The sequence below is a fragment of the Geotrypetes seraphini genome, chromosome 2 (assembly GCF_902459505.1).
Source record: "Geotrypetes seraphini chromosome 2, aGeoSer1.1, whole genome shotgun sequence".
In the NCBI taxonomy this organism is placed as follows: Eukaryota; Metazoa; Chordata; class Amphibia; order Gymnophiona; family Dermophiidae; genus Geotrypetes; species Geotrypetes seraphini.
This window is the reverse complement of record NC_047085.1, coordinates 308,276,702-308,420,880: the sequence shown is the minus strand read 5'-3', so window position 1 is coordinate 308,420,880 and position 144,179 is coordinate 308,276,702. Positions and strand designations below refer to the sequence as shown.

Genomic DNA, 144,179 nt, shown 5'->3' with positions numbered 1-144,179 from the left:
AACACTTGTCTTTCACCATGATGAAGTAGTAGTCCATTTCCCATTCATCATGAAAATGAAGGTTTTGCTCTTCTTTGGAACACTCATCTTCGTTATATTGGGGTGGCTGGATGTAAGAATTCCAAATCTGCTACGTTAGTATAAACACTGGCTGAATCTGGTCGAAAACTGTCACTGTCCCAAAGTATTAAAGATCAATAGGAACTGAAGACCTCTGGATGATGTGCAATACAAGGAATGTAGATGCCATCATACTAGCACCAATAATCAAATATCACCAAACAATCATCAAAAAACTCAAAACACCTGTCCAGCAAGCCAGAAAAAAATCAAATACCACCACATGCGATTTAATAAATTCTGCACACAGTGTAGAATCAACACAAAAGCAAGGCAAAATAAAATTGCAGTGTAGAATCAATGCAAAGGCTAGGCAAAATAAAATTGCAGAGGCAAGCAAAAGTCACAGTAGTTTGAACCAATTTGAAGGCAAGGCATAGGCAACTTAGAACAAATTGGAAAAGCCTGCCAAAATCAACAAATTTGTGACACTTTGTTGTGTCTGTCCGAAAACGTTTAATAAAAGCGAACTATAAAGCGACCAACAACCAGCACATGATACAAATAATACAGTAAGGGGCTCATATTAAAAACAAACAAACAAAAAACATCCAAAAAGGGGCCTAAATCGGTACTTGAACGATCAAAAGGCTAGATCATCCAAGTACCGATAATCAAAGACGTATCCAAAACCAGCTTAGGCCTTTCCCCTGTCTCTAAAGGCCTAGAGTGAAAAGAGGCATTTTTAGAGGGGAAAGGGTGGGAGGTAGGCCGACCTAGACTTAGTCATACAGCAAGTATAACCAAAAACTTGAGCAGGTTGCCCAGTCGGAATTTATACGTTTTGACTTAAACCAAGTCAAAACAGATATAAGTTCCGAAAAAGGGCTGCTGAGCTGATCACGGCTGTCACGATCAGCTCAGCGGCCCCGGAAACCTGCCCACCCTCACCACAACGATCATGGCAGGAGAGGTGGCTCATCTCGCCTGCTGTGATCGCGATCGCCTCACCCCCTAACTGCCGCGACCTGTGGCAGGAGAGATGGACAATCTCCTGCCGCGGTTCGCAGCAGTTTGGGGGAGGGGTGACCGCGATAAGAGAGATGCCTAATCGCTCCTGCTGCGATCCACCCCCCACCCCAAACCATTACCGGCAGGAGGGAGCCCAACCCCTCCTGCCGAAGCGTGAGCCCCACGATCCCCCCACCCCCTTTAAAATACAGGCAGGAGGGATCCCAGGCCCTCCTGCCCATGCTGACCCCCAACCCCCCTAAAATAACAGGAGGGAGTCCAACCCCTCCTGCCCATGGTGACCCTCCCACCCCCTTATAATACAGGCAGGAGGGATCCCAATCCCTCCTGCCAAGGCGTGAGCCCCGCGATTCCCTCCACCCCCTTAAAATAAAGGCAGGAGGAATCCTAAGCCCTCCTGCCCACGGCGACCCCCACTCCCCCTTAAAATACCGGCAGGACGGAGCCTAACTCCTGCAGAGGCGTGAGACCCGTGACCCACCCCCACCCCTTAAAATACCAGGAGAGCCCAACCCCTTCTGCCCACAGCAACCCACCTTCCTTAAAATATGGGCAGGAGGGAGCCCAACCACTCCTGCTCATAGTGACCCCACCCCCACGACTGAACCACAGACTGCCCCTGAACCCCATGACCCCGTGACCACCCCCGACACCTCCCCCTTCAGTTATATTAGTTGGCTGGATGGACGGGTCCCAAGCCCGTCTGCCTGGCAGGCCCTCCATCGTCCAAATGGCAGGCCTTAGGGCCTGATTGGGCCAGGTGCCTAAGGCCCCGCCCACAGAAGGAGCCTTAGGTGCCTGGGCCAACCAGAATTGGAAACATCCACAATTACAAAACACTCCACTTCTGAGTGTCCAATATAGAGAGAGGTCCAAAGGGTCTTCAACATCCACTTAATTACACATTAATTTTTATTTCAGTGGGTAATACTTGTCCTTGACCCTTTTCACCTTCTCCTTGATGTATTACTCAATACATACTGTTGTTTCATGATTCAACCAAATTCCAAAAAACAACATAACAGAAAGTATTTTCACTTATCTTTTAATATGTAGAATCACTAGCCTGCCCCGATGGGACCCGTTTCGCCACATAAAGGCTTTCTCAAGGGTTCTAAAGGAGCGCTGCATAATACAAAGAACATATTATTTAAACCCATTTATACATACATCACAAACACCCAAGGAGTGAGTAGTAGCTTACTATCAATATTGCAATTTCAATTACATCATTCTACATCTACATAAACATAAATCTATACTAAATACGTATATACAGTTCATGGTCAAAAATTTATTAATTGATTACAATATACTTTCATTTGATAAGAAAGACATCACATTAATCTTATTTATATAATCAATTGAATGTTCATTAATGCATTATAGTTATAAATTAACTAAACTACTTTTACTTACATAAATTAATTATTCATTAATGTATTATAGTTCACATAAATTAACTAAACTACATAGCACCTTACAAACAACTTTCCAATTCTATAAATTTTAAATTCATTTTTGATTCATATAGCAATATTTCTAAAATTGCTTAATCACCGTGCATCAAATAATCAGCAATTATATTCCATGATCAAAAACACTCATATCAATATACTATAACTAGCTTAAAAAATACATACAATTCAAATTGGTTACATATTCCATTGATTAGATTTCATTACTGGAATATTATACTGTAATTACTTCATTAAATAGCACCTCATGTTCAGCAGTAATTAATTACTTATAAAAAACCTTCCAAATTAGGTAATGCAACCCGTTCATTAATCAGATTTTACCTTCTCTAAATCAATCAACTACCAGCTGCTTTATATTCTACACTCTGTGGTGTTGATCAATAATAAATATTTTTAAAGAGTGGGTTATTATAAAATTCCTGAGTTAAATTTAGTGGTGCTGATAAAACCATTAACTAAATACTACATACTAGTGCTGTCCAATTCACGATTCGAATCGTTTCACTGATTCATTTCGGGTGAATTGGTTCGAATCGATTAAAAAAAAAAAAAAAAATCAGCCTCCCGATTTGGTGACTGACCCTCCCCCCTCGCCCTCTAAAGCAGGATCGGCAGTGCTGCCTCTTGCTGGCCGGCTGCTGCAGGAAAGTTCCTGCTTTAGAGGGCAAGGGGGGAGGGTCAGTCGTGAAGTGATGCAAAGGCTTCCCCCCTGGCCTCCTGTGCCTCCATTTACCTGATTCCAGCAGGAAGCAGCCTGCAGAAAGAATCGCGGGTACTTTAGCGATCCTTGCAAGTTGCCATAGGCCTCAGGAGCTGTCTTCCCTCTTCCGCGATCCTGCCTCTGATTGCCCTAATTGGGCAGGAAAATAGAATCGAATAATCGATTCAATAGGCTGAATCGAATCACATTTTTTTTGCCTGAATTGAGCAGCACTATTACATACTTCATAGTAAGAAACCACAACTCAGCACAAATTAAGGGATTTATTAAATCTCACCCAATAAATTGGCACTAAGAAACAACATAAAAAACAAAATTTTACTAAACATTTCAATCAATTCAAATTGTGTTATCCTTTGTTCAAAAATTCATTTAACAGTACAGTAAAACTTTGGTTTGCGAGCATAATTCGTTCCAGAAGCATGCTTGTAATCCAAAGCACTCGTATATCAAAGCGAATTTCCCCATAGGAAATAATAGAAACTCAGATGATTCATTCCACAACCCAAAAACTTTAATACAAAATACTATACGTACTTGTATTGCAAAACCTCGCTCATTTAGAACAGTCACTACATTCCTGCAGTGTCAGAGAGAAAAGAACCATAGGCTCGGTTGTGATGATGTGATGCATGTACACTGTATATACTTGTATTGCAAGGCTTTGCTTGTTTAGAACAGTAACTACACTCTTGCAGCGTCAGAGAGAAGAACCATTGGCTCATTTGTGATATGTGTATAATAATAATAATAATAATTATAACTTTATTCTTCTATACCGCCACAATCTTGCAACTTCTAGGCGGATTACAATCAAGAGAGCTGGACATTCAGCGAGTTACAATGTGCAGATAGTCAGAGGAAATACAGAGTGCAGAAACATTTAGGAAGCAAAATACTGTATGTACTTGTATTACAAGACATTGCTTGTATATCAAGTTACAATTTAATAAAATGTTTTGCTTGTCTTGCAAAACACTTGCAAACCAAGTCACTTGCAATCCAAGGTTTTACTTTACTTTGAAATTTGATGCTGTACATTGAATTAAAACAGACTCGCCACTTTAGCGTCCTTTCATTTTTGGGGCTAGGATTTCTCTGCTAATGCGCCGCTTTACTGGTGTCTTTTTTAAGACATTCACATATGCGCAAACTAATTCAATTTCGCATGCGCAGTAAGTTCAAGTCGCGCCCAATTAAATTATTTATAAAACTTCAGGCAACCATAGCTATTTAATAAAAGCTTAATCTGTCAACTCTATTCAACTAAATAATCCCTAGAAAATTCTTCAAGCTCAGCACATCAACATTATTGAAATTCATTAAATTGACCGCCAATTCCAGTTGGCCATATTCGGACGATGGTGGGCCTGCCGGGCGGACGGGCTTGGGACCTGTCCGTCCGTTCAACTAATGTAAGTGAAGGGGGGTGTCAGGGGGTGGGGGTAGTTGGGGGGGCGATCCGGGGTGAGGGGGACAGTGGGGGGGGGGGGGTTTTGTGTGTTAACACCCAAACTCTCAGCCCCCCCCTGCTTTGTGGGTCATGCCAGTTTGCAGTCAACCTCCAAAGAGCTGACGATATTAAAATCTTCCGCCACTGAGGCATCTAATCTGGTAGTGTAGCCAATCTTGCGCTATGTCAGAGAAGAAATGGTGGGAGTACACATTAGGAGCATATATATTACAAAGAGCTATGTGTCGGCCCTGCAGGTCCCCTGCCAGAATAATATAGCAGCCATTAGGGTCTTGGAGTTCCTTGTGGATGGTAAGAGCCAATCTTTTGCATATCAATATGGCCACCCATCTTTGTTTGGAATTATAAGAGGAGAACACTACCTTTCACACCCAGTCCCTCTGCAGCTTTCTATGCTCAGCCATAGACAAATGGAGCCATAGACTAATGGTCTCCTGGAGGTAAACCACATCGGCCGTTTCCTTCTTTAAAAAGGATAGCAGTTTAGTGTGCTTAACTGGTGAATTGAGGCCTTCTACATTTAGGGTCAGAAGGTGTAAATCAGCCATAATCCCTTATAAGGAAAATAGAAGAAAAAATGTTATGGTAAGTGTGCAGCCTTGAGAAGACTGTGCACCGAGGTGGCCTCCCAGCCCAGCCACCTCCAGTGTAAACATATGCTGAGTTTGCTTGACCCTACCCAGGTCCCCTACCATTCTACCCTCCATCCCACTCAAAGCATCCACTCTCCCCCAGATACACAAATACAGTCATAACCTGCACATAATATCCATACTCCCCTCAAAACAAGGTTATCTAAGTGGTTTACAATCAGGTACTCAAGCATTTTCCCCATATGTCCTGATAGGCTCACAGTCGTACCTGGGGCAATAGAGGATCAAGGGGCTTGTGTAGGGTCACAAAGAGCAGGGTGAGGTTTGAACCCACAACGTTAGCTCTATTCATGGTCAGTTCAAAGGTACTGCAACAGCCAGTACTTTGATACTTCCAATATTGTTTTCCAATAGGTTCTATGTTAATGATTCTAAGCCTCTGCTCTATGATGGGCACTCTGGTGTCTTTGAAAAGGACAAATCCATCCTCTTTGTTGGAAGGGAATCTGTTAATGTTCATTCCCAATGGTGTCTCTCAGTGCTGAGGGTAATCCATAAAATTAAATAACTCAATTTTGACAATATGCCCTGGCTGGGATTCCCAACCTCCATAAAGAGGAAAAGGCAAACACACCAAAATTAAAAAAAAACTAAAGATGACCAAAAAAAAAAAAATCTGAGTAGTGAAGTTACAGTTAGAGGAAAAAGATTTGTTTCATGGAAAAAATACAAGACAGGCAGTTCTGTATGACATTGTGAATCAGGAACTTGTAGACATGGTAAGGGCCCTTCAAAGACCTAGAATCTTTTTTAGATTGATTGAGAGATCTTTTTCTTACTGGATGATGTCACTCATCTGTGAAGCCACATAATCCTGCTTGACCTTGGAAGAATCTAATTTTAGATCACCAGTTAAATACATTTATAATTTATTTGACTCAAGTTTAATATATCCCTATAAACTAATAATTATTCTCTTTGGATATTTTATTCCCTTTTTCAAAAAATTAAAAACAGAAAAAATATTGGACACTGTAAAAATATTTATTTATTTATTTTATTTTCAGCTTAGCTGTTCAAAACAATTTGGAATGATATAAAACACTCAGGAAACATACACACTTCCACAGCACCAATTAAGACATCAAAATAATGGCATAAGCAATATCACAGATCCCCTGCTGCTTCCTAGAAAAATATTGAGAAGTACGCCTAAGCACATTTTCTTCAATCAGGCAAAAGATGCTTTAATTCAACTATGCATGCCATGGGGCAATTAAGTCATTCACAGGATGTGCATAATGTGTAGGAACCCCCCCCCAAAAAAAACAAACAAAAAAACCCAAACAAAGCCCCAAAACAAAATATGGGCATCTTATTCTTGCATGAAATTCCACATTAATAACCTTTTTATCACATAGGCAGATTAAACAATACAATGGCATGCTACAGAACCCATAGACCTCTTAGCAAAAATAAGTGGGCTAAGTGGACCTAAACCTGAAATAAAATATTTTTAGTCATCACAACTGCACCACCAGAATAGACACAAGGCAGACATACAGGTCAGGCAAATATATAAAACTGGTAGTAATATGCTTAGCATATTGTAAAAACATCTTTATTGAATATGAATAAAAAAACTTGAAATGCACAGAATTATAGACTTCAACATAGAAAAAATAAATAAGTTGGAAAGCTATTTGGCTATGATAGCATAATTCACAGTATTTAAAATAGCAGAATATATATGGGCATGTTTTCCTATAAAACTGTGCATTTCAGTATATTTACTATTTAAGGAATGCTTATTCCCCCCCCCCAAAAAAACCTGTTGTACCAGAAAACACATTTGTAGGTCAATAAGGTTCCCTTTGAAATCCTACATAAGACAACCGTAGTGTGCATTAGGTTAATGAGGTCCATGCTGAAGATATCACTCTAATTCACAGATGTTCCTTCTGTGTCACTCCTCCTTATTCTGAGAGAAAAAGAGATTATGTATGTACCCTGGTAAGCTCTTTCCAGTAGATAGGCGAGACATTCTAGACCAGGGGTGTCAAAGTCCCTCCTCGAGAGCCACAATCCAGTCAGGATTTCCCCAATGAACATGCATGAGATCTATTTGCATGCACTGCTTTCATTGTATGCTAATAGATCTCATGCATATTCATTGGGGAAATCCTGAAAACCCAACTGGATTGCGGCCCTCGAGGAGGGACTTTGACACCTCTGTTCTAGACAGATGGGTAATATCCCTATAGCTGCGTGCATCTGCAGAAGGAATCCATGCTAGATTTTTCCTCTTGCCTCTACTGTACTTTACTGGGCTCCTAAGCTCCACCTGCAGTTAGTACCCAAGCATTGAGAGCCAACCAATACACGTGAAGTAGAGGCACCTGTAGCAACAGGCTTAAAAACCAAACTGTTTTGCGCAAGAATTAAATCAAAGAGTAATGTTAACCACTAGCAACGGCTTCAAAGGAGCTCAGAAACTACTTCCATATAAAAGTTAAACATATATGCAAATTCTTCTCAGTCCTAAGGGCTGATATGCATCCAAGAAGCAGCTTGGAGAAGCATAAACAGACTGAAACAGTAGGCAGGCACAGGAAGGACTGGGCGGGAGTCTAGAATGTCTCACCTATCTACTGGAAAAGAGGGTTAAGTACAGAATTTCTTTTTCCAGTACAACAGAAACATTCTAGACAGATGGGACCTACAAAAGCAGTCCCCATAAAGCTAGGGCAGACTTGCTGCGCCGACCCTTAAGACCAAGGACCCAAAGGCAGTTTTATCTTGCCGCCACATCCACTCTGTAAAACTTGGTATACGTGAGACGAGAAGACGACTTTGCCACCCTGCAAATCTCCTCATGGGAGACAGATCTAGCTTCAGCTCATGAAGAAGCCACACTCCTGATAGAATGCACCTTGATGGAAATAGGGGACTATCCCCAGAAAGAATGCAGGCTGACAAATGACCCTATGGATGCATCTGGAAATCATGGCTTTGGAAGCGGGAATGCCCCGCTTAACTGAATGAGTCAGCACAAACACACGTCAGAGAAACGAAACTAGTTAGTGACCTCCAGATAACGGAGAAGTACTCTGCGCACATCCAGCTTCTTCAACAGACGATCTTGTGTCCTGGAACCAGCAGGCTGGAAGGCAGGCAAACGCACTTTCTGATTAACATGGAAGCTGAAACCACGTTCGGCAGAAAGGAAGGAACCGTCCAAAGGGAAACCCCAGTCTCTGAAATATGGAGGAAGGGTTCTTCTGCATGACTGAACCTGTAGTTCCAACGCACATCGTGCAAAAGTAATGGCAACCAGAAAAATGGTCTTTAACATCAAGTCCAAGAAAGAAGCCTCTTGAAGAGACTCAAAAGGAGCCTTGGTAATGCTAGACAGCACCAGGTTAAGGTTCCAGGAAGGGAAAGATTGCTTAACTGGCAGCTGGCACGAAGAGTCTCCTTCAGAAAACTAGTGACATCAGGATGAGCAGCCAACAAGGATCAACGTTCCCGGGATCTAAAGCAAGAGAGCCCGGCCACCTGAATCCGAAGAGACACTACAGTTTGGTCTTTATCCAGGCCAGCCAGAAGAAAGGTGAGAATCACAAGATCAGGGTTGAATAAGGGTCCATCTGGTCTTGGGCGCACCAGTGTTCGAAGGCCTTTCACACCTTAGCATAAACAGAAACGGTGGATGACTTCTTAGACTTGAGAAGAGTATTAATAGCCATAGCAGAATATCCTTTGTGCTCTAAGGCTGCGTGCTCAAGAGCCATGCCATAAGAGCAAAGTGACCTGGCTCCTTCATGAATACTGAACCCTGTGTTGGTAGGTCCAGATGGGTGCTCAGCTGAAGGCTGCAACCTTTGCGCAGACGCATCAAATCTGCATACCATGGTCTGTGAGGCCAATCTGGAGCCACCAGAATGATGCGGCCCGGATGGACTGCGATTTGCCGAATGACCCACCCTATCATTAGCCAAGGAGGAAAGACATACAGAAGAATCTCCCGAGGCCACAGCTGCACAAGACCATCAAGCCCCTCACTTCCAGGCTCGTATCTTCAACTGAATAAACAATCTATATTGTTTCTCACCGTGGCCATAAGGTCGAAGCGTGGCCGACCCCACTGCCAAACTAGGGCTCAGAATGCCGCTGTGGACAAAGTCCACTCGTCTGGATCCAGAATCTGTTTGTTGAGAAAATTTGCCTAAACATTGCCATCAGTGCTAGGAGGTGAAATTTCACCAAAAGAAAAAGGCAGGCAGGCTTCCTGAGCCAGAGGAGAGCTTTTAGTCCCTCCCTGGCAATTGACATAGGCTACTGCTGTCGCATTATTGGAGAAGACCCTGACTGCCTGGCCCTCCAGAGTCTTCTGCAATCGCATCAGAGCTAGCTGAATGGCCTTGAACTCCAACCGGTTGATTGACCATTTCCTTTTAGAGGGCGTCCAACACCCCTGAACAGGGCAATGATTGCAATGGGCTCCCCAGTACTGAAGGCTGGCATCTGTCATCAGCACGATCCAGGATACAATGTGTAGCAGTACGCACCTGCAAAGCGACTGCGGGAGAAACCACCAGTCCATGCTTGCTCAAAGTTCCAGAGTCCAAGGAAGATAGGCCTGTAAGGCATCCCTGTGCGGAGCCAAGTGAGAGAGCAATGCATGCTAAAGAGGACGCATGTGCGCCCTTGCCTAAGGAATCACATTCAACATGGCAACCATGGATCCCAGAAAGCACAGTTACTTACCGTTAAAAGGTGTTAGCCAGGGACAGTAGGCAGATATTCTCACATGTGGGTGACGTCATCCATGGAGCCCCGGTACGGACAAAATTGCATCACCGTTTTAAGAAATTTAGAAAGTTTGCGATAGCCCACACTGCGCATGCGCGAGTGCCTTCCTGCCTGATGAAGGCGCATGGCTCCTCAGTTCAGTAAGCCAGCTAAGAAGCCAACCAGGGGAGGTGGATGGGTTGTGAGAATGTCTGCCTGCTGTCCCTGGATAACACCTGTTATGGTAAGTAACTGTGCTTTATCCTAGGACAAGCAGGCAGCACATTCTCACATGTGGGTGACCTCCAAGCTAACCAGAATGGGATGGTGGAAGTGTTGGCCTTTTAGGAAAATAAAGTTTATAATACTGACTGGCCGAAGTACCCATACTGTCTGAAAAAAAGATTCCAGACAATAATGTGAGGTGAATGTATGAACTGAGGACCAAGTAGCAGCTTTGCATATTTCATCAATAGGAGTAGAACGGAGAAAAGCTACTGAAGCTGCCATAGCTCTAACTTTGAGCTGTGACTCGACTCTCCAGTTGCAGCCAAGCCTGAGCATAACAGAACAGAACGATATGCAAATAGCCAACTAGTTGGAAATTGTTCTCTTCGAAACAGGATGCCTCAACTTATTAGGATCAAAGGAGACAAAAATTTGAGGAGATGTCCTATGCGGCTTTGTTCTGTTAAGATAACAGGCCAAAGCCCGATTGCAGAAGAGCCGTTTCTCATGGATGAGAATGAGGCTTAGGAAAAAACACTGGAAGTACAATCGATTGAGATGAAATTCAGTGACAACCTTTGGAAAGAACTTCGGATGGGTTCGAAGTACAAGTTTGTCATGGTTGAACACTGTAAACGGTGGATCCGCCACTAGTGCCTGAAGTTCACTCACTCTTCTGGCAGAAGTGAGAGAGATGAGGAAACAACTTTCCAAGTTATGTACTTGAGATGAGCCATAGACATTGGTTCAGATGGAGGCTTCATCAACTGAGCAAGAACCACATTGAGATCCCATGCCACTGGAGGTGGTTTAACATTGAAAAGTCCTTTAATGAATCTGGAAACCAAAAGGTGAGCAGTGAGAGGTTTACCATCGACTGGTTGATGAAAAGCAGTGATAGCACTGAAATGGACTCTGATAGATGTAGATATTAGCCCAGAGTCAGATAAATGAAGAAGATAATCCAAAACTAGTAAAACTGCAATGGATTTTGGATCATGATGATGTATAATACATCAGGCAAAAAAGTGTGTCCACTTTGGTTGATAACATTGTTGAGTGGCAGGTTTTCCAGAAGCTTCTAATATTAATTGAACAGGCTTGAGAGAGACAAAGATCAGCAGAAGTCAGCCCAAGAGATACCAAGCTGTCAGGTGCAGAGACTGCAGTTTGGGGTGCAGAAGAGATGAGATCCTTGATTCTGTGTGAGAAGCGATGGAAAAATTGATAGAGGTATTGGCTCTTTGATATTGAGTTGAAATAGAAGGAAGCACCAAGGTTGCCTTGGCCAATAAGGAGCTATGAGAATCATGGTGGCTGATTGCTGCTTGACAAGCGTCTTTTGAATGAGAGGAATGGGAGGAAATGCATAGAGAAACTTGAGCATCCAGTCCAGAAGAAATGCATCCACCTCCAGGCGACGAGAGTACTCTCTGGAGCAAAATTGGGGCAACTTGTTGTTGTGGGGAGACGCAAACAAAGCCACCTGAGAGGTGCCCCATTGAGAAAAGATGGGACGGAGAGCTGCAGAAGTGAATGCCCATTCATGAATTTGAAGAATTCGGCTGAGCTTTGAGATAGATGTTGCAAGCAGTTGCACAAAGCCAAATCTTTTGAGCCTCCTGACAAAGAAGGAGGGATCCTGTGCCTCCTTGCTTGTTTATATAGTACATGGCTACCTGATTGTCACGTGCGAAGCAAGAGAGAGAGAGAGTCGATGGTTCGGGAACCGGTATACCCAGAGGATACTGTGCAAGAAGATAGAGGGAAAGACTCACCGGATTATAGGCAAGAGAGATCGAAAAGGACACAAGAGGGAAGAAAATGCAAGAAAGGAAAAAGCTGCAAACTCAAGTGTATGTACACAAACGCAAGGAGCCTTACAAATAAGATGGGTGAATTAGAAGCCATAGCACAAAAAGATAACGTTGACATCATAGGCATCACGGAAACATGGTGGACTGAGGAAAACGTCTGGGACACTGTGCTACCGGGATACAAACTATACTGCAGAGACAGAGTGGCTCAAAAAGGTGGGTGTGTTGCCATATACGTCAAAGAGGAAATTGAATCTGCTGGAGAGAACACGCCACAACTGACGGATAAGTTAGAGTCTCTATGGGTCAAAATTCCAGGAACAAATGGCCTGGAAATGAAGATCGGCATCTACTACCGACCCCCAGGGCAGTCCAAAGAAATTGATGGAGAAATGACAGACGAGATTAAACGCAACTGCAAGGGAGGCAACACAGTTATCAAGGGTGACTTCAACTATCCGGGAATAGACTGGAACCTAGGCACCTCCGGCTACATTAGAGAGACCAAGTTCTTGGATGCTGTAGGCGATTGCTTCCTGGAACAACTTGTCAAGGAAAATACTAGAGGAAATGCAATTCTGGACTTAATTCTAAATGGCCTGCGAGGACCAGCACAAGATGTAGAAGTAGAAGGGACGCTGGGAAGCAATGATCACAATATGATCCGCTTTGATTTGGCGCAGGGGAGAAACATCGGTCCAAAACGACAGCCACGGCACTGAACTTCCGAAAAGGGAATTACGAAGGGATGAGACTCATGGTAGGGAAGAAGATTAAGAAGAGGATAAGCAGTGTAAAAACGCTAGAGCAAGCTTGGTCCCTTTTTAAGGACACAGTCACCGAGGCGCAAAATATATATATACCGTGTATCAACATGGGATCCAAGAGGAAAAAGAACAAAGAACCGGCGTGGCTCACTGTAGAGGTGAAGGAAGCGATCAGAGACAAGAAAACTTCATTTAAGGAATGGAAAAGGTCAAAAACGGATGAAAACTGGAACAAGCACAAACAACATTAACGCAGGTGCCATAACGCGGTAAAAGGGGCCAAAAGAGACTACGAGGAAAAAATAGCCAAGGAGGCGAAGAACTTCAAGCCGTTCTTTCAATATATTAAGCGGAAATGACCCGCAAAGGAAGTGGTGGGACCGTTGGATGACCATGGAATAAAAGGAGCACTAAAGGAAGACAAAGCAATCGCTGACAAACTGAACACATTTTTTGCATCTGTATTTACCGAAGAAGATGTACACAGCATACCGGAACCCATCAGGCTATATGCTGGAAACAAAGACGGAAAGCTGACAGGATTGACGGTCAGTCTAAAGGAGGTATGTAGGCAGATTGATAGGCTTAAGAGCGATAAATCCCCGGGACCGGATGGCATCCATCCGAGGGTCATCAAGGAACTAAAAAGGACCATAGCTGAACTGCTTCAACTAATAGCCAATCTGTCGATCAAATCGGGAAAGATTCCGGAAGACTGGAAGGTAGCGAATGTTACACCTATCTTCAAGAAAGGTTCGAGGGGAGATCCGGGGAACTACAGACCGGTGAGTCTGACCTCTGTACCGGGAAAAATGGTAGAGTCACTGATAAAGGACAGCATGATTGATCACCTTGACCAGTCAGCACGGTTTTAGCAAAGGCAGATCGTGTTTGACGAACTTGCTGCACTTCTTTGAGGGAGTAAACCGACAGATAGACAAGGGCGATCCAGTCGACATTTTATATCTGGATTTTCAGAAGGCGTTCGACAAGGTTCCGCATGAACGACTACTTCGGAAAATTGCAAGCCATGGAATTGAGGGTGAAATACTCACGTGGATTAAAAACTGGCTGGAGCATAGGAAACAGAGAGTGGGGGTAAATGGACAATACTCGGACTGGAAGAGCGTCACCAGTGGGGTGCCGCAGGGCTCAGTGCTTGGACCCGTGCTCTTTAATATCTTTATAAATGATCTGGACATAGGTACGACGAGTGAGGTGATTAAATTTGCGGATGATACAAAGTTATTCAGAGTAGTAAAGACGCAGGGGGATTGCGAAGATCTGCAACGTGACATAATCAAACTCGAGGAATAGGCATCGACATGGCAGATGAGGTTCAACGTGGATAAGTGTGAAGTGATGCATGTCGGTAACAGAAATCTCATGCACGAATACAGGATGTCCGGGGCGGTACTTGGAGAGACCTCCCAGGAAAAGGACTTGGGAGTTCTGATTCACAAGTCGATGAAGCCGTCCACACAATGTGCGGCGGCAGCAAAAAGGGCAAACAGAATGCTAGGAATGATAAAGAAGGGGATCATGAACAGATCAGAGAAGGTTATCATGCCGCTATACCGGGCCATGGTACACCCTCACCTGGAGTACAGCGTCCAGCACTGGTTGCCGTACCTGAAGAAGGACACGGTACTACTCGAAAGGGTCCAGAGAAGAGCGACTAAGATGGTTAAGGGGCTGGAGGAGCTGCCGTACAGCGAAAGATTAGAGAAGCTGGGTCTCTTCTCTCTCGAACAGAGGAGATTGAGAGGGGACATGATCGAAGCATTCAAGGTACTGAAGGGGATAGACTTAGTAGATAAGGACAGGTTGTTCACCCTCTCCAAGGTAGGGAGAACAACTCTCTAAAGGGGATAGATTCCGTACAAACGTAAGGAAGTTCTTCTTCACCCAGAGAGTGGTAGAAAGCTGGAACGTCCTTCCAGAGGCTGTTATAGGGGAAAACACCCTCCAAGGATTCAAGACAAAGTTAGGCAAGTTTCTGTTGAACAAGAACGTGCGCTGGTAGGGCTAGTCTCAGTTAGGGTGCTGGTCTTAGACCAGAGGTCCGCCGCGTGAGCAGACTGCTGGGCATGATGGACCACTGGTCTGACTCAGCAGTAACAATTCTTATGTTCTTATGCTGAAAAGCTTTGACAGCATAATAAATCGCTCTGAGTTCTAGAAGATTGATATGGAACTTTTGCTCTCTAGTGGACCAATGACCTTGAGTCTGAAGATCATCCTAATGTGCCCCCAAGGCATAAGTTGACATCTGTGGTCAAAACTTTTTTGATAAGGAGCGTGTGAAACAGAAGACCTCTGGAGAGGTTGGAAGAAGATATCCACCACTGAAGTGATTGAAGAGATGAGGTCACAGAAATGTGCTGCGAGAGAGGATTGGTCACCTGAGACCACTGCGAGGCCAGAGCCCATTGAGGTGTCCCAAGATGGAAACTCACCAGAGGAGTCATGTGAACTGTAGAAGCCATATGGCCCAGAAGAACCATCATGCGCCTGGCAGAGTGACTGGAACTGGTCCAATTGATGACAAAGCTGGAATAAAGTGTCTTGACGATCCTGTGGAAGAAACACCCTCATTTGAGTGATGTCGAGAAGAGCCCCAGTGAACTGAAGTTTTTGAGATGGCTGAAGCTGTGACTTGGGTAAGTTGATCTCAAATCCCAAGTTCTGAAGAAAGAAGATGGTGTGATTCGTCACTAGACCATCATAACAGGAAGGGTCTTTGATAAGCCAGTCATCCAGGTAAGGAAAAACTTGAAGACCCTGAGACCTCAAGGCCGCTGCCACCACCACTACACACTTTGTGAAACCTCTGGGAGAAGATGCTAGGCCGAACAGTAGAACTTTGTATTGGTAATGGTGATGTGCCACTTGAAATCTGAGATATTTCCTGGAAGTGGGTGAATCGAGATATGAGTGTAAGCTTTCTTGAGATCTAGATAGCATAGCCAATCATTGTGAGCCAAGAGGGGATATAGAGTGGTCAGAGATAGCATACGAAACTTCCCTTTGACCAGAAACTTGTTGAGTGTTCTGAGGTCCAAAATTGGTCAGAGACCTCCCGTCTTCTTTTTTACCAGAAAATAGTGGGAGTAAAACCCCTGGTTCTGTTGGGCTACAGGAACTTCTTCGAGTAGAAGGGAATTGACTTCTTGAAGAAGAGAGGATTGATGATATAGCCATCAACCAAATCTGCCCATAGTACGGTCCTCTCTACCTGGAGGGACTGACGCATAAACTTTTGATGGAGTAGATTTCTTGAGAGTAGACTCCACCATGAGAGACTGATGAGGGAGTTGAGGTTTGTCAAATCCCCGAATGGAAATTATCTTATAGAGGGAGTCTATCTAGCTTTTTAGGTACCACCGGTACCGACAGAGTAGACTCCCAGTTTTTGTAGAGAGTCTCTCTCAAGATACCATGTAAAGGAATTTTGAGCATCTCCTTAGGTTGATCATAATCCAAAGTTTCCAGAAATTCTGCACTGAGTTTGGAATTGGCCTCCAATTTAACAGAAGTCCTTTCCCATTTGTCGAATAAATCAAGTAAAGGAAATCCACTCAGTAGCTCTAACTGGAGAATGCTCTAACTGAAGCAGGAGACTTTGATGCCTTGGAGACTAACTGCCTTGGAGACTTTGATGCAGGAGAATCATCCACCTCAGTAGTGGAAGGCGAACGGTCTGGATTAGTCATGCTGTAAATCTGAGTTCAACAAACAGAGGGAGAACGATGGTTGGACTGGCGCTGGTCCGCTGTCGGAGTCTCACAGTGTTTACGTTTGTGTGAAGCCTTTCCGGATTTCACCGAACTCCTGCCAGAGCATCTGGAAGATGATGAATGACACAGACGAAGGGGACGGGTGTCTAGAAGACCTCTGCTTTAATGCAAGACTAGTAGGACTGGAGCGGTGTCAAGAGTCCTTGGGGCGTACTGATGAAGCATCAACAGCAATGTTAGACTCAGGCTGGGCCCGTACCGGAGGAGTCAGTGTTGGGAGAAGTAACTGAAACTGGTCCCTGAGCTACTCTCGAAGCAAAGCATCAAGCTTCTGCCTTAGAGTAAGCACTGGTACATGTTGCTTCGTCACTGGTACCACAGATGCTGCAACACGTACCAGAGAGGATGACTCCAATGACAAAGCACCCTTCTATGGTGGAACTAGTCACTACAGAGATTTACACTTGGTCAGCATGAATTGACTCGATGCCTTTGTGACCTGGAAATGAAACAGAGATGGGATAGTTCGCCTCAGGAAAACAGACAGGAATTATGCAGAATCGGATTCTGATAAAGCCAAACTACTAAATGAATACTTCTGCTCAGTCTTTACCTGCGAGGCGCCGGGGACCAGTCCATAGCTGCAGGCAAGGCAAACCTTGGAAGACCCGTTTCAAAATTTTGAGTTTACACCCAGCAGCGTCTACTGCGAACTATCAAGACTCAAGGTGAACAAAGCCATGGGACCAGACAATCTACACCCCAGATTCTTAGGGAGTTGTGTGATGTCCTGGCGGAACCGCTATCCGTGCTCTTCAATCTTTCCCTGAGTACTGGAAAAGTCCCCTTGAACTGGAAAATGGCTAACGTCATTCCACTGCACAAAAAGGGTTGCAGGACGGAGGCTGCGAATTACAGACCGGTGAGTCTCACCTCAATAGTGAGTAAACTCATGGAAAGACTTATTAAACACAAATTAGATACGATCCTGATCGAGGAGAATCTACAGGATCCCCACCAGCATGGATTCACAAAGGGAAGGTCCTGCCAATCCAATCTAATCAGCTTCTTTGACTGGGTTAACAAGGAAACTGGATATGGGGGAGTCTCTGGACGTCGTATACTTGTACTTCAGCAAAGCTTTTGATAGCGTCCCGCACCGCAGATTGTTGAGCAAGATGACGTCAATGGGATTGGGAGCAACATTGACGACATGGGTCAATGACTGGTTAAGCGGTAGACTCCAGAGGGTAGTGGTTAACGGTACCCCCTCCAATACTGAGGTGACCAGTGGAGTGCCACAGGGCTCGGTTTTGGGACCGATCCTTTTCAACATATACATAAGAGACCTGACTAGGGGCTTCAAGGCAAAATAACATTATTTGCCAAAGACGCCAAACTATGCAACATAGTAGGTAACAGTGCTTTGCCCGACAGTATGGAGCAAGACCTGCTCTTATTGGAACAATGCTAAAAGTGTAAGTTCTGCACAGGTTTCTGCTGCCAAGGTAAGGTCATGCACCTTGGCAGCAGAAACCCGTGCAGAACTTACACTCTAAATGGTGAGACCTTAGCTAGGACTAAGGCAGAACGTGATTTGGGAGTGATCATTAGTGAAGACATGAAAACTGCCAATCAGGTGGAGAAAGCTGCATCCAAGGCTAGACAAATGGTGGGATGCATCCGTAGAGGTTTCGTCAGCCGGAGGCCCGAAGTCATAATGCCCTTGTACAGATCCATGGTGAGACCTCATCTGGAATATTGTGTTCAATTCTGGAGACCACATTATCAAAAAGAGGTGCGGAGAATTGGGTTCAACAAATGGCCACCAGGATGGTCTCGGGACTCAAGAACCTTCCATATGAGGAAAGACTGAATAAATTGCAGCTATACTCACTCGAGGAACATAGAGAGAGGGGGTACATGATTGAGACGTTTAAATATATCACGGGCCGCATTGAGGTAGAAGATGATATCTTCTTTCTTAAAGGACCTTCGACCACAAGAGGACATCCGCTGAAAATCAAGGGCAGGCAATTTCATGGCGACGCCTTTGGGCAGGAAGGCACTCACACATGCGCAGGACGTCACCCACATGTGAGAATATCTGCCTGCTTGTCCTGCGATAACTTGAAGCCAGTCCCATGCCAAAGGAGCTGGCTGCTCTAGAAGGGAAGAAATCTGGGCACACAGATAGATTGCAGCCTGCAGCCTTATCAAAGAGGAATCTCAGATATTCCAGTGACTGCGTGGACATTAGATTGCTCTTTCTGTATTTCACAATCCAACCCAGGTCCTCCAGGAACTGGAGCATCCGCTCCACCATGCGGCCAATAAGGGAGCTCTGATCAACCAGTTGTAAGTAAGGGTGAACCTGGAGACCCACGTTCTGCAGGTAAGTCACCACAACCACCATCACCTTGGTGAAAGTCTGGGTGCTGTTGTCAACCCAAAAGGCAAAGCTGAGAATTGGTAATGCTGTTCCAGAATATGAAGCCGCAAAAATTTGTGGTGGGCTGGAAAAATATGAATGTGCCTCTGTAAGATCCAGTGAGGCAAACTCTCCTGGAGCCACTGTTGTAATAGCCAAATGCATGGTCTCCATGCGAAAGCATGGAACCTTGAGAGCCGCATTCACATGCTGAAGATCCAGAATAGGCCTCCAAGTTTTGGAGCCTTTCTTTGGCATGATAAAGTATGTAGAGTATCTGCCTGATCCAGAGTGGTTAGGCGACACCGGCTCTATAGCTTGAATTTCCAGCAAGCACTGAACAGTGGCTTGAACCTTGAGCGCTTTGTCCAGGTAACCCATAGGAGAGTCCACGAACCAATCTGTCAGAGGGACGGACAAAACAGCAGTTTGTAGCCTGAATGAATAATGACCAAGACCTACTGGTCAGATGTAATGTGCATCCAGGCAGGAAGAAATGCTGAATGCTGGCCTCTGGAGAAGGCCGCTACTAGCCTTTCCAAAGTAATTTGGAATGACCTCATACCGACAACCCAATTGCTCATACCGACAACCCAATTGCTATATGTAATATAGATTTATTAGTATGAGGGGCATCCCTCGGCTTGGCGTTATTGTGCCTTTTTGGCAGTGGGTGAAGAACAGGAGGTGGAAGGCTGGGAATGCCTGTAGCCAGCATATCGTCGTCGGGAACTCTGTGAAAATCTCTGCAACATGGCACTTGCATACAGTCCGGATCGCTTTGAGCCACAAAAATTAGAGTGTCTGCTATCACGAAAATTAGGGGTCTGCTATAGGTAGAGCATTGGGGCAACGGTCCATCACAGAATCCATGAGGTTGTCCAGACCTTTACAAACAATAACTGCCCCTTAAAAGGCAGTCTAGCCAAAGTAGCCTTGGAAGTGGAATCACCAGCCTACTGTCTGATCCAAAGTATTCTGCGGGTAGAGATAAGAGTACGCTGACACCTCTGCCAAACTCGCATAAGGTCATACAATGCGTCAGCCATATAATCTGTCCTAGCCAAAGAAGTTGAGGAGGGGGGGATCCACCGCCTCACTCTCTAGTGTGCGTAGACGAAAGAGACAGGTGCATGCGGCAAAATACATCGCAGTAGCAGCTTTGATGCCTAAAGCAGCTGCATCAAGGAGTTTTTGGAGGATCACATCAACACGGTGGTCCTGCATATCCTTTAGCACCATACCACCTTCACTGGGTAGAGAGGTGCGTTTAGTCATCTACACAATCAAAGAATCCACCCTGGGCAGACCCAAAAGCTGCTGACACTCCTGTGCCAGAGGATACAAGCATGACATAGCTCTAGCAATTTTAAAAGCACCCTCCGGAGAGTCAAACTACTCCAAAACCAGAACGCTCATATCAGGGTGCCAGGGAAAGTAGTAGACTGTGAGCGCACACCAGGAGGAAGAAGTGGATGGAGCCAGCTGAGTGACCAAATTCAACTCCTGCAAAGACTCAGAAATAAGGTCTGGCAGAGCCGCAGACTTAAATAAGCATAGGACTGTGGGATCAACCCCAGGATCCAAGGCCCCAGAGGGATTCAAAGATCCAATACACAGTCCCTGATCTCCTGCTCTGGGAAGTGCAGTACCTACAAACAAGGGATCAGCAAGCAAAACATCTGCATCAGGGTCAGGCAGTACCAAAGGCTGAGGCGAGGACATGCCCAAAGGCACAACGCCACTAAGAGTCACATGGAGGCAGATTGGGACTGCTCAGAAGGAGAACTCCAGTTAAACTCAAATCACAAAAATTTCATGAAGTCTGAAAATTGTCCAGCTCCTGGGGATTAGAGCCACTCTTAGATGACTTAAATTTGCATTTCTTAGGCTGTAGAGGGTCCACAGATAGGGGAACAGAACTACCAGATGTGTCATGTCCTGAAAGCAAAGAAGGCCTCCCTGCCATGCTAGCTGAGCGTTTGATCTTTAGCTTGGTTAGTCAGGCCATCTTCATTACATTTGATGTTTCTTCTTCTTGCAGAGGTAGTCTTCCTTCTATTCTCTCTGGTTTCTCCTTACCCTTCCTGATGTTCTTCCCTTCTAATATTGTATTTCTCCCCTTCTTTCCTTTTTTATTCAGTAAGTCCTGTGTGTCTTTTGTATGATTGATAGCTGGTCCCCTTTAATGTTGTAAAAAATTTTTTGTTCATCATTTTGAAATGTGATTAAGTGATTTATCAAATTTTAAATAAAACTTGAAACTTGGTCACTTGCTTTAGTAGATGGAGTCCCTCAGGGATTGGGGCCGATCCTGCTCAATATGTTTGTGAGGAACATTGCTGAAGGGTTAGAAGTAAAAGCTTGCCTTTTTTGCGGATAATACCAAGATTTGTAACGGAGTAGACACCAAGGAGGGAGTGGAAAATATGAAAAAGGATCTGCAAAAGTTAGAAGAATGGTCTAATATCTGGCAACTAAGTGCAGAGTAATGTATTTGGGGATTAGAAATAGGAAGGAGCCATATGTGCTGAGAGGCTGATGATACCCACGGATGGAGAAAGGGACCTTGGGGTGATAGTGTCTGAAGATTTAAAGGTGAAGAAACAGTGTGACAAGGTGGTGGCTGTTGCCAGAAGGATGCTGGGCTGTATAGAGAGAGGCATAACCAGTGAAGAAAGAAGGTGTTGATGCCCCTCTTGGAGTATTGTGTTCAATTTTGGAGACCATATCTGGCGAAGGACATAAAAAGACTTGAAGCGGTCCAGAGGAAAGCGGCAAAAATGATAGGAGATTTGTGCCAGAAGAGGAGACACTGGAAGTCCTGAATATGTAGAGGAAAGGAGGGACAGGGGAGATATGATTCAGACGTTCAAATACTTGAAAGATATTAACGTAGAACAAAATCTATTCCAGAGAAAGGAAGATGGTAAAACCAGAGGGTATAATTTGAGGTTGAGGGGTGATAGATTTGAGAGTAATGTTAGGAAATTCTTCTTTACGGAAAGGGTGGTTGATGTATGGAATGCGCTCCCGAGGGAGGTGGTGGAGAAGAAAACAGTGACAAGAGTTCAAACAAGTGTGGGATGAACACAGAGGATCTCTAATCAGAAAATAATGGGTATACATTGAAGGAACTAAGGGCAGGCTTGCTTGGCCTGTGCCCCATATATGAACATTCAGTTGAGGATGGGCTGGAGTGCACTTTGATGGAGACTCCAGTAGATGGAACCTAAGCACACTACTAGGCAGGGCTCTGGGTTTCTGGCCCAGAAATATCTAAGAAAAAGGACCATTTAAACAAAATAATTAATTTATGGAGCATGTATGGTTGGGCAGACTGGATGGACCACTGCCGTCATTTACTATGTTACTAAGTTCAGCAGGGGAGAGGCTAAGCTGGAAACTGCTGTCTCCCCTGGCTAAGCCACGTGGCACAAGGACATTCTAAAAGTGCTTAATTTGCACAAGCCTGGCATGAATCCACATGAGGAGAGCCCAAGGACTCTATCCCAACAGGTTTCTTAGCAAAATCTGCAGTTTTGGAGAAGCAGGGAGCTTTAGGGGGAAAAAAAAAAAGCACTAAAAATCCAAGATGGCTGCTGTCAAAAAATTTGCACCAAAATTGCAATATTTTTCACACTTCCCAAACTCCAATAATGTTGATTTTAGGATTTTTCAGGAGGGGGAACATTCAGAACCACTAAAACCCCCTCTTGTCTAACCTCCCCCGATTCCTTTCACTAGCTGACAGCCTGTATTCACTGTGACCTGACAGAAGATCTGTGCTGTAGCCTGCCTCAGCTCTCTCACAGTAGCTGGATGAGAAATTCACTGCCTCAATGCTGGGAATGCTTCTGCAAAGCTGATCTTCGGGTTGCCAGTCAGACTCCTATGCCTGATTATACCCTCCACTTCTGCGGACCAACAGATGCAAACCAGGACGGGCAGAGTCGAGAAGACGCAGCCAGCATCCTGTGAAACACCGCCGAGCTTTTTAAAAGGCCGCCCAACAGCCTGCGCTCAACCCTTGCTTAACAGTAGATTAGCCCACTTCATGGACTGCCCTGAGCTCCAGAGAAAAGTTTCAAGTTTTATTAAATTTGATAAATCGCTTAATCTTAATACAAAGCGATGAACAAGTCTATAAACACATAATACATCTCTCAATACAGGGAGACAACATCATTAACATAGACCAATTATTAGACATAAACAAACCCAAAAGGGAAATGGGGGAAGAAATACAATATGTGACAGTAAATAAGACGAATAAGGAATTAACATCAACTAAAAATCTGATTAAAATGGCAATGACGTTCTAAAAAAATTAAGTTAAAAGAATCTTTAAAAAGAAAGTATTTATTTCCACTTGCTTTTAAATCTATCAATAAAACGATCTTCCTATATATTGGGAGGAAATTCCACAGTTGTAGAGCAAAGACTGAAAAAATATATTGCCTCTGAGTATTGATAGATTTCAGAGAAGGGATGACCAGCAAATGTTGGTTGTTAGATCTAAGTGATTGAGCGGGAGATAAGGTATTAAGACGTGCTCAATAAAGGCCAGGGTTTTATGGATTATTGATTTGAGGGTTAATAGGCAGATCTTATAAGTTATTTGGTGTACTACTGGGAGCCAATGAGATTTCTCGAGAAGTGGTGTGACGTGGTCAAATTTCTTTGCTTTCCATATAAGTTTGTTTGAGGCGTTTTGAATGAACTGTAACCGTCTGATTTCTTTCAGAGAAATTCCTATGAACAAGACATTACAGTAGTCAATTCTAGATATGACCAGTGAGTGAATTAATATAGTAAGAGATTTGGGTTCCAACCATTTAGATATCGAACAGATTTGTCTTAATCTGAAGGATGTGATTTGACTACACTGCTAAAGTGTTCATGAAAAGATAGTTTCTGGTCATAAATGACCCCCAGTATCTTGATGGAGGTAACCGTTTGGAGAGTAGTGCCAACTAATGTAATAGGATCAGAGAGATTAATTCTTTCTTTCCAAGGAAACAGCATTATGTTAGTTTTATCGATGTTGAGCACCAACCTATTTATGTCAAGCCAGTGGTGAATTTGACAAAGTTTTTCATTGATGGAATGAATTTCTGTGGGATTATCAGGATCAAGAGGGCGAAGAAGTTGTAAGTCATCTGCATAGGCAAACGCACTGAATCCTATAGACTGGCAGAGGGTCATCAGAGGGGCAAGGAAGATATTAAACAAGAGGGGTGAAAGAATTGAGCCTTGGGGAATACCAAAATTAGTAGTGAAAATTTCAGCGATAGTATTATTAAAAGAGACTATTGAAAAACGGTCAGTAAAGTATGAGTGAAACCAGACCTGATCTGTAATCCCGATAGCTTCAAGTTGTCCAAGGAGATGCTGACGAAAGATCAAGGGATATTAAAAGAATGGAATTATGGTGATCCAGATGGTAGTGAATGACTGTTGACATACTTATATTAATGAGTGCTCTGTTGAATGATGTTGTCTGAAGCCTGTCTGGTTAGGGTGTAGAATGTTTGTTTTTTCAATGAATTCTGAGATTTGGGAAAAAACGATTTTTTCAGTTAATTTTGCCAAAAATGGGATGTTGACTATAGGCCTGTACAAGTTTGATTTGTCGTGTGGGCTGCTTTTGTGATTTTTGATAATTGGTCTGATGTTAGAAGCTTTCCATGAGTTGGATAGACTACTTTGTTGCAGACTTTCTGTTACCAAGGTATGAATGAAAGGACCAAAGACAGAAAAGAAACATTTAAGAATAGTTGGAGGAATCGGTTCGCCCTGAGTATTAATATTCTGAACGTGATGTTCAATCTCCCTTAGAGTGGGGAGATTAAACCTAGCACATTTGGAAGAGGGAAGGATAGTCAGAAGAACTGGTGTCTAGGGGTTGTGGCGTTATTATGGACAAGTTTTGTCTGATGTTATTGATTTTATTGGAAAAGTAAGCTGCAAGTTCCTGGGCTCTAGGTAGATCAATTTGTGAAGTATTGTGTGTTTGAGGATTTATAGATTTTAATATTGAATATAGGACTGATGAGTTTTTGGCACTTTCAATTTTCTTTGTGTAATATTTCATCTTGGCTTGGATTATTTTGGATTTGTAGAAGGTTGCCTGTTCTTTGAACTTATTCAAATTTGGGAGAGTTTTGTTCCGTCTCCACTGCCTTTCTAAAGCTCTGAGTTGGTTTGTTTTTTTTATAGAGGGCTAGGTCTGCGGTATACCAAGGGTTAGAAAGTTTCCATGGTGATATTATTTTGGTCTCAATGGGGGTTAAGGTGTCCATTAGTTTACGTGTGGCTTTGTGCCATTGGAGGAAGTGATCGGATAGTAAGGAGGTATCAGAGAATGTTAAGTTGAAAGTTGCAGTAATTGTTTCCATGGAGAGTTTGATAAGGTCACGATATTTAATGGCTTTGGGCTCTGGTTTCAAGTTTAAGGGTGTAGCAGTGTGGTTTACTGATACAAGGTAGTGGTCAGACCAAGGAAGGGGCCAACTAGGACCAAGGTGATATTTAGAACAGGAAGAGGTAGGAATTAGGATCATATCAATTATGTGGCCTGCCTGATGTGTAAGATCACTTAATAAAGGCAATAAATCAAGATTATTGATGAGAGTAAGGACTTCTGAAGTAATAACAGGCTGGCTAACAGGTACCCAGTGGGATCGGCCTGTCAGCTACAGACTGAAGTCTGTGTTTTCTCAAAGCGAGTAAAGCTGTGTAAACACTCCAAGCACCAGAATCCCCGAAAAAGGGACAAAAATATACCAAATAAAATAATAAAATGGGGAGAGCACAACACACACTCCTGCAGGCTTGCATACAGAAGGAAAGAACTGCAGGTGGAGCTAAGGAGCCCAGTGAAGTACTGCAGTGGCAAGAGGAAAAATCTGGAGTGGATTCCTTCTGCAGATGCACACGGCTACAGGGATATTACCATCTGTCTAGAATGTCTTACCTATTGCATTGAATACACAATTATTCTAAGCAGATTTTATGTGCTTGTAGTGAAAATAAAAAAATTATGTGTCTGTATACAAACAGATGGGATCTTGTGCTGGATTTTTGATGGTAAGCCATTTGTCTTGCTGTAGATGACCAGAAGGTGGTGCTTCTATCTACCAAGAGCAGAAGGATGCAAGAGTCCAAGAATAAATTAGGACAATAGTGAGCTCATATTTGATAGGGAGCTATCTAAAATAAGTATTAGATTATTATTACCTCCTTTTTCTTTGATGCCAACTGCTTCAAAATAACAATATCGCCCTGAGACAGTTTTACAGAAGTACAGATATCGCTTAAACAAGCCTTGCACAATGATAAAAACACTAGAGAATGTTGAAAACAAAACAAAACAAAACAGAATAGATATATAAAACACAAAGTAAGTGTATAAATGGTGGTAACAATGAGTGATGTAATGAGCCATATCCTTCACATTTGAGTTCAGTAACCAGCACACAGAACATTTAACGTGAACAAAAACTCAGATACCATTACATACTATTTCTTAGTCAATTTTAGCATTTTAACAGCAAAGCACTATAGAAACGTTTTACCTGCCTGATGATGGTATTTGTCCTTTGACATGTTTGCATGTCATATGCACATGCACAATTAGTTTGCATGCATAAAATTTCTGGCTGTGGGAAAATATTCACTGTGTAGAAAAGTTACAAGTGCAAACTATTAGCCCATGTACATACAGTTTGAAAATGGAAACAGAAAGAACAGCAGGAGCAACATACATACAAACATTCCCAACATACATTCATTCAGTGGCACATCTCTCTAACCCCAGCCCAGCCCAATCCACCTCCATTGGAGGATAGAACATACATACATACATACCCACCCACCCACCCCCAACACCCATCCCTTAAAAATAATTGCTAAAGGTACAGAAGGCCTTTGTAAATTGTGTCCTCCATGGAGAGCACCCTTCCAGTGTTGTTAAGCCCTGCTTTGGAGTTAGAATGCAGTGATGCAGCAGACTACCTCTGGCCAAATCACATATGACCTACGGTATATGTCATGGTAAGCTGCTTTCACAGTGGTCAATGACAGCAGAAGGCACTCTGATGGTTACAGTCAAGCAAAACAGCAACAGCTACTTTAGAAGTTAATTCAACAACTTCTTTAACAAATTGCTATTCACATCTGGCACAAACAGAGCACAAAATGAAATGTCCACTAGAGAAATGGTTCATTCTATTGCTTGCTTTTAATGGGCTTCCACAAATACCTTATTGATTCTTCATTCATAAATTATACCTAATCTCCCAATCCTCCTTAAAAGCTAAAAACATATTCTAGATGTATTAGTGTTCTTTTATATACCTAAGAACTCCTAGCAGGAATATTGAATACAAATTTGTATATAGCATATTTTATGGTTATATTTTTCCCAGTGCCATTATGTAAAGAACACTTTCACCTTGATTCAATCATTTTAAGAGGTTGATATTGACCATTTATTTGGGAACAGAAAAAGTCTTATTGGCTAATTAGCATTTTGTGTAGAAATTTGTCCAAAATAATCTAGTCAGTAAGACAGCCCTTGTATAACACTGATAGACTAAGTCTGAGGAAAGCTTAAAATATCAGCAAAGCAGGAAACTTCACTATCCTACCTGTCCATGAACAGTAACAATTGCCACAGTTACATTCATGGAAAATCCACAGGAACCAAAAAGGAAAACATTTCAAAGCTCTTACCAAACTAGCAAAGCAAGTTACAAGGCTCTAGTAGTTTTTGTTTTACTTTTTTTTATTAGCACAGTAACAAATGCAGACTTAAACAGCCCACAACATAGACCCAGTCCACTGAGTGACTCCTAGTAACGCCTTTACAGTTAAACAGCTTAAGGTATTTTACTACAGGTATCCAGAAAGTTTAATTAAAACCTTTAATCTTTTCACAAGAAAGCCGAGTGGGTTCTAAAATAAAGAAACATATCTTACTAATTCTTGCTTCCCACACAATGCCAGGTATCCACTTCTCTATATTACTTGGGATGACAGCATTGATAAAATGTATTATTAATAATACTCTCCTCCAAGGGAAATTGATCCCAATTTATTAATTTTTTTTACAAAAACATAATAATTCTGATGCTCTGGAAGGACTATACATAAAATGCCAAATCATCATATGTATCTGTACAAAATTAACTTTTTATCTTTTATATACTGCAAATAACTGAATCATAAAATAAAATAAAACCCAAGTTACAGTCTTTGCTGTATTATATGAGTTAATACTGAGGATCCAATGTCTGTGTCTGAATATGCTATTATCAATTCTGTTTAGTGTAGCAAGATACCTTAAGTTACAACAACAAAATTTCAGCAAATAAAAGACTGAATAAAATCTGTTATAGAAATATCCTACTCTTTACCAGCTCCCACCTCCCCAACCCCTTCAAATTCACAAGCAGCTCTCTTCATCACAGACAAAAACAGAAAACCACAATAGTATGAGAGAATCCCATTTATGTAGCGTATCTCTTGGTCCACTGTCTGGCCATTCTGTCATGCTCTGCTCTGTTGGTCATATATTGAGTGGCAATACTTCCAACCAGGGGATCAGCTGAAAAGGAAATAAAAACAAGTAAAATACCCAGTAACATAGTAAATACTGATTTAAAATACAACAGCTTTTATGTACATCAAAATATAAGCAAAAATCTATGTAGGCTCCCTTCTCTTGAATGACGACTACTATCTACTACACTATAACCCATGGGGAAGAACTAAGTCAACCATTCAAGAACAGATTTCAACACTATAATGCAAGGATGAGAAATATTAAGAACAAAGTTCAAGAGCAGCTATACAAACTTGAACTGTTTGAGAAGCCTTTGAAAATGCTGGCGACAAACACTGAACACAGAGGGCACAAATTCCTTGACACTGGAGTCACAGAAGTGAATAGCATCCAGATGTAGAGTTACATGCATTTGTACTAGGAGTGGGAAGGACAAAATTTTTGTTTAGTTTAGTTTCTTGCAGTTTCCACAAATTTTCTTTTCTTTTTTATTAATTTGGATGGCTAGGAGGGGATGTTGGTGTTCTCCCCAGAAATTTTTTCCAGCTGGGTGTCATGAAAAAGTAGCAGGGTGGGGCAGGACAGGGAAATTTGGTGGTTAGAATAGGGTCATTTAAATCCTGTGGCATACCTAGTATATATGACAGCCAGTGCTGATCATTTTTTAACAACCCCCCTCCTCATTATATTAAAAAAAAGTTATTTTTAGTAATAATCCACGAGTCACACAACAAGGGTGCACCTAGGAAAAGGCAACATCTTAAACACTGCTGTGAGCACTAGAACACCAACACATACATTGTAAAACTAAACAAGCCAGATCCTGCAGTCAATTGACCTTGTACAGTCAATGCTAACAGAAAACCATGTCCTTTTCATACACAAAGAACACAGAAATATGGAAGAATCACAAACTAAAAATAGAAATATGTAGACAATTTAACTGAATCGCCAAGAAACCAGACTCTCATACAATGCAACACCACAGAAACAGTGACGCATGTCTCTTAATACTGTGCAAAATATAAAGACAGTAGATGTAAATTTGAAAAAATGATACATAACAATCACCACTTTACAAATTAACAAATAGAAATAAAACAAATAATACCATTTTATTGGGCAGGGAGGGAGGGAGGGAAGCTTACAATTTGTCAGGCCTTCCTCGCTGCTGGGTCCTGCCTTTGCAGAAACAGAAAGTATGCAGGACCCGGCATTTAAATATATATAGAAAGGAATTCAAAAAATGACACTAAAGAACTTGAGTGGTAAGTGCTAATATATAAAAGGGAGCTTGCCCTTTGTACTGTAGAATGGCATTTAACATGGATCCCACACCTAATGTGTGTGCTGTACTTACACCTGCTAAAGCAGGTGTAAATGCTAGTGCCCAACTTAAGGCACACTTTGGGGTAAATTCTATAAATCCATGCCCAACTTTCTGGAACACCCCCAACACATCCCTTCACATCCCTTTTTCAGATACATGTAACTGAAGTTAGTCACTGCTTTATAGAATGGCACACAGCAAGATGTTAATTGGAAGTTTTCAAAAATTTGTATGCTCGTCATTTCCACCCTAATATTTCTGAACTCATTAGACAATTTGTTTTGGTGGAAATTTGGGCACAATATTATAGAATCAGGGAGATAGAGGAAGCATCAATTTCTCAAACCTACACTGTTTTTACGTGTGTGAGTACCAATTTTGCAAGACTTGTAGGTGTCAAGTTTCACAAAATTACACGGACAAAATAAGCTAATTAAGAAGGGTAGTATACAATTTTTTTATTTAAAATTTTTAAGTGTTAAGTCACCAAAGAGATAAGGGAGACCACAAAACCAACAGATAGCAGCCTAACACACACTCCTGAATATGTGCAATCTATTCAAGAACATTCTGCTATTTACACACAGAATTGCCATGCATGGTTTAATAAAATGTCCTCCTTAATATCATGAATTAAAAATGCCTGGATGTCTACCACTTCTTTTCTTTTTTTAAGGAACATACAGGCAATAAACCCTGCTTGGACACATTGTAGGATTGGTTCAATATTTGGAGTGCCCAAGCAACCACAGCACTCTGAGCTGGCAACTAAGAGTGGTAGTGCAAGTTCAGCGTTGGGGTTATTTGTGATAGAGCTCCCACTGTTTTGATTGAAGTTTTGTTTGCTTGTGCTGGCCGATAGGAGGCGACTTCGCTTTATTTCAGAAATGCGCCCATCTCTTGTTAAAATAGAGCTTGGCTTCTGGGTTAGTGGCAGGCAGCCTATGGGAATCACTGCTGCAAACTGTTGAAGCAAGGCCTTAGGGAGGGAAGAGGCTGCACATTGGGGTAGAGGAGGTAGGATGAAGTCTTGGACATGAGGAGGAAGGGAGAGATGCAACAAGAGTTGTCGGGGAGAGAGGAGAGAAAAATGCTGCATATTGGGGGGGAGAGAGAGGACAAAAGATTAGGTTCTTATCTTTGCTAATCTTCTTTCATATAAATCTACACTATTCCTGGACTAGTGGGTTATTTTCCTATGGTTGCCAGACAGCTTGTAGTAGTGCTGCCCGATTCAGGAAAAAATATTTTGATTCGATTCAGTCTATTGAATCGATTTTTCGATTTGATTCGATTTTCCAGCCCAAATGGGTATTTTTTTCAAACATCCTGGTGGGTTTATTTTATAGCCTCTTCACCCCCTTTGCCCTCTCCTACCCACACTGGCGCTGTGGTGTAAACAAAATAAACAAAAAAGACTTTTGCTCTCTCTGTTAAATCCTAGCTCACATTTGCGGTCTAACATCACCTCTGGCAGGATACACATTTCAAATCTGACATATTGTAATCACAAAATAGAAAATAAAATTATTTTTTCTACCTTTTGTTGTCTGGTCATTATTCAGATCTTGTTGGTCCCAGGCTCTGGTTGTCTTCTGATAACTCACTTGCCAGGATCTCCTTCTTTCTTCGTGCTAACCATCCATCTATCTCTGTCCTCCCCTTCTGTTTCCCTTCCCTCCCTCGGAGGTCTGGCATCTTTCCTTTTTTTCATCTCCATCTCCATCCCCAGATCCACCTACCCCTTTCATCCAGCATCTCTCCCTCCTTCCCCACCACCCCAGGTTCCACCACTCTCCCTTTCTCTTTCCAACTACCCTCCTATCCAATATCTCTTCCTAAATCCCATTGTCCACCATCTCTCTCCCTCTCCTGTTTTTAGATCCATTATTTCTTCGATCCCTCCCCCAATTCCCCTCTCCCCCCAAGTTCATCCTCAACCAAAAGGTGATAAATAGACACATTCCATGCAAGTCTGCCCAGTACGGCTTTAGTTCAATATTTACTATTATTTTCTGATTCTAGATCCTCCGTGTTCATCCCACGCTTCTTTGAACTCCGTCACTGTTTTCCTCTCCACCACCTCTCTCAGGAGTGCATTCCAGGCATCCACCACCCTTTCCGTAAAGCACAGTTACTTACCGTAACAGGTGTTATCCAGGGACAGCAGGCAGCTATTCTCACATATGGGTGATGTTATCAACAGAGCCCAGATGCGGAAGCTCGCAAGCAGACTTGCTTGTAGAAACTAGAAGTTTGAGTCGACCGCACCGCGCATGCCTTCCCGCCCAGCGTAGGGCGTATCTCCTCAGTTCAGATAGCTAGCAGAGAAGCCAACCAGGGGAGGTGGGTGGGTTGTGAGAATAGCTGCCTGCTGTCCCTGGATAACATCTGTTATGGTAAGTAACTGTGCTTTATCCCAGGACAAGCAGGCAGCCTATTCTCACATATGGGTGACCTCCAAGCTAACCAGAATAGGATGGTGGGAGTGTTGGCAATTTAGGAGAATAAATTTTGTAATACTGGTTGGCCAAACTGGCCATCCCATCTGGAGAAAACATCCATACAATAGTGAGAAGTGAAAGTATGAACCAAGGAGCAGTCTTGCAAATTTCCTCAATAGGTGTAGATCTGAGGAAAGCTACTGAAGCTGCCATTGCTCTGACCTTATGGGCTGTGACTCTACTGTGTAGGGGTAATCCAGTCTGGGCATAACAGAAAGAAATACAAGCAGCCATCCAGTTAGAGATGGTACGCTTAGAGATCAGATGTCCCAACTTGTTTGGAACGAAGGAAACAAAAAGTTGAGGAGCAGTTCTGTGTGGTTTGGTGCGTTCCAAATAGAAGGCCAAAGCACGTTTACAGTCCAGAGTATGAAGAGCTGATTCTCCAGGATGAGAATGAGGCTTTGGAAAAAACACTGGAAGAACAATGGATTGGTTGAGATGAAATTCTGAAACCACTTTATGTAGGAATTTAGTATGAGTACAGAGAACCACCTTGTCATGATGGAAGACAGTGAAAGGTGGATCAGCAACTAAAGCTTGCAGTTCACTGACATTTCGAGCAGAAGTGAGGGCAATGAGAAACACCACTTTCCAAGTGAGATATTTCAGATAAGCTGTATCTATTGGTTCAAAAGGAGGCTTCATGAATTGAGCAAGAACAACATTGAGGTCCCAAACCACAGGAGGCGGTTTGAGAGGAGGTTTGACATTGAAAGTCCTTTCATGAATCTGGAAATCACTGGATGAGCAGAGAGGGGTTTCCCTTCAATAGGCTGATGGAAAGCTGCAATTGCTCTGAGAGGGACTTGGATTGATGTAGACTTGAGGCCAGAAGTCGATAAGTGCAAAAGATAATCCAAAACAGAAGATAAGGAGGAATGTTGAGGCTCCTTATTGTGGGAAAAACACCACGTAGAAAATCTAGTTCATTTTTGGAGATAGCATTGTCTAGTGGCAGGTTTCCTAGAAGCCTCTAAAATGTCTCTTACAGATTGAGAAAACTGAAGAGGAGTCATGTTGAGAGGTACCAAGCTGTCAGATGCAGAGACTATAGGTTGGGATGAAGCAGAGATCCCCGACTCTGTGTAAGAAGAGATGGAAAAACTGGTAGAAGGTATGGCTCCCTGCTGCTGAGTTGAAGTAGAAGAGAGTATCAAGGTTGTCTCGACCACCGAGGAGCAATCAGAATCATGGTGGTATGATCGTTCTTCAACTTGACCAGAGTCTTGAGTATGAGAGGGAATGGAGGAAATGCATATAGGAAGAGATTCGTCCATTCCAGAAGAAAAGCAGAGGCGATAGGGAGAGTATATCCTGGAGCAAAACTGAGGCAGTTTGTGGTTGTGGGGAGCTGCAAAGAGGTCTATCTGAGGCGTTCCCCACTGTGAAAAAGTGAGATGAAGAGGCGAGGAATGGAGAGTCCATTCGTGAGGTTGCAGAATACGACTCAAGTTGTCCGCCAAGCAATTTTTCACCCCTTGGATGTAGACAGCTTTGAGGAAGATGTTGTGGCGGATTGCCCAGTCCCTAACCTTCAGAGCTGACAAAGGGAGAGAGATCCCGTTCCTCCCTGTTTGTTAACATAGTACATGGCGACTTGGTTGTCCATCCAAATGAAGACTACCTGGTCATGAAGAAGATGTTGAAAAGCCATGAGAGCCTTGAAAATTGCTCTGAGTTCCAACAGATTGATGTGACACTGACGATCCGTACTGGTCCAGTTGCCTTGACTATGGAGTCCATCGAGATGAGCGCCCTAAGCGTAGGTTGAGGAATCTGTTGTGAGGACCTTCTGTGGCCCCCCGCATTTGAAACAGCAAGCCTCTGGAGAGATTGGAAGAGAGCATCCACCAGCGGAGAGACTGTCTCAATGAAGAAGTGACTGCTATATGTCGAGAAAGTGGGTCGCAAACCTGTGCCCACTGAGATGCCAGGGTCCATTGAGGAATTATGAGGTGAAGTCTGGCAAAAGGAGTCACATGCACTGTGGAGGCCATGTGACCTAGGAGTACCATCATGTGTCTCGCTGAGATGGAAGAGCGGGAAGACGCTGTATGACAGAGTTGAAGAAGAGCTTCCAGATGTTGTTGTGGAAGGAATGCTCCGAGTTGGATAGTGTCCAGAACAGCTCCGATGAATTGTAGATTCTGGGAGGGTTGAAGGTGGGATTTGGGAAAGTTGATTTTGAATCCCAAACTTTGTAGGAACCACGTAGTCTGTTGGGTCACTACAATAAACCCCTGAGATGTAGAATCTTTGATGAGCCAGTCGTCTAGGTAAGGAAATACCTGAAGACCATGGTTCCTTAGAGCTGCTGCTACCACTACCAGGCACTTGGTGAACACTCTGTGAGAGGAAGCCAGGCCAAAGGGCAGCACTCTGTATTGATAATGTAGATACCCCACCCGAAATCTGAGATATTGACGGGAGGCCGGATGAATGGGAATATGAGTATAGGCCTCCTTGAGATCCAGAGAGCATAACCAGTCGTTCTGATCTAGAAGGGGATAAAGGGACGCCAGGGACAACATTCAAAATTTTTCTTTGACAAAAAATTTGTTGAGAGCCCTGAGATCCAGAATGGGTCGCAGATCGCCCGTCTTCATCAGAACAAGGAAGTAACAGGAGTAAAACCACCTGTTCTGCTGTTCAAAGGGAACTGTTCAATGGCATGGAGACAAAGCAGAGCTTGAGCTTCCTGAAGAAGAAGGACGGTCTGGGATGGACTGGAGGGATACTCTCTTGGAGGAAGCTCTGGTGGAATCTGAGTGAAATGAAGAGAGTATCCTTCCCGTATGATGGATAGCACCGAGAGGTCGGATGTGATTGTTTCCCATCGGTGGTAAAAATGATGGAGACGACCTCTAATAGGGGGAAGAAAGGTCAGAAACAGAACGGTGGAGGTTATGCTCTGTTTTAAACAGTCAAAAAGGCTGTGCCTTAGGTGCAGCAAAAGATTGAGGTTTTTGTTGCTTCTGATTCTGCTGATTCTTAGGAGGAGGGTGATTTTAAGGAGCCGCTCTTGGAGCGAAACGCCTCTGGTAAATTGGAGGAGAACGTGCAGGTTTAAAAGCAGGAGCTGGCTTTGGCTTAGGTCTGACAATAGAAGTGAAGGATTTTTCATGCTCAGACAATTTCTTTGGTGGCTGCCTCAATAGATTCATCGAAGAGGTCATTGCCTGCACAAGGAATATTAGCCAAGCGATCCTGAAGATTAGGATCCATGTCAATGGTATGAAGCCAAGCGAGGTGGCGCATTGCTACAGAACAAGCAGCCGCCCTGGCAGACAACTCGAAGGCATCATAAGAAGACTGGAGGAGATGTAATCTGAATTGTGATAGAGAAGCTATGACTTCTTGAAATTCAAAGTGTTTTTGAGTATCCAAATAACTCAAAAATTTAGGCATAAGAGTAATGAGGAACTCAAAATAAGTAATAAAATGAAAATTATAATTAAGGACTTTAGAGGACATCATAGAATTTTGATAGATGCGACGTCCGAATTTGTCCATAGTTTTCCCTTCCCTTCCAGGAGTAACGGTGGCATAAACCTTGGAAAGATGGGACCTCTTTAAGGATGACTCCACAAGCAGGGATTGGTGAGATAACTGTGAGCTGTCAAATCCTTTGCAATGGAGAGTTTTATATCTAGAGTCCAATTTGCCTGGAACAGCTGGAATGGTATAAGGGGGTCTCTAGGCATCTGGCAAAAGTCTGAGACAAAAGCTTGTGAAGAGGAAGCTTAAGTGACTCTGCCGGAGGTTGAGGAAGATGCACGACTTCGAGATACTCCTTAGAGTATTTGGAACCAGCATCTAACTGAAGATCTAACAGCCATCTGAGGAAGAAAAGATGAAAAAGATAGCTGATCCGCCAATGCTTTGCCTCGAGAAGGACTCGAGGTCATCGAGGCAGCCTGTGTCGAAGATGAAGCTTCGGCAGGAAAAAAGGCATTAAAAGAATATGGAGACTTGGACGAAGCAATCGAAACCGCTGAATCCTCTAGGTGTGGAAGTGGAGATCTCGATCAAGGAGTTGGCGGTCTAGTAGAAGTAGGAGTAGATCGAGGCTTAGTTGAAGAGGGATGTTCTTTAGAAGAACTATGCCTGGAAGTATGCCTCGATGAAGGCCTCAATCGTCGGTGAGAATGGTGCTTGGAAGCAGATCTCGAAGATCGAGGAGACTTCATCTCGGTGACAGAAGCAGCCAATGCCAAGGAATATATAGGGCTGGCGGCTGTGGATCGAAGCTCCAGAGGCTTGGTGGAGGAATCTCGATACACTCCCAAAGACTCTGCTCCTTGTACAGAGTGTGAGGATACCTGCCGAGGCACTTGCAAAGATTCTGCTCCTTGCTTCATGTGCTTAGATGCCAGACCAGACACTCGCAGAGACTCTGCTCCCTGCAAAGAGTGTGCAAGCTCAGACTGAGGCAAAGGAAGAGGCTTGACCTCGTGGGAATCTGCAGAATGCCCAGGCTGGATGAGAGGAAGAAGATTTGGTCCCATATCAGTAATGTGCTTCGACTTGGAAGTCTTAGGCACCTTAAGCACCACCGCTGGAACTTTCTGCTGAGCTATCTGACCTGAGGATACAGGGAAAGATACAGCAGTAGTCATCGAGGAGAGACCCGCTGCAAATGAAGAAGGTCTGATGAGGCTCAAGGTCGAAGCAGTAAAAGCAGGAGGAATCTCGGTCAAAGGTGAGGTCGAGGCCGCCTTCGAATTCGAGGGAGCGGAGGAAGAATTCATCCCGAAGAGCTTCTCCACCAAAATGTGATGACATTTAAGGGCTCGAGGTTGAAAAGTAGCACAGCGTTCGCACTTCGGTTGATGGTCCGGCCCAAGGCACTTGAGGCACCAACGATGTGGGTCCGAGGGAAATCGCATGCTGGCACTGGCTACACATCTTGAAGCCCATTGCTGGCCGGGACATAGGAGGAAAAATAGCCGCCGCAAAATCGAAGCCCCTGGGCTGCGGCCGAGTGGCCTGCCCCGGCAGCCGAACGGAAGAAATTAAAATTTTTAAAAAAATAGAAATAAAAGAAAAACAGCGATTCGTGAAGGAAAGAACACAAACTGCGGTGTAGAGAAGGCACGAAGTAACAAAGTTAAACGCAGAGAGTCAAAGATGGACTTCTCGGCTCCGGAAAACTTAGAACTGAGGCGACGCGACCTATGTTGGGTGGGAAGGCACTCGCGCATGCGCGGTCGACTCAAAACTTCTAGTTTCTACAAGCAAGTCTGCTTGCGAGCTTCTGCATCCGGGCTCCGTTGATGACGTCACCCATATGTGAGAATAAGCGGCCTGCTTGTCCTGGGATAAAGTAGAATTTCCTAACATTGCTCTTGAATCTACCATCCCTCAACCTCAAATTATGTCCTCTGGTTTTACCATTTTCCTTTTTCTGGAAAAGATTTTGTTCTACGTTAATACCTTTCAAGCATTTGGACATCTGAATCATATCTCCCTGGTCCCTCCTTTCCTCTAGGGTAGTGGTTCCCAACCCTGTCCTGGAGGACCACCAGGTCAATTGGGTTTTCATGATAATCCAAAATGAGATGGACAGGATCTGAAGATCTCAAAAGATACCGAGCTGTCCGGTACAAGGACTGTAGATTGGGATGTAACGAAGATCCTTGACTCTGTGTGAGAAGAGATGGGAGGATCTGCAGTGGCATTGGTTCCTTAACATTGAGCTGAAGTGAAAGGGAGAACCACAGTTGACTGGGCCACCGAGGGGCTATGAGGATCAGCCCTGAAATCCAGAATGGGCCGCAGATCGCCCGTCTTCTTCGGAACAAGGAAATAACGGGAGTAAAACCCCCTGTTCTGCTGTTCCAAGGGAACTGGTTCGATGGCATGGAGACGAAGCAGAGCTTAAGCTTCCTGAAGAAGAAGGGAGGTCTGGGGTGGATTGTAAGGATACTCTCTTGGAGGAAGCTCTGGTGGAACCTGAGTGAAATGAAGAGAGTATCCTTCCCTGATGATGGTAAGCACCCAGAGGTCAGATGTAATTATTGTCCATAGGTTGTAAAAATGATGGAGATGACCTCCTATAGGGGGAAAAGGAGACAGAGACAGAACGGTGGAGGTTATGCTCTGTTGTAAACAGTCAAAAAAGCTGAGAGCCTTAGGTAGCAAAACGCCTTTGATAGATAAGAGCAGGGCGTGCAGGCTTGGCAGGAGCTGGCTTTGGCTTAGGTCTGAATATAGAAGCAAATGATTTTTCATGGTCAGATAATTTCTTGGTGGCTGCCTCAATAGATTCATCAAAGAGGTCATTGCCCTCACAAGGAATGTTAGCCAAGCGGTCTTGAAGATTAGAGTCCATGCCAATGGTACGAAGCCAGGCAAGACGACACATAGCTACAGAGCAAGCAGCCGCTCGGGCAGATAACTCTAAGGTATAATAAGATGATTGGAGGAGATGCAGACGTAATTGAGATAAAGAAGCAATGACTTCCTGAAACTCAAAATGCACTTGGGTATCCAAATAATTCCAAAAACTTTGGTAGAAGAGAATTAAGAAATTCAAAGTAAGTGATGAATTGAAAATTATAATTGAGGACTTTAGAGGACATCATAGCATTCTGGTAGATGCGACGTCCAAATTTGTCCATAGTTTTCCCTTCCCTTCCAGGAGGGATGGTGGCGTAAACCTTGGAAGGATGGGACCTTTTCAAGGAGGACTCGACGAGCAGGGATTGATGAGATAACTGAGAGTTGTCAAACCCTTTGCGATGCACAGTCTTATATCTAGAGTCCAATTTTCCTGGAACAGCTGGTATGGAAAAAGGTGTTTCCATGCAACGACCAAAAGTCTGATTCAAAAGCTTATGAAGTGGAAGCTTAAGAGACTCTGCCGTAGGTTGAGGAAGATGCATGACTTAGAGATACTTCTTAGAATATTTGGAGCCAGTATCCAATTGAATATCCAAGTCTACAGCCATCTGTCGCAGGAAAGACGAGAAAGATAGCTGATCTGCCACTGCTTTGCCTCAAGAAGGACTTGAGGACGTCGAGGCAGCCTGTGTCGAAGATGAAGCTTCGGCAGGGAAAAAGGCATCAAAAGAACCTGGTAACTTGGACGAGGCAATAGAGACTGGGACATCCTCGAGGTCCGGCATTGGAGACCTCGAGCGAGGAGTCAGTGGTCTGATGGAGGTTGGAATAGATCGAGGGTTCGAGGAAGATGGGCTGTCGTGAGAAGAAGAACTATGCCTGGAAGGATGCCTCGATGAAGGCCTCGAATGTCGGTGAGAACTGTGTCTGGAACCAGATCTTGAGGATCGAGGAGACTTTGCCAAGGAGACGTGGGCAGCCGATGCATGAATAGGACTAGAGGTTGTAGATCGAAGCTCCAGAGGCTTGTTGGAGGACGTGCTTGGATGCCAGACCAGACACTCGCAGAGACTCTGCTCCCTGCAAAGTGTGTGTAAGTTCAGACTGGGGCAAAGGAAGTGGCTCGACCTCGCGGGAGTCTGCTGAATGCTCAGGCTGGATAAGAGGAAGCAGTTTGGATCCCATGTTAGTAAGGAACTGAATAAACTGCTTCAGTAACATGGTCTGGAAAGAAGCCGGCAAGGATGGATCCGCATCTGAAACCGGACCACCTGCTTTGGCTGGAGGTTCCTTCAAGGTAGTGTGAGTGTGCTTCGACCTGGGAGTCTTAGACACTTTAATCACCACTGGTGGAACCGACTGCTGAGCTATCTGACCTGAGGAAACAGGGGAAGATACAGCAGATGACGTCGAAGCAAGAGCCGCTGCAAACGACAAAGGTCTGATGAGGCTCAAGGTGGAAGCAGTAGGCACAGAAGGAGCCTCGGTGGGAGTCGAGGCCGAAGACACCTTCAAAGTCGAGGGATCAGTAGAAGACTCCATCTCGAAGAGCTTGTCCACCAAAATGCAACACCGCTTAAATGCACGAGGCTGAAGTGTTTGGCAAGGCAGGCACAACCTAGGATGATGTTTCAGCCCAAGGCACTTGAGGCAGCATCCGTGAGGGTCCGTAAGAGAGATCGCACGCTGACACTTGCTACACCTCTTGAAGCCCATGGCAGGCCGGGACATAGAAGGAAAAATAGCCGCCGCAAAATCGAATCCCTTGGGCTGCGGCCGAGCGGCCTGTCCCAGAAAACGAACGTAAGAAGAAAATTTTTTTTAAAAACTAAAATAAAAAAAAAACCCACAAACCACGGCTGAGAGAAGGCACAAAGGAAGAAAGTTAAACACAGAGAGTCAAAGACGGACTTCTTGGCTCCACAGAAAACTGAGAACTGAAGAGACGCGCCCTGCGCTGGGCGGGAAGGCACTCGCGCATGCGCGGTGCGGGCGACTCGAAACTTCGAGTTTCTTCAAGCAAGTCTGCTTGTGAGGCGTCCGCATCCGGGCTCTGTCGATGATGTCACCCCATATGTGAGAATACCTGCCTGCTTGTCCTGGGATAAACATAGGCTAGTGGTCATACTGACTCGATATCACACCGTTTCCTTGGCAATGCTTGATAAACAAAACTTGAGATTCCCAGTATTTGCTTCTGGTACTGCTGGGATGTCTTGTGATTCAATAGCATGTGATGTGAAGTCATTATTTTTGCTATGGAAAATTACTATCATTAACCAGAAACCATGTGACTTGAATAGAACCAACAGAACATTGCTGGAGTATGCAAGTTATCATTGGATCCTAGTGAAGCAATTGTAATTTAATTGGAAGATGGAAAAACTAGGTATTTTTAATAATGAATTAATTGATGATGTCATAATCCAAATAAAATGGCCAGTCACTTGTAATTTGGTGAGATTCTTGGTTGTTTTCCTACCAATTAATAGGATGCCAAGAACTCCCAAGACCTTGAATGTTTAAACTACACTTTTGTGTCTGGTAGTTTTTTTTTCCTTGGCCTCTAGAGATAAAAGAAAAAGCTGAGGGGGTGTGTAGCCTGTTCATGTAGTTATTTAGACCAAACAATACTAGAAATGGACATATAGGAGACAGAGAAGAGAAATGCTGAACATGGGGAACAATACATACACGGAGATAGAAGGATGGTGAGCATGGGGAAAGAAGAAAAGTCAAATGGTCAGGAAACCCAGCAAGTGAGTTAAAAAAGACAAAGACCAGACCAGTGCCTGAGACTAACATGATTTGAATAATAAAATGACGAGACAACAAAAGGTAGAAAAAAATGTTATTTTCTATTTTGGGATTAGAATATATCAGATTTGAAATATGTATCCTGCTAGAGCTGGTGTTAGCCATAACTGGAGACTGTAAAGCCTAGGCATGGTTCTTTATATTCTAGCTCGCTTAGGGCTCTCTCTGACCAGGAGGTAGTTGCCCTAGTTCAGGGGTGTCCAATGTCGGTCCTCGAGGGCCGCAATCCAGTCGGGTTTTCAGGATTTCCCCAATGAATATGCATTGAAAGCAGTGCATGCAAATAGATCTCATGCATATTCATTGGGGAAATCCTGAAAACCCGACTGGATTGCGGCCCTCGAGGACCGACATTGGACACCCCTGCCCTAGTTAAATTACCCTAACACTATTCCTGCTATGTATGACTGAAGTATTCTGTTACCTTGATTTTGCTATGTAGCATTCTATAGTAATTTGGATTGTTCAGTTTTCTCGATAGTGGAGGGGATATTTGTGAAGGGGAGGGGAGACAGGTGTTTTGTTGATCCTCGCTCTATATTATTTGTGTTTATAAAATGACAATTGTACAGAATATTGTTTTTTTTTAAACTTTAATAAAATAAGTTCAATATAAAATCATAACTATTCAAGGCTTGTGCGGATGGGATCAGATGGGTTTTGGGCATGGGAACCGAACTCGCAGGGATTGGGACAAATTTTTTCCCCATGTCATTCTCTAAGCAGCAGTCAAAAAGCCTATAACTTGTTAGGAATTCTTAGGAAAGGAATGGAGAATAAAAAGTATCACAATGCCTATATATGGTATAATCACACCTTGAATACTGTAAGGTAAAGTTGGAAAAGATACAAGGGTCAATAAAATGATAAAGGAGCTGGAACAACTCCACAATGAGGGACGAGAAGAGGCAATGATATTTTGGCTTGGAGAAAAGACAACAGAGGAAATATGATAGGTCTATGAAATGATGAGTTGAGCGGAACAGGTAAATAAAACTCTAAAAAAAGTATGAATGAGGGACACGTCATGAAGTTACTAAATAGCATGTTTAAAAGAAATTAGAGAACATTTTTTTCATTCAAATGCACAATTAAATTCTAGAATTCATTGTTGGAGGATGTGGCAAAAACAATTAGCTTGGCTGGGTTTACAAAAAGGTTAGATAAGTTCCTGGAGGAAAAGTCCATAGACGGCTATTAACAAGGTAGACTTGGGGAAAGCAGCACATATCTAGCTACTTTATGGAGATTTTGCTAAGCACTTATTGGCCACAGTTGGACTTGAACCTTTGCTCTGATATGGCAATGGAAGTCTGAAGTGAATATATACAACCAGTGTCACTGAATATGTTATTTAAATGCCATAGCTGGCATGTCACTAAATATGCTGACTGCTGCTGCTTATAGACCCCTAGTAATTTCTAGTCAAAATATATATGTATAATATTGGGAATACAGCATTTTAGGATATTTTTAAATATCAATATCCCTTTAAAACTACATTACTGATGCTACAAATTTATGAATAAAAGACCAATTTGTTTAAAAGCTAGCTATTTCTTACCAGGATTGCAGTCTGTGAGAAGTGAGCAGATTGAAAGGAGAACTTTAGAAATGGTTAGTGCTGGACTCCAATTGTCCTTCAGGATGTCCAGGCAGATTACTCCCTGGCTGTTAATATTACAGTGATAAATTCTTGTCCGAAATGTAACCTGGAATACAAAAGCACAGAAGAGTTTTTAGCGCTGGCTGGCGGGCTGAATGTTCTGCGCTGTTCTGACGATCATAAGAAATCTATGACCATTCAGCATTCTGGCTTATACTACAAACTGAAGGAATGGTACAGTTTAGGGGGTAAAGAAACAGTGGTGCATATCCCCCAATACTGAACAAAATATAAAGATAGCAGATGTAAATTTGAAAAAAAGAGAAATATCAAATCACTTTACAAATTAGCAAATACAAATAAAACAAAAAAATGGAAAATAAGATACCATTTTATTGGACTAACACATTTTTAAATTAGCTTTCAGAGGTCAAAACCTCTTTCCTTAGGTCAGTAAAGCATACTGCTATTAGAGTATACTGTCCTGACCTGAGGAAGAATTTGGCCTCTGAAAGTTAATCAAACATGTAAAAAAATTAGTCCAATAAAAGGATCACTATTTCTGTTTCTAAACATTTATCAACATAGCTACAATACTACTTTATCCTAAAGCAAAAAAATAAAAAATAGAATTTTTTTCTACCTTTGTCATGTGGTTTCTGCTTTTCTCATCTTCTTGTCATTCTCTTTCTTCCATCCACTGTCTGCCCCTTCCAGAAAATGTGTGCCTCCCTCTGCAATCTCTCCTCCTGCACCCCCCCCTTGGTCTGGCATCCATCATCTTCCCACTGTTCCCCTCATGGTCTGGCATCTTTCAATTTCCCTCCTCCCTGTGTTTTTTAGCATCTCTCTCTCTTCTCATTTCCTCCACTCAGATCCGACATCTCTGTGTCCTTCCCCGTTCTTTGGCATCTCCCTCCTCTCTCTTCCCTTTCCTTCTCTGGTCTTCTCTATCTCACTATCTTCTTCCTCCATCCAGCATGTGGGAAAGCAGCAGCAGCAGCAGTGGTGAGGAGGTGAGCGCTGGGCACAAGTTCTCCCCACTTCCATCATCTGCCCTGCCCCTTTCTTCCCACATCCATCATCTACCGTGCTTTAGCCCCTTCTCTCTCTCTCCCTCCACCCTAGGCCCATCTCACTCACCTTTCACTCCAATTTTTTTTTTCCAAACGGTGACCCCCCCAGCATCGATTTGCAACGCAGCCCCCCCCAATCGGCTACGCAGGCCCCCCCCCAATCGACAGACCGATCGGCAATGGACCCTCCTCCCCTTTCGACGGAAAGTAAGATAAGCAAGGACCGTGAGTAAGAAAGGCAACGGCAACTGTAATTTTCCAAGCGGTGCTGCTTGCCTAAAGCTTCCCTCTGACGCAGATTCCTGTTCCCGCCATTGCCGATTGTTCCACCGATTGGGGGTGGGGTGGGGAATCCGCTTTGCCGATCGATGCTGGGGGGCCCATCGCCGTTTGAAAAAAGAAATACCCTCCTTCATCGGGCCCCCCTGACCATTTTGGGACTATTCGTTAATCCAGCCCTGCAAGTGGGTGTACTTTGAAGCAGACCCTCTGCTTCAGAGTCTGCATTCTCCCACAGCCAGAGCTGTCCCCCAAGGGGATCCTCTGCAGCGCAAAAAACAAGCCTCGCAAAATAGCAGAAAAAAAAGACTGAATTTAAAGAAAAATAAATATGAGCAAAAAAGACAAGCACCTACTTTCTCACTTGTAGAAAGACAACAGAGGAATTGGAGGACAACCCATTGGTAAGAGAGAAGGAGCAAAAGTATGCAAATGAAGCTTCCTACAAGAATTCTCACAAAAATGGATTGACCACCCAAAGGTTCAGGAATAGAGTGGTGTTGTACAAGAAAAAGGCCTTTTGGAATGACAGTGAAATCAAAATACTGCATCAAAATCTGAATTAATCTTTTACACAAAATTACATCAATACATGGCATACATTACACAAAATTAGACAATGTTTTCATTTTCTGATTGCCTGTGAGCAGAAACCTTTTTTCTTTAACTGGTGTCATTGTGTTTCTTCAGCTAGATAACATCCCCCTTGTAGGTCTGTAGAATTTAATCTAGAAACATCTATATTATAAGAACACACAAAGAAATGTGAATAAGTTAAAAAAAAAAAAAAAAAATCCATGCTGCATAGAAAAATATGTCTACTACTTTTTTTTAAAATTCGCTATTGATGGTCCTTTTTTTAAATGATTTGCTGGTAGTCTGCTGTCCTCTAGTGGTGGCATGAAAATGTTACAACTTCTAAATTTAGCATAACCCATTGAAATAGTATCTCTCTATTGTCAGTACAGCCTCTAAAAAACAAAACAAACTATAAATCATTCCTCTACAGAAAGAAATTAAAGTGGCCTGAAACTCACCAATGACTTTTACATGAACTCTCTCCTAGCAGAACTATACCTAACTCAAGATTACCTTTTCATTAGAAAGCAGGTGAAAGCTTGACTTTTAATTGGATTGTGCTATCAGCTTGTTGCCTGCATATAGGGTGGGCCAAAAGTTGGTATACAATATTTATTTCATTTTATTTTCCTGTCCCGGTGAGTTCCTTTCCTGCAAGCTCTGTCCTCATCTGCACAAGCCTCAAACACTTTAAAATCATGTTAGAAGCTTGTGCGGTTAAGGCAGAGCTTACAGAAATGGGGCAAGGACAGGGACAGTGACTAAACTTGTGGGATGGGGAAATTGAGTTCCTGTGGGGATGGGGACAAATTTGTCCCCGTGTCATGCTCTACTTAACAATAATCAAGTAAAAGTGAAACTGTAACTGACAGAAAATCTTCACACGAATGTTATTCGTGACACCGGTAAAATAAAAACAAACAATGCATTAACTACTGTATACCTACTTTTGGCCTACCCTGTGAAATATATGGAAACCACTTTAACTGTCCTACAGAAAGGTGGTACAGTAGAATCTCAGTTGTCTCTCCCTTCCCACCTCATTTTATCATCCCCACAACCTCCGCTTGTAGGCCCAGCATCTTCTTTCTTTCTTTCTTGGTCACTTTCTCTTCCCCCTTCTCCCCCACTCTCTCCTTCCCTTACCCAAAGCAGCAAAGTCAGTCCTGACAACACCCTTCCTTCCCTCCCTCACCTGATGATGTAGTGCAGATGGTGAGCAGAGGAATCGCTAATAAACAGGCAACTTCTAGTCAGCCCTGGCAGGGCCTTTCTTCTGCCGCTACATAGTTAGGTGAGGGAGAGAGACTGGCTGGCTGTGATGCTTCGGGAGCTGGAAGGAGGGAGGCTGGTGGTTGCCGTGATGCTTCAAGAGCTGGAGGGAGGGAGACTGGTGGCTGCCGTGATGCTTCAAGAGCTGGAAGGAGGGAGACTGACGGCTGTTGTGATGCTTCAGGAAGTGGAGGGAGGGAGAATGGTGGCTGACGTGATGCTTCAAGAGCTGGGGGGGGGGGGGGGGCTGCTGTGATGCTCCGGGAGCTGGAGGGAGATTTGTAGCTGCTGCTGATGCCTCTGAGCCTGGAGGGAGGGAGATTTGTGGCTGCTGCTGATGCCTCTGGAGCTGGAGGGAGAGGAGGTTATTGGGTCAGGAGCACCACTTTGGACGTTGTCTCAGGAGCACGGGAGACAATTCTTTTTTTTTTTTGCTGATAATTTTTTTGCCAGTTGGTTGAGAGTGCCTTTAGTTGAATGCCAGTTAGCCGAGATTCTACTGTATATCAAATCCATGGCCCTTATTGCCTTAATTATCTAGTCTGATACTTGCATAAAATCATACTAGTACCTATGAGCTCCTAGGAATTATCATTAAACCTGGACTATTTTCGTAGTATCTCAGATATCCAATACAATTAAAACATCTTGGATTTTATGTGTTGCAGACTAGAGAATGACATGAGGACAAATTTTTCCCCATTCCCACAGGAACTCAATCTCTCTGTCCCGTCCCTGCAAGTTTTGTTGCTGTACCTCTCCCTGCCCCATTCCTGTAAGCTCTGCCTTAACCGCACAAGCCTCAAACACTTATGATTTTAAAGTGTTTGAGGCTTGTGCAGATGAGGACACAGCTTGAAGGAATGGGGCAAGGACAGGAAAAGAACTTATGGGGATGGGAAAATGAGTTCCCGCGGGGACAAGGAAAAATTTGTCCTCTTGTCATTCTCTATTGCAGACCTCTCGGATCAGTACGGATTTGGGATACCTCAGAGGCTGGTACATGTGCAGCATTTTTTTTACCACTGCCCACCAGCCCCATGCCCATTTCTCCTATCACCCCTCACCAGCACCATGCTACATCTCTCCCTCTATCACTATGTCCAACATTTCTCCCTCTCATCTTTCTATTTCCCATGCATCTCTACCTTACTCCTCTCTCTAGCCTAATTTTCCTCTTTCTTCCTTTCCCTTTGTGCCATCTTTTTCTCTCTCACTCATACCCAACAATTTTCCCTTTCTATTCCCTGCCTTGTGTCCCAAGTTCATGCTCCCTCACTTTCTTCTGTGTCCCGAGTTTGTGCCCCCATCTCATCTCCCCACCTTCCAGTCTTTGTCTCAAGATTGTGCCCTTCCTATGTCTCAACGCGCTCCTTTCCCCCAGATCATGTCCCCTCTCTCCTTACTTGCTTGCTCCAGGGCCGTCCAGCTGGTCTGCTCCTTCCTACCTTCAGCAGCACTTGTTGCAGAGGCGTGGGCAGCCGCTGCAAGTGCTGGCCTACAAGCCTTCTCTCAGATGTCAGCTTGGACATAGGAGAGAAGGCTTGTGGGTCAGCCAAGTGCAGCAGCTGCCTGCATCCCAGCAACAAGTACTGCTGAAGGCAGGAAGGAGCAGCAGCCTACCTGGAAGGAGGTAACTAGGATCCCCCGCTGACCTGGAAGGCTTTCCTCTGATGTCGGCTCTGATGTCGGCCTTCTGGGTTGGCTTCGGCGGAGAGCAGGCAAGAAGGAGGGCATGGGATCCCCGGCAGCCATTAAGCAGGAAATGGGGAGGGGGTGCGGAAGAACCGTGCAGTGCGTACCCTCAACAAGCGGCTCACATACCCCTAAGGGTATACATACCGCGTGTTGAGAACCTCTGTTTTACAGTAGCTGGAAATGGGAAGAATTACTGCCTCAAGCTGGAAATGTCCTTTCAATGTTGATCTTTGGGCTGCCAGTCAGACCGTGTCTGACCGTACCTTCACCCCCACAGACCAATGGATGTGCTAACAAAAAATGGGGGAGGCACAAAACGGCACCCTGCGAGACACTGATGAGCCTCCTATGGATGCCAAACAGCCTGTGCTTGAACCCTGCTAGGCAGGAGGGGAGCTCTAAAAATACTTGTGCAGGCTGACCAACAGATACCACCAAGAATCGGCCAGAGTCTGCTTCTCCACTCCGGCGGCGCTGAAATCAAGGTGAAAGCTCCGAGCACTGAAAACACTGAATAAAGGTTGAAAACACCAAATAAAATAAGAGAGCAGAACAGAAACACTCCTTCCGGCTCATGTGCAGAAGGGAAAAACCATAGATGGCAGTAGAGCTCCCAGTGAAGTAGGAGGGACACAGAAAAAATCCAGAGTGGATTCCTTCTGCATATGGCTCATGGCCAAGGGGAGATAACCCGCTTGTTTAGAATGACACACTTATTGCACTGGTATATAGATTCTATTCCAAACATGTTTGTCAACCCAACAATAAACTAAAGGCTAGGAGATCTGAAGTCTGATGGCCATTTGGTAACCTACTAGACAAATCACTTTAGGGTTGCTGATAACCACAGGATTTGTGTTAAAGTGCTGCTGAACACTACTGTTCCCATGGCTGCAAAGAAATCACTGGACCGGAGAGCTAGGCTGATTGCTAGACAAATGTTAAAGTACCTGCATATATTACCAGAATACTGCAAATACCATTTTGTTTAATACGCTGTATATTTTGTTGTACATTTGGCGCCGGGATAGGTAGATGGAGAAGGTGCCTCCCTCCTTGTTTGTCTTAATTTGATTTTATTTCTAGTTTTTATCCCCATCTTAAGCTAGATTTTTAAATCTTTAATGTGGTATCCATTCACAAAAGTGGTCACAGGGATGAAGCGGGAAACTACAGGCCGGTGAGCCTCACTTCGGTTGTTGGAAAAATAATGGAAGTGTTGCTGAAAGAAAGGATAATGTACTTCCTTGAATCTAATGGGTTACAGGATCCGAGGCAACATGGCTTTACAAAACGCAAATCGTGCCAAACGAACCTGATTGAATTTTTTGATTGGGTGACTGGAGAGCTGGATCGAGGACATATGCTAGATATAATTTACTTAGATTTCAGCAAAGCCTTTGATACGGTTCATCATAGAAGGCTGTTGAACAAACTTGAAGGACTCAAAGTGGTGAACTGGGTTAGAAACTGGTTGTCGGACAGACGCCAAAGGGTGGTGGTTAATGGAAGTCGCTCGGAGGAAGGAAAGGTGAATAGTGGAGTCCCTCAGGGTTCGGTGCTGGGGCCGATCCTGTTCAATATGTTTGAGAGTGACACTGCTGAAGGGTTAGAAGAAAAGTGTACCTTTTTGCAGATGATACCAAGATTTGTAACAGAGTAGACACTGAAGAGGGAGTGGAAAATATGAAAAAGGATCTGCAAAAGTTAGAGGAATGGTCTAATGCCTGGCAACTAAAATTCAATGCAAAGAAATGCAGAGTAATGCATTTGGGGATTAATAATCTGAAGGAACCGTATATGCTGGGAGGTGAGAAGCTGATATACACGGACGGGGAGAGGGACCTTGGGGTGATAGTGTCCGTAGATCTAAAGGCGAAAAAACAGTGTGACAAGGCAGTGGCTGCTGCCAGAAGGATGCTGGGCTGAATAAAGAGAGGTGTAGCCAGTAGAAGGAAGGTGTTGATGCCCCAGTACAGGTCATTGGTGAGGCCCCACTTGGAGTATTGTGTTCAGATTTGGAGACCGTATCTGGCGAAGGACGTAAGAAGACTTGAAGCGGTCCAGAGGAGGGCAACGAAAATGATAGGAGGCTTGTGCCAGAAGATGTATGAGGAGAGAATGGAAGCCCTGAATATGTATACCCTAGAGGAAAGGAGGGACAGGGGAGATATGATTCAGAAGTACAAAATCTTTTCCAGAGAAAGGAAAATGGTAAAACCAGAGGACATAATTTGAGGTTGAGAGGTGGTATATTCAAGAGCAATGTTAGGAAATTCTACTTTATAGTGAGGGTGGTGGATGCTTGGAATGCGCTCCCGAAAGAGGTGGTGGAGAAGAAAACAGTGATGGAGTTCAGAGAAATGTGGGATGAACACAGAGGATCTAGAATCAGAAAATAATATTGAACTAAGGCCAGTACTGGGCAGACTTGCATGGTCTGTATATGGCCATTTGGGGGAGGATGGGCTGGAGAGGGCTTCAATGGCCGAGAGGGTGTAGATGGGCTGGAGTAGGTTTTGACGGAGATTTCAGCAGTTGGAACCCAAGCACAGTACCGGGTAGAGCTTTGGATTCTTGCCCAGAAATAGCTAAGAAGAAAAAATGTAAAAAATTTAAATTGGGGGGCGTGGCTTGGAGGTGCATGCGAATGGTCGGGTGAAGAGAGAGCTCCTGATGAATACAGACATTTTATAATTGAAAAAATATAAAAGTATCGGAAAATTTTTTTAAAAAGCCGGTCCATAGAATTAATAAGATATTATGGCTTCGGGGAAGCAAAGCAAAGCATATTCTGGGTTGACAAGTGCGGGAAAGAGATCAAAACCAGAGCCAGTTACACCGTCGAAGACTCCATTACCAAAAGAATGTAAATGTGAGGAAGAAATAATTAAAGAACTTAAAGCAATTAAAGAAATTGTCCTGATGAATTCAAAAAAATTAAACGACTTACAGGAGGAAGTTTCTACATTAAATAGAAGAACTGAGGTACTAGAAATAAAAGTCTGCAAACTGGAAAAGAATGTGGAGAGTTTTGAAAAGGAAAGAGGCAGTTTAAAGTGGACAGAGAGAAAATTATAATGCTTACCAAGGAGTTGGAGGATTGCTCAAATAAAATGAGGAGATCCAACCTGAAATTATTACGCGTACCGGAAGGGGTGGAGAAAGGGAACCCGATTTCCTTTGTAGAAAATTTTATTATGAAAGTCCTGCCTTTAAAAACCAAACATCCAATTGAAATTGAGCGTGCACACAGGGTAACTATGAAAAGACCAGAAAACTTTATAGGTCCTCGCCCGATAATTTTTAAGCTTTTTAGATATCAGCACGCTATAGAAATAATACGGCTGGCTAAAGAGAATCATAATTTAAGATGTACCGGACTTTGCAAAATCCACAGCAGAAAGAAGGAAGCAGTTTTTAGATTTAAGACCATCTTTAAGGGAAATTGGTGCAAAGTACGGTTTACTATATCTTGCTATCATGAAGATAACAGTAGATAATAAAACACTTAGCTTTGACCATCCTGATAAGTTAAAAATGTTTTTAAGTCAAAGGGAACAACCTATGAATGAATGAGAAGATGAGCTATGATATGATTCCCTTGGTGCTTTGATTATATGAGACTATATTTTTATAAGATTAAAAGAGAGGTTTTTCCTTCTTTGATATGTTTTTGATTTCTAACGATGATAGACCTAAGGAGAACGGTATATATTTGAAATTCTACAGTTAATATGCAGAGGATGGAGGTTGAGGCAGATAAAGTAGCTTTGGTTGAAAGACCCCCAGTTTATAAAATGGTCTAAGTCCATTTTTAGTATGTGCCTATAAAAGGGAGCTTTCCTGACTGAGTAGTTTATTTGATGAAGACGGCTGAAGAGGATTAAAACTGGCCTGTCATAATGACAATTCTGGTACATAACAATCTATGAAGAGGCTAAGTTGGAAGATTAATGATTTCAGAACGGACTGTAGATTATATATAATTTACTATGTGTGCTATAGACATAGCCATAGTAATACAACCTAACGGATTAAGCTGTGGGGTCTCTGAGGTATAATGGAAGCTGCTAATTATTGTTATGGAGTATGCTGATTAGTGGAGTGAAGGAATTGTCTTCTGCAATCTTAAAATGGACGAAGTCATTAAAGCTCACTTTTTCAAAGAGATGAAATATATCTACATGTATTCCTTTTGGAGTTTGTGATTTCCTGAATTGTTCTGAATGACTCTGAAGTCTTGGTTGCACATTATCGAAAGTAACTATCATTTTACCAACTCCTATCATAATTCTATCCACTCTGTAGAGGGGTGACATGTCACGGATTATTTCTGATGCAAAGAAAGAGTAAAGCAAAGTTTTGATCAGATTGAAGTTGCAGAACTTATTGCTGCCAATGTTAATGGTGTGGATCATCCTGGCAGAATAAACTCCTTCCAGTGTAATAGAGGATGTGAACTGGTATTATATAATGTCACGGCGGTTTCAGAGAGTCATGATGCAGCACTTGTGTTCCAGCTTACCATCAGGGATGAGGAATGTAATATTTTTAATAACATGAAGAGGACTGAATATCGGACGTTTCATCAAGCCTTTATTGACATTGTTCTAGTAATAGAAATGACAGAGCACATTGAATATGTCAATAAGTTCGTGCACAGCATGAATAAGACTCTGGCTGCAATAGAAGAAATGTGTGTGATATTGATGATGACTCAATTAAAACTATCCTTACATCTCCTGAAAACGGTATTTCTATTTAAATGTATTTGGATAAAGTGTGCTGACATTTCCAATACATGCAAAGTACAGGATGCATATCAGAGGAATATTTTGCACAGATTGATGAAGAAAATGTTCGTGGAAGATCTGTATTCCTTAATACAAAAAGCTGGAATAAAGAAAGTTTTCAGTTGTTGGTTTTACATCGGAGGTTGGAGTGTTTTTAGTTCTTTGACAGTTCATTTCATATGAAGGATCTACATTGTGGTGGCGTGTATGGAGGATACGGATTTATGGACTCCGAGTTTAGATTTTAGTTAATTGTTTACAAAAGTTAACATCTTTTATAATGTCTGCCTTAGTAAAGAGGTTTAGTAAGCTCTATTATGCTAAAAAAAAAAAAAAAAAGTGAAGTTTAATACTTAGTTGATTAAAAGAGACAGGATCTTGTATATTTTATTTCTTTCTGTCCGTTTTCCTTGTGTCTACTGTTTACCTATGTATGTCTTTAACTGTATGAAATATTTATTGTTTTATGTTTCATTTTATCAAGTGATTATAGTTATATTATTTTTGTTTATTCTTTTATGGATTATATTATTTTTAATCAGTTTTTTTTCAAAGGATTTACATTAAGTACTAAGTGAATATATTTATTTATGACATCTGAATTAATTGATTATAAAAGTTTAGAAAGGTTTGAATATTATTTAAGGCTAAAAAGACAAGCAAAAATATAAAATCATTAGGGTTAGATAATTTGGTACAATCTTGTGATTTAAAAGATATATGGACAATACTTCATTTTAATGATCAGGAATTTTCTTTTTGCTCAAAAGTTCACAAGTCTTTTTCAAGAATTGATTATATTTTGGTATCAAATTCATTGGTACAGCAAGTAACACAAGCTTCCATTGATCCAATTATTTTATCAGATCGTGGAGGGGTGTGGATTAAATTTAAGTTTGATGAACAGGATAACAATAGTTTAATATGGAGATTTGATAATACAATGGTTGAGGATTCAGCTTTTCTTGAAGAACTTAATTTAAAGATATCTGAGTTTTTCCAATTAAATACTTCAGCAGATATTAGTACAGAAATATTATGGGATGCTTTTAAACCTACTATAAGAGGTAATATTATTTCATATTCTGTGCATATTAAAAAACAACTCGTTAAACAATTTTCTGATTTGGAAAAAGAAATTAAATATTTGGAATCTAAATTAGTTGATAAATGGCATCAAGATACATTGCAGGCTCTTTTAAAAGCAAAGGGTAAATATAATGAGTTATATTCAAGAATGGCAAGGAAAGATTTGTTTTCTCAACAAACCTTGTATTATGGAAATTCAAATAAGGCAGGAAGATTACTTGCAAATTATCTTAAAGCCAAGAAGAGAAGAACAAGAATAATAGCAATAAAGGATGAAAAAGGAAATACACATACTCAGATTATAATTATATTAAAACAGTTTCTTAATTTTTATAAAGATTTGTATTCTTCCGAGTCTTATGCTGATAAAGTACAAAATGGTTTAGAATTCTTAAAAATTATTGAGGGTCCAAAAATTCCTGATCACATAAAAAAAAAGTTTAGAAGAGCCTATATCATTAAAAGAACTAGAAGCAGTGTTGAAATCTCTTAGAGTTGGATCCGCTCCAGGTAGGGATAGTTTTATAGTGGAATTTTATAGATCTTTCCAAATTTCTTTATTACCCCATTTACTAAATTTATATCAATTTCAACTAAACAATGGTTGTATTACAGGTACTATGGCAGAATCTTTGACTATTGTTTTACCAAAGCCAAATAAAGATCCCACTTTGGTCTCAAATTACAGGCCTATATCTTTAATTAATGTGGATGGAAAATTATTAGCTAAAACATTGGCATTGAGGTTGGCTAAGACTCTCCCTTTTATCATTGATGTACACCAAACTGGATTTGTTGCGAACAGACATTTGTCTAGTAATACAAGATTGGCTTTTCACACATTAAATTTAACAAAAATCTTGAATGAACCGGCTTTCACTGAATCTCTAGATGCGGAAAAAGCATTTGATAGAGTGGAATGGACATTCATGTATCAGGCGTTGGATTGGTTTGGTATAGGTTCTGGATTTACAGGGCTCAGTTTTGGGCCCAATCCTATTCAACATCTTTATAAGAGACTTGGCAGAAGGGCTTCGAGGTAAAATAACATTTGACGCCAAACTGAGTAATGTAGTGGGCAAATGCACAACAGACGAAGATTCAGTGCCCGACAACATGATGCACGACCTACTCCTACTGGAGCGATGGTCTAGGACATGGCAACTCAACTTCAATGCCAAAAAATGCAAAGTTATGCACCTGGGCAGCCAGAATCCATGCAAGTCTTATACCCTTAATGGCGAGATCCTAGCAAAAACGGTAGCAGAACGAGACTTGGGGGTAATCGTCAGTGAGGACATGAAGTCTGCCAATCAAGTGGAGCAGGTTTCGTCCAAGGCAAGACAAATCATGGGCTGCATACGAAGGGGTTTCGTCAGTCGTAAGGCGGAAGTCATTATGCCATTGTATAGATCCATGGTGAGGCCCCACCTGGAATACTGTGTGCAATTCTGGAGGCCGCATTATCGCAAGGATATGCTGAGACTGGAGTCGGTGCAAAGAATGGCCACCCGGATGGTCTCGGGACTCAAGGATCTACCATACGAAAAACGGCTTGACAAATTACAGCTATACTCGCTCGAGGAGCGCAGAGAGAGGGGGGACATGATCGAGACGTTCAAGTATCTTACGGGCCGCATCGAGGCGGAGGAAGATATCTTCTTTTTCAAGGGTCCCACGACAACAAGAGGGCATCCGTTGAAAATCAGGGGCGGGAAACTACGAGGTGACACCAGGAAATTCTTTTTCACTGAAAGAGTGGTTGATCGCTGGAATAGTCTTCCACTACAGGTGATTGAGGCCAGCAGCGTGCCTGATTTTAAGGCCAAATGGGATCGGCACATGGGATCTCTTCACAGGGCAAAGGTAGGGGAGGGACATTAAGGTGGGCAGACTAGATGGGCCGTGGGCCCTTATCTGCCGTCTATTTCTATGTTTCTATGTTTCTATGATTCAAACTTTGTATAGCTCTCCTATGGCAAGATTATATATCTAATATAATAAAACCCTAAGCCGCGCATACGCACTCCCACTGCATGCGCTGGTTTTCCGTGAGCTGTAGGGACCCGCAGGTAGGAATGTGCATGCATGCTTAGGGTTCTGTTTTTCGGTCTGGTCTGCTCGCCTTGCCGTATTGTATTTTTTAGGTGAAAGACGCGGCGGTGGCTCCTCTCACGATCCCCGCCTGCGTCGGACTTCCGATGCAGGTGGGGATCTTGAGAGGAGCCGCCGCCGCATCTTTCAACTAAAAAATACAATACGGCAAGGCAAGCAGGGAGCAGGCCAGACCGAAGCTCCGACTTGAACTGCCAGTTGGCCGGCTCCCTTGCCGGAGTTATTTTTCAGTTTAAAGGTGCCGCGGCGGCTCCTGTCACGAGCCGCACCTGCTTCAGAGAAGACTTCTAATGCAGGAGGAGATCATTAGAGGAGCCGCCGCGGCACCTTTAAACTGAAAATAACTCCGGCAAGGGAGTCGGCCAGATCACCACGGCAACCACTCCCCCCCTCCCGCCCTCTCTCTGTCTGCCGAAAAAAACAAAAAAACCCCAACAATCGCTGGCATGTAGGGGGAAAGGGGAGCTTGCAACAACCAAAATTCCCGATGCCCGTGACTGTGACCCCCCCAAAGTAAACTCCCCTGGAGCAAGGGGGAAGAGGGAGATCATTCCCATCTGTCCAAAGAAGGAACCGGCAGGTTAGACGGTCAGCTGGGGGCAGGAGCAAGGGAATCAATCATGAGATGAGGGTGAAGGACAAGGAGGAGATTGATAGTTGGGTGGGGGCGGAAAGAGATGCCTGATTGGGAGTTGGGGCCTGGATTGGTGAGGAGAAGAGAGACATGGGATAGCCACTAGAGAGAGAGGCTTTGGGCTGGTGAGAGAAGCAAGCATTTGGAGTGCAGGTAGGAGAGAGAGTGCATGGATGGGGTGGCCCACCACCACCTCAGCGAACGAGAGCTAAAGGAACCCCTCCCCTCCCCCACCAGGAGTGTGCGGGCAACTGACCACAGCTGGATTGAGGAAAGAGCAAGGGATCCCTTAGCTGGCACCGCTGGAAGGCAGCTTCAGTGAGGGTCTGGGCAGGGAGAGCGACAGAAAGAAAAAAAGATAGAAAGAAATAAAGAAAGATAGACAGGGCAGGGAGAGAGACAGAAAGAAAAAAGATAGACGGGGCAGGGAGAGAGACAGAAAAAAAGGAAGAAAGAGACAGGGGGGCAGGAGAAAGACAGACAGATATCTATCTATTCTAGCACCCGTTAATGTAACGGGCTTAAACACTAGTTAATAATAATTTATTAGAACGCTTTACTTTGCATAGGGGAGTTAAGACAGGGATGTCCATTGTCTCCTTTGCTTTTTGATATTGTTTTAGAGCCCTTATTGTTAGCGATTCAACAGACAAAGGAGATACAGGGTATTCCTCGTAAAGAATGGGAATATAAATACTCTGCATTTGCAGAGAAATCCTACCACAACCATTCCTTGCCTGTTAGATTTGATAGAAAGTTTTGGAAAATTTTCAGGATATAAAATAAATTGAAATAAGTCTGAAATTCTTCCTCTCAATGTGCATTGTATAAAAAGCATGTTTGATACATTCTCTTTTGTATGGAAGGAGGATGGTTTAAAATATTTAGGAATTTGGATTAAAAACACAATAGATGACACTGTAGAAGAGAATGAAAAACTTTTATTAAAGAAGGTAACAGAATTGTGTGAACAATGGAATCCTTTACATTTATCTTGGTGGGGGAGAGTTCAAACTGTTAAAATGATGATATTGCCTGTGGTTTGTTATCAAATGGGAATGATACCGGTGTTTTTTCAGGGGTCTTTTTATAAAAAATTTAATTCTATTCTTACTAAATTTATTTGGCTAGGTAAAACCCCCAGAATTTCTCTAGTATCTTTACAAAAACCAATTAAGGAGGGTGGGGTAAATTTTCCCAACTTTTATAGGTACCATCAAGCCTATATTTTACGTCAAGGTATGTATTGGGTCCTCCCTAAACTCATTGAACACACTCCAGATTGGCTATATTTGGAATGGCGACTCATGTTTCCGTTACATCTTTGTCATGTTCTTAGTATCAAGATGCCTAGATTATATAAGGATAACAGAATTCTAATGGATACTTGGAAAACCTTACGATTTATTAATAACTTAACAGCTATTCCTATTAGTAAATCAACAAATCAAACCATATGGCTAAACCCCAAGATTCAAATTGGCGGATTTAAGATCATCTGGAAGTATTGGATGATTGCAGGAATTCGGACTTTAAATGATTTTATTTCAAATGGTAAACTGCTTGATTTTACACAATTGCAACATAAATTTGGTCTTAATAAATCACAAAGTTTTAGGTGGTTGCAACTGAAGCAGGCCATTCAGGTAGGGTTCCCTGAATGGAAAAGTCTTAATACACAGTACAGTCTGGAATTTTTATGCTTTCAGGTGGACTTTCTGGGTCACCAGGCCGCACAGTGGTATAAAAGTATTAGTGAATTTGTTAAAAAAAAGCCTAAAAATGGTCTTAGGGATATTTAGAGCATTGAGATTAAGCATCAGATTTCAGCATCTCAATGGCCACAAATTTGGTCTTGGAGGATGAGATATACATTGTCTGCATCTATGAGACAAATATGGTTTTTTCTTTTGCATAGAGCATTTTGGAAGTTAAATAGTTCAAAGTCTAATAGATGCTGGCATTGTAATCTTGAAGTAGGGACTTTAGATCATCTTTTGTTTTACTGTCCCTATATTTTAGCCTTTTGGAACTCAATATGGGATCAAGTAAATTGTTTATTGGAAAACCACGTGGCTTATGATACAGTATTATTTGGAATGTCTATGAGAAAAAAAAGAGTCAGATATCTTCACATAATAACATTCTTTTATTGATTATGACTGGAGTCGCTATTCAACATATCACTAATTGGAAAGATCACAGTAGATTCAATTTTAATTTTTGGTGGAATTCATTATGTCACATGTACAGAATGGAAAGATCATTAGCTATACAACATGGAAATTATAAGAACTTTATTAAAATTTGGGAGCCATTAACATCCTTTTGTAATGATTAAACGCCATTTTTCTATTGAAGTATACACCAGTTATTGTAGGGTGGGGGAGGATATTATTTTATTGTTCATTTTAGAAATTATTAATGGGTTTGATGGGAGGGGAGAGGGTTAAATATTTGTATTATGAGATATAATGGTAAGAATATCAAGTGATGTTTACTATGTTACTGATTTGATATTTGTACACTTGATGAAAGTTTGAAAATGAATAAAGATTAAAAAAAAAAAAATTAAATTGAATCAGGTTGGGCAGACTGGATGGACCATTCGGGTCTTTTACCTGCCCTCATCTACTATGTTACTATGTTTGTTACTTTTGTTTTTGTCATGATTCTGATCTGTCAAGGCTGGACAGGAATTTATCATTTTATTTTATTTTATTGGGGCCGACCGTTGGTTCCAATGGTCTTAACGGTAGTGGGCCCTTACCTGTCCTTGGCCACGGGGAAGATTGTGGGCTGTGGCAATGTGTGGTGGAGGGGTAATACTGCTCCCTGCAGTCGGCTTGTAGGGAGGATGGTGCATTGGAGAGAGCTTGGAGACTGCACGTCTGGAGAGAGGACAGCCTTTGAAGTTGGCTGGCGGGAAGTTGGAGGGCCCTGCAGTGATTGGTGACATCACATGGCCAGAGATCCCAATGAATCAGCCCTCCTGCTGTCCCTCCTCCGGCAATGACTTGACAGCTGTCGGTGATTGATGGGGAGCAGCCCGGTGATGATGTCTGCTCATTGGGGTGGAGGATACTGAGTTGGGATGGACTGGAGCTGCACATGGGCGGAAATCAGGTGCCAGTCAAGGGTTGGCTCTGGGGTTGGTCATCTGCTGCCTTCGGTTGTCTCGCCTGTAGTTGGAGACCTAATGGCCCTGATTCTCCAAAAGTGCGTCCCGATTTTAGGCAGCTGTAGGCGTCCTACAGCTGTCTAATCAGCCAATCGGGATGCACATTTTTAAAAAAAAATGCTCCCAGGGCAGGCAGCCTATATTGAAGGCGAGGCCCGCAAGACACCTAGGCCCTGATTCTGTATAGGACGCCTGGGAAAGGCGTCCTATTCAGAATCGGCCTAAACTAAACCCCGATTCTGTAAACCGGCGTCCATGTTACAGACGCGGGTTAGAGAATCGGGTTAGATTAGACACGGCCCGCTACACTTATCGTGGCAAGGGATCTCTCTGCCGCTATAAGTATAGCGGGCCGCGGCCCCCTGACCGATCGCTGGCAGGAGGGTGCCCAAACCCTCCTGCCAGAAGATGTCCTCCCCCCGACACTACCGACCGCCCCCCCCCCCGACATTACCGATCTCCCCCCCCCCCCGACAATATTGATCGCTGGCAGGAGGGTGCCCAATCCCTCCTGCCCGAAGACGCACCCCCCCCATCAGACCTTAGAGTTAGTGGGGATGGGCGGATCCGCTATGCCTAAGGCCTGATTGGTCCAGGCTTCTAGAGCCTGGGCCAATCAGGCCTTAGGCTTCGGCGGGAAGGGGCGGGCCCGCCTCATTTCGATGAGGCTTGCCTACCGGCTGGACGTGCAAGACCCATCTCGCCGTAAGAACAGGTTTGGTGGAGTGGAGGTTTGGGGGTTGTTAGCGCCGGGGGGGTGCGTCTTCGGACAGGAGGGATTGGGCACCCTCCTGCCAGCGATCGATATTGTCGGGGGGGGGGGGGGGGATCGGTAATGTCGGGGGGGGGGGGGCGGTCGGTAGTGTGCGTCTTCGGGCAGGAGGGATTGGGCACCCTCCTGCCAGCGATCGATATTGTCGGGGGGGGATCGGTAATGTCGGGGGGGGGGGGGGGGGGCGGTCGGTAGTGTGCTTCTTCGGGCAGGAGGGATTGGGCACCCTCCTGCCAGCGATCGATATTGTCGGGGGGGGGGGGATCGGTAATGTCGGGGGGGGGGGGGCGGTCGGTAGTGTGCGTCTTCGGGCAGGAGGGATTGGGCACCCTCCTGCCAGCGATCGGACAGGCCGCGGCCCGCTATATATATATATATATATATATACTTATATATATATATATACTTATAGAGAGATCTGTAAACCGCTTAGAACCTAACGGATGTAGCGGTATATAAGAAATAAATTACATAAATTACATTACATCCCTTGCCGCGATAAGTATAGCGGCCGCGTCTACTTACAATGTAGACCAGCATTTTGCTGGCCTACATTTTAAGCTTCTCCTCTACTAGGGAGACGCGTAGGGCCGCCTAGGTTCAGCCTAAGGTCCGCCTTAGGCCCTTAGACGAGCTTAGGCATCTTGCGGGTCTCCCTAGGCTCCCTGCCTGGGGAGCATTTTTAAAAAAAATAACGTGCATCCCGATTGGCTGATTAGACAGCTGTAGGACGCCTACAGCTGCCTAAAATCGGGATGCACTTTGGAGAATCAGGGCCAATATGTCTTGCTTTGGGACTTTGAGTCTTTTTCATTTACTTTAATTTTATTCTTTTTTTATTATTTAAATTATACCCTTCCCTCACCATTTTTGGAATTTTGTTATATCTTTACTATTTTATTAATTGTTTACTCAGGTACTTTAGCTAGATTGTGAGTCTTCGGGACAGATAGGGAATTTCTAAGTACCTAATTTCATTTTATTGTAACCCGTTCTGGGCTCCCGGGGAGGACGGGCTCTATAAATGAATAAATAAATAAAATTATTTTAATCTTTTTGACAATTCCCTGGAGTGGTATTCACTTTGCATATTAAGGGAGCGTTCATGCAGATGTGGGTGTTGTCTAGGGTAAAAACAATTTTTGCAATGCCTTGTTTTTAGGCATTGCTAAATCTAAAGTACAGGCTCTACAAATAAAGCACAGTTACTTATCGTAACAGGTGTTATCCAGGTACAGCAGGCAGATATTCTCACATATGGGTGACGTCGTCTACGGAGCGCTGGTACGGACACTTTAAAAGTGCATCACCACTTTAAGAAATTTAGAAAGTTTGCGATAGTCCGCACCACGCATGCACGAGTGCCTTCCCGCCCAGCGTAGCAGCGCAGCTCCTCAGTTCAGTAAGCTAGCTAAGAAGCCAACCAGGGGAGTTGGGTGGGTTGTGAGAATTAGTAGTAGCTATACTTTATTCCATGACAAGCAGGGACCATATTCTCACATGTAGGTGACTTCCAAGCTAACAAGAATGGGATGGTGGGAGTGTTGGCCTTTTAGGAAAATAAATTTTGTAATACTGACTGGCCCATCCCATTTGGAAAAAGATTCCAGACAATAATGGGAGGTGAAGGTATGAACTGAGGACCAAGTAGCAGCTTTTATCAATAGTAGAACGAAGAAAAGCTACTGAAGCTGCCATAGCTCAAGCTGTATGGACTGTGACCCTAGTGTCCGGATGCAGCCCAGCTGGAGCAAAATTAAGAGAGATGTAAGTAGCTAACCAATTTGAAAGCATGCACTTGAAAATAGGATACCCCAACTTGTTAGGATCAAAGGAGACAAAAAGCTGGGGAAAGGATCTATACAAGTTAGTTCTTTGCAAATAGTAAGCCAAAGCCTGTTTGCAGTCCAGAGTATGAAAAGCCTGTTCTCCAGGATGAGTATGCGGTTTGGAAAAATTCTGGAAAAGGAATTTTGGATGAATGCAAAGTACCACCTTGTTATGGTGGAATATTATAAACGGTAGATCCGCCATTCATGCTTAAAGTTCATTCATTCTGTGAGCAGAAGATGAGGAAAAGTACTTTCCAAGTGAGATATTTAAAATGAAGTGAACATATTGGTTCAAAAAGAGGCTTCATCAATCTAGCAATAATGACTTTAAGGTTTCAAACCATTGGAGAAGGTTTGAGTGGATTGACATTGAAACGCCATTTCATGAATCGGGAAAAAACTACCAGAAGCATAGTGAGAGGTTTTCCATCCAGTGGGTTGATGAAAAAGATCAATTGCACTGAGGTAGACTCTAATGGAGTTGAGGCCAGAGAAACTAATGAAGGACATAATCCAAAATTAAGGCAACAGATGTGGATTGCGAATCCTGGTAATAAAGTGTACCCCAGGTAGAAAAATGAGTCCATGTGGAAAAAAACACTGTCGTGTAGCTGATTTTTTGTAAATATGCAAGATGTCTCTGACAGGCTGAGAAAATTGTAGTTCAGCTAAAGTCAGCTCAAGAGATACCAAACTGTCAGGCATAAAGATTGTGGGGTGCAGAAGAGAACTCTGATTCTGCATGAGAAGAGACGGAAAAAGTGGAAGAGGCATTGGCTCCCAGATACTGAGTTAAAGTAGAAGGGAGAAGCATGGTTGTCTGGGCCACTGAGGAGCAATGAGATTCATGATGACAGACTACTGTTTGAGCTCGACAAGCTGTTTGAGAACAAGAATGGGTAGAAACGCATAGAGAAACTTGTGCGTTCAATACAGTAGTAAAGGGCCTGCTTCTAGGCGATGAGAATACAACCTAGAGTAAAAGCGGGATAGTTTGTGGTTGTGGGAAGATGCGAAACAACTACTTAATGCATTTCCATCGAGAGTAAATGGGATGGAGAGCTGTTGACTTCAGTGTCCATTCGTGATATAGAGGAAGGTGGCTTAGTTTGTCCGCTATAGAATTCTATTCCCCTTGAAAGTGAATAACAATGAAGAAGATGATGTGAGGAGAATGGGGATTTCAGGGAATTTTTTGCATTGATTATCTCTGTTATATGCTGACCAGGAGGCTTGTCTGTGGGTTAACAGCCGATATAAAGCCCCTTTCTCGGTGCGGCGTGGGACCCGACAGGCGTGTACGTTATCACCCCTTATAGTTGCATTGGTGATGGAACCTTTAGCGGCGGCAATCCATGCCTCTGCTGATGTTCATGGGATTGCGGTGGGTGCCCAGGTGCATAAGATCTCGCTTTATGCGAATGTTAACCTCTTCACCCTTGCTCAGCTGCTGGAGTCTTTGGCAGCGGTGCTTCAGATATTGGAGCAGTATGGCAAGGTGGCGGGGTTTCAAATTAATGTCGCTAAGTCCAAGCTGCTTAATGTTTCTCTTTCTGCTGACTCTCTCTGAGGACTTAAAGGGGGCCTTTCTGTTTTGCTGGGCTGCTAAGTCAATCTATTACCTCGGGGTTTGCATCTCTTGGAACCTGGATGACCTGTTTCACTTAAATTATCCCCCCCCCCCCTTATTACAACAGTGTTTGCGGATCTTGACCGATGGGGAGGGCCTGCGGTTGTCATGGATGGTCATGTACTGCCCCGTTTTTTGTATCTGTTTTCCCGTTTGCCTCTCTCTGTCCCCATACAGTTCTTGATTAGACTCCAGCGGAGGGCCTTCACCTATATTTTGAATCACAAACCACCTAGGGTGCGGAGGGAGCGTATGTACTGGGATAGGCAACATGGGAGCATGGGGGGCCCTGACTTTCTTAACTATTTTTATGCAGCTCAATTACAAGTTTTGTTTCATTGGGCGAACTCATCCCGGTGCTGGGTCTTGATGAAGCAAGAACATCAATCTCTTTATCCCCTTGCGGCATTGCCATGGCTCCCGGTGGACGTTCTTCGGGGTTGCCCGGGGAGCCCCCTATGGCATGGCTTGCACACTACACCTTTGGGGTCAGATGTGATGGGCTTGGTTCTCGAGGCAGCATTATTTTTATGCTACCCCTATGAGGTATGCCCCTGGGTTTTTGCCAGCTCGGGACTCTGGGATATTCCAGCGCTGGGAGAGAGGCGGTGTCTGAGTCCTGGGTCAGCTGGTTCTTCAGGGGCAGCCGATTCCGTTTGAGGCATTGAGTGCTACCTATGACCTCCCGGCGGGGAATGTTTTTGCTTATACCCAGCTCCGGGACTTTTTACGTAAGAATGTTTTTCCTGAATGGGTGGGGGCGGATTCTGCATTTCTTCAAGTATTTCGTATGGGATCAGGAGTGGGACTTATCTCTCGATTGTTTAAGGTCCTCTTGTATAGTCGTCCCCTGGTGAGATCTTATAAGCATAAATGGGAGGACCTATTGGGGAGGTCTTTGGACTTTCAGTAGTGGGAGCAACTTTATGGTACATTACTTAGGGTCTCATTGGCCACTCCACTGATTGAACAGGGGTATAAGATGCTAGTTCAGTAGTATTATACGTCCGAGAAGTTGTACCACTTGTTCACTCATGATGATGGCCTTTGTTGGAGATCCTGTGGGGGGATGGGGGCTTTTCTGCTTGTGAGGTAGGACTGTCCTTAGATTGTACTGTTCTGGGGAATGGTTCAACAATTGGTGTCTGATGTCTTGCAAACTCCTGTTACGTTGCAGATGGATGTTTTCGTACTTAATTGTCCTGCTCGGGGGTTGGACCGTGAGCAAGCCCATTTCGTAGCATTGGTCACTATGGCGGCCAGACTGTGTGTGGCCTCATTTTGGAAATAATCTACTCTTCCTGCACAGTCTGACCTTTTGCTCAAAGTAGACAATATATACCTCATGTCGAAACAGACTGCTTTGAGAAGTGACACTTGTGATTCTTTTTGTCGCATTTGGCATCCTTATGGCAGCTGGAGAAGTATTCCTTAATTGATTTGGGACTTTGTTATATAGCCTTTTGTCCTACCTTTGGCTTACTAGTTTTGTACTAGGATGAAGTGATTCACTTGGTTGGGAGTGGGGGTGGGAGGAACTGTTTTGATATTGCTGTTGGCATTTTGCCTGTGTACGTTGTCTTATATTGCTGAATAAACTATTTGAAATTTTTTTTAAAAAGGCAAAAGATTGAACCTTGTATTAATAGTGGTGAATGTTACTTGAAGTCGGAGGAACTTCAACTAGGCCCTTGATACCCTGAAAAGGGAAGCAAAGCCAAGCAGTAGAAGGTGATGGTACAGCGCAAATAAAAAAACTGAAGACTGTTCTTTATGCAGAGTGCACCAGAAGGTAAAGAGAAAAACCCCATAGTCAGTCAAGCATGCATATTCCGGAACTGTGATCCAACAGGGAAGAAAAAACTACACATGGTAGGTAACATGTGAACTATCGGTGGACTAAAAAGAAGAAATAAGTTCCAGTGTCCAATGAACAGAATATAGAATAAAAAACTTCCTAAAAAGGATTGTCATGGCCTCCTCCTCCCCTACAGCCACTCCCAAACCTCCGGCCTGAAGAAAACAGGAATGTAGGAGAAAAAAAACTTGAGGTCAATGGATGCCTGTTGAAAGGTACCGGTTAACATTGATGGTACAGTGGAAGGCATATTTGAAGAAAAAAAACATCTGGTTGATCCTGAATTGTAAAAATCAAAGGAAGAGTCTGGAATGGCAGGAAAATTAACTGACAGGCTCTACACCCCTGTTAGCTCCCGCCATAGTGTGCCAGACTGGTAACAAAGCAACAGGAAAAATGAGCCACCTTACAGGCTCAACACCCCATGGTAGAATCCTGAAATTATCCACGAAAGGAAAACATGAACATCCAGAAGTTAACGTGTCAATCAACTAATGGACACAGACATAGAAGAAGCTCTGGAAGTCAACTGCAAAGTACCATAAGCAGACAAACTATTGCCAGGTGTGCTGAAAATTTGTAGTTGAGAAGACATAGGGAAATCTAACTTACAAACTCTACACTCATGTTAGATTCCCCATCGTAGACCCTGAAAAGCAGAGGTAGTAAAACGTCTGCCATGCTAGGTAGGTCGTAAAAAGAGGTGGAGGAAACTAACTTTACAGGCTCTATACCCATGTTAGAATCCCCACCACAGTCCAGCTTCACAAGACACTCCTGCATTCCAATAAGAAATTTGGTAAAAACTAGTCCCAATGGTGATATGAGAAGAGGGGTCTCCCATTGAAAGAAACAGCAGGAACAACTGCAAAGTTGACAGAAAAGTTCACATCCATAAAGTCAAAATAAAGACTCACTGTAGAAAATTTCTCTCTGGAAGTCATCCCTTTAGAGTGAGAATCTGTAATCGAATGAGAAATGCCCACATTGGGTAAGGAGAGTCAATAAAAATTGTTGGAATTGGTATCGGGCCAATGACAAAGGCAAAGCTTTTGCAGGGATGTCACACCTTACAGGATATGGAAAGAAGCATGTAGAACTACAACAGCATCAGGAGGAAGGATACTTCGATGCATGATTGGATAATCAAGATGACTGGTGTCAGGAACTATGATGGTGGATTGAGGAAACACTGAAGGAACCTCAGGTCAGTCCAGTACCAAAGTAGTTGATGTCAAGAAAAGACCACTGGTACCCTCGATGACATAGGTCATAACGGGCTAGAGAGATGGTATCGTGGTCAGCCTGAATAGTCTCGATGCCAGAACGAACAGCGACACCGGCTGAAGATGGAGGTTTGAAAAACACCAGTACCTTATGTCGGTACCTATTGGTTTCACAGCGCACCCCAAAGAGGGTGACTTGGATAAGTTGCACCCCTCAATAGAAGAAAGGCAAGCTGCAAGAAAAAATATCGCTGTAAGGTCGGCATGAATGGACTCGATGCCAGAATGACCTGCGATACCAGCTGAAATAAAGACACTGGAACCTATAGTCTCTCTGCTGGTCTCAGTGTCGCAGCTCACCCTGAAGATGACTTGGATAAGATGCAACTCTGGTAGAAAATAGGCGAGCCACAAGAATGGTCACTGAAAGGTTGGCATGAACAGACTCGATGGCATAATGACCTATGACACCGAAGTCCTTCGACACCAGTGCCGGTAATGATAACAATGCCGATTTCTTCGATGCGTGTCGCTGAAAAGAAGGGATGCGATGGCACCTGCCACACGTTTCAAAAATTCCATGAACTGGCAAGATATTGACAGAGAAAACATCTCAATCAAAATTGACTGAGAGACTGAGGCAATGCCAAGAAGCCCCACTAACAAAGCGCCCGTGAGAGATCGTGACGCGAAGAAAATAATAAACTCGTAGTCTTTCTTTTTTTTTTTAAGAAAAAAAGCGAGAAAAAGTAAAAAAAATAATTAAAATAGAATATGCGTGAGCGGGAAAGCAAAAGGCAAAAACGAAGCATTGTTTAAAAATGCGACTTCTTAGCTCTGCAGAAAACTTAGAACTGAGAATCCGCCTGCCTACATCGGGCGGGAAAGCACTCACGCATGTATGGTGTGGGCTATCGCAAACTTTCTAAGTGGCGATGTACTTTTAAAGTGTCCATACCAGGGCTCCGTGGATGATGTCACCCACATGCCTGCTTGTCCTTGGATAATACAGAATATGGTAGTGAGAATGATCACTGAAGTATCTCGATATCAACACATTTCCCCAGTGTTAAAACAATTACACTTGTTGCCAGTTACATTACAAACTAAGTATAAATTCTTGACAATTATACATCAGTTAGTATATATGGAGAGGCACTTTGGTATCTGATGCAAATTTTGAAGAAATATTTACCATCTCGCTCTCTGCAATCACAATCAGCATTGAGGTTATCTCTTGAGCATGTACATGAGATACATTATAATAAAAAATGGGCAACAGCAATTTCAGTGGCTGGTCCACAGTTAGGAATGCCCTAAAAGGTGCTTTAAGACTATGTCAAAATCTGACATCTTTTAAAGCTTTAATGAAACCCATTTGTTAGGGATTTTTGCAGTAAGTTTACATGGTTGACTATCTATCTGAGGAGGACAGCAATTTTGTGGTTGCTTGAAATCTGTGATGTACTGATGTCTTGTTGAATGGATTTATGTATGTTATTATTGCAATCCACTTAGGTTTTAAGTGGAACAGAAATTTTTTTTAATAAATAAAAATCACCATCAATGAGAGAGATAATAGGAGAATGAAGTTGGTGGCTCTGCACCTTCTATACCTTTACTGTTGATATAGTTTTCCCACATCCCCACCATAAATTGCCCCATCATACTTCATACCACTCCATCTTAGTCCCACCCATCTGAGCCTCCCCAAATAGTTGAGTCACCAACTACATATGAAGGTCTGGTGGATCAGTGTAAGAAGCAAGAAAATGCAGAAGTTGTATTACAAAATCTTCAGGAGGAAAGAGGATCTGGAAGGAATATTTTAAGGGCAATTGAATAAAAGGACATCTATATTTAGGTACCTGATAGGAGCCTATTATGTGAAAGAAACAAGTGCCTACTTTCCATTATAGGATAGGTTCCTTTCAGGTGTCTAAATAAAGATACTTTGAAATAGAATTGCCATGTGTGTGTAGGGGGAAGGGGTGGGGAGTGTAGAAGTAGTAAGATCCCCAAGCCCCTTTTGTGATGCCATGGCAAAATATAAGGTTGAGTGGTGAAAATGCCAAGCCCCTTTTGAGAGATGGTATTCTAGGAATCTGTAACAGTCCTGCTTGTTCTAGTTTCCCAGTAGCAAGGGCTACGAAAGGAAGATATACAAGAGCCCTGTTTCCGGCCCCAAGGTTGGACTAATGCGTCTAGCCCGGTGCTCTGAACTTGCATATTCAGTTATAAAAGCGATCCACATTTGCGTTTGCTGTCAAAGCCATCAGATCCATTAGCAAATGGCCCCATCGCCGACCAATGCTGTTGAATGCTTGTAAGGTCATCAACCATTCTCCTGGGTCCAGCATCTACCAGCTGAGGTAGTCAATCTGAACATTCTCCACTCCTGTTACATATGCAGCACAGAGTGCCTGCAGATGAGCTTTTGCCCATTGGAACAGAAGCTGAGCCTCTAGGCATAATGGGGCACTTCTGGTGCCTCCTTGCCGGTTGGCATAAGCTACTGCTGTTGTATTTTCCGAAAAGACCCCGACCGCCTTGCCTTCAGTGACTTCTCCAGGATCTACAAGGTCAGGCAAATAGCTCTGAGTTTCAAATGACTTATGGACCACCTTCTCTGAAACAGGAACCAACGGCCCTAAACCCGGTGTCCATTGCAATAACCTCTCCAACCGTAAAGGCTGGCATCTGTTGACAGGATCATCCAAGAAGATATGCAAAGTGGCATGTCCTTCGAGAGGGAAGCTGCCTGTAGCCACCACCTCAGGCTGCTCCGTGGTTCCGTTTTCCACGGAAGCGATTGCTGAAACAAATCCAACTGAGGAGACCAGTGGGATAGGAGAGAGTCCTGAAGGGGAACATGGAACCTTACCATGTGTGAGATGGAAACATGGGCATGTGGAGATATGTCTCTGTTAAATCTAGTGAGGCCAGAAATTCCCCTAGTGCTACTGCCGCAATGACTGAGTGAATGATCTCCATGTGGAACCGAGCACTTTCAGCACTGCACTGACCAACCTGAGATCTCTGTGAAGACGAAGCAGATCTGCGTACCATGGCCTGCGAGGCCAGTCCGGAGCCACCAGAATGACATGGCCCAAAAAGGTCACTATCAGCCACATGACTCAGCCTTTCATGGGCCAGGGAGGAAATACAGCAGTGAATGCCCCGAGGCCATGGTGGTTCGAGAGCATCGTTATTTGTGCTGTTGGGCTAGGATCTTCCACTGAAGAACTGAGGTGTTGTCATGCCTTGTGTGTAGCCATGGGGACAAAGCAGAGCAGACCCCAGCACTGTACAATGGCTTGGAATGTTGCTGAGGACAATTTCCACTTGTTTAGATCCAAAGCCTGTCAGCTGACTGGTACATGGATGATTCCTGTCACATGCACAGCAGAAAGAGGAGACAGGCCTCCTGAGTCAGAGAGGTTCTCTTGGCACCTCCCTGGCAAGGGACATAGGCTATAGCCGTTGTGCTGTCTGAGAAGACTCCAACCACCTAGCCCTCCAAAAATTTCTGGAATTGCACCAGAGCCAGCCACATGGCTCTCAGCTCTAGTCAGTTGATCAACAATGTCCACAGGGAGAAATTCCAACCCCACTGGATGGGATGATGCGTACAGTGGGCTCCCTAGCCCCCAAAGCTGGCAGCTGTCATCACCATGACCTAGGAGTCAATCCTCAGCAGTACGCTCCTAAAGAGTGACTATGGGACAAGCCACCAAGCTATGCTGGCCCAAGTCTCCAAAGTCCAGGGAAGACTGGATTGTAACACAGTCTTGCGTGGAGCACAACAAGAGAAGAAGGCATGCTGGAGAAGGCACCTGTGCGCTCTTGGCCAAGAAACCACATCCAACATGGCTGCCAGGGACTGTAGGATCTGAAAGCCCTATGCCAATGGAGCAGGCTCCTACAAGAAGGAAGAAACTGTGAAAACATAGCTACCACCAGACTGTCAAGACTGCTCCGTCCGGAGCTCACAATTCAACCATTGCCCTCCAGAACAGGGATCACCGGATCCACTGTATGGTGGCCCTCAGCCAATGAGGGAGCTCTTATTAGGCAGTAATCCAAGTAAGGATGTACTGGCAGACCCATGTGATGCAAATAATCTGTCATGACCAGCATCACCTCAGTGAAGATACAGAGAGCCAAGAACTGGCAATGAATTTTTTTTAGTTTGAAGCATGCACGGTGTATGGCTGAAAACATTGGCATGTGAAATAAGCTTCCATGAGAGCCAGAAAGGTGAGGGACTCTGCAATGACAGATTGCACCCATGTGAAAGCATGGAATTATGAGAGTCGCATGTATGTGCTGAAGATCTAGAAGAGGCCCCCTCCCCCAATCGTCAGAGTAGCCACCTGGGCCCAAGAGATCAGGCAGTCCTGGCTCTACAGCTTGAATATCCAGCAAGTGTTATACAGGGGCTTGCACCTTAAGCTCTGTGGCCGTTCAACCTGCAGGAGAGTCCACAAACCAATCTGTCAGAAGCCAGGCAAGTCCAATGTGAAGCCTGATCAGGTCGGACGAAATGTGAGCCCAGCCGGCAGGCAACAGAGTCTGCCCCCATCTGTCACTGTGCCTTTGTGTGCGAAACGGGAGGCAGATGGCTGGATGCACCTGCTGGGTGCTATGGCAAATCTCAGAGATATGGTAGTCAAAGACATGTGGAATTGCCCAGAGCCACAAAAAATTAGAGTGATCAGAACCTCTACAGGTTCTGGGTCTGCTATCAGGCAGGGACATAGGGCGATGGTCCACCACAGAATTCATGAGGTTGTCCAGTCCCTTGCTAAATCAAAACCAGTCCTTAAAGGAAAGTTTAGCCAAAGGAACCTTTTAAGTGGAATGAGCAACTCATTGTCAGATCCAGAGCATTCTGCAAGCAAAAATAGAGTATGTAGGCACCTGAGTCAGTACATGCATAAAAAGCCAAAAGAAGCTGAGGAGGAAGCTCCACAGCCTGTTTCTAGAGCGGCTCAGCCAAGACAAACAGAAGTGAGCACCACACCACCTGCCCTGGGAAAAGAGGTATTGAAAGCCACCTGCATAACTAAAAAATCCACCCTAGGCTGACCCAAAAGCTGTGGGCACTCCTGTGCCAGCGGATAAAAGCGACACATTGTCCATGCTATCTTAAGAGCTCCTTCCAGAAGGACATACTGCTCTGAGATTAAAAAGGTCATAGGAGGGTGCCATGAAAAGGTGGAAGACTGGGAGTGAACTCCATAAAGCCAAGAGGAAAAAGTGGACAGAGCCGGCTAAGAGACCAAATTAAACTCCTGCAGAGACTCAGACATAAGCTCTGACAAAGCTGCTCCCAAGGACTCCGAAAAGCCAGAACTCAGTCCTTAAATTCCCATGCCTGGAAGCACTGCACTGGAGCATAAAGGATCAGCAAGCTAGTTATCATCTGAAGATCACCCAGAACAGGGCCAGGCAGCGTTGAAACAGTGGAGGTTTGAGAGGAAGACATGCTCTTAGAAGCAACGCCACTTAGAGACAGAGTAGAGGCAGAGTGGAACTATGCAGGGGAAGAACGCCTGCTGCAAGATGCATTCCACAAATATGCCAGAAAGTCTGTGAAGGTTTCTAGCTCCAGGGGCACCAAGTCACTCTAAGACACAGGTGTCAAAGTCGGTCCTCGAGGATCACAATCCAGTAGGGTTTTCAGGATTTCCCCAATGAATATGCATGAAATCTATTAGCATATAATAAAAGCAGTGCATGCAAATAGATCTCATGCATATTCATTGGGGAAATCCTGAAAATCCAACTGGATTGCAGCCCTCGAGGACCGACTTTGACACCCCTTCCCTAAGATGATGGAAGAATGTGGTTCTGAGGCTGCAGAGGGTCCACAGCCTTGCGCATGGAAGCATCAGCTGTGCCATGCCCCTAAAATAAAATAAGCCACCCTGCCGGGCTAGCTGAGCATTTAGTCCTGCTGAATCAGGGAAGAAGCTAAACCTTGCGCTTCCACCACTCCTACCTGTGCCACGCAACACATAGCACTAAAACACTCCAAAGGCACCCAGTTTACATAATCCTGATAAGAACTCACACTAGGAGAGCCCAAGGACTCCATCCCAACAACTGTTGAGGCAAAAAAATGCAGATTTGGAGAAGCAGGGAGCTATCGCAATATTTTTCATTTATAGCAAACATTAAAAATGGTGATTTTAGGATTTTTCAGGTGGGAGAACACAGGAGGACTTGCAGAAACCTTCAAAACTGCAAAATTCAGACACACCCCTCCCCAATTCACATCATAGGCAGTGACAGACTTTACTCACTGTGACCTATGCTGAAATGTTGTGCTGCAGCCTCTCAGTGGCTGGAATCAGAGAACCACTGCCTCATGCTAAGAATGCCTCCATGATTACTGATCTTTGGGCTGTCGGTCAGACTCCATGCCTAATTGCACCTCCACTCCTGCGGACTAATGGGCGTGCTCAGGATCGGGCAGAGGTGCAGAACTCAGCCAGCACCCTGTGAAAACACCACTGAGTCTCCTAGGTATGCCCAACATCTGCATCAAACTTCACCTGCCACTAGGAGAAACGAGGGCAGCCCGAACTCCTCAGAAGAAGATGAAGGCTGGCTGACAGGTACCCACTGGGATTGGCCTGTCAGCTGCAGACTGAAGTCTATGTATTCTCCACGCAGGTAGAACTGAACAATCGCTCCGAGCACAATAATCCCCACCAAAAGGACAAAAACACCAAATAAAATAATAAAAAGGAGGGAGCAGCACAAACACATGCCTACTGGAATGCATGCAGAAGGGAACAATTTTAGATAGTTCTAGAGAGCACATTGAAGTACTGCAGAGTCACAGAGAAAAAATCCAGATTGGATTCCTTCTGCTTATGGCATGCGGCCACTGGGATACTACCCACTTGTCTAGAATTGCACTGGAATAAGAAGCTACTTACTGCTACCGTCAGCATTTTGCTTTCCAAATACAGCATTTTTAGGGAAAGGGATTGGGACTTATATATACTTCTCCCTCCGTATTTGCGGTTTCAGCATTCACGGTTTCGATTATTCACGGTTTTTAGCTTGCTGGCTCCCCCCCCCCCCCCCAAATTACATCAGCTTGCATAGAGAAATTGCTGATTCCAAGCATTTACAGAGAAAATCGCCAATTCCCAGCACTTTCTTCACTGTGTTTTGCCTCTCCTTCAGGAACAGGCCAGGTCTTCCACCATGTTATTCACAGTTTCACCATATTCACGATGATTTTTAATAGAAACAGCGAATAACATATGAAAAAGTTATTTGCGGTTTTTCTGTATTTGCGGTTCTGTTAATACTCTATCACAGCGAATACGGAGGGAGAAGTGTTCAGCCTTTTTGTATTTTTACTATCACATTCAAAGCAATTTTACACATGTAGAATCTGTGTATTTCTAAGGCTCACACTTATGGGGAAATGCTGGAGCATGGTTAAAGAGGGAGAAAGCAGGGCTTTAAAGGAGAAAGAGAAGGTGTAGTAGTTGGGGGGAGGGGAGACAGTGTGCAGTGTACTCCCCTAATGGGAATATAAGTGAGGGCACCATGAGACAACTTTCCCTTGGTGCTAGATCATTTCGGTGAAAAGAAAAAAATCTTCACTGTCCAATAAACTGGGTTTCTGTTGAGGTCTAATTTTTGAGATAACAGTAATGAAAATGCATGAGATCAATATTTGCAAATGAACATACTAAGATGTCACAGCCAACCCTTTGTCCCCTAAATGAAACAGTCAAACTACACTTATGCCTTCTAGCCACATTGGGAGAATCTCTTCATAAAGGCAGTTAATAAATCTCAATAAAGAAATAACTAAATACATAATATATCTAAAACACTAACTTTAATCTGACAACTTTCTGCAGCCCTCAAAATTCAACAGCTATGAAATAGTGATTCCTGGATTTGTAACTTACTGATTTTTTCCCCCATGCCCTATGTACAGTTTCTGCCAAGTACAGCTGGTCAACTGAGCTAACTAACTTCTCCAAAGCAGTGGCTTTTCCTGGAAAATGGCAGCCTTCAGTTCAATTCAATTCCTGACCCAATACTGTCTCTACCACACAGCTGGCCACTGCTACACTAGCAGTACATTTTAATTTTTATATCTATATATCTATATCAAGTTTCAAGTTTAAGATCTGTTATCTACGCAATATCATATATTTCAATGCGTATAACAATTTGTTAAAAAAAGGGGAGGACAAGACAAGACATTGGATACAAATTATATACGTTCTGAAACAAACTGGTACAAAAGGCAAGAGGGATGAACTACAATCTTTAAAGAAAGAAAAGAAACATTTAGGGAAGAACACATATGGTGGGAACACATAAACCCCCCCCCCCCCCCCGAATAATTTGGCGACCTGCTCGAAAGATTGATGGTAACCTACTCGTAGGATTAATAAAGGTCTAAAGGTTTAGAAGAAAAAAGTTGAACATGATTAGTCACCATAAATATTTTGTTTAACCCTGTGGCACCGTTTCTTCCTCCCCATTCCTGCCCCCTTTTTAAATTAAAAGGTAAACCATATTGAGAAAATCCCTCAGTCAAAGTAAGATGGATTGTGTAGAACAGATATTCTCAAAAAGAGACGGCATATTAGTCATAAGAACATAAGAGTTGTCATACTGGGATAGACTGAAGGTCCATCAAGCCCAGTATCCCGTTTCCAACATTGGTCAACCTAGGTCTGGCAAGAGCCCAAGTAGTAAAACTTATCAACCTGCTTGTTCTTAGAAAAAAGTGATTTATCATTTGAGTATAAAATTAGATAACAAAGGCCTTACCTTTGGAGGCTTGAATGGGTATTCTGGGGTAAATGTAATATCGAGGAAGAAAACTCCTCCTTCATATACTGAGCCTGGTGGCCCAAGAATTGTTGATCGCCATTCATAGATATTATCTCCTTTGGGGCCAGCACTGTAAAATGCAAACACAAACCAAAAGTAATTAGAATATTCATTAACTAAAGAAAGATTAGGTTTTTACCTCAATAATCCTTCTTCTTGTAGATGTGTCTAGTTAGTAGTCCTGAATGCTAGTTATGCATCTGAATCCATAAATTGCTTGCAGAATGCTGTCAATCATCTTTGAACTCCACCTCCTTCCAAAGCAGCTGTTCCTGCCCTGTTCTGCTTTGTAATAAACTTATCAATGAACATTATAACATTTGAGTAATTGATTAAAACAGATACTAAAACTATGTGTAACCCAAACTAATATTATAGTTCAGAGCTATCACATGTCCCGCTATCAAGCGGAGACTTAGACCAGACTTTACTTTCTTGCATTACGTATTTCTTTTTTTTTCAGCTTATCTGAGACTGAAAAGTCTCCAAAACCAGACAGATCCCAAGGCAAACAAAGCCCACTTACAGGCAGGGCTTCAGCACTTATAAACACATCTACAAGAAAGATTATCTAGGTAAGAACCTAGTCTTTCTTTCTAGTGCAATGTGTCTAGTAGCAGTCCAGACATACCAAAGCAATCTCCTGAGTCTAGGGTGGGCCCATTGAGCCTGCCTTCACAAAGGAGGGCCAAAAGCGGCATCTTTCCTGGCTGCTATGTCTACTCTATAGAACCTAGTAGATCATGTAGCTGTTTTATAGACTTCCTTGGGCGAAACGGCCCGTGTCTCTGCCCACGAGGTAGCATCTTCTCTGATGGAGTACACTTTCAATGTGATCGGTGGATGCTTACCGCAGCCCACATATGCAGAGGTATTGGCCATTTTAATCCATCTGGAAATCAAGGCACTCAAGAGCCATGCTGCATAAGGCCTCCTGCATAAGGATGGAATCTTCAAGTGTCAGACTCCTTTTCTTACCCTGACTGGTCAGAACAAAAAGGTGATACAATACATGAAACTCATTGGTAACTTTCAGATATCCGAGAAGCACTTGTTTGACATCTAGCAAATGCAACGCTTTATGTTTTTTTTAAAACCCTGTAGGGTGAAAAATGGGCCAAGATACTTTCTAATTGATATGGAAGGCAAATACTATTTTTGGTAAGAAACTGTGAGCAAGGAATACCTTGCTTCCATAATCTTAAGGATTGGCTCTCTAAAGGACAGAGCTTGTAAATCAGAGACTTGTCTCGCTGACATAACTGGCACTAGAAACACCTTCTTAACCCTAAGGATCAAAAGGGAAGCCTCCTGTTAAGGGCTCATATGGAGCTCTACTGAGACTTTGCAATACAGTGTTAAGATTCCAGGATGGGAATGGGAGACACACTGGAGGGAAACAACCAAAGATCCACTTTAATGAACCAGGCAATATCTGGTGAGAAGCTAGAGAGCCTCTTTCCCCCTGTGATTGGAAACAGGAAAAGGTTTGCTATCTGCACTTTCAGTGATCCCACTTACAAAAAGTTCAGGATTTCTGAAAATTGGAGCTCGTAAGGGCTCTACATCATCCACAGCACACCAGTGCTGAAGAACTTCTAGGTTTAGCATAGGCTGCCATTGTCGATGGCTTCTTAGCTCCAAGCACAGAGGTGACGACCATGTCCGAGTAACCCTTACTCGTCAGGGCAGTTTGCTCAAGAGCCATGCTGCATAAGGCCTCCTGCATAAGGATGGAATCTTCAAGTGCCTGAAAAATTCCCATGTTCTGGACGTTGAGCCGTCCAGGGTCTGCTATCTGTCAAAGCTTTAGGGCGATGGTCTGTAATAATGGCCATCAGGTCATCCAGACCCTTTCCAAATAGCATCTGCTCCTGAAACGGGAGGCTGCTCAGTGTGGCTTTAGAGGCTATATCTCCTGCCCACTGTTTTATCCAGAGCATCCGCCAAGCAGAGATAGCATAGGCTTATGACTCTGATGATGTCATACAAAGTTTTCACTATATAATTCACCCCAAATAGGAGAATTTGGGGGTGTTTGTCTTCCTCCAAGATTGGGACTTGAACCAGTCAGATGTGGCAAGAACATGTCACAAAGGAAGCCACAGCTGCTGCCTTAGCCCCTAAGGCCAAAGCTTCAAATTGTCTCTCGAGGACCACATCCACTTTACGGTCCTGAGTCTCCTTTAATATCACACCTCCTTCACTAGGCAATGAGGTTCGTTTGGTGACCTGTGCCACCAGCGAATCCACCTTCAGCTGAACAAACAGCTGCTGGAAATCTGGAGTCATAAAGCTTGGACATAATTTTAACCACTCTCAGGGGCTCCTCTAGCAATTCCCAGCTAGCTAGGTGTCCCCAAGGGCTGATCTTGCTAGCAGCAGACTTCTGCAACATTGAGTCTGTGTCTTCTCCTAGGCAGAGGTCCCAACAAGTGGGAACCTCTGGGCACTGAGCTTCCATCTAAATGCTAAGAAAAAAATACCCCAAAATAATAAAAGCGTAGAGCAGAAACTCTGAGCAACTTGCAGAAAAATACTGAGGGAGCAGGAGAAGCTACCTGGGAAGGCGGTGGAGTTCAAATATGATTACCCCTTCTAAAAGAATGTGTGAAATCTTTTTTTAATTTTTAAAATCTTTTTTTAGTTTTATTAGTTTTTTTTTAGAAGAGGTAGTAGTGTATAACTAATTATTTGAGTGTGGTGGTTTAAATATGATTAACAGCATTCTGCAAGTAACTTGTGGGCTCAGATGCATAATCCTAGCATTCAGGACTACTAGACACATTGCCCTAGAAAAAAGCATTATCCCTTCACTTTCCCAGAGAAAATCTCCAATTCAAGCATTTTTGTATTGTCACTCTGTGGTAATAGGTTCTGTTACAACACAGTTACACGTAACCATTAAATATTCTAAAACAGAAATTCTCAAACTATTGCTCATGACCCCAATCATTGCGGAACAGAGTCCCTCTTAAATTCTGCAACTACAGACCCTAGGTCCAGCCACTAAGTACTGTTGATGCACAATGATTTGCACATTGTTCCCCACTGGAGCTGTGAACACTGTCCCAGGGGACACAAACAACACACTCAGGACCTCTGCAAGGCAATGCACAACACTGCTACTCAGCTACTGAATTAGCCCCCAAAATAAAGTTTTATATTTTATTTTAAATTGTTTAATAGGCTAGAAAGGTTTAGAAGATTTCTCTGGTAAGAACACATTTCTGAATATGGCATGGAAGTGTCCAATTTCCTAGTTCATAATATTGTGCTACAGTCGTGACATTGTCCATAAAAAAGCAACACAGAATTTCAAACAAGAAAGCAACAGAGAATTTCAAACAAGACATTCTGCTTGAGTTTTAAGTGTAATATTTAGTACTAGTGTTTAAGCCCATTACATTAATGGGTGCTAGAATAGATGTGTAAACTTGCGCTGATGCCTTTCTTTATTTCCTTCTTTCTCTTTCTTTCTTTGCTTCCTGCTCCCCCCTTGTCCAGCAGTAGCCCTTCTCCCTTCCTTTTACCTCCCCTCTGTCCACCAGCACCCCTTCCCTGCTCCCCATGTCCAGCAGTAGCCCTTCTCCCTTCCTTTTACCTCCCCCCTGTCCAGCAGCACCCCTTCCCCACTCCTCCTGTCCAGCAATAGCCCTTCTCCCTTACTTTTACCTCCCTCCTGTTCAGCAGCACCCCTTCCCTGCTCTTATCTGATAAGTTACATTACATTAGGGATTTCTATTCTGCCATTACCTTGCAGTTCAAGGCAGATTACAAATGGATTGTCCGGAGATTAGAAGTATTTAGGGAGTAGTTTGTACATTTCTTTGAGTTACTAAGGATTACATCTGAGTTGAAGGTACATATGTAGTAGTTGCAGGCGACTCTCCGGTGTTTTCTGAAGCAGCTCTGCCAGAACCCGCCGCAGGCTCCTTGTAGCGAGAGAAACCGCTGCATGCAAACCACCGCAGGTTCCTTATTCAGCTGGGGAAACCGCCGCACGCATCGCAAATCGCCTCAGGCTCCTTCTACTGCGAATGCAGCAGCACGGAGCCACGGATGCACAGAGTTTGAAGTGCGCATGCGCACTAAGGGTTTTATTATAGCAGATACTTGCTGCTTTTTTCCCATCAAGAGAAAATAAAATTGGGGCAATGTCTCAGAAAGAGGGATCAAATGAAGAAACAAACAAAACAAAGAAACATATTTGGTAGTTTTGCCATTAGTAGTTAAATATCCAGAGATTGTGCAGCTTGAAGTTGAACTTGGTAATGTCAAATTGGAAGATATATATAGAAAGAAGTTACAAGGACTGAGGCCTAGTTGCAATCACTCATTCCATAACTATGTGATTTTATCCAATGTACAGTGAACAAACTAGCTGATACTAACTCTAGATTCAAATGTTGGGGACACATCTAGTTCAGATGGCTTCACAAGTTAAGACATTATAAGGAACTATTACCGTACATCTTTTTATTAAAGGTGGTCTTTCTTTGCATAGATGTCTTGATACTCTTGAAAGTAAGTTGAGAGCTATCAACTTGTGATCACTGAATTTTACTTATCATAGACTGACCAGACATTTCTGAGAAAATATTTTAAGTGTTAAAACTTGAGGAGGCAGATTAATAAACTATTCTGAAAAGTCATAGTATCAAAGAATTCAGGAATAGGGTCAAGAAGAGTCAGTTACCCTAAATTTATTTGAATTTCTTGAAGCTTCATACTAAGGCTACTCTCTTTATAACTTTACAAACTGAACAAGAGAAGATCGGGACTATGAAACTATTTTTCCACTAAAGATGAGGACGTTATGACCACCAAACTTCATCTTCCCTGATTTAACTAGGGCAACACGAGAACATTTCTAAAACATAAATCTCGTGTGCTGACCTTGGAGGCATCTTTTTTTCCTTCTATTTCTTTGTTGTTTGCTTTATTACCTATAAAGAAGAATTAAAAAAAAAAAAATAATACCCTTCAGTTTGAATCTTTCTAGTTAGAGAGAATAAAGGTGATGAAGATTAGGCATATATACTTGCATCTATAATATGGATAGGATTATCCTGATTTCTTCTAATTTATCTTTATTTTAATGTTTAAATTTTTTTATTGGTGAAAACTGCAATACAAAAAAGACCCCCCCCCCATATCTGCATACAAATTGCAAGATAATAGCAGAATAGAAACCAGTACCTGAACATATAAAAATTCACCAGGATAATTTTCAAAGTTAAATATCCCTCCCCCCCAAACCCTCATTCAAATTAAAGGTGAAACCATACATCTTACAAAAACAATCAGCCAAAAATAACATTGAAGTATACAATGCAATATATAATATAATATCTAAAACCTCCAATCCTTCCCCCCACAAAAAATACCATTGTAGTAACTATCCACTACATAAACCACCCCCAATCCCTCTCCAAAAAACCATTGTAGTATCTATTCACTACATAAACCACCCCCCAATGAATTCTCCGATTGTATAGCAAAGATACAGGGCTAGATACACAGAACACGGTCGTTAAGACCACTGTTGGCCAATTTTTTGGCTGACTGAAACAGTAATTGATGCACTAACAAACTTCCATGCCCAACACCCCCCCAACTCCCCTCTGCAGCGGGAGAGTTACCCACACTCTCCTGCCGCCACGCAACCCCCCCCCCCCAAATGCCTCCAACACCCCCGTCCTCTCACTCTTATCTTATTTTCAGATGGCTGGCTGGAGGAATGCTTACTCCCTCTGGCCAGCTGGCCCGCCTCGTCAAAATAGCTGGCCTTCCCCTCCCTGGTGTATCCTGGGATGCACTGGGGAGGGGCCTGAGGCTCTGATTGGCCCAGGTTGTTTAAGGCCCCTGGGCCAATCAGAGCCTTAGGCCCCTACCCAGATGCATCCATTGGTTTTTTTACACTGTTTTTTGAAAATCTAGCCCTCAGCGAGCTAGTTTCACTATTAAACTTTTAAATATTATATAATACTGCTTTTTTACATACTCATTAGCACTTTCACTTAAGAATAAGAACATATGAATTGCCATACTGGGACAGACCGAAGGTCCATCAAGCGAAGACTCAGAGGAGACATGATAGAGACCTACAAGATCATGAAGGGCATAGAGAAAGTAGAGAGGGATAGATTCTTCAAACTTTCAAAACATATAAGAACAAGAGGGCACTCGGAAAAATTGGAAGGGGACAGATTCAAAACAAATGCTAGGAAGTTTTTCTTTACCCAGCATGTGGTGGACACCTGGAATGCACTTCCAGAGGACGTAATAGGACAGAGTACGGTACTGGAGTTCAAGAAAGGATTGGACAATTTCCTGCTGGAAAAAGGGATAGAGGGGTATAGATAGGGAGCTACTGCGCAGGTCCTGGACCTGTTGGGCCACCGCGTGAGCGGACTGCTGGGCACGATGGACCTCGGGTCTGACCCAGCGGAGGCATTGCTTATGTTTTTATGTTCTTAAGCCCAGTATCCTGTTTTCAACAGTGGCCAACCCAGGTCCCAAGCACCTAGCTAGATTCCAAGTGGCAAAACATATTCTATGCTGCTTATCCTAGGAATAAGCAGTGGATTTCCCCAAGCCATCTCAATAATGGCCTATGGACTTCTCTTTTAGGAAATTATCCAAATCTTTTTAAAACCCCACTAAGCTAACTAATTTTACCACATTCTCTGGCAAGGAATTCTAGAGTTTAATTATTTTCTCTAGTTTGTTTTAAATCTATTATTATTATTATTATTAGGTTCTTATATCCCGCCATACCCAAAGAGTTCTAGGCGGTTTACATCCGTTACATTAGGATCCGGTCTGAACCCGGATTTACAAAAATTTTGTCGGAATTGCAGGTAGCGTGGAAGGAGGCAAAGTAGTTTTAGCACAGGTTTATCATAGTTGGGTTAGAAGATAAAATGGAGGGAGTGGGAAACCAGAGGAGGGGGGGGGAGAGGGAGGTGGGGGTGGGGGGGGTTGGAGTGTATGCGGGGAGTAAGGATTAAGGGTCTTGTTCGCGGAAGAGGTGTGTTTTGAGAAGTTTTCTGAAGTCTAGGTAGGTCGGGGCCTCTAGCATCATTTGGGCTAGCCAAGGGTTCAGCTTGGCCGCTTGGAAGGCGAAGGTTTTGTCGATGAATCTTTTGAGCTGGCATGATTTTATGGAGGGGAAGGTAAACAACTGGATTCTGCGGGATTTCTTGTTGGTGCAATACATGTTGAAATGTGGGGAGAGGTATTTTGGTGAGAGACCAAATACTGTCTTGTAACAGATGCAGGCGAACTTGAAGAAGACTCGGGATTCGAAGGGTAGCCAGTGCAGTTGGTGGTAGAAGGGGGTGATGTGTTCCCATTTGTTCAGGCCGAAAATGAGGCGGACAGCTGTGTTTTGAATCAGTTTTAGTCTTCTGGTGATTTTCTTTGTGGAGCTTAGGTAAATGATATTGCAATAATCCAGTATGCTGAGGATAGAGGATTGAACTAATAGTCGAAATGCAGTGTCATCGAAGTATTTCTTTATGGTACGGAGTTTTCAGAGTGCTGAAAGGCCTTTCTTGACAGTGAGGTCTGTGTGATTTTCTAGGGATAGATGTTTGTCAAGCGTGACTCCTAGTATTTTTAATGTTTGTTCGAGTGGGAAAACCAATCCTTTCACCTGGATTGTGGTGTCTTTGATTTTGTCTTTGGGGGTGGCTAGAAAGAATTTTGTTTTGTCTGGGTTGAGCTTTAGTTTGAAGGAGAGCATCCAGAGTTCTATCTGGCTGAGTATGCTAGTTATGTAGTTGAGAAGATCCTGGGATAGACTGGTTAGAGGGATGACAATTGTGATGTCATCTGCATAGATGAAGAATTTGAGCTTAAGTTTGTGAAGGAGGTTACTGAGGGAGGCGAGGTAGATATTGAACAGGGTGGGGGATAAGGGGGAGCCTTGTGGTACACCGCAGGAGTTCACCCAGCTGTAGGAGAAGTTGTCATTTTTGTGTACCCTGTAGGATCTGTTTCGTAGGAACCCTTGGAACCAGCTGAGTACCCGGTCGGAGATTCCAATGTGGGCCAGGCATTCCAGGAGAATAGTGTGGTCAACTAGGTCAAACGCACTGCTTAGATCAAATTGTAAGATCAGGGCGCTGGAGCCCCGACTGAAGAGTATGTGCAGGTGGTCTAGTAAGGAGGCGATGATGGTCTCTGTGCTGTGGTCCGTGCGGAAGCCCGATTGATTGTCGCTTAGGATGTTGAATTTTTCCAGGTATGCGGAGAGTTCTGCTTTTACTGCCCCTTCCGCGATTTTGGTGAATAGTGGTATGTTAGCTATTGGTCTGTAATTGGAAGGTGCGTTGGAAGAGTCCTTTATGCTTTTTATGATTGGGGTTATTAAGATATGTCCTTGTTCTGGAGGGAAGTTTCCTGCGGATAGTAGGGAGTTGACCCATAGTAGCATGTTAGCTTTGAAGTAGATCGGAGCCGTTTTCATCACATTTGGGGGGCAAGTATCTAGTTTGCAGAAGGATTTGGTGTATTTGTTATAATATTTGTTGAAGGTTTTCCAGTCGATTGTGGTAAGTTGGTTCCAGTTTAGGTCGGATCTAGACCCTTGGTCTGGTTTAGCTATGTCGATGTCAGGGAGGATGGGAAAGAGCTCCAGGGGATTGGTCTTGGTGGGTAGTGCTGATCTTAGTTTTAGGATCTTGGAGTTGAAGAAATCCGCTAGGGTGTTGGCGGTTAGTGTTGAATCTTCCTGGTTGTTAGTGAGTGTTTCAATGTTGTAAAGGTTATTGACGAGTTTGAAGAGGTTGCTGCTGTTGGATGTGATGTTTCCAATTAAGTGTGAGTAGAATTTTCTCCGTTTTTCCTTGGTAAGGTTTTTGTAGGTTTTTAGTTTGAGTCTCCAGGCAGTTCTGAGTTCCTGGGTTCCTGACTTTATCCATAGTCTTTCTGACTTTCTGAGGTCCCTCTTTAACAGTAACAGTTCTGTGTCGAACCATCCCTCCTGATTTGTGGTTCTGATGTGGCGGGTTTTTGAAGGGGCTATTTCATTTAAAATGTTAGTGCTGTCAGTGATCCAGGCGGACATGAGTTGATCTATTTCTTCGTCTTGTTTTATGTGGGTGTCATAGCGAGACCAGAATTCCTCTGGGTCTATCTTTCCTCTAGTAGTGTGGGTTGTGATGTTTCTTGTTTTGTTGTTTCTTGAATGTTTTTGTTGGCAACCCAAGGAAAAGTCGCATAGTCTGTGGTCAGACCATAGGGAGTCTGTCCAGTTGGCTTGTTTCCAGTATATTTTTGGGTCGGTCGGCTCGTTGGAGGAGAATGTGACCAGGTCTAGCTGATGGCCCTTTTGGTGAGTTTTGGTTGGGGGGGGTTTGAAGAAGCCTAGTTGGGAGGTGAGTGACCAGAAGTCGGCAACTTCTGGTTGGTCCGCTTGCTCAAGGTGGATGTTGATGTCTCCGCATAGAAGGTTGTAAGGACTTGTTAGATAATTAGTTAATAAGGAGTCAGCGAGGTCCTCTTTGGCTAGGGACCATTTTTGGGGTGGGATGTAGAATAGAGTGATAGTTAGCGAGGAGGCAAGGGATTTAGAGGTGAGTGAGATGGCTAATATTTCTGCGTTGGGAGAGGATTTGGTGTTGAGTGCCGTACAATTAAGCTGATCTCTGAAGATTATTGCTAGGCCTCCTCCTCTTCCCCGAGTTCTGGCCAGGGAGAGGATCTTGTATCCTGCGGGTAGGCAATCTTTGATTATAATATCCTTGTCTGATAGTAGCCAGGTTTCGGTGAGTAGGATGAAGTCGGGGTTGGTATCCGTCAGCCAGTCTCTGATTAGAATGGCTTTGTTCCTCATGGATCTAATGTTTAGGTAGAAGCCTAGTAGGTTCTGGTGGTTTGGGTGGTTGGCTGGGGCATAGTGGGAGAAGGCCAGTTTTTTTAGTGTTCTAGGTTTTTTTGAGCTGGGTTTGGTGGGTTTGCGGGGGGGTGGAGGATTTGGGAGCCGTATTAGGTGAGAGTGTGGGGTGTGAGCGTGGGTACTTTGGGTTTTGAAGGGCGATATAGGGAGAAGTGGACAGGGATGGTGGTTGTGTGTGATGGGTCAGCAGAGCAGATCCTGAGGGTGATGAGATATAGTAGGAGTAGTGCTACGCATTGAGGGGTGTTTGGCCTTGCCATGGTGACACGCTCGTGGGGGGGGAAGAGCGTGGGGTATGGTAGTAGTCGGAGGGGGGCTGAGGGGGGGTGTGTGATGCAAAGTTTGGCAGGTTTCAGCGGCGCAGTGGACAATATAAAGCTGAGCCGGTTACAGCGGTGCCAAAGGCAGTACAAAGTTCAGCAGGTTGCAGCAATGCAATAGATCGATGTAAAGTTAAACAGGCTGAACAATTTAAGCGTGTGCGCGCGGTGCAGTAGGCAGTACAGTACAATGTAAACAATGTAAACAGTAGGTAATACAGTACAGAGTTGTGCAGGTTACAGCGGTGCGTTAGGCAGTACAAAGTTAAGCAGGTTGCAGCAATGCAATAGATCGATGTAAAGTTAAACAGGCTGAACAATTTAAGCGTGTGCGCGCGGTGCAGTAGGCAGTACAGTACAATGTAAACAATGTAAGCAGTCGGTAATACAGTAAACAATAAGGCAGTGCAGTACAGTGTTAACTTTTCTGAGTTCTAATGGATGAGGCGGTGCAGTGTAGATAACACTACAGTGTAGATCTACTACTTAGTAGATTCATCGATGTCTCCTAGTCCTAGTATTTTTGGAAAGAGTGAACAAGTGATTCACATCTACTCTTCCCACTCATTATTTTATAGACCTCTATCATATCACCCCTGAGCCGTCTCTTCTCCAAGCTGAAGAGCACTAGCCACTTAAGCCTTTCCTCATAGGGAAGTCGTTCCATCCCTTTTATCATTTTTGCCACCCTTCTCTGTAACTTTTCTAATTCCGCTATATCTTTTTTGAGATATGGCAACCAGAACCATAAACCATAAAGCGATACAGCACAGTTACTTACCATAAGAGGTGTTATCCGGGGCCAGTAGGCAGATATTCTCACATATGGGTGATGTCCTCCAAGGAGCCGGCACGGACAGTCTGAAAAGTGAACTATGACTTTAAATTTTAAGAGCTTTAAAACTACTCACACCGCATATGTGTGACTGACTGCCTTCCCGCCTGAAGAGGCTCACGGTACCTCAGTTCCGTAAGCAAGCTAAGAAGCCAACCAGGGGAGGTGGATGGGAGGGATGTGAGAATATCTGCCTGCTGTCCCCAAATAACACCTGTCACGGTAAGTAACTGTGTTTTATCCTAGGACAGTGGTCTCAAACTCAAACCCTTTGCGGGGCCACATTTTGGATTTGTAGGTACTTGGAGGGCCGCAGAAAAAAATAGTTAATGTCTTATTAAAGAAATGACAATTTTGCATGAGGTTAAACTCTTTATAGTTTATAAAACTTTCCTTTAACAGTTTTACCTTATGCAAAATTGTCATTTCTTTAATAAGACATTAACTATTTTTTCTGCGGCCCTCCAAGTACTCTATTTTTTCTGCAGCACTTACATTTAAAGTTTAATATCTTTTCTTTCTCAAAACTGGCACATTTCAATTACTAAATTGAAAATAAAATCATTTTCCTACCTTTGTTTGGTAATTTCATCAGTCTCTGGTTGCACTTTATTCTTCTGACTGTGCATCCAATATTTCTTCTCTTCTTTCAGCCTCCTGTATGCTTCCTCTCCTCCAGACCTCATTCCCTCCCCCAACTTTTTCTTTCTTTTTCTATGTCTGTCTTTCTCTGATTCCTTGTCCCATTTTTTGCTTTGTTTCTGGCTCCTTGTCCCCCCCTTCTTTCTTTTTTCCTTCTGGCTCCCTGCCCCCCCCCTTCTTTCTTTCTTCCTTCCTGCCCTCCCCCATGCCACCGCCGCCGGGGAATAGACTGCTGCTGCCGCCATCGGGAACAGGCCAAGATCTCCACGGGGCCAACTCTCCCCGCCCGACGTCAATTCTAACGTCGGAAAGGACGTTCCGGGCAGCCAGGCAGCAATTGGCTAGCCAGAACGTCCTCTCGAAGTCAGAATTGAGGTCGGGCGGCGAGAGAAGCAGGGAGATCAAAGACACGGTGCCGGCCTGTTCCCCGATGGCAGCGGTGAGAAGGGAAGGGAAGCAGACGATCCGCGAGCCGCACTCTAGGGAGAACAGTGGACCGCCCCCCCCTTGGTACGCCACTGGAGCAGCAGCGTGTCTGGCCGGCTCATTCCATTCAAAGCCACGGGTGGCGGCTCCTTGCGAGATCCGCGCCTGCGTCTGAAGCCTCTCTGATGTTGTGAAGTCAGAGAGGCTTCCGATGCAGGAGTGAATAGCGCAAGGAGCCGCCAACTCGCGGCTTTGAACGGAACGAACCGGCCAGACCCGCTGCTGCTCCAAAAGGAAGGGAATGATCCAGTCCAGACTGCGGGCCGCAAAAAAAACTTGGAGAGCCACATGTGGCCCGCGGGCCGCGTGTTTGAGACCGCTGTCCTAGGACAAGCAGGCAGCATATTCTCACATATGGGATGCCCTGGCTTACTGAAATGGGATGGAGGAAGAGTTGGCCAGTTAAAAGAAGAAATATCATTACACTGCTTGGCCGAAGGAACCATCCCATCTGGAAAGAATTCCAGACAGTAAAGTATGAACTGAGGACCAAGTAGTTGCCTTGCAGAGTTCAACAATGAAAGCAGAATGCAAGAATGCAACTGAAAGAGCATAGCTCGGATCTCATGTGTTGCAACAGGACATCCGAGCTGTAGCATAGCCTAAGCATAGCAAAAGAAATTACAGGCTAAAAACCATGTAGAAATAGTGCTTTTGAAGAAAAGCTGGCTTAACTTGTTAGTATGAAAGGAGAGAAACAGTTGAAGAGACCACCTTTGGATGAGTGTGGAGAATCACCTTATCCTAGCAAAAAACTGGAAAAGGTGGGTTCTACACTAAGACTTGAAACTCACTCAGTCAAAATGGAGAAGCGATGACGATTAAAAATATCACTTTCCAAGTGAGAAATTGAAGATGAACATAGGCCATTGGTTCAAATGGAAGCATCATCAGTCTGAAAAGAACCAGATTAAAATTCCAAACCAGCAGAGGCGTGTGAGGAATGGTGCGATGCTGACAAGCACGTTCATAATCTGTCAACAAGATGAAGAATAGTCAAAGATTTAATAATTACATGAACATGGAAAAACACTGAGAGCAGTAATGAGAACGCTGACTGAAGTGGATGTAAGAGTTCAGTTGGATAAGCGGAAAGAAAATTTCAACACTAAAGATATGTAAAAAGATAAAAACATCTTGATGATGAAGATCATACTACGGTGAAACCATATGCAGTTTTGTTGAAAACACTGTCATGTAGAAGGGATGTCTGGAGACATCTAAAATGACTCTGACAAGATCTGCGTCAGTTAAAGACATCTCGAAAAGAAGTGTCAGATGGGACGGCGTTAGAATGGGATGTAAAATATCTTTGACTCTGAAAGAGATGGAAAGATCTAAAAAGGTACTGGATCCCTGACAGTGTCTGGAACAGGATTTAAGGCATTTATGACTGAGGAGAAAGAAAGCACAGTTACTTACCGTAACAGTTGTTATCCAGGGACAGCAGGCAGATATTCTCACACATGGGTGACGTCACCGACAGAGCCCCGCAGCGGACAGCCTCGAAAGCAGACTTGCTTGAAGATCTTTATAAGAGCTTCCGAGTGCTGCACCCCGCATGTGTGCGTGCCTTCCCGCCCGAACTAGGGGGCGCATCTCCTGTGAGGACCCTCAGTTCAGATACCTAGCCAAGAAGCCAACCAGGGGAGGTGGGTGGGTTGTGAGAAAATCTGCCTGCTGTCCCTGGATAACAACTGTTACGGTAAGTAACTGTGCTTTATCCCAGGACAAGCAGGCAGCATATTCTCACACATGGGTGACCTCCAAGCTAAGTATAAGGGATGGAGGGAGAGTTGGCAATTTAAGAAAAAATATTTTGTAAAACAGATTGGCCAAATGGCCATCCCTTCTGGAGAAAGTATCCAGACAGTAATGAGAGGTGAAAGTATGAACCGAGGACCAAGTGGCAGCCTTGCAGATTTCCTCAATAGGAGTTGATCTGAGGAAACCTACAGATGCCGCCATAGCTTGAACTTTATGGCCCGTGACTCGACCCTGCAGAAGAAGGCCAGCCTGAGCATAGCAGAAAGAGATGCAAGCAGCCATCCAGTTGGAGATGGTGCGCTTCGAGATAGGACGTCCCAACTTATTTGGATCAAAGGAGACGAAAAGCTGAGGAGTCGTTCTTTTAGGTTGAGTGCGTTGCAGGTAGAAAGCAAAGGCACGTTTGCAGTCCAAAGAATGAAGTGCCATTTCTTCAGGATGAGAATGAGGCTTTGGAAAAAATAATAACAGAACAATAGATTGATTGAGATGAAATTCTGAAACAACTTTAGATAAGAATTTTGGATGAGTACGGAGGACCACTTTGTCATGGTGGAAAACTGTGAAAGGTGGGTCCGCAACCAAAGCTTGTAACTCACTGACTCGTCAAGCAGATGTGAGGGCAATCAGGAACACTGCTTTCCAAGTGAGATACTTGAGGTGAGCATTGGTTCAAATGGAGGTTTCATCAGTTGAGCTAGAACAACATTGAGATCCCAGACAACTGGAGGTGGTTTAAGTGGTGGATGAACATTAAAAAGACCTTTCGCAAGGATCGCTTAGTCACATGTTATTCTCATGTCCTCTTATTAAACCTTTTTGGATGCAGATTTGGTCCTTTGTATGTCATATTACTAAATGTACAGCTGATTTCTCCTTTGATATTATTGTTAAGCGCTCTCTTCATCCCTGCTTTAAAACCAGTCTTTGCGAAGACAAGCTGATTGACATTATGATTTCAGTAGGCATTCAACATGTCCTTCAAAATTGGAAGTCAGCGTCTCGTCTGAATTTCACCTTCTGGTGGAATTCCTTATGCCTATATAAAAGATTTGAACAATATGCAGCTGAAAAAATGCCACAACGACAGAAACTATCGACCTAATCTCTTTGGGCTCCCATTGATGTTTATATTCAATCTTTATGATATTTTCAATATGTATATTATATTTTGCTTGTGAATATCTGATTTGTTTGCTATATTGTACCTCAGTTTCACCATGACTTTTGTGAACTGTACAAGTTGATGTATGTTTTCTATATCTGTATGATTTTATAATAAACAGATTGGAACTAAAAAAAAAATGATGCCAACAAAAAAAAAAAAAAAAAAAAGACCTTTCATAAAGCGGGAAACAAGAGGATGTGCAGAGAGAGGTTTCCTATCAATAGGCTGATGAAAAGCAGCAATCGCACTGAGATGGACTCGAATAGATGTAGACTGAAGACCAGATTGTGATAAGTGAAGAAAATAATCCAAAACTGAAGCCAAAGAGGTAGACATTGGCTCAAACTGATGGGTAGAACACCAAGCAGAAAATCTAGTCCATTTCTGGCTGTAACACTGTCTAGTGGACGAATTCCTGGAAGCAACCACTTGTATAGACTGAGAGAACTGAAAAGAGTCATTCAGGTTGAAAGGAACCAAGCTATTAAGTGTAGAGACTGCAGGTTGGGATGGAGCAAGGATCCTTGACTCTGAGTAAGCAGAGAGGGAAAAACTGGTAGAAGCAGGGACTCCCTGTTGCTGAGTTGAAGTAGAAGGGAGTACCACGGTTGTCTGGGCCACCGAGGAGCTATCAGAATCATGGTGGCACGTGCTGACTTGAGTGTGACAAGAGTCCTGAGAATCAGCGGAAATGGAGGGAAGGCATAAAGAAACTGATCCTTCCAGTCCAGGAGAAAAGCATCTGCCTCGAGACGCTGGGGAGAGTATATCCAGGAGCAAAATTGAGGCAGCTTGTAGTTGAGTGGGGACGCAAAGAGATCTATCTGCGGGGTCTCCCAGCGAGCAAAAACTTGACGAAGTGTGGGAGAATTGATCATCCACTCGTGAGGTTGTAGAAGGCGACTCAATTTGTCTGCCAGACAATTGTGTTGACCTTGAATGTAGACAGCTCTGAGAAAGATGTTTCGATGAATCGCCCACGCCCACATCCTCAAAGCCTCCTGACACAGGGAATGAGAACCCGTTCCACCCTGTTTGTTGATTAATACATGGCCACCTAGTTGTCCATCCGCACGAGAATTACAGTGTCATGAAGAAGGTGCTGAAAAGCTTTGAGAGCATTGAAAATCGCTCTGAGTTCCAACAGATTGATGTGACGACGACGGTCCTGCGAAGTCCACAGACCCTGGGTGCAAAGGCCGTCGACATGGGCTCCCCAAGCATAAGTGGAAGAGTCCATTGTGAGAACTTTCTGATGAGGCAGAGAGTGGAAGAGTAAACCTCTAGAAAGATTGGAAGACAGCATCCACCAGTGGATAGACTGCCTCAACAAAGGAGTTACTGTAATCTGTTGAGAAGGCGGGTCGATCGCCTGTTGCCACTGGGATGCCAGGGTCCACTGAGGAACACGAAAGAGAAGTCTGGTAAAAGAAGTCACGTGAACAGTAAAAGCCATGTGGCCTAGCAGAATCGTCATTTGCCTTGCAGAAACTGATGGTAGACGATATATCTGCTGACAAAGGCGAATCAGGGTATCTCGACGTGATGGAGGTAGAAATGCTCTGAGGCGAACAATATCCAGGGTGGCCCCAATGAATTGAAGAGACTGAGATGGGAGTCAACTGGGATTTGGGGAAGTTGATTTCGAACCCCAGACTTTGGAGGAATTGAATAGTCTGTTGGGTCACTGCAATAACCCCTTGGTGAGAGGGGGCTTTGATTAGCCAGTCGTCCAGGTATGGAAAAACTTGAAGCCCCTGATTGAGAAGAGCAGCAGCCACCACCACCAGGCATTTTGTGAAGACCTTGGGGGAAGAGGTAAGGCCGAAAGGAAGGATTCTGTATTGTAGGTGGAGATCTCCCACTTGGAACCTGAGATATTTGCGAGAGGCTGGATGAATGGGGATATGGGTATAAGCCGCTTTGAGATCCAGCGAGCACATCCAATCTCCCTGATCCAGCAGGGAATACAATGTGGGCAATGAGAGCATCCAAATCTTCTGTTTGACCAGGAATTTGTTGAGAGCTCTGAGGTCCAGAATGGGTCGCAGATCCCCCGTCTTCTTTGGAACTAGAAAGTAACGGGAGTAGAACCCCCAAGTTCCACTGAGAAAGAGGACAGCTCAAAGGCGAAGAAGAGCCTGAGCTTCCTGAAGAAGAAGAGGAAGTTGCGATCAATTGGAAGGACACTCTCTTGGAGGGTGATCTGGAGGTACTTGAAGCAAATGAAGAGAGTATCCCTCTCGCAGAATGGTGAGAACCCAGAGGTCGGAGGTGATCATTTCCCACTGATGATAAAAATGGGAAAGACAACCCCCTATGGGCAGAAGAAAATTCCGATGCAGGGAGGTTGGAATGCTCAAGCTGGGAACGTCAAAAAGACTGAGCTGGCTTGGTGGCAGCAGGAGTTTGAGACTTCTGTTGACGTTGCTGCTGCTGAGGACGACGACGAGGTGGAGGCCTGGAAAAAGCAGGAGTCGTTTTCTGAGAGTAACGATGTTGTGTCTGTTTGTATGCCCGAGCTGGAGGTGTCTTCGGCTTCGGTCGAATGAGAGAAGCAAAAGAGAGCTCATGTTCCGAGAGGCGCTTAGTAGCCGCTTCAATGGAATCATCAAATAATTCATTACCTTGACAAGGTAAGTTGGCCAATCGATCTTGAAGATTGGGATCCATGTCAACAATACGTAGCCAAGCCAGTCTACGCATGGCTACAGCAAAGGCAGATACTCAAGATGATAATTCAAAAGCATCATAGGAAGCCTGCAGCATGAAGAGTCTTAACTGAGAAAGAGTCTTGAGGATTTGCTTAAATTCCGGAAGACGTGGTTTGGAAATGTCAGGATAAAAGAAAGGTAACAATTTCAAAAAATGGTTGAAATAGGTAGTAAAAGTGTAATTATAATTAAGAATCCTGTTGGCCATCATCGAGTTTTGGTATAAACGGCAGCCAAACTTGTCCATGGTACGACCCTCCCTGCCTGGAGGTACTGCAGCATAAAGCTTGGAAGGATGAGCCTTTTTCAAAGATGATTCCACCATCTGGGACTGATGGGATAATTGAGATTTTTCAAATCCTTTACAGGGAACACTACGGTATCTAGATTCCAATTTGGATGGAATAGCCGTAATAGAATAGGGAGTTTCCATATTCCGTATGAAAGTTTGTTTAAGGATTGGAGTCATAGGTAATCTCAAAGTCTCTTTGGGAGGATGAGAAAATTCCATGTCCGCTAAGTATTCTGGAGTATACTTAGAATCAGAATGAAGATCCAGTTTGAGGGCCTGTCCCATATCAAAAACAAACTTAGCAAAAGAAGTAGATTTTGAGGTGGAGGACTCATCTGGAGAAGGAGTATGAGACCTTGGAGCCACAGAAAAGGAGGGAGACGCCTCTCTAGAGTATTGAGACAAAGGTTCAGACTCAAGACGCATGGTAATTGAAGAAGCTGCACTATCTACCTAAGGTGGAGTCATTGAATGTTTGTGCTTCAGACTCCTCATTGGTGATGTTCCCGGAGTTCGAGCCACAGAATGTGTCGATGCAGGAGGAGCAGCGTCTTGTACAATTGGATTCGATGGATGAGTCCTTGATCTTGAGAAACTCCGAGTCGAGGCCTCTCGAGATCGAGACTTGTGTTTCGCTGTAGAAGAACGAGACACAGACACCTCGGTATCCATAGAGGGAGACTGGGACACAGACGCCTCTGCACAAAGCTTCGAAGAAAAATGTCTCGAGCGATGCTTCGGGCGATACGGGAGAGACTTCGATGGAGGCTCTGGTGAAGAGTCACTGGAAGAAACTCGCTTCGGCTTACGAGACCTGCCTCGAGGCAACACCACTGGAGGATCAGATTGATGCTCAGGCTGGTCTCTAGGAGGCAGGGTCGAGGACGGAACAAGTTGAGCCACTATCGAAGAAATCTGTGTGGTTAAGATGGTCTTCAACATGTTCTCGAACATAGGTACCAAGACAAGGGGATCCGGTCTCATAGGTGCCCCAATGCGCTCCAAAGAGGGCGACCTCGAAGATGAGTATTCCTTACTCTTGGAGGCACGCTTAGGAGGAGGTCTCAAAGAGGATTCTGGTGATTTCTTAGGCACGGTACCCAGCAAGGACATCTTCACTGGAGGCACCGTCGAGGCCTTCAAGACCGAAGTCGAGGCCTTAAAGACCGAAGTCAAGGCCTTAGCAGGAATGAAAGCCGTGGTCGAGGTCGAGGCCTTCGAGACCGAGGCGGCTGCCGAAGGCACAGTCGAGGCCTTCGAGACCAAGGCCGGGGTCTTCGAAGCCAAGTCCAATCCCGAGGCCGAGGTCTTATCAGGGGCTGGCTCCATGCCGCCAAAAAGTTTCTTGTACTGGTTGCACCGACGACGAAAGGCCCTAGACTGAAGAGTCCAACAGGATGTACACTCTTCAGGCCCCAAACACCGAGAATGAGGTTCGGTAAGGCAAATCGTCTTTTTACATTGGCGACAGTGTTTAAACCCGGTAAGGGGCCGGGACATAGAAAAAATAAAGTCCGTGTCGAACGATATGAGCGAGTGGGCCTAGGCCCAAAGCCCGTAAACCGGATGAAAAAAGAGAAACAAAAAAAGTTGTTTTTTTGTAAGTACGTTAAAGAACAGGAGAAAAACACAGCGACCGAAGAATAAAACAAAAAACAGCTGCGGTGAAAGAAGGCAACAAAGTTTGCTGCAGAGTGAAGATGAAGAGGACTTCTCGGCTCCGCGGAAAACGTTGAACTGAGGATCCTCACAGGAGATGCGCCCCCTAGTTCGGGCGGGAAGTTACCTGCGCATGCGCGGTGCAGCACTCGGAAGCTCTTATAAAGATCTTCAAGCAAGTCTGCTTTCGAGGCTGTCCGCTGCGGGGCTCCGTCGGTGATGTCACCCATGTGTGAGAATATGCTGTCTGCTTGTCCTGGGATAATAGGTTTATCTGAGAAGTCCCCGAAAGAGAAAAAATGTGATGCAAGACAAAGTAGATGAGCATCTACTCATGTGGCTGAAGAAATTAGCTGAGTTGTTCGGCAAAAGTATTTGATGCTCCTTGAACATAGACAAGTTTTAGAAATATGTTCCGAGCAATTGTCCAGATTCAGATCCTCTTGGCCTTCTGACAGAAAACTTGTACCGTCATACTTGATTATGCAATACAAAACAAGTTTATTGTTCGTGCATACTAAGAGGATTTGAGTAGGTCTGCTGTGGTGAAAAGACTTGAGAGCAGTCCAAAGCGCTGTAAATCTCTAGAGGTAAAGAACTTCTGCACTTGACTGAGCAGTTTCATGTGCTAATACCCTGAAGGTGAGTCTCCTATGAATACTTGGAGGAGTGTGTAAATAAAGCTGGCTTATTTGTAGGTAGCTGAAGCCGCAGCCGTTTGGAATAATTGGATGAATTAATTCATCAGTGAAAAGTGTAACGCAGCGATGATGAGACCATAATGGGCTGTGAAATGAAATAAGAACTGGAGACCATCGAGGAGGGAAAACCTACCGAGCAGCAAGAATGAGCAATATGAGTCAACAGACCCAAATCAATCTATACAAGGAGTGTAGTAGTGATGGGAAAATCGTAAGTCATCAAAATGTTCCTCCCTCCCCCCCCCATTTTTTTTTTTTTTTTTACTTGGCAAGTAAAAGCAACTTGAAACACTGTTCCAAGCATGTAGAGACTCAGCATGTGGTTCAGTAATAACCTTAAACTTAAAATAGAAGTGTGCTGAGCTGTCAAGTATATCCAGGAAAGAAAAAAAATCTACTGAAGATTTGATCCTGGAAAGCAATTCCTTGTAAAGACAGAGCTGAAGGAATGCTAGAAAAGCCAGGTGTAGGTAAAGTCAGAGCATAGCCTGAGTCAAAATTAAAAAGTCCAGTCTTTTGAATAAAGTACAATGTTCTTAGTACCAAGCTGATGAAGACGATGAGGAGGATTGATGAACATCATTTTCCAAGTTTTTTTTTGTTCTTTTTTTTAAACACGAGGAATGATGCAATTGCAGATTAGCGTTGATGTGAATCAGAAGGTCGATACCAGATCGATACTTGGTCAATGAGAAATGCACAAAAAAAAATCCATGAAGAGTGATAAAATGCTCTGATGGATAGGAAATAGCAGAACCTTAAGGCCTCGTAGTGATATGCGCAGTGGGCTGGTATCAAGGGAGTTGATGGAGACATCGACATGCTGTACTGAATTCCTTTCAGAAAGAAGTCATACAGATTCTTGCTGAAACATGCACTGGTACTAGTGAGCCAAAATCTGGTACCATCGGTTGCAGTAGGTTGTCTGATTGATAAAGATGCACATCATGGAGGAGAAATAACCTGCAAATCTGAAAAATAGTGGTGACTCAATACTGTTGAGACCAAAAACATCAAAGTATGCACCGATACCAACGGATGAACATCCAGCACCAAAGGTGAAGCAGTTTTTCTCAGAGTAGATGACATTGATAATGAATAGATACCATATAGAGACAACCTGGGAAGATGGGAGAGGTGACACTGTCTTGTGGTCTGCATCGAGTGACTTGATGCTGTAGAGACCTGCAACACTTACTAAGAAGAGGAAGTAGGCATCAGTACTATAGGCTCGATAGCTGGTACCATCAGTGCAACAGGTTGCCTTCGTGTGGGTGACCTCAACGAAGTAGCACACCTTGTAGATGAGACAACCTGCGAAGCTGGGGAGCGGTAGCATCGTTTCATGATCTGCATCAACTGACTCGATGCTGTAGAGACCTTTGATGCTTGCTGCTTCCGACTGGCTCCTCTGATGTAAATTCTTCTGATGTCGACGTCCGTTATTGAGTGCGACAGGACTTGGAGCACTGTCAAAAAAAGGAACAAGTAGCAAAGCGACTCATTGTCAGGACCTAAAAACTTCATACAGCAATGATAAGGTCGATGAAGTCATTAGACCGCCATGATCAACAGCACCACTGAAAATCTGTCGAATCTGTCAACAAACCGGAAGAAAGATGTCAGCAAGAAAAACTGATACTGAGAGAAAAAATAATATAAACAAAGAAAATAAAGAAAAAATGCGAAAGCGAGAAGGCAATGGAGTCTAGTAAGTACTTTTTCACTCCACGGAAAACGAAATACTGAGGTACTGCGAGCCTCTTTGGGTGGGAAGGCAGTCGCACATGTGCGGTGTGGGTAATCGCAAAGCTCTTTAAATTTAAAGCGATAGTTTACTTTTCAGATTGTCCATGCCAGGCTCCATGGAGGATGTTGCTCATATGTGAGAATGTGCTGCCTGCCTGTCCTAGGATAAAGGGCATTATAACATTTTCTGATAATTCCTAGCATTCTATTTGCTTTCTTAGCAGCCGCCAAACATTGAGCTGAGAGTTTCAACATATCCTCAATAATGACACCTAGATTATTTTCCTGGAAAGTGACTCCTAGCACAAAACCCAGCATCATCACATAGCTATAGTTCGGGTTCCTCTTTCCCATATGCATCACTTTGCCTTGCACTTGCTCACATTAAGTGTCTGCTATTTTGACACCCAGTCTTCCAGTCTCAAGGTCCTCTTGCAATTTTTCACAATCCTCTTGCAATTTAACAACTTTGTGTCATCAGCAAATTTAATTACCTTACTAGTTATTCCCATCTCTGGATCATTGATAAATATGTTAAAAAGCAGCAGTCCCAGCACAGACCCCTGGGGAGCCCCACTATTTACAGGCCGTGAATAAATACTTTGAATCAAACAAGCATTCAGTAAACAGTGAAGTAGAAGAGGAAAAGCCTCAGAACCCTGTTAGGAAAGAGTCCTTCTCTAACACGAGAGGGTATGAATAACATCATAGGCACAAAAAAACCTCCTCTCTCCTGTGTTGCAGCTGATATTTGTTAATTGCAGTTAGCAAAGTTAGTTGATTTTAAATATAAGCCCAGTTAGGGCAAAAAGTTAGCCATAAATAAATGTTAGCTTCTGTTAGTTGCTGTCCAAGTTAAGGCAAAGACAAACACAGGCACAATTATTTTTATGAAAATTTGATCATAATAACTTATCTGTAGCTTCCCCGCCCCCTCTGACAGTCGCCAAAAGTGTTTCGCCAGAAGGCTGCTTCAGGTACAGGGAAGGGTGCTTCAAACTCGGTCCAACAAATGCTTACTATCCGATTCACATAATTCACTGTTTTCTGACTGCTTGTTTGATTCAATGTATTTATTCACGGCCTGTTTTTTTTATTTTGATATCATTTCTGGCTGTGTAAGGGTTATTTTGAATGAACCCCACTATTTACCCTTCTCCATTGAGAATATTGACCATTTAAACCTACTCTCTGTTTTCTGTCTTTCAACCAGTTCTTAATCCATAAAAGGACATTACCTCCTATCCCATGGCTTTCTAATTTCCTCAGAAGTCTTTTATGAGGTACTTTGTCAAATGCCTTTTGAAAATCCAAATACAGTGGTACCTCAGTTTACGAGTGCACTGGTTTGCGAGTGTTTTGCAAGACGAGCAAAACATTTGCAAACTTGGTGCCTCGTAAACCGAGCGTGCCTCGATTTGCGAGCGCCCCCCCTGCGAACCGGCACCCTCCCCCCCCCCCGCAATCCGGCACCTCCCGCCACGACCTGAGGTCCCCCCAACCCACCCGAACCCTCTTCTTACTTTTCTGTAGCCTCCGCAGCGGCACGGCACCAGCATGTCCTGTGCGTGGTGCCGGTGCCTGAAGATCTGCTTCCTGTGCAAGGCCTGAGAGTTCACGTCGAACGTGAACTCTCACGTCGAACGTGAACTCTCAAGGCCCAGCACAGGAAGCAGATCTTCAGGCAACGGCACTACGCACAGGACATGCTGGTGCCGGTGCCGCTGCGGAGGCTACAGAAAAGTAAGAAGAGGGTTCGGGTGGGTTGGGGGGACCTCAGGTCGCGGCAGGGGGTGCCGGATCGCGGGGGGGGGGGAGGGTGCCGGTTCGCGGGGGGGCCTTCAGGGGGAGCAATGCCGGTTCTCGTGGGGGGGGAGCAGCGCTGCTGGCCCCGGGGGGGGGGAAGGTGGGGGGTGGAAAAATATCAAAGCAAGTTTCCCTTACTTCCTATGGGGAAACTTGCTTTGATATACGAGCATTTTGGATTACGAGCATGCTCCTGGAACGGATTATGCTCGTAATCCAAGGTACCACTGTACTGTATTTTTCACACTATAAGATGCACCTGACCACAAGATGCACCTAGGTTTAGAGGAGGAAAACAAGAAAAAAAAAATTCTGAACCAAATGGTGTACTAATATATTTAATAAAACCATGTAAAGTCAACAGTGGTATTAAGAACCATCATCACTGTCATTAACAAATGAGGAGAGACTTTAAGGTTCAAGCACTCTTCTAGTTTTCTAGGCTGTGCACTCAGCCCCTCTCTGGTGGTCTAGTGGTAGGCCAGGACAGGAGGGATCTGTCCCAGCCGATTAACAATTTTTTACCCTTCCCCCCCCCGTACCTTTTTAAATCCTGGTGGTTCAGCAGTACACTTCACCTTCTGTATTTGCGGTGGATGCGTTCCAGATATAGGCGTTTTTACTATTAAAACTGCAAATGCAATAGTGTACTATGGGGATTTAAAAGAGCTCCTGAATAGGAGGAAAGTACACACTGTTGAGTGCATGGCAGCTGGCACCAACGATCACCTCCCCGCCCCTTGCTTACCTTGGACACGATTAGCAGCTCCCCATGCTCCAGGCCCCCTCCATCTGCACCTCTTGCTCGCTCCCTTTCCTTCCTCCTGTGTATTTGTGTGTGCCACTTTTTGTTCCCCTTTCATTGGGTGTCACAATTTCCTCTGCAGCCAATGGCAGGGTGTGCAGATACCTGCCTGCAGAGGGTCCTCAGCCCCAAAAAGTGCTGCCACTTGTGATATGCGGCTGTTTTAGTTGTATTAAGCTTCATCTGGACAGATAAAGCCCAGGCTTGAAGTTTGGAAATGCAAAGATTTACTTTAGAAACTAGATTGGTAATATCCAGATCAATCTCAATCAATGCAAAGATATCATCCACATAAGTGAATAACGTTTCCCAAGCTGACAGCTTAAAGGTGTTCAGTGTGGTCATATAGAGATTTAATAAAATTGGAGAGAGTGGGGAGCCTTGAGGAACCCCACAGGGAGGCTGCCAGGAATTGGAGATCTCGCAGCAAACTTATCATTCAATCTCCAGGAGTGGTCTCCAACCTTAGAGGCCCCCCACCTCATATCCATCCAAATTGGAGCGTGATCTGATCACCCGTTATCCTCAATGCAGGAATCCACCAGCCTACCCCCCAACCTTTGTTTAGATATAACATACCAATCCTGGTATACACTCCGTGGACCAGGGAATAATAAGAATAGTCCTTTTCCTGCCAATGTTGGGAGCACCACCCATCCACAACATTAAGTACTTCCATGAAATGTCACAGGCGCTGTCTATCTAATTTAAGCCATTTCCCACCCGATCCCTTAGAATCCCATCTAGGGTCAACCACCAAATTAAAATCCCCTCCCACTATCACTGAACCCTGCTTCACCTGCAGTACTTTGGCCAAAACCTCCTAAAAAATTGACCCTGCTTAGAATTAGGGGCATAGAGATTAACCAGGGTAACCAGTTCCCCATCAATCCGTCCCACCCAAATAACCCATTTCCCCCCTCATCCCGCCAAACCTGCTCCGGCATAATCTTAAGATGTTTGGCAAACAGAATGCCCACCCCGCCCTTTTCCGCTCCTTATTAGAAGCCCACACTCTATATGGATATTCCCTAAATTGTATCAGTTTCTCCCCAGTTTTCACAAAATGCATCTCTTGTACAAAGCTAACAGCCTCTTTAACTCGTTCAATAACAGCTGTCTCTTACAGGGCATATTAAAGCTTTTAACACTGAAACTACCCATCTGCAATTTATCATCCCCCATGTCTTGCACAAAAAGACCCTCAACTGTCCCCCCTACCTGCCTCAGCCAAAGCCTCCCAAATAGAACCCTGCTGTTACCCTTCCAACCCCCCAACCCCCATCCCCTGTCCCCCCTCCTCCCCATCTCTCCCTCTACCCACTCAGACCACTCCCAGTGTCTCCTATTCCCCTCCATGACTTCGTGTGACCCCACCAAATCCCATTTCCACCACCTCCTTCCTTCCACCCACCCACCTTCAGCATACATCCCACTTACTCCACCCATATCAGAAGTCCTTCACAACTAGCCCCATTCACACTCCAAATTCAAAACCAGAAGGTCCATAACAGTGCTATGTCCCATGATGGCCAAAAACAGCCATGCAAGAAACAGCCAAACACTCTCCTCCTCATCAGGTATCTGAGTGACCTCCTCTGCTCCCCAGCAAGCTCCTCCGGTTCACGACTTCCAGATCCCCGCCTCTGGGACCTCATCAAACTATCTCTCCAGCAAAACTTATCCAGCTTCTGTGCCGCCTGCTTTCCTAGGACATGATCCTCTGCACTGACCATCCCTTCTTTCCTCAGGAACACTCCCGCCTCTGCCACGGTTGTCATTCTCATAAGAACATAAGAAGCGCCATCTCTGGATCAGACCTTCGGTCCATCAAGTCCGGCAATCCACACATGCAGAGGCCCTGCCAGGTGTACACCTTTCATAATTTTTAGTCACCCATATCCTTCTATACCTCTTGTAAGGAGATGTGCATCTAGTTTGCTTTTGAATCCTAGGACGGTCGATTCCGCAATAACCTCCTCTGGGAGAGCATTCCAGTGTCAACCACTCTCTGAGTGAAGCAGAACTTCCTGATATTAGTCCTGAATTTGTCCCCCCCCCTTAGCTTCATTCCGTGTCTTATTTGTGTCAAATTGGACAATGTAAATAGTGTTTTCTGCTCTATTTTGTCGATTCCTTTCAGTATTTTGAAGGTCTCTTATCATATCCCCTCGCAGTCTCCTTTTCTCAAGGGAGAACAATCCCAGTCTCTTAAGTCGATCCTCGTATTCCAGTTTCTCCATACCTCTCATGGCCTACACTGATGGTAATAAGGAGCCCAAAGGGAAACAGCCATCGACAGCACAGGATTTTCTGCTTCATGACTGCCACGATCGGTTGAAGCTCTCTCCTCCATTGCAGGGTAATAGCTGACAGGTCCTGGAATACCTCTACTTTATGGGACTTCCACTCAAAGGTGCCCAGATCCCTGGCTTTGCGCACCCTTTTATCCTTATTCGCAAAGTTGTGCAAGCAGGCAATAATGTCCCTGGGATACTCCGCTTTTTAGGGCCACAGCGTGCAGTGAGCCCTTGCCACCTTCAGCACCAAAGTAGATTCTCTTGCGTTCTCATCCGAGGAGAAGATAGAGCTATATATCTCTTTATTTACCACCTTTATTGCATCAGAGTAATCCGCTGTTTCTTGCACCCCACGGATGTGGATATTATTCCTTCTGGACCTGTTTTCCAGGTCCTCCACCCTGTTATAACAGTCCTATCAGTCCTTTTGGCCCATTTCAAACGCTCCACTCAGCTCCTGGGCCACATCCTCCTGCTCCCCTATGCGGCGCTCCGTCACCTCCACTCTCCCCATGAGGTCTGCCAGGTCCCGCTTAATTTATTTTACAGCGTCCTTAATTTTCCCTTTATATCACAGGCCTATTGCTGGAGGTCTGCTTTAGTCACCGCCGCCGATGAAGACTCCATGCACCGCAGTCTTGGAGAGGCGCCCCGCTCTGACTCCTCCTCTGACCCACTCTCCCCAGACTCACGCACTGACACACTGGAGGCTCCACGCATCTGGCATAGGCCGCATTTTTCCAATTCCTTTTCAGTTGGGCGCCCCTCATCAGTTTTCTTTTTCAAAGGCAGTTTGCAGACGCGCACACCCTCCAGAACACTGCCGCACAAGTACAACGCGCCATGCCAATTCACACACACTTTGGAAAGGGAGAATATGCTCACTGGGATCAGAGCTCTGGCTCTAACCCACCATTCAGTTTGGCAACATCACCAAAAGTCGATTTTTCAGTTATGATATTTATAAAATGTACTGTTGTACAATGGAGGATGGAAAGATGCTGTAAATAGTGCAAGCAAAAAAAACAAAAAGAGTGACAAAGACCAGAAAGAAGTGAGAAGAGATCTGAGCTACTGCACTAGTGTGGGGAACAAACCTTGATGCAGGAGAAAAAGGAGCACATACAAACCTGAAGTAAGAAAGAAGCTATTGGGGGCACTGCTGAGTCTATAAGAGAAAAGGAATATCTCCCTATTATCTGATCTTACATCAGCTGCCTTTAGCCATAATATATGATGCAACACCGCCTAACATACCTCTATGGAAAGCACAGCTAATAGAAGGTTTACTAGAACCAGGATATCAACTGCATAACATCTCTGGGGTACTCATAACTACTTCTCAAAGGAAATACCTCATATTAGTATTATAAACTTACAGAAAGTGCATCATTCCATTTGCTGCATTCTTCTAAATTTGAACAAAATAATCACATAAATTGACCATACAAAAATGTTATTTGATAAAGCATAAACACTCAAAAATCATTTGTGTAAAAAAATTAATACAGCTTCATTTCAAGATGTTTAGACTTATATAAAAACTAGTCATTAAGCCCATTACATTAACGGGTGCTAGAATACTGTTCACCCTCTATGTTGCCCCTTCTATTCACTGCCCTCTCTTCTCTTTCCATCCAGTGTCCGCCCTCTCTCTCTCTCCTCTTTCCTTTTCCCTTGGTCTGGCATACCTTCCTCCTTCCCTCCATGCCCTGCCATCTGTTCTTCCCTCCAAGCCATTCTCTCCCCCTCTGCTCACTTTCCTCCTTGAACTACGTCATCAGGCAGCAGCAGCACGGAAAAATTATCTTTCCCTTAGATGCAGCAGATGAATCCAGAGACCAATGGGATAGCTCACATCTACCAGCAGGCGGAGATAGAGAAACTGATTAACAGGTGGTCCTATTGGCTGGCACTCCTCCTGTCTCATCAGTATAGCTCCTTGCCCAAGCACACGTAACCAGCAATAGGCATAGCATGTAAAAAACTTCTTTCCCATAACAAATCTCAAAATGCAATAATACAGAAAACAACCTGCCATAATAACAAACTGCGAAAGTTGCAAAAGAAAAAACCGAGAGACAATATCCAGAAAGGGTGGGGCTCTGGATTCATCTGCTGCGTCTAAGGGAAAGAAAATTAACAGGTAAGAACATAATTTTTCCTTCCCTAGCAACAGCAGCAGATGAATCCAGAGACCAATGGGATGTAGCAAAGCAATCCTCAATCTGGGTGGGAAGCAAACGCCGCCTCCGCAACAACCGAAGCACAAAACACCCCTACCGCATACGCCCCCACATCCAAGCAGAAATGGGGAGAGAAAGCACGCTCGGAAGACCAATTAGCCGCGAGACAAATCTCCTCCAAGGAAAAAACATCTGGGCTGAGCCCAAGAAGTAGCCATCGCTCCAGCGGAATGGTCATGAAGGTCTTTCGCCAACCGCTTCCCTGCCAGCAAGCGAGCATAAAGAATGTCCTCCTGGACCCATTGAGCGATGGAGGCTTCGGATGCCACCAAACGTTTGAGGTGTCCCTTGAAGAATGCAAAAAGGAGATATAAACAACTAAAAGTCGTTAGAAACTGAGCTCACAGAGAACGCTACGTACATATCAAAAAATGCAGTGAATAAAAGCACTGCTCCCAATTTCTCCTCCCAGGAAGAAGGAAGGAAAAGCGAGCATGACATAAAAGAAAAGGATGACACCCCCCTAGAAAGAAATAATGTTACCATCCGAACTGATACCCCATATTTCGGAAATCAGAAATAGGAATCCCCGTTGAACAAGGCCTGCAACATAGAAAACTGCAGAGCTGAAGCCATGGCCACAAGAAACCCCATGTTCAACAGCACAGCCCTTTAGAGTCCCAAAAGATAAGGATGAAATGAAGCCTTCGGTATACTGAGAAGAAGTACGTGAAGATTGTACTCCAAACCGGCCTTTCTAAGAGGCGCATGAATATACCGCACTCTGTTTAGGACCTGAACTACATGAAGCTGAGAAGTAAGCGAAGAGCAATATACCTAGCCCTTGTAACAAGCTAAGAATGGCACTAGAAGCTGAAGGGAATTGAACGCTAAGCCCTCGGCAATACACCTGTGCCAAAAAGGAACTCTGGAGTGGTTCAAACGTTAAGAAGCACCCAAGAAAGGAAAAACCTCCAAAAGGAAGCAGAAGCCACAGGAGAAGACGTCCGTAGCACCTGGATAAGAGAAGAAACAACCTGCTTCGCATAATCCTTACACGTCAGCCAAGATTTTTCAAAAAACTAGGTCGTAATACTAAAGTAGTACAAATATCCATGTTGAACGGACCCTAGGCGAGCAAAGCCGGAGATACCAGGAAACTTCGTAGTCTGGCTGTCGAAAGACTCATCAAATCCGCAAAGTAAGGATGGCGCCGCCAATCCAGAGATTCTACAAATACTGTGCCCGGAAAGCGAGCTCAAGGTGGCAAATCCAAGCCATCATCAGCCAGCGGAAAACACTGAAAAAGAGAAGGCAGAAGCGAGAAAGGAGCCATGCAGCTACCCCCTCTAACTCCCACTCCCTGTGCCCGCCGAAGAAGCTAGGAAGCTTAGAATTGAGAGACGAGGCCATGAGGTCTAGGTCAAGCAGATCTCACTTCCATAAAAAGAGCTAGAACGCTTGAACCACAAATCTCAATATCCAGGATGCAGAAGATTACACTATTACTAACATGCACACTTTCCAGAGCGTACACAGCGCTGTACACTGTAACATACAAGAAATGGGCCATGCTCAGATTCCGCGGAGAGAAAGTCTATCCAAACTCTTATCCTGATCCATAAAAGGATCTGCCAACAGAAGACGAAGATGAGAGTCCACCCATTGAAGCAGAACAACTTCACCTGCCAATGAGTACAACACTTACTGCCCAAGCAGTAGAGAAATACCCCCATCCTAATACTGACCAAAAGGACCCTCAGCGGCAATCCGGAAGAATGATCTGAAGCTCCAGAAAGGTAGCCTGACCCTGCTCAAGAGCAGAAGAATGAACAAGTACTGAGTCGCCTCTGAAGACCAGACTCCAGGAGCTGAGGATGGAAGCCACGGAGCCCCCCAACCCGACAGCCCGGGATGGTCGGTGGTCATGAGATAGTCCAGCAAAGACCAAGGCATGCCTTGAAAAGAGAAATCGCGCTGAGCCACCAAATCATACAGAGTGATGCAGGAGGAGCATAGCAAATAATTGGTGCCCTGAGATACCGGGAACCACCGGAACAAAAGCTACTGCTGTAGCGTAAGAAGGGGAAAGCAAGCCGAAGTCCCCAGTGGAGTCAGCAATATGGATCCCAGAAACTGTACAGAATCCCATACTCTTGGTCATGGTAAGCGAAGAAGAATACCAATCTGAGACCGAGACCCCACGCCCAAGTCTCCGGAAAGAAACACATGTCTCTCCTATATGAATAAAAACATCACCCTGATATACCTATAAATAGTACAGGAGAAAAGAGTGCTGTGCAAATTCAAAGATGCACGTGTAAAGAACTGAGGAAAAGATATCACTCTTTTCGTGTCAGTCAAATGGCCCGACTGGAAGTCGTCCGAATCAAGCAGGCAGTCAAGAAGAAATTAGATGAATCGCCTGGTAGCACCAAAACGGTACCACCGCCCACATCACCTAAAACGTTCGTGAAGCCTTGGGTAGGCGAAATGGCATGTGCCAAAACCGAAAGCGCCGCTCCAAGAGAGGCAGGCAAACCAAGTGCCGATTTGGAGTCCATAGAGAAAATGTAAATATACTCCCAGGTTGTCTGCAGAAATGTGCAACCCCGAGAAACTAATTCAGCAGAATGGGAACCAGCCTGCCCAATGCCCCCGTCTCGGGCACCATGCCGTAAGTGGAACAACGTCCCTTAGTTCCCGAAGAACTACAAGAACTGTCCTGAGGACCAGTAACACTGAAAAGGGAAACACAAAACATAGAGACTCCTAGAACGAACTGGAAAACCTGAGGAGAATGCAAAGATGCAAGCATCCTGAAAAATCTTCACAGCCCTCTGACCTGACATTATAGTGTCTTCTCCCTCATGAGAAAGCCTGAAGAGTCATTGGAAGAAGTCAAGATCCCCTCAGAATGAAGTGCAGAAAGTCAGGGAATGGCAGAATGAGACTGTAGGATCTGCAAGAAGATTCTCCTAGGAAAAATCAAGGTTCACAATGTAAAGAGGAATATACTGGAACCATGAAAACAGTACTAACCCCATGCAACATGAGCGAAATACGTATGTCCTTTAAAGTGAATACGTACTAGACTCAATCAAGATGCTGCATCTACCGCCCCGTGGAAAACAACAGCATCCTTATAGGTATCAGACAAAGCTCACATCGTTAATGAGAGCTTCAGGGATGAGGCTAACAGCCACATAGTGCGTGAACCTCCGTGGGTTTGATAGAATAGGTAACTGGCTCCTGGTTAAAAGGAGCTGTACAGCCCTTTCTGTCTGGTCGGGGGGCCCGTCTAGCATGTGCCATGAGAAAATGGTGACAGGAGAAACCAGCGTGATAAGCATGGAAATCTGAAGTCCAGGCCCCCTCAGAAATAGAGAAAGAGAGTCCTGGCCGCAGGAATATGCGCAGTGTCATTATGCCCATAGAGACAGCCCGAACTTGGAAACTGCTTGTACTACCTTTAGGCATAAATATCCTGTGCCACTACTAGACACATGCAGCTCAGCACAGAGGCCCAAATAAGGACAGTTACCAATAGACAAAGGCTCAATCTGCAGGGACCCCAAGAGAGACAATGAGATACCTGTGTGAAATACAGGGCACTATCTTACTGCTGATCTCACTGTGCCGTGAGTTGCCGTATGTCGCCCCAGCCTGGAGACAAACCGAGACTGGGTGACCTAGCACAGGTCAGAGTCTCTCTGGTAAACCCCTTGAGTGCTAACCCCAGAGTCCGATTAAACAAGCAGCTTCCTTCAAGGGAGTACAGCAGGAACACAGACATAGACATATAAAACTGCTCAAGCTTGTCCCAAAGCTGGTGAAACACATACAACTTGTCTGAACCGGAAAGGAGAGAAGCCCCGGCATACCCTGACCAAAGTCAGCTGGAAATAAACTACCGGAACGCTGACCGGAGACCCAAGTGATTCTCACTGACACGTGACCGCTGCATCAACGCTCCTAGAAACATAGTCGGATTCAAGCCCCGCAAAATTTACCCTGCCTCGGCTTGCATAGAAATAAAATCAGACTCAGGGAATAACCAGAAGAATGGCCCACAGCGCCGGAAAAAACATGTCCCATCTCATGCTGCTATAAACCGGCACCTGCACAATCAGCTGCACATGGCCATGACAAACACCGATGAAAGAGAGCCTCAGAATAAACAGGACTACTATTGCTGCACTGAAGCCCAACAATGAGAAAAAGTGCGAGCAAGAAATTGCACCGCTACTGCCACGCTGTAACCAACAAGGAAACCAAGCGCGTGCAAGCAAAGGGCGGGATGTCCCGGCTCCCTCCACGGATTTCTAGTCATAAAACTTAGCCTCAATAAAATATCCATGCCTTAAACGTACGTTGACCGAACCCACATTACTAAGACTCCCAAACAGAACCTGAAGTTCAACAGACACACTCACAAGCTTGTTGTTAGGGCCGGTTGAAGCCAGTTAAATCTGGTTGATCAGCAGTAACCAGGCAGAATGGAGGAACTGTGGTCTCTTTTTTTTTTTTTTTTTTTTTTTTACAGAGAAGGGAAAGAAGAAAAATATTGAGACCCAGTCAGACCCTCTATCACTGGAGGGAGGGTGAGGCAGGGACCTGGGGGGGCCCAGGTGTAACCCCTAAAGCCGGCACCGTTCAGCCGGACACCCCTGTCTCACTGAAGAGAAAATCTCAACAGGAGAAATAGCATTGCCAGCTCACTGAAGAGAAACCTCAACAGGAGAAACAGAATGGCAGTCTCACTGAAGAGAAACCTCAACAGGAGAAAATAAAGTTCCAGTCACAGCCAGAATTTAGGAGCTAGTTAAATAGCGACCTTTTCCTGCTGGGAGATAGAGAATACTGGATAAACAGGAAGAGTGCCAGCCAATAGGACCACTTGTTAATCAGTTTCTCTATCTCCGCCTGCTGGTAGATGTGGGCTATCCCATTGGTCTCTGGATTCATCTGCTGCTGTTGCTAGGGAAGTGTGTTTTTATGATATTTTTCCAATAAATGCCTAATTATTTGGCATCAGGAAGTTTACCAATTGAAACTTAAAATCATAAGCTCTAACTATACCTTCTAAAAGGGTTCAGTTGTCTACAGCAGTGTTTTTCAACCGTTGTTCTGCGGCACACTAATGTGCCGCGAGATGTTGCCTGGTGTGCCGCAGGGCCGCCATCAGGGCAGTACTACCAGTCCTGCATTCAGGGGCCCGGAGCTGACAGGGGGCCCGAGGCAGGGGCGCCAGTAGCTCGCCAAGGCAAAGTGAGTCGATCACCCAGGACTCACTTTGTCTTGGCGATCTAATCTATCGAGCCGATAAGTCTTCTTCTCCCCGACGTCAATTCTGCAGTCGGAGAGGAAGTTCGGGCAAGCCAATCGCTGCCTGGCTGGGCGGAACTTCCTCTCCGATTGCAGAATTGACGTCAGGGAGAGCATGCGTCGGCTTTGGGGCCTGTTATCCATTGGTGGGTCCTGTTCCCCGATGGCAGCGGCAGTGGCTTGGGGAACGGCAGGGAGAAAGAAAGAAAGGGGGCAGGCAGGGAAACAGAAGGAAAGAAGAGAAACAGAAAAAAAGAAAGAAAGGTCAGGGAGAGAGGAAGGAAAAGTTGGGGGAGGGAATGAGGTGTGGAGGAGAGAAAGCATACAGGCTGATAGAAGGGAAGAAAGATTGGGTGCACAGTCAGAAGAAGAAAGTGCAACCAGAAATCACCAGACAAGGTAGAAAAAATGATTTTATTTTAAATTTAGCAAAGTGGAGGCAGTATTACCACAGTTTTCAAAGGAATTTGCCCAAATAACTTAATAGTTAACTGGGTAAATTCCCAGAGATGAAAACTTCCCTTCACTTACTATGCACAGTTCTGAATTTATATCTGCTGTCTATATTTTACAATATGGTCACCTTTTACTAAACCGCAATAGTGGTTTTTAGCGCAGGGAGCCTATGAGCGTCAAGAGCAGCGCTGGGCATTCAGCGCAGCTCCCTGCGCTAAAAACTGCTATTGTGGTTTAATAAAAAGGATGGAGGGTATATTTGTCTATTTTTGTATGCTATAAAAACCAAATACAGAGAGAGACTGAGAGCTGTTGACGAAGAGCTACGTGTGTGTCTTTCTTCGATTCCAGCCAGAATATCAGCTTTGTGTTCAGCCAAACAGGCCCAGGTTTCGCACTGAATAAAGTATTTTATAATTTTTCACTATTCTGTTTACTTAATATTTCATAATAAAGTAATTATAAAATACTTTCTTTGTGTTTATTTGATTCCTATTCAAGAGAATTACTTTATATATAGTCAATATAGGCATAGAGTTAAATTTTTTAACATTTTCTAATGGTGGTGTGCCTCGTGATTTTTTTCATGAAACAAGTGTGCCTTTGCCCAAAAAAGGTTGAAAAACACTGGTCTACAGATCTGAGAAAGGGTTTGTAAGCCGAAGAACAACATACAGTGGACCTGGTTTACAAGCATACAGTGGACCTTGGTTTACGAGCATAATTCGTTCCAGAAGCATGCTCGTAAACCAAAATACTCGTACATCAAAGCGAGTTTCCCCATGGGAAATAATGGAAACTCACTTGATACATTTCCCCCCCCCCCCAAGGCCAGCTCCCCCCCCCAGAGATTGTCGGCGAGAGGGAGAATTAGAAGGCCTTGAGCATGTTTGGGCGGGGGGGGGTGCCAGTTCAAGCGGGAGGGGCCTTTGCGAGCAGGGGGGAGGGAGCGATGCCAGTTCTCGGGGGGGGGGGGGGGTGCTCGCAAATCGAGTCAACACTCGGTTTGCCAGACAAGTTTTGTGAGAATGTTTTGCTCATCTTGCAAAACACTCGCAAACCGGGTTATACTTGCAAACCGAGGTTTGACTATATATTCTTGTTTTAATAGAAACCAGTCTTCTCTTAGGTGATAAAAGGGTATAGATCAGTGTTCTTCAACCTTTTTACACCTATGGACCGGCAGAAATAAAATAATTATTTCGTGGACCGGCAAACTACTAAGACTGAAATTTTTTTTAAAAAATCATCGCCGCCCCGTCCCCGCGAGCTCGGTCCCACAAACCATCTGATCCCATCAGCACAAGCCTCAAATAGTTATGATTTTATATTGAACATATTTTATTAAAGTATAAAAAGAAACAATATTCTACACAATTGTCATTTTATAAATACAAATAATACAGGGCAAAGCAACAAAACCCCTGTCTCCCCTCCCCTTCACATATATAATCCCTTCTACTATCAAGAAAACTGAATAAGCCAAATTATTACAGAATGCTACACAAATATCATGTAACAGAATACCACAGTCACACATGACAGGAATGGTGTTAGGGGAGTGGAACTAGGGCAACTGCCCCCTGGTCAGAGAGAGCCCTAAGCCAGCTGGAAGCTAAAGAAGCACTGTCTGGGCTTTGCACTCCCCAGTTATGTCTAGCAAGATACATATTTCAAATCTGATATATTTTAATCACAAGATAGAAATAAAATTATTTTTTTCTACCTTTTGTCGTCTCTGGTTTCTGCTTTCATTGCCTTTTCACTCTCTTCCAGCCAGTGTCTGCCCTAAGAACATAAGAATTGCCACTGCTGAGTCAGACCAGAGGTCCATCATGACCAGCAGTCCACTCACGCGTACCATGGCCCAGTACAGTGGCATGATAACCTTCTCTGTCTCTTCAGTCCAGCATCTGCCCCTTCCATTCACTGTCTGTCTTTCCCTGCCATCTCTCCTCCTGCCCCCCCCTCATGGTCTGGCATCTCTGTCCTTCCCTCCCCCCTGTGGTTTTTAGCATCTCTCTCTTCTCATTTCCTTCACTCAGATCTGATATCATTCTCTGCTCTCTCTTCCCTTTTCTTCTCTGGTCTTCCTGCTCTATTTTCTGCCTCCATCTAAATTAAATTCTTTCTTACTGTTTAGTCCCGTTTCTCTCTTTTCACTGTGTCTACTCACAGCTTGTCACCCCTTTCCCTCACCCCTCCATTATCTTACTATTTTCTTCCCCCTTTATTTATCTCCTCCTTCCATCCAGTATGTGTTCTTTCCCCACTTCCATTCAGCATCTGCTCTCCCCTCTCAACTGACATCCATCTGCCTTCTGCTCTCTCTCCCTTCTTCCCACTTCCATCATCTGTCCCCTTCTCTCTCTCTCATCTCCTCCATTTCATCATCTGCCCCTTTTCTCTCTATCCCCCCCCAACTTCCATCATCTGCCCCCCTTCCCCTCACCTTTGCAGGTCACTTTCTTTCCCCTGAGGGTGGCTCATGTCAGAGGGGAAGCTTTGGCTGAGCAGAACCGCTTGCAAGGAACAGTGGAACTTACTTGATTGATGTCGATGCTGGGGCCCGTTGCCGTTTGAAGGAAAAAAAAAGGGACCTGCAAAGGCGAGAGGAAGTGAGACCTCCAGGAAGCTGCTCTTTGCCTTCCTTCAGCGGCCCAAGAGTCCAGACCACCAGCGGCAGCTCTGTGTACTTTTAACTTCGGCACAGAGCTGCCCCTAAGCAATAGTTTAGCGTGGTTTCATGAGGCAGCCTCGGGGCCTTTGCTAGGCCGGCCCGCTTCGATGATGCGATGTGGGCCGGCTTAGCAAAGGTCCCGAGGCTGCCTCATGAAACCGCGCTAAACTACTGCTTAGGGGCAGCTCTGTGCCGAAGTTAAAAGCAAACAGAGCTGCCGCTGGTGGTCTGGAGGTGAGGAGACAAGGCAAGAGGCAAACGAGGTGGAAGGCAGGAGTCCCGGCACAGCGACTGCAACAGGAAGTTGCAAGTCAGCTGACGTCGGCCTTTTGTTGCTGCGGGGACCGAATCCTTCGCGGACCGGCACCAGTCCGCGGACCGGCGGTTGAAGAACTGTGGTATAGATTAAACAATTTGGGTCGATATTCAAAACAAAGTTATTTCTTCACTGGTGAAATGTATAACTTTACTGTGCATTTTCAAAACTTACTATATATGGTATACTTGAATATAAACCAAGATTTTGGGCTCATAAAAATGGAGGTCTCATTTTATATCCGGGTCTTCAAGTCTGCGCACTCTCCTGCCTCTGTTGCAGGCCTCCCATGGTCCTGCTTTAAGTCCAGAGGTAAGCTGGGACAGGAGCGATCCTTCTCATGTTCTGTCCCTGCCATCTGTTAACCATCCCGCTTCTCTCCCACCTCTTGGACTCCTCTCCAATATACCTTTTGAACCCTGATGGTCTAGCAATGAAGTGGGGCAGGAGTGATTTTAATTTACTTCTGCCCTCTGCAGAGCCATGATCAGAAATGGCTGCGCAAGTTCCTGTGGCAGTCTTGTAAGTTCTCATAGTCTCATGAGACTGCCCCAGTGACCACATTAGCTGTATATTCACTACCGCTACTACTACTTATCACTTATATAGCACTGAAAAGGTGTATGCAACGCTGTACATTTTGACATTTGTAGATGGTCCCTTCTCGGAAGAGCTTACAAACTAACTTGGACAGACATGACATAGGGTTGTGGATGCAGAACCCAAGGTGAGAGGAGTTAGTAGTCAAAAACAGTTGAAGAGAAAGGCACAGATAGAAGGGACTTACCAGCTAAGTGGAGCTCATGGGGGTGAGAGGGGGGGAACACAGAGGGAGATAAGCGAAGAGATAGTGAGGGGCAGCTGAATGAGAGCATTTGTAGGTCAGTAAGGGGAGTTTGAATTATATTCGGAAACGGATGAGAAGCCAATGAAGTGACTTTAGGAGAGGGGTAACATGAATATAGCTGCTCTCCCGGAATATGAGTTGTGCAGCCGAATTCTGGACAGATTGGAGGGGAGTGAGATGGCTAAGTGGAAGGCCTGAGTAGCAGCAAGTTGCAGTAATCTAAACACGACGTGATGAGGGTATGGATAAGTGTTTTGATAGTGTGCTCAGAGAGGAAAGGTCGGATTTTAGTAATATTATAGAGGAAGAAGCGGCAGGTTTTAGCGATATCTTGTATCTGGGTGGTGAAAGAGAGAGGAATCAAAGATGATCCTAAGATTATGAGCAGACAAGACAGAGAACGAGGGAAGCGGAGTGGTGGGTTTAGGCGGGAAGATGAGCAGCTCTGTTTTAGCCATATTCAGTTTTAGATGGCGGTGAGACATTCAGGTGGCGATGTCAGACAAGCAGGCTGAGATTCTGGTCTGGGTTTCAGTAGAGATATTTGGTGCAGAGATGTACATCTGGGAGTCAACAGCATAGAGGTGATACTGGAAGCTGTGGGAGGAGATCAGAGCTCCAAGTATTGATCAAAAAATGTGGTCCCAGGACAGAGCCTTGAGGTACACCAATCGATCGTGGGAAGGTTGTGAAGGAGGAACCACTAAGCAATGTTACTTACCATAACAGTTGTTATCCAGGGACAGCAGGCAGCTATTCTCACTAGTGGGTGACGTCATCCAACGGAGCCGCGACGCGGACATCTCACAAGCATACTTGCTTGTAGAAACTTTTAGAACTTTTGAGTTTCCCACACCGTGCATGCGCGAGTGCCTTCCCGCCCGATGCACCGGGCGCATCTCCTCAGTTCTTTCTCTTCCGCGGAGCTGAGAAGTCAATCTTCGACTCTCTGCACGAAGTCCCTTCACTTGTGTCCGCGGTTTTGAGTTTTACTTTGCTCATTATCGTTGGCTCACGTTGCGTTTTCTTGTTTTCAAAAAATAAATAAATAAATAAATTTCTTTCAATCGTTCGACCGGGCAGGCTGCGTGGCCGCGGCCCCGCAGCTTCGATCTTGCGGCAGAGCTTTTTCGGCCTATGTCCCAGCCTGTTACCGGTTTTAAAAATGTGTCAAGTGCCAGCGCGCGATTTTGTTGACGGACCCTCATCGACGCTGTCTTCAGTGTCTCGGGCCTCAACATCTTCCAAAATCGTGCCGGCCTTACTCCACACTCACAGCACGTGCTTTTAAGCGTCGCTGCATTTTGTGGGAGTCGCTGTGGGCAACTCGAAACTTCTAAAAGTGAGATGTCCGTGTCGGGGCTCCGTTGGATGACGTCACCCACTAGTGAGAATACCTGCCTGCTTGTCCTGGGATAACTACATACACTTAAGGTGCGATGGGAGAGATAGGAAGAAAACAAGGAGAGGGCAGAACCCTGGAATACCAACAAGGACAGTGTATCAAGGAGTAAGCGGTGATCAACAATATCAAAGGTGGCAGACTGATAGAGAAGGATGAGGATAGAGTAGTGGCCTTTGGATCTGTATATATGAATAGCGAGCCTGTGTATGAGTTAAATTAAATGCCAGCTGAAGTATTTAACTTAACTCTGTCATGGTACCAGCTTAATACCGACCCTAATAAGACTTAATTCAGAAATCAGCGCAGGAAATAGTTTGGGAACCCCTAGGATTGGATACACAAATTCACTTCTTGTTGCACATATATAGAATGAGATTTTATACCACGCCTCAGAGACCAAGTATAAAAGCAAAATTTTGCTGAATACTTAGTGTGGTCTTATTGTCTATCATTGGCAAGTGGTAGTTTTGAGTATTGTAAATACTTTCAATATTTTTAAATTCTTAATAAATAATTAAATTGTTTGCTTTAACTTGTTGTCAGAATTTTTTTAACCAGATGTATAAACATCTTAACCATCAAATACTATGAGAAATAAACTACAGATAGTGCATAAACTCAAAGAAATAGCACTTATCTTAGGAGCAGTTCACACTGTTTAGGTCCCAACGGGGCCACCGTTTCACCTGAAGTGGCTTCGTCAGGGGAACGTCTTAGACAGTGTCTGAAATAAGCAACAAAAGTTACATTAGGTCGATGAAATAGTATTTGAATACAATCAAATGATAAAACTTCAAATTTAATATGTTCAAAATGTTAGCAAACTTACGGAACCGGCGTTAACTTCAACTTCTATTTCTCAGAAGATGGCGTCAGTGAAAACTAACGCTGAACTATTTAAAGAGACTCTAATCAGCTGTCGGTACAGAGTAAAGAACGTCAAAAAAACGTAAATACGTGTTGACGTCCGTGAAGCTGACAGCGTGGGACAATGCAAAAAAAATTTTCCCACGCTGTCAGCTTCACGGACGTCAACACGTATTTACATTTTTTGACGTTCTTTACGCTGTACCGACAGCTGATTAGAGTCTCTTTAAATAGTTCAGCGTTAGTTTTCACTGACGCCATCTTCTGAGAAATAGAAGTTGAAGTTAACGCCGGTTCCGTAAGTTTGCTAACATTTTGAACATATTAAATTTGAAGTTTTATCATTTGATTGCATTCAAATACTATTTCATCGACCTAATGTAACTTTTGTTGCTTATTTCAGACACTGTCTAAGACGTTCCCCTGACGAAGCCACTTCAGGTGAAACGGTGGCCCCGTTGGGACCTAAACAGTGTGAACTGCTCCTAAGATAAGTGCTATTTCTTTGAGTTTATGCACTATCTGTAGTTTATTTCTCATAGTATTTGATGGTTAAGATGTTTATACATCTGGTTAAAAAAATTCTGACAACAAGTTAAAGCAAACAATTTAATTATTTATTAAGAATTTAAAAATATTGAAAGTATTTACAATACTCAAAACTACCACTTGCCAATGATAGACAATAAGACCACACTAAGTATTCAGCAAAATTTTGCTTTTATACTTGGTCTCTGAGGCGTGGTATAAAATCTCATTCTATATATGTGCAACAAGAAGTGAATTTGTGTATCCATTCGGTTTTGACACTTCTTTAGTAATTGTTTGTGGATTGAACCCCTAGGATTCTCAGCACAATTAATTAGCTAATTTAAATCAGGTACTTAATTTGAGGTACCAGCCTTGACGGAGGCCTGGTTACTAATGCTACAGTTTGATGATAATAGAGCTGTAGCACAGGATATTGAAGTATGGAATACTAAACTAAACTAAATCTTAGGTTTGTATACCGCGCCATCTCCGCAAGCGCAGAGCTCGGCACGGTTTACAGAAGTTAAGAGGAAAGGAACTACAATGAAGGGATAAAGGAGAGGGACTAAGAAGATAGAGAGGGACCGGATGCTAGAGAACGGGGGGTAATTAGATTTTTGAAAAGAGCCAAGTTTTCAAGTGTTTGCGGAAGGATTGGAAGGAGCTTGAATTTCTGAGCGGGGGTGAGAGGTTGTTCCAGAGTTCTGTGGTTCTAAAGGGGAGGGAATACCTCACTCTTGTCTGTTTTAGATAAGATTGCACCAGAGAAATTAGTAGTTGAGTAGAAAAACTCCTTTCCGCTTTTATGGCAGAAAGAAATTCCTTCTCAAGTTTGGAGTGAGTTGCGGAAATCGGAGAAAGTCTTTAGATTCTGAAGATCAGTTTTCATATAGTATTAAACTACTGGAGTTTAAAAGTCTTTGTGTGATAATGTTCACAATAAGTATTTTCAGGATAAAATCAAAACTGCCCAAAATCGCCCAAAAGAGTTATTTCAGGTTGTTCAGAATTTAACTGATAATAGAGATGTGGAGGAGTTCCCATTGGAGATACAAGATTATGCGGACTACTTATATGATAAGATGGATCTTGGTATAACAATAATTGATCCAGAGGGAGGAATGGGCATAGGGTCCTCATGGGATAAATTTGAGAAAGTTAGCACTGAGGAAATGGGGTTGGTGATCTCAAAGATTGCCCACACAAGATCAGTGTTAGAACCCTGTAATACTGGCGTTATGCGTGAGGTAGCAGGAAAAATTGCTCCTTATGTGGCTAATGCTGTTAATAAATCTTTAAGGTTGGGAGTTTTTCCAGAAAATTGTAAGCAGTCAGCAGTAAGGCCAGTCTTGAAGATAAAAAAGTGTAAATGCAGACTTGATGGCCAGTCGACTGATTTCTGTGGTTCCATTTTTTGGCAAGATACTTGAGAAAATTGTCTTATTACAGCTAGAGGAATATGTCCAACGGATAGGGTGTTTGGACCCGCAACAATATAGGTTTAGGAGGTTCCATAGTGTGGAATTATTGGCATCAGTTGTAGAAATTTTGAGAGAGTGTCTTGATAAACATGTTTCATATTGTATAGTATCGCTCAATGTTTCAGGAGCATGCAATATTGTAAATTTAGATCTCCTGCTGTTGAAAATGCGTAAGTTGGGAATCAGTGGTGAGGTTATGTCATGGATTTCATCTTATTTACTAAATAGGTCATTTGTAGTATGGAGTGGACAAATGATCTCAGGGATAAAAGAAGTCAATAAGGGAGTGCCCCAGGGGTCTGCTTTGTTGGCCCTGTTGTTTAATCTATATGTGCTACATTAGGGAAGAAATTCTGTGAGTTAGGGGTCCACCATAGGTTATATGGTGACAAAATTCTATTCTTTTTCCCTATTTAGAAAGGAATGACGGAGGTTGGCAAAGAATTGAATGAGTACATGAAATCAGTGAATGACTAGATGAATGACCATGGATTACAATTGAATGTTGGAAAATCTGAAGTAATTATAGTGAGTGATGAGCAGGATGAGAATCTTCCAAATGAAATTCAGGTCCAAGGTATGAACCTGCAAGTAAAAAGGGAGATGGTGATCTTGGGTATATATCTAGACTATAGTCTCTCAATGGGGAAACAGGTTCTCAGGGTACTTCAGGTGGGATATTCGCAACTGCGAACACTATCGATTGAAGCCAATGTTCCTTCCATATGATTTTTGATCAGTGGTACAGGCTTTGATCCTGACATGGTTAGATTACTGTAATATGCTCTACCTGGGATTGGCGAAGATCAAATGTAAAGCCTTGCAGCAATTGATGAACTCTATGGCGAGGTTGATCTCGGGAATCCCAAGTGGGGAGCACATTACTCCAGTGCTAAAACAGTTGCACTGGCTCCCAGTGGCCCAAAGGGTCTGCTTTAAGGTGCTATCAGTGGTGCATCAGAGTTTGTATGGACTTGTTCCATTGAATTTTCAATATCTGTGGGAGGTATACCAACCGAGATGTCTGAGGTCTGAAGGAACAGCGAGATTGATCTCGCAGATGGAGAATACTGTTCGTATGCTAAATCAAGAATAGCAATGATGTCCCTGGCAGGAGTAAAATTATGGAATCTCCTCCCTGGCTTTCTGAGGACCTGTTTAGATCGGTCACAGTTTAAGAAAATGTTAAAAACACAACTATATGTAGAGGCTTTCCTTTGACGTTATGCTGAAGGGAGATACCTAAAAAAGAATCTTATGGCCTGTGTCTTAGGGCTCCTTTTACAAAGCCGCACTAGCGGTTTTATTGCATGCACCGGATTAGCACGCGCTAGCCGGAAATCTACCACCTGCTCAAAAGGAGGAGGTAGCGGCTAGCGTGTATGGCAATTTAGTGCGTGCTATTTTGCACGTTAAGGTTCTAGCACGGCTTTGTAAAAGGAGCCCTTAGATTTATTGAGAATTGATGATATGGAATTTTATTGCAGGTTTTTTTGCTATTTTTAGTGAGTTATGTATTGAAAGTATTGTTATGTATGTTATCCTCTAAACCATTGTGAATGTTTTAAATTGTAAACCGCTTAGTTACAGGCGGTTAAGAAATTTTAGAAATAAAATAATTGGCCAATAAGTGAACCAGAATGGAGTGAAACATAGAAACACGATGGCAGATAAAGTCCAAATGGCCCATCCATCCAGTCTGCCTATCCGCAGTAACCATTATCTTTAAGAGATTCCACTTGCCTATCCCATGCCTTCCTGAATTCAGACACAGTTTCTGTCTTCACCACCTCTTCTGGGAGACTATTTCATGCATCTACCACCCTTTCTGTAAAAAAGTATTTCCTTAGATTGCTCGAGCCTATCACCTCTTAACGTCATCCTATGACTTAAATTTAAGCATTTTGTCCGACATAAAAGTCAAACTTTTAAGTTTTGAGTTTGGTCTCCATCAAATTTGGAGAAATCTCAACATACCAAAATAAATTTTAGATGTTCATCTGTCTAGACAGGATTGCAGATATTTTGATTCAAGCAGGGCTCCACTCAACCAAAGCCAGATAGTTTATAAATGGAAAAAGTTGAGGAAAAAAAACCTAAAATGGAAGTTGTGTTCAAAAGAGAATAACTAAGAAGGAATTACTACAGTAAAGTCTATAAATAACATTGCTGCCAGTTTGAGTTTGCCCAATGAGATCGGAATGGCTCACAAGATTTCTGGAATAATGTTCTCCAACAAATGAGTAAGAAAATTGGTCTCAGATACTTTGTTTTCACTAATTCTGCCTTTCAAAGAAAGACAACTTTGCTGCATCAGACAGACAGTGTACCATCAGTAATCAAACTATGTATTCTACTTCAATCAAAAAAATTAAGGATAATGCCAAAACATTCATCTGTGAGCTGAAGCTAACCCAGAGTTGAAAGTAGGTTATGGAGCAAGAAAGAAATCCAAAGCATTCAAGTAAATTAAAAAAAAAATTGACAAGTTAAAGTATCAATCTAAACCTAACTGAAAGTTAAAGGGTTCAAGCTAGGAAGCCTTCTGTCACAGAACTGAAATAAATTCTATATGGAAAAATGGGTCAAAATTCCTCAAGTGGATGCGAGAGGCTGATCAATAGTTAATGGAGACATGAAGTTACTGCAACTCAAGGTGGAGTCATAATTTACTGAAAAAAGGGTTCACATACCTTTCTCACACAAATACTTGTTTAAGCTTTTCATTGATCATTCAGAAAATATTATTTTCATTTGGCGTTATTCATTCAAAGGGATTATCATTTTTATGAGATTTTTTATACTAGGATATAATCATATTTTGATTTCATACCATCCTAGCACTTTAGTACCATAGGTAAAGTCTGTCTAGTCTCTTACAAAGTACACATCTCTCTATCAAATTGTAAATCCCAATTTCCTCAATAATATTTCATTTAAAAAAAATTTAACAACTTAGTGACAGAAGGTCATTCAATTTAGTTCATCAAGTAATTAAGCATACAATAAAATCGTAACAAAAATAAATGATAAAAGAACACAGACAGATTTATTTCATTTCCCACTGAATATCAGTCCAATAGAGCAGCTAATATTTCTGCACCATATGACCTATCCAAGAGCTAACCCACTGGGAAGAAGTGAGCGTTTTAAATCTTTTTCTAAATGTCAAAAAATTCAATTCAGCCTGTAAAGCAAGTGGGAGATTGCTGTGGCACCCTGTTTTTATAGGACATAAATCCTCATCCTTAAAACATGTTTTCCATAGCACCTGCTGGGGTGGAACTGCTAGCAGATAGCCTGGAGCAGCATGCAAATTCTTCCCCTAGTGTTTAATCATTTTTTCACCAAATATTTAGGCACCTCTTTTACTAAGCTGCAGTAGGTTTCTACCGTGGTCCGGGGCGCTAAATGCTCCAAAGCTCTTTTCACAGGAATTCTATGAGCATCGGAGCATTTAGCGCTCCAGACCATGGTAGAAACTTCTACCACGGCTTAGTAAAAGGGTGGGGGGGGGGGGGGGTTTAAGTAAAATTTTAAATGATAAATGACCTTGAAACAGCTTTTTTTCTTAACTGATGGCCAGTGAAGTAGGTGCAATGCAGAGAAAGAACAACTCGCCTACTAGTGCTCATTAATATTCTAGCAGCCATGTTCTGCCTATGATTAGTGAAACAACTCCACAGTCTGGAGTAGTGTTCAATGCAAGGCCTGGGGGTCAGTGGTGGTCCTCATTGTCTCTGTTTTGTTTTTATTTCGGATACTCCGCTTCTCTAATAATAATAATAACTTTATTTTTGTATACCGCAATACCACAAAATAGTTCAGAGCGATTTACAGGAGAAGAGACTATACATATACAGCGAAGTTACAGAATACCACAAAACAGTTCAGAGCAATTTACAGGAGAAGAGAATAGTACATATGCAATGAAGATACAGAGAATTAGTTATCAAGTGTATGGTATAAATCAGTGGCAATTACAAAATGATCCAATAACAGTTACAAGGGGGTGCAGAAAGGGGAAAAACCGGGGAGAAGAGATATAAAAGGTGAGAAGGGAGAGGAAGGGCAGGAAGTGAGACGAGGTCGAGATTAGTAGTTTGGTTGGGAGGGCGGGAGTTAGAGGAATTTATCAAAGAGGTATGATTTGAGAGATTTCCTGAAGGATAGGTAAGTTGGGGCAAGAGAGATGAGGGTGGTCAAGCAGTCATTCCATTTGCCAGTTTGGAAAGAGAGGGTTTTGTCGAAGAATCTTTTGTAGATACATCCTCCCAAGTTCAGGACAGAAAGGGGAAAGCGGATGGTGGATGGAGGAAGAGTCACATGCTTGAAAGACAAGGCATTTAGAATGCATTTAGAAATGCTTACTTACATCCTTGATAATACCCTCTAGAGCAGGGGTGTCAAACTCAATCACATAAGGGGCTGAAATGTAAAACACAGGCTAAATTTTTATTAAGATACTTAGGGATCCTTTCATTAAGGTGCGCTAACCGATTTAGTGCATGCTAAAGATTAGTGCGCTAAATGCTAAGGCATCCATTATATTCCTATGTGCATTTTAGCATTTAGTGCGTGCTAATCTTTAGCGTGCGCTACATTGATTAGCGCATCTTAATAAAAGGACCCCTTAGTCTTAGTAGAAGTATAGGGGTGCAACCTCTCCAACCCCACGCCCAATCTGTGGTGTAAACAAAATAAATAAGACTTTTCCTCTCTCTTTTAGGTACTAATTCACGCTTGCTGTAATACCAGCTCTGACAGGATACACATTTCAAATCTGACATATTGTAATCACAAAATAGAAAATAAAATTATTTTTTCTACCTTTTGTTGTCTGGTTATTTTGTTTTTCCATCATCTTGGTCCTAGTTTCTCTTTCTGCTTTTTGTCTATCTTCTACTAACTTTCCAGTGTCTGCTGTCCATTTTTTCTCCTTATGCCTGTCTCCAACGTATTGATTTTTCCCATTCAGCTTTCTTAACTTTTTCTTTTTTGCCTTTGTCTACTCAAATCTTGCCTTTGGCTCTCTCTCAATTCTCCATCTCCTCTCAGTCCCTAGCTCTTCCATTTCCCATCTCACTCTTTTCCAAGCCTCCTATTTTCTTCTTATCCTCTCCCCATTACCACAGCTCTCCTCCTCTCTCCCCATGGTCCAACATTTTGCTCCCTCGCTTTTCTATTCTTCTTTTCTCCCCCCTTGATGCTGAACAATGAGATGGAAGGAAAAAAATAAAAAGAGATGCAACATCTCTCTCTCCCTTCCACTCCCAGATCTAATTTCTCTCCCTTTCTCTTCCCAGCTGCCCCACATTCCATCTCTTCCCCCACCCCAAGTCCACCATTTCTCCCTTCAAATATCTTTCCCTCCTCCTCCACATCACCCCAGGTCCAACTTCTCTCCCTTCAGAACATTGCCTACAATCTCTCTCTCTCTGTCCTGTTTCTGGCCCCATAATCTCTCCCCCCCCCCAATCTGGCACTGCTTTTAATATCCTCCTTCTTCCTACTTAACAACCCCCCCAAAAAAAAAAAAACCAGTTAGCCCAGGCGGCTTCCTCAGACCAGCATGTCCTCCCCCTTCTCTCCACGTGGTCCAATGTCGCAGCCACGCTGAAAAAGTGGCCCGCAGCAGTGCTCCTGGAACTTCTCCTTCTCATGGTCCAGCATGCCTTACCTCTTGCGCTGGTCCAATGTCACGTTGAAAAATCTGCTGGCCTCGGCAGTGATTCAGCAACATTGTCCTTGGCTCCCCTTTCTACTTTCCGTCTGTATGGTCTATCTCCAATGACGCAACTTCTTGTTTCTGCCCAGATGGACCACGGCAGACTGAAAGCAGGAAGGGGAGCCAGGGACAACGTTGCTGAATCACTGCTGAGGCTGGCAGATTTTTCAGCACGACGGTGACATCGGACCGGTGCGGAAGACATGCTTGGCCGCAAGAAGGGGAAGTTCTGGGAGCACTGATGCAGGCCATATAAAACAGCTAGCCGCGGGTCTTGTGTTTGACACTTGTGCTATAGAGAATGACAAAGGGACAAAATTTTCCCCGTCTCCGCAGGAACTCAATTTTCCCATCCAGTCCCTGTGAGTTTTGTTGCCGTCTCTGTCCCTGCCCCTGTCCCATTCCTGTAAGCTCTGCCTTAACCACACAAACCTCCACACAAACCTCAAACACTTATGATTTAAAAGTGTTTGAGGCTTGTGCAGATGAGAACAGAGCTTGAAGGAATGGGGCAGGGCCAGGAAAAGAACTTCCGGGATGGGAAAATGAGTTCCTGCGGGGACAGGGAAAAATTTGCCCCCAAGTCATTCTCTAATACCCTCCAATGAAATTTGAAGGTCAGCTGGTGGAAATGGATATCACTGACACACACTGGTCAGCAGTGTAATGGCCCCACATGGGAAGATATCTGGCAGTCTCCTTCAGCTCAATAGAATCCAAAGTGGCCTCAGCTAAAAAAATTAATGAAGCCCACTAGAGTATCTATCTCAAGCTTTCATTTTTATTGACGGGTTTTGCAGCTAAAGTACCATCAGTTACTGAATAAACTTGCAAGATCATTTACTTCAGTTTTTGACAGCATCCTATCCAGTGTTTGTTTGTTAAAACCTAAGTTATATTTATTTGGGTGTATTAACAAAAATTATAGTTACAATAAAGCAGCATGCTGAGGGGAAGGCATGGTTCAATCCTTTTTCTCCCACTGATGCTCTTTGTGACCTTGAGCAAATTACATTTTCTCTGGTATCTCAGGTATCAACTTAAGACTAGGTTAGGGCTTCCCAAACCATGGGTAGCAATCCCAAATGGAGTCATAACCTGGGTAAGTTGCCCATACAGTGTAATCAGCCCTTGCCTCTGTGGGGAACATGCTTTCTGTAGCCATGATAATGGGTTATGGTCACAAAGTTGGGTGAGTGAGCACTACATTATGTCCTCTAGAACCTCAAGTATAACTAAATGTGGATTTGGAAAAGTGAGTAATTAAATCTAAAATTACAAATCCTACTATGGTTTACCAACAAAAAAATATGTGAGGACCAGATTTAAAGAACCCCCAATGTAACTTGCAAGCGCTATAAAGATAAAAGCTAAAGATGTAGGAAAAGCCACAAAAAAGCAAACAAGAAGGGAAGGAGAATAGAGTGCATTCTCCTCCCCCAACCCATCAGGTTAAGGTTATAACATACACAACCATCTCAATCATAGTAAATTCATGAATCAAAACAAAGACAAGATAACTATGGATTAAAAAAAAAAAAATACAGCCTCAATAAAACTACCTATGTGTAGGGCAGGATTATGATATACTTAATGCCCAAAAGTTTAGGACAGGCTCTATCAGATGTGTTTATTCAATTTTTGTCCTTGAAAGTCAGCTGTTGGCTGAAAGAAGAGCCATACCTGACCTCAGGAAGTCTGTCTATTCTCTTTACCACCCATACATTGCACTCCAGTTGTCAGAAGGATATATGAGGAGCTCTGTGCCCTCTTTCACCCATTTTCCTCTGCAAGCAGAACTACCTAGAGCCCGTTTAGAATGTTTTAAAACCTATTCATATTAGAATAGAGGACCCAATGCGCTTGTTTGTCTGCCCTACGGCATATTAAAGGGTGAAGCCTACAACATAAGAAAAAGACTTTCACATTTTGCAGAATCCAATTCATAACCATCAAGTTTTAGACCACTTCAAAACAAGAACTTGACCATAGCTCCCATCAAAAAAAATAAAGCGCACTACTACTACATACCATCTCCCCCCAACATTAACCAGGCCGGGGGGGGGGGAGGGCAAAAGGAAGGCATGATTTCACCTCGCTCCCCACCCAAATATCACGGAAACAGTTCATGAAACAAATATATATCCACCCCGCTCTATCCCTGCACACTCAGCCGCTTTTGAAGCTCTTTAAAGCCCACGTGTATGGGCGTGAGACAGACCTGCAGTTGGGAGGCGGGTCCAGGGTGATGTCAGCCAGCTCCTTCTGAATTCTGTGGGAAGAAAATGGGGAGATGCTCAGTATGGAGCCCGACAGGCCGCCCCCCACCCAGGCAGGTGCAGACATATGGCGGAGCGGCAGCCCCTGGGGCTGCCAGGAGAGGGCAGTTATTCTGGGCGAACGTTAGGGGGCGCGCGCACAGCCCACATCAACGGCCACTCCTGCAAGGGAGGAGGAGGCGCACGCGCGCGCAGCCCTGCCGCCACTCCTCTTACACCCCCCCCCCCAAAAAAAAAAAAACCAAACAAAAAACAACAAAACACACACCCACCAAAAAAAAACCCTCACAGCGAATCTTAATATGGCGTCTACACACTTTCCAATCGACTTGCGTGCACTGTCCCTCCTTCCCTCTGCAGGGGGTCGCAACCTGCTGCTTTGGCCCCCAAGGTGAGGAGGCCAATGTCGTCGTCAAGACCCCGAGAAGAGAACGCGCACCCGCGGCCATCCCCGCGCGAGAAGAGCGGTTTAAGCTAATATGCAAATGAGGTGCGGACGGGGACGCGCGGCGAGCACGCTCCCGGAATTCGAGGCAGCAGTGTCGACGGCGGCAGCAGCCCGGCAGCTGAGAAGCCGAAGGAAACTTAAAGGGGAAGTGGACATTTTCTGTCTCTTGTTCACCCCTCCACCCTCCGTACATCGCGGTCCTTTGTGTCTCTACGTCCACACCACGCTGACGCGAAGCGCCCTACCATCACCTCCCCCCACACACACACCACACCACTTTTACATATTTTATCATTTTTGATAAATGGAGTTTTTAACAAACTAATATTGTAGATCACAATGAAAACGTTTTCCCCCCCCAACCATCTTTTTTTTTTCACGCCCACCATGATGCGGGTCATAAATTAATAGTAATTTAAACGCATTTTAGCATGAATTGACAATAACATTTCTGGTATTCTGTCTGCAAACAAATCAAAGGGAATTTAATCCAGGACAAACACCCCTCTTCACTTTTTTTTTAAACCCACTGGTGAGATATTTATGCACACTAAGAGTACTGCTGTCTGGACTGAGTGTGTACACCTACATAGACATTTCCTTTTTTTAAAAAATATTTTTACCTTTTAGCGCTTGTGGAGAGTAGTTTGGAATTTTTGCTCATGTTGACTTTACTTTCCTTTTTCTTGGGGGTGGTGGTGGTGGCCGCCGTTTCTTTCTCTATCTGCTGGTTTGAGGATGTGGATGAAGAGGAGCTGGTGCTGGCTCTGGAATCGTCATCCGACATAGCGAGATCGGCGATCAGAGCCGGAGAGAGACAGCCTGCAGGGGAGGGGGCATCATACAGAGAAAGAGAGAAGCCCGAGAGATAACTACCAACAGGGAGCTGGAAGCATTGCACCCACGCTGCCAGTGGACCCCGACCCTCCACCGCTTCTAGCCCAGTACAGATTCCCTTCTGGAAGGCCCCCCCCCCCCCTCGCTCGATTTGCAAGCACTGCACTTCTCTCCAACACGCTCACAGGGTAGAAGCAGACTGTCTCTACTGCAGTCCCTCACCCCCCACCAGGAGGAGAGATTTACATTACAGTATCTAAAATAAATAGTCCTGGTGGGATACAGGAAAGGGGGGGGAGGGTAGCCTTTAGAAGATCAAAAGAAGTTTTAGCCAAACCTTTTTGGCTCTCTACCCAAACTACTGGTTACACGTAAATAAACAATTCCAAAAACCAGCAGAAACAGAGGCATTCGAACAGGCACACAAAACAAACCCACCTCCCTAGCCAGCAGCAGTGGCGGCTGCACGCCCCATCCCCCACCTAGACAGCCCCGGGCTCCTGGGGAGCAAACGGAGCGACGTGCCCCCCCCCCCCCGCAGCATAGTCCAAGGGTAACCCAGGCCTGCCTCTAGCTAGTGTGTGAATTTAACAAGGGGGGGGGGGAGAGGAGGCAGACGACCGGGAGAAGAATCCAAGCCCGAGATACCTGTTGGCTCCATTGCCTTCTTGCTCCCACCCCTTGCAGTCCTTGTGGCAGACACATAAATGGGTTCAGAGCACCCTCACTCCCCGCCCGCCACGAGCCCCTCACAGCACCGAGGGGAGGGGGGGATCCCCCGAACTAGGATCCCAGGAAGGCGAGGGAGAAGACTCGGCAGGACTAGAGGAGCCTTCTTCCCCCCCCTCCCCCCCGCGCTCTCTCTGTCCGTTCCTGTCCGTCTCGCAACCCCCCTCCTCACCCCGAGCGGCTCAGCCCCCCTCACCGACGGACGGCAAAGCAGGGGGAATCCGTACCTCTCTTTGTGCCGGGCTCGGTCGGGCCTGGCACTCGTGTCTCTCTCGCTGGGAGAGAAGCGGAAGTGCTGCAACAGCAACTATTAAAGCAAGCAATGGCTTCCCCGCCTGCCTCCCTCTGGCCGAAGCGTTCCCGGTGAGGCAATTCTCACAGCTCCCCCGGTACTGTGCGGGACAGCCCTCCTACTAACCCCCGACCCTTCTGTGCACACTCCATACTGTCACAGCCCCCTCCTGCCAAACGCTGACAATAGATAATCACTCTCTTTCCCCCTCTCCCCAATTTTGGCACAACATCCACAGCTGCTGGTCCCTACTCCCATTCTGTTACTTTAGCTCTATAGCCCCCCCCCACCACCAATACCGTTAAAACCTGCTAATCACCTCTCTGTTTCCTCTTCTGTCCTCTTAAAAAAAAGTGAGAAGGCCAGCACATGGAGCTCTTGGTCCCCACTTCTGTACTGTTACTTCAATCCTGTAGACCCTCATATGATCAATGGAATGGGACGATTCAGCAACCGGTTCAGTGTGGGACATTTAATCTCAGCCATTTCATCAGGGCCCTTTAAGAGCGGGCTGTTTCATTGTGCTCAGTCAGCCCCCACCCAGTTCACCTGAACAGGCAGCTCATGAGGAGTCTGACAGATGATGTCCCAAATCGACCCCATTGTGCTGTCAGTCCCCAGCCAGCTCACCTGAAGAGCCGAGAATCTGACATGCTGTCTTCATTTAACCATTGCACTGAGTCTGACAGATGCTGTCCTAAGTCAACCCCATCACGCTGTCAGCCCCCACTCAGCTCACCTAAAGAGCTGAGGAGTTTGACAGATGCTGTCCCAAGTCGGCCCTATCATGCTGAGTCGCCCCCTACCCAGTATCTGACAGATGCTGTTCCGAGTAAGCCCCATTGCGCTGTTGGCCCCCACCCAGCTCACCTAAAGAGCTGAGGGTGACAGATGCTATCCCCATGCTGTATCAGATAACTTTATTGAAGCACCAGTGGGGGGCAAGGGGAGTACTTCCAGTTGCAGTGGGAGTCTTTAGATAACTTTATTGAAGCACTAGTGGAGGCGAGGGGAGACATTGCTCCCCTCTTTCAAACCTTGAAGCAAATGGGCCTAAAGCACCAGTGGGCCATCTCTCATCTCACCCCATACCCCCTCCCCTCCCCGGGGCACTCCAGTCATCGGATAAGTCTCTCTTATCTGTATCCTTCTCCTCTACAGCCAACTCTAGATTCCATCCCTTCTACCTTGCTGCAACGTATGCCTGGAATAAACTGCCTGACTCGATATTTCAAGCTCAGTCTCTGGCAGTATTCAAATCCAGCCTCAAAGCCCACTTCTTTGAAGATGCTTTAAATCCCAAACTCCAGTCCACCTTCTAAGCACCAATATCTGTAATTCCCCTACCTGAGCACAGTGTATTGATGCACCTTCTTGTCCAGTTTGTCTGTCTCTTCTGTGTTTTGATGTACAGCGCTGCGTATGTCTTCTAGTGCTGTAGAAATGATTAGCATTAGTAGTAGTGAAGGGTGAGGAGGGGCATTGCTCCCCTCTTTCAAACCTTGAAGCAATTGGGCCTGATGCACCAATTGGTGGGTGGGTGGGTGTGCAATGGGGCCTACCCTGGAAGCCTTCTTTCACCTGTCCAATTGGGACTTAATCACCAGTGGGGGTGGGGGGTGACAAGCCTTCTATGATATGCCCCCTCTTTCATCACAATATTTGTCTGATGGAATGGCAGCTTCAGCAAGGTAAGCGCTTGTCAGCACTGAAACAGCCTTGCTGAACTGGGCGCACTGAAACAGCCGTGCTAAATTGTCCTAGACTCTGTGGTCAAGCCCTGCTAATCACCCATGATTTACTTCTCCAAGTTGAAAAGGTCAGTGTACAAAACTACTGCTCCCCATTCCTTTTATTTCACCTCCATAGTCCCTCAAACTGTTACAGCAGATAAACACCTGAGCAGTCCATCCAGTCTGCCCAATAATCACACTCATTATACATTCATGGTTAAATTGCCTTTTTTCTTTAATATTTCTGGGCAATAGACCATAGAAGTCTGCCCAGTGCTGTCTTTAGGTTCCCTCTGCTGGAGTTGCCAATTTTAATATAGTACCCACAGCTCCTGGTCTCATCCCATATTGTTATTTCTCTCTCTGTACTCCTCACTGGCACAGCCCTGTTAATTATCTCCCCACCCACATACACACCCCTCATTCTGTGCCTACCTAAGCCAGAGGCAGAGGAAGGCCTTTATGTTTGGAGGGGTCACATTCCTCCCCCAATCCCACTCATGCTCCAGCATCTCCCTTTCCCTTACCTACTATCCTATGGTCATCATCCTACTCTCACAACTACCTTTTGTACCTGTGACCCTCCTCCCCATTTACAGTGCCTAGCATTTCCTTCCCTCAGTCTCTAGCGCTTCTCTCCCCCCCTAACACTCGCCTTTCATAGTCTGCCAGCACTTCTCTCCATTTCCCAGCTCCCCCCCTACAATGTGTTTAGTTCCATACCTCCCTCCCCCAGGCCGATGATACTCCAATCAGCTCAGCACCAAAAGCAAAGATGCTGTCAGGCATGGGGCCTTGAGCATCTGTGCATACTCAAGACCTGCCTTCTCTCTCCCTATTTCAGAGGGGGCAGAACTGGCAGGCCTTGGGCATGCGCAGATACTCAAGGCCCCATGCCTGATAGTCTCTTTGCTTTTGGTTCTATGCTGGTTGGAGTATTGCTGCCCTGGAGGAAGGAGGTAAGATATTAAACTCATTATGGGAGGTGGGGAGTGGGGAAGGTGGATAGAAGGAGACTTTGGAGCAATGTTCCTTCTAAGGACTGAGTTGAAATGAGAAAAAAATTTCCATTACATTGGATTATGAGCAGTTCTTGAGAACACATATAGACATGCATAAATACAGGGAGGCTGGAAAGAATTCCATGAGCTGTGCTCTGCATGCTTTCCCTCTTTGGTCACCTGTAGTTTATGTTTATATCTCTGAATTTTACTCAACTATTGGATGTATAGGACAGCTTAGAGCAGGGATCTCAAAGTCCCTCCTTGAGGGCCGCAATCCAGTCGGGTTTTCAGGATTTCCCCATTGAATATGCATTAAAAGCAGTGCATACACATAGATCTCATGCATATTCATTAGGGAAATCCTGAAAACCCGACTGGATTGCGGCCCTCAAGGAGGGACTTTGAGACCCCTGGCTTAGAGGGAACACTATTCCCCCTGTATGAGCACCATTCAAAAAATAAAGGTGTGTGGAAGGGATAGGGGCACTTATGAACACTGCAGGGAAGGACCCTTTCACTGTCTATCAGCTGCCTCCCCCAATACCTCTGTTACTGATAGTATTAGGCACACTGTAATACACTTCAGGGAATTATGTAGCAACAACAACAAAAAACCAAACATGGCAAAATGCAGCATATTAAACAGAAAAGTATTTGCAGCATTCTGGAAATATATGGAGGTACTTAGCTTGCCAGTCCAGTATCTTCCCGTTGGTCATGTAAACAATGATGTTCAGTCAGGAACACTAACAAAAATCCTGAAGTTACTAGCAACCATAAACCTATTGGTGTTTTTTGTAAATTGCCAAATGACCACCAGGCTTCAGCTCTGCTAGCCTTTAGAAAGAGGTTGAGTTACCAAAGATTAAGTACAGCTAATATAGATAATACAGTATGGGGCTCATAATCAAAAACACGTCTAAAATCCCACCCAAATCGGCACTTGGACGACCTAAAAGACAGGTCGTCCAAGTGCCAATAATCAAACTGACTTTCTGGACGTGTTGCAAGACTTTTTAGGCCTCTGAATGCCGCTGTGCACCCAGAGCTGAAAGGGGCGTATCTGGAATGGTGGTATGTTTTACTAGACAACCTAGACGAAACTTAAACGTTGTGAGTTAGAAGATGTGAAAACAGGTATAAGTGCCAAAAAGGTATCCAAATTGACCAGATAACTACTGCAGAGACAAAGTAAAGACCCACACACACTCCCCCAGTGTTCACTGACCCCCCCCCCACACACATACATAATAAAAAAGTACATACCTGTCTCCAGAACATCAGCACTTTGTATAGGAAAGCCTAGTAGAGCTGCACAGAGGTGTCTTAAATAGCCTGAGGAGTGGGCTAGTGAACCATAGAGAGGAGGACCCAGGTCCATAAGCCACTCTAACCACTACATTTATGGTGGAACATATGTGCCCACCAACCCTCCCCCCCTACTCTACTGCCATATAGGTGCTTCCTGCAGCCATAAGGGCTATTGGGGTTGTAGACAGGTGGGTATAATGGTTTGGGGGGGGGGGGGCTCACCATAATCTAAGGGAGTTCTGGTGAGATGTTATCTGGCACCCTTTTTGTGGCATTCACAGCAGTTCCCTCTAAGGTGCCCCACTGCTCTGTTGCCATGTCTGGGTGGCCAGTCCATTACAAGACTGGCACCTCCCATGTCCAAATGGTCTTATTCTAGGCGTTTGGGACTTGGATAAAATTTTGGTCGAAAATGTGGTATAAACATAGACATCCTGGCGGTCTGGATGAACCAGATAGATGATTTTTTGGAAAAAAAAATTATATGTATTTTTGAAAAATGGGCATTTTCCCACTGTCGACTTTGGGCATTTAGCGCAATATGCCCAAATTGTACTTAGCCGTATGTTTTGATTATGGTCCTCCGTGTGATATCTGTATTAGCTGTACCTAATAGAGCTGCAGGCCGAGAACCAAGGAGGTCGCTGTTGATCCTTGAAATCTTGGACAAGTCACTTAACCATCCATTGAATGAGGTACAAAACTTAAATTACAAGCTCATGACCTGTTGGGCCGCCGCGGGGGTGGACTGCTGGGCGGGATGGACCTCTGGTCTGACCCGGCAGAGGCACTGCTTATGTTCTTATGTTCTTAAGCTCTTCCGAGAAATGAAAATACTTACTGTACCTGAATGAAACTTGCTTTAAGCTATTACTGAGAAAGGTACACACATCTAAATTCAAAATCCAGTACCAGGCATACTGTGAAGTAATACAAAACACTACAAATGGCAACCAGGACCTGAAAAGCAGTTCTGCTATGCCATAATAGCAGTAACTTCCATGAGTCATGTAACAAGGATTTACTAGGAAAACAGTACCAAACACTACAATGGATACTAGAACATCAATAAACCTACTGGAAAACTAAACGAGCCAGATTAGTACATAAGAACATAAGTGTTGCCGCTGCTAGGTCAGACCAGTGGTCCATTGTGCCCAGCAGTCTGCTCACGTGGCGGCCCTTAGGTCAAAGACCAGTGCCCTAACTGAGACTAGCTTTACCTGCATATGTTCTGGTTCAGCAGGAACTTGTCTAACTTTATCTTGAATCCCTGGAGGGTATTTTCCCCTATAACGGCTTCCGGAAGAGCGTTCCAGTTTTCCACCACTCTGTTGGTGAAGAAGAACTTAATGCTAGCAGAAAACCATATTTCCTTCATATACTCAGAACACAGTCAGACCCTCAGCCAGTACAGAGAAACTGACTACAGATTAAAACTAGAAATATAGTGGAACCTTGGTTTACGAGCATAATTCGTTTCAGAAGCATGCTCGTAAACCAAATTACTCGTATATCAAAGCGAGTTTCCCCATAGGAAGTAAGGGAAACTTGCTTGATTGGTTCCACCTCCCCCCCCCCCCCACGGCCACTGGCGCTGCTTCACCGCACCACATCCCCAAAAGACCCCCCGAGGCCACTGGTGCGCTTCCACATCCTCCCCATGAACTGGCATCGGCCCCCCCTGCTCGCAAACGCCGCCCTCCCGTGAACCGGCATCGCATCCCCCCTCGCAAACGCCTGCCCACCCAAACTGAAGCCTTACCCCCCTCTGGCACCAGTATGCAGCACCAACCCACAGGAGGTGCCGGTGCCCTAAGATCGTGCTGCTTGCCGGACTGGGCCTTGAGCATCTGCGCCTTCTGGCTTCCGCCTCTTTCTGAGATTCTCAGAGAGAACGAGAGCCAGAAGGCCTTGAGCATGCGCAGATGCTCAAGGCCCAGTCCAGCAAGCAGCACGATCTTCAGGCACCAGCACCAGCACCTCCTATGGGTTGGTGCTGCGTGCCGGTGCCAGATGGGAGTAAGGCTTCAGTTAGGGCAGGCGAGCGTTCGTGAGAGGGGGAGGGCGATGCCGGTTAGCGGGAGGGGGGACTCGCAAATCGAGTCAACGCTCAGTTGACAAGTCACGATTTGCGAAAATGTTTTGTTCATCTTACAAAACACTCGCAAACGCGGTTTGACTATATATAGACAAATATTAAACTGATCCTCTAAGAAGTCACACCAGAGAAAGAGAAAAAGTAATGCATGTCCCTATGTACTGTGCAAAATATAAAGATAGCAGAAATACATTTCTAAAACTGACATATTCCAATCACTAAATTAAAAGTTAACAAATACAAATAAAACAAAAAGTAGAAAATCTGATGATGCCATTTTATTGGACTAAATACATTTTTTCAATTAGCTTTCAGAGGCTAAAACCAACTTCCTTAGGTTAGGACAGTATACTGCAGTTAAGAGTATCTTGTTCTGACAGGAGCTTGCTCTCCAACAGTTAGTCAAAAGGTATCAAAATTATTCTAATAAAATATATCACCTTATTTCCATTTTCTATATTAATAAGTGTTAAAGAACACAGCTACCACACTATCCTATACTAAAAATAAAATTGATTGTTTTTACCTTTGTCATTTGGTCATTTACTTTTTCTAATTCTGTTGGTCCTAGTCTCTGGTTTCTCCTTTCCTTGGCTTCTCCTTAACTCTCCTGCCAAGATTTCCTGTACATTTGTAATTTTTCTTTCCTTCTCCTTTACTTTTCAGCTTTTTTCAAATTTTTTCTGTTTCTGTCCAAATTGAATTATTTCCTACAACACAGTTTTCAATTTCCTTTTTTAATACTGTGTCTACTTACAGCTTTCCATTTCTCTCCCTTGCTCTGGCTCTGCTATTTCACTTCCTCAATCATCTTCCCTCCCCCCCCATTCAGCATTTGCCCCACTCTTTCCATGCCCTCTCTCTTCCCCTTCCATCCAGTGTCTGTCTCCTCTCACTCTCTCCTGTTCCTCCTCACTTCCAGGGGGTGCATTGCTTGACAGTGGGAGTGGGCATCTCTCCTGTTGCCTGGGGGGGGGGTCAGGGGGCGCTGCTTAGCGGAAGGAGGGTGGGCATCTGTCCTGCCGATCTTCAATTTGGGTTCTGAACTGTCAAACCTTACTTTCCTGTCAGTGCCTGAGCCAATGAGTGCTCAGACACTGATCAGAAAGTAAGGCATCAAAAGCTCAGACCTGTCAGAAAATTTTGGCCGCAAATGTGGCACAAGGAGGTTCAAGAATCACTTGGCGATTATAGAGAATCGCTCAGAGTGATCATTTTAATATTAATGACCTTGTTGTACTACATTTCCATGGCAATGTCAGAGACTGCTAGAAAACTCAAAAAGATCTCGGTAAGCCATTTTGATAATCCACCGCTAAAATACATGCATGTTAAACTGGCTGGAACCGGTTTAGTGAGCATGTTAAAGGCAGATTTTAATTTTGAGAATCTGCCCCTAAATACAGTCACAATACTCACACCTCTGAAGACTCTTCTAGTAGTGTTGCATCCCTTCTAGTATAACTTCTCATCCCTTTCCAATTCCTAATACTATCAAAGCACTTGGTTACCCTGCCACCCTCCCCCCCCCATACTGTCATAGCTCCTGGTGACCCCTCATACATAATATTGTAGCCCTGATAATAACACCTTCCCTACCAATAATGTCATAGCATACATAGTCCGCAGTATTGCTGCCATCTTGTACATTTATAGCCCTGCTAATGCCACTCTTTCGCCAATACTGTACTGTCACATCAGGCTTAGTTCCAATTACCTTTCTTATATTATTATACTACCACTACTTCCTCAGGTATTGTCAGATCTCTTACACATCTGGATACCCTGTCAGCACCACCATTCCCAATATCTGCCCCCACACACACAATATTATCACATCATTCACAGCCCTGAGTATTGCTTTCATACAGTTATAACATTGTTATCATCACCCTCCTTCCTCCAATACTGTGATGGTACTTACTGTGCCATAACAGTGTTCCCTCATTTATAATATAATACCTGTACCCTGACATACTTTGTGCATATGTTCCCTGTATCTCACTGTAACTCCTCCACTCCTAATACGATCACAGAGCAAATAGCCCCCGCCCCCAAAACTATTACTGCTCATGCTTTTGAACTATCACTGACACGTATCATATTGTAATGTCCCTTCCCCTCACATTGCTGGAACACACATGTATAGACTGTGTCCATATGCTTGCATATTATTACAACACTAATGATATTTTCCGTAAATTTAACAGGACTGTTAGAATTTGCCTTTATACTGTCACAGTGTTAGTAAATATCAGAGACAGAGATCATACATCACATACCCTGTGAGGTTCATTAATGTCATGGTATGTGCAACGCTCCCCCCCCCCCCCAAGAACTGTGGGAAGACCTTCTCCCTATCCCTCACTACCTACCATATACAGTTATTGCACTGTAGAAGGACTGCTAGAACACTGCACATTGTACACTGCCATGAGAGTATAAAGTATTCTAGAGCAGTGGTCTCAAACTCGCGGCCTGCCAGGTCCTATTTTGAGGCCCTCGGTATGTTTATCATAATCACAAAAGTAAAATAAAACAGGTTTTTGATCATATGTCTCTTTAGCTATAAATTACAATATTATTATTAAGACTTAGCCAAAAGGAAAGATTTATAAACTATAAAGAGTTTTACCTAATGTGACCATACGTTCCGTTTTGAACGGGACCATCCCTTTTTCAGATCCCCTTTTTCACACACCGCTTTGGGACGCCAAAATGATCCGTTTTCAGAGACGGTGTCCTGAAGCTGTGTGTGGAGACAAGGGGATAGGCGATTGCGGAGAATGGGCTTTCTCCCTGCTTCCCCGCCTGCCGCCGCAACAACCACAGGAAAGGCATGTCCAGGTGCTAGCCCAAAAGTCTTCTCCCCAACATCAATTCTGACATCGAAGAGGAATTTCTGGGCCAGCCAATCGCTGACTGGCTAGTCTGTAACTTCCTCTCCAATGTCAGAATTGACGTCGGGGAGAAGGCTTCTGGGCCAGTGCCTGGACATGCCTTTCCTGCGGTGGTGGCAGTGGACCGGGTGGGGGGAGCAGAAGAATCGGCGGTAGGCCAGGCTTCAGAGGTAGGGAGACAGACAGGCAGACTGGCTGGCTTCGGTGCGGCAGGGAGGGAGGTAGGTAGGCTGGCTGGCTGGCTTCAGGGGAGGGGGAGGGGTGGGACAAAGGCTGGAAGGCAGTGAGGGGGACATAGGAAGGAGAGAAGGAGAAGGAAGGAGAGAAAGAGGCAGAGAAAGGAGGGTGGGGGTTGTAAGCAGAAGAAAGACTAGAAAAGAAAGGCCTGGACCAAAGGGGAAACACAGGAAGCAGATGTAGGACTATGGGTGGTGCAGACAGAGGGGGAGAGACCCTGAGGAAGATCAGAGAGATGCAAGATCATAATAGAGGAGGGAGAGAGAGGGCGACCTGGAACAAAGGTATAAAGGAGAACTGACACTGGATCTGGGGAGGGTAACAGAGGGAAAAAAGAGAGAGAGACCTGGACCCAAAGGGGAAGAGGCTGGATTGTGAAAGAAATGTTGGATGCGAAAGAAAGAAAGAAAGAGAAAGAAATATTGGATGCACAGTCAGAAGGAAGTGCAACCAGAGACTCATGGAATCACCAAACAACAAAGGTAGGAAAAATGATTTTATTTTCAATTTAGAGATCAAAATGTGTCAGTTTTGAGAATTTTTATCTGCTGTCTATATTTTGCATTATATTTGTCTATTTTTCTATAGTTACTGAGGTGACATTGCATATTTTAAAGTCATCTGCCTTAACATCTTTGAAAAAAAACTGAAACTCGTAAATGATAATTAACGTTTTCTCTGCATACAGTGTGTTTTGTGGGTTTTTAAAAATTTAATGGTTATCATTATGAATTAATAAGGTACATGAAAAATGAATGGAAGAAATTGGGGGCGGGGCTAGGACATTATTGGGGGCGGGACTGAAAATTAATAGATGTTCCGTTTTGATGCAAAACATAAATGGTCATGTTAGTTTTACCTCATGTAAAATTGTAATTTCTTTAATAAGACATTAACTATTTTTTTATGAGGCCCTCCAAGTACCTACAAATCCAAAATGTGGCCCTGCAAAGGATTTGAGTTTGAGACCATTGCTCTAGCAATATCACTCTTCAACATTCAGTTTTGCTATTCTCTGTCACCCCCACATTCAAACTCTTCTGAACACCTGGGCACATTGCAACAAATTCTAGATTCAGATAACTTTATTGGCATGATAATTTTATATAGGTTAAAAAAAAGAAAAGAGAGAAAGACAGAACAGAGCAAACAGCCCTGCATGTCTTTCAGCATCAGCCAATCTTCAGTTTTTCCTCAATATTTACCTAGATAATTCTCACCTTTCCTTTTTTTGTTCTCTATGCTCATTTCTTTTCTGTCTCTACCCTCTCCCCCTTCCATTCATCTGGCTTATTAAGATGGCCCTCTGCTTCACCTCAATTTTTGTCAGGCACTGCAGTGCTTCACTGTCTCCCCTTTCTAATCATTCCTATGCATTCTTATTTGTCTCATTTTCCTCTAACTCTCCTTTTCCTGGATCTTCATGTTAATGACTTCAGTGTGTTTCCCAAAAGTTAGGTAATTTCAGGTTCACTAATGCTGTTCTGTTAGGCTCTCAAACTTCTGCACACTTTTCTTTCTTGTTTGCTCTGCTGTAACTTTTTAACTTTGCCTTTATTTAGAATTTGATTATTCGCTTAATCATACTTCAAGGCAATGAACATTATAAATACTTTACAATTTTCAGGGGAAACAAATACATAAACAATACTCAACGAACATGACATACATTACAAAAAGAGAAAAAGGGAAAGAAATACAATAATTAATAGAAAAGAAACAAATAAGGGGTTAAACATCAGGAATGGGTAAATTAAAATAGCGGAATATAAAATTCAAAAGGGCAGACTAAATTTTAAAAATTAAAAAAACAAAAACAACTAATCAGTCAAAGGCATCTTTAAAAAGAAGAAAGCACTATAACTTGCTCTTAAATCTGTTTATAAGACATTCTTCTCTTAGATAAATGGACAAGGAATTCCAGATTTGTGGTGCTGTGACGGAAAAAATATACTGTCAATGTGTACTAATGATTTTAAGAGAGGGAGCTGTCAATAAGTTGATCCCTAGATCTGAGCATTCTGGCAGAGGCATAGGGAACCAAGAGTTTATCGATAAATGCTGGAGCTTTAAAAAGAAGAGATTTCAAAGTTAACAGACATATTTTATAGGTAATGCAATGAGCTACCGGAAGCCAATGTGCCTTTTTGAGAAGAGGCGAGACATGGTCATATTTTTTAGCATTCATGATGAGCTTAATAGAAGCATTTTGGATGATTTGTAAGCGTCCTATTTCTTTTTGAGTAATGCCCTTGAATAGGGCATTGCAATAGTCAATTTTTGAAATAACCAGAGAGTGTATCAGAATATTAATATTAAAATATTAATGACTTCTCTTTACTGTTCTTGATCATTGCACTTGGATCTCATCCCTCTTCTAAGCTTTGGATTTCTGATGCATTACGCTCACAGGGCCTGATTCTACATGGTCGAATCACAGTGTTATGACCACTGCCTATCTCTGATATCAGGGACGCACAGCCAATGAATGAATTTTTGTGTTGTGCACAGACTTTGAAAAAGGCAGCATTTTGGAAACGGCAGAGTTTGTGAACTTTTTATGGGCTGCTTTGGTTAAAATGTACCATGAGTGGACGAATGGAACCTTTTCAACGATCCGCAAATGTACTGAGTAGATGAATGGAACTTTTTCAACGATCCGACACAAGATCATTTGTGGCGCAAAGAAATACGATCACGTTTCACCTCTTCTGATTAGTGCACATTGGTTATCAGTCGAACATAGAATCAGTTATAAAATCTTACTTTTAACATTTAGAACAAAATTAAACAATCAACCAGAGTTCATTAACAAACTTTTAATTCTTTATAATACTTTAAAATTTCCTCGTTCATTGTCTCAGAATCTTCTTGTCATATCTTCTTTAAAATTAATCAATACGTTGCGCTCCAATAATTTTGCCGTCACTGCCCCTACTCTCTGAAATTCACTGCCTAACCATTTGCGTAGTGAATCCGATATAAAACAATTTAAAGCAAAACTAAAAACATTCTTGTTCCAGGATGCTTTTGGACAACAACTGTTCTCTTAAGAACAAAAATTAAATCAAAATTATTACTTTTTTACCCTAACCTATTGTATTTTCCCTTTTTTGTTGCACTTTTCTTTTATGATTGTAGTTCTTCCCCATTTTCCTATTGTTTGAAGTAGGTCTATATGTCTTATCAGTGCTTTATTATAACACTTGGATTTTATCCAGTATCCCCAGTTTTAATATGTTTTTATGTAAATTTTATATTGTACACCGCTTAGAAACCTGATTAAGCGGTTTAAAAAATCTTTTAATAAACTTGAAACTTAGGGCAACATGAGCCATCGATGTGAGAGGAGAACATTGGCTTCCAGATGTGTATCCAAAATAACTGTGCAGTGAACCCTGTTGTGAATGGAGATCCAGAGCAGACGGCTGGTGACTGCACCCATGCTCATGAAGATTCATCACAAAAAATGGCTGCAATTTGCACAGGTGTACCAACATTGGATATACACGTTTTGAGCTCCATTGAATGGATGAACCTAGATGTGTCATATGTGAAACCATCGAGAGCAAACACCCATCAACCACAGGATATACACAAGCTAGTGGTGGCAGCGTTATGATCTGGGGAATGTTTTCTTGGCATGGTCTGGGTCCCTTGATACTTCTGGAAGGCACTCTCAATCGATATGGGTTTCTCTCCATCCTTGATGATCAAGTACATCCGTACATGTTGATGGTCTTCCCTATGGCTGATGGGATCTTTCAACAGGACAATGCGACACGTCATACCACCAGAATTGTTTGCAAGTAGTTTATAGAGCACGACCATAAATTCCAGTTATTTCCCTGGCCTCCAAATTCCCCAGACCTAAACCCAATTGAGCACATTTGGGACTTCGATCAACATGGTTGACAACTGGATTCACCATCATGCACCCATCACAATTGTATTCTGCATGGCTCCAGATACCTCTAGTAACCATCCAGCATCTTATTGAGTCACTTGGCTGACATCTGTGCTGCCAGAGGGGGTTATTGTGGATATTAGAAGGTGGTCATAATAATGTGACTCAACCATATATATACGGTGTTTAACTGCGCCTAACTTGAAGGTGCCGGTCTGTGCAGGGGAGGGATATAGATTGATTTGTTTCTTGAAAGAATATTAAGTGATGTCTTAAATATAAAATGTATTTAATTTGTATTGCACTTATTGAAAATATTGAAAATGGATAAAGAATTAAAAAAAAAAAAAAAAAAAAAGAATCTATCCCCCTCTTTTACGAAACTGCAATAGCAGTTTCTAGCATGGGGAGCCACACTGAATGGCTCGCGATGCTCCCAACACTCATAGGAACTCAGTGAGCGTTGGGAGCAGCGTGGTCCATTCAGCGCAGTTCTCCACGCTAGAAACTGCTATCGCAGTTTCGTAAAAGGAGGCCTAAGTTTTCTCCTGCGGCCTCCTTTCTCTTCAGTTCCATCCATTCTTTCTCCACCTTACTACTACTACTACTTACCATTTCTATAGTGCTGCCAGACGCATGTAGCGCTGTACTACTACTATTACCAATTTCATCTCATTTCTCCTTTTTCAAACTTGTCAGATTCTGCATTGACTGTGTCCTCTAATTGCCCAATCTTACCTTGAGTTCAGAAAATTGATAAAAACCTATTTAGTAAATTTATGCGATGATCTTACATTATATTACATTGTAGTGCATCATATTGTATTCTACTGAATTCTACTGTATTTTGTGTCTTCGCTGATATGTCTCAGTTCTCTTGTGGTGAACCGCCCGAAACTTCCAGTTGGGCGGTATATAAGAAAATAAATTATTATTATTATTCTCTTTCACTCTTTTCTGGTTCTAATTCTAATTCTATTACACATTTTATTTAATCATAACCATCTTCTCGGAGGTGCAATACTCAGAAGCCTTACTTAGGTTCCAAGTCCCCCCCACCCCCGTTCCCATTTTCTAAGAAAAATCTGGTATGGATTCTCTGATAGTGGGGAGGACATCAAAGTCAGATGCAATATTTGTACATATAGGTAGGAGGCACTTCAGTCAAGAGGCATGTTTTTC

The 144,179-nt window shown here is 43.9% G+C and overlaps 1 protein-coding gene and 1 long non-coding RNA gene across 3 annotated transcripts; both read right to left on the bottom strand.

Annotated features, from left to right (window-relative positions):
• Window positions 1-6,404: 6,404 nt before the first annotated feature.
• On the bottom strand, window positions 6,405-10,231 carry LOC117353713. The gene is made up of 2 exons (XR_004538004.1): window positions 7,592-10,231; window positions 6,405-7,429 (listed from the first exon to the last, which is right to left on the bottom strand). It is a non-coding gene; the product is annotated as an uncharacterized LOC117353713 (long non-coding RNA).
• A 17,677-nt stretch (window positions 10,232-27,908) lies between these two features.
• On the bottom strand, window positions 27,909-129,931 carry UBE2E1 (ubiquitin conjugating enzyme E2 E1). Of its 2 annotated transcripts, none has more exons than XM_033929947.1 (6): window positions 129,740-129,931; window positions 128,570-128,768; window positions 127,441-127,491; window positions 76,178-76,310; window positions 43,273-43,420; window positions 27,909-28,751 (listed from the first exon to the last, which is right to left on the bottom strand). In XM_033929947.1, the coding sequence occupies exons 2-6, from the start codon at window positions 128,731-128,733 to the stop codon at window positions 28,654-28,656; spliced, it is 594 nt and encodes a 197-aa protein (XP_033785838.1). In that variant the 5' UTR covers window positions 128,734-128,768; window positions 129,740-129,931; the 3' UTR covers window positions 27,909-28,653. The 2 variants fall into 2 exon arrangements, with proteins under 2 accessions (XP_033785838.1, XP_033785837.1); XM_033929946.1 differs by lacking the exon at window positions 129,740-129,931 and adding an exon at window positions 129,432-129,538.
• Window positions 129,932-144,179: the final 14,248 nt, after the last annotated feature.

Bases quoted from the DNA above. Each gene is read 5' to 3' on its own strand.
- UBE2E1 (XM_033929946.1), bottom strand. The intron at 43,421-76,177 runs GTAAGGCCTTTG...TTTGTATTCCAG, and splicing joins ACCCATTCAAGCCTCCAAAG to GTTACATTTCGGACAAGAAT. The intron at 28,752-43,272 runs GTAAGAAATAGC...TTTCCTTTTCAG, and splicing joins TCTCACAGACTGCAATCCTG to CTGATCCCCTGGTTGGAAGT.